We start from the raw sequence: 144,179 nt of genomic DNA, 5'->3' as shown, positions 1-144,179 counted from the left end.
GCGCAATTTATATGTGTGTATATTAATAAGTTTTGTTATGTCTTTTCTTAAATTTGTTTTTTATTTATTATTTATTTTATGTATATATGTTCTGCTTAATTCTATAGAAATCTCTTCCGGCAGATTATTTATAACAAGATATCTTGTCAAATTCAGTTCACAGGGGAATTTCGGAGCTAGCGGTTCAGTCATTGAAATATCTGTCACCAGTCATCAGTTTTCTCTTTTATACTTTAAAATAGAAGAAGCGCCGTGTGGTTCCCGGCACCAATAAAAAAAGGATAGGACCACTCCATCTCTTTCCCATGGATGTCGTAATAGACCATTGAAATAGGCTTATAAACTTAGGTATAATTCTTCTTTTGGGCGAACAACTGAACTTAAACTATCAGTCTTTTTAAGACTATTTAGGCCCAGCCTAACCCACAAGACCTGATTATATATATGTATGTATTCAAATCAGATATATAATACTAATTAAATATAATCAACTCCTACATCTTTGACCACACGTTAATAAAACATACTACAGTACATTGAACCTACGCCAAGGACGTCGAAAGTTTATTTTAAAACAGTTGTAGATAAACATATATTTTTCTATATATGTCTTCTTATCATACACATATACACTTATTAAACTTATCACGTCGGTACAGGGTAGACAGGGCATAATAGTCAATATATATTTGAAAGCTACATTTTGCTAAATGATTATTAATAGAATCGATTCTGAGATAATGTAAGGTCATACATACATACATATAGTTACATCTATATCCCTTGCGGGGTACAGAGCCAACAGTCTTAAAAGACTGATAGGCCATGTTCAGCTGTTTGGCTTGATGATAAAATTGAGATTCAGACAGTGAATAGGTTGTTGGCTCATCGCCTTAAAGAAGAATCGCAAGTTTATAAGCCTATCCTTACATACATATTATCACGTCTTTATCCCATACGAGGTAGATAGAGTTTACAGTTTCCCAAAGATTGAGTGACCACGTTCAGCTGTATGGCTTAATAATAATGGGGTTGAGATTCAAATCGCCGCCTCGCCTCGCCTCGATCGCCTAAAAGAAGAATCCCAAGTTTATAAGCCTATTCCTTAATCGCCCTTAACGAAATACTTGGGAAAGAGATAGAAGGTTCCTATTCTTATACAGCTCATCGCCTAAAAGACGAATCACAAATTTATTAGCTTATCCCTCAGCCGCCTTTTACAACATCCATTTTTTGTATTGGTGCCGGGAACCTCACGGCACCCTTAATTGACTTTTACATAAAAATCTGCGTGGAAATAAACTCATATATTTCTAATTCCTAGCCCAATGCTTGTAGGAAGTATCCTACAAAAATCAACCTTAGTCATTATTGACGATGTCTACGAGAAAGACATGAAATTGATCTTCACAAGTACAGGGAACCGCACGGTAGCTTATTCTGCCGAATCGTAAATAACTCGAACCCTCTTTTAAGATCAAGATAGGTATTTAAATGTCGTAAAATTTTTAATGGTTGCATTGTTTCATTTGATTACCGTTTCTTATACAGGATGTTGTTGAAACGTTAAAATACAAGTAATTTTATGGTTTTGTTTTTTTTATTGCTATGTTTGAAGGTGATAGGACAAGTTCATTGTCGCGCATGCGCTTTCAAAAGGTCATGCATGGTAAGGAACGAATTTATTGTTAGTTATTCAGATAATGATTATAAGGTACTAGTTTTTAACTGGGGCTACGCCAGCGCAATATTAACGCCACCTAAACACACGAATTTAGTGCCACGTACATACATTTGATCTCGTCTATATCCCTTGCGGGGCAGAAAGAGCCAAAAATTTTAAAAAGTCTAAAAGGCTCAGCTGTTTGGCTTAATATTAGAATTGAGATTCAAATAGTGACAGGTTACTAGCCCATAGCCTTCAAGAAGAAGCACAAGTATATAGACTAAATCAAAGGCCTATCTAGTAATAAGCTAGTTTTACTTAGTAGCCTCTTACGACATCCACGAGAAAGAGATGGAATGATTCAATTTTTTTTTACTATCGGTACCACACGGTCTATTAAAATTTATCACAATTTTTTTCGGTTTTTCATTACAAACTATAAATTTAATTTTCTTAAAACTCATAAAGAAATGTATACAAAATTGACGGCTACCTCGTGAAATATATTCAATCATACAATACATACTAATACATAAACAGGCCCTGGTTTTGCACGAGTAGCATTTAACATGAACCTTCCTCAAAAAACTCTCTTTACATCGTTTCAAACAGGAACAAAATCCGTCCACAAATTTCCGAGATTAACGCATACATATATGTACATACAGAGAAAATAGGGAAACATAAAAATATGAAGTAAAATAGCCACAAAAATTATAATAACGTCAAAAAAAATATTTTTTTTTTCTTTTCAACGCAAAATATACTTTCAAGTCTTGTTGAAATGTAAAACAAAATAATATTTAAACGCACCATTATTTATCCATCGGTATTCACGTTACCCCTTTTATTTCTCATAAAACTTAACCAAACATTGTAATTAATTTACTTAATAAACATTATAATGTACCATTGGAATTTCGTTTACATCTTGGCCCTAAACAGTTGTAGGAAAAACTTTTATTCGACTTAACTATTTAACATTCGATTATTAAATTTTTAAAATTATGATATAGCTATATTAATATGGGTATATTTGCTGTTAAAAAGATTGACAATTTATATGTCCACTGAAAACATAATGAGAAGTTGGTACGAGTAATTGGTTAAGAACTACAAATTGATTTTTTTTTTGTGAATAAGATATCAAAAGAAATTATTTGACTCATATTTATTATTTATATACTAGCTTTAGACGCCACCTAGTTTTTTAAAGCGACAAATTTAATGACACTTGCAACAGAATACAGGTTCTATTACGTTATGAACAAGGCCAGAAGGAATAAAAAATGGGACCGCTATAAATTCATTTAGTACGTATACAATACATACATACCATCATGTACATCACCGCCTGTTTCCCATTGGGGTAGGCAGTGTCCGCATTCGACGATTACGGGTACTCCTAACATTCCTCCTCTCTTTATGTTACTAATTGATTTAGTGGCATACAAAATAAATACAAATCGTATTACATGATGAAAAAGCATCAACAGTAAAGTTATCTTCAATTTGTGTTCGATTGAATAACTTGGTAATGTCAGTGAATTTTTATGAAATCTTATATTTTCAATATTTTTATCCATCTTTATTCTATTCTTTCTTCTTCATTCATCTAAATTCGGGCCAACATATGTGGGGCAAAACGTAAACGTAGCTCCACCGGAATTGAACCCGGATGCTATAAAACAGATGCAATGAAACTGCATTAAACGGGTTATATATTAGGTGAAATATTTTAATTACTTATTAAGCGGTTATTTGGAATTTAATGCTTTTTAATTGACTGACATTATAGTCTTAAAATAATTGGACTATATATATTTTTCCTTTAATTTAGAAAGGGTTACTTATGTTTCATAAATATACAAACAATTGCACAACTTTATTGAAATACACACATACAATATTTGAAAAGAAATATATATATATATATATAAAGATTTAAGCTTGACCGCCTTCTATGACTATAAAACGACGCTCCTTTACTCACAGACAAAATAACCTACAAATTTAAAAAAATAACTTCATATTTTTCCTCTCAAATGTGATTAAAAGCTGCCTCTGAAACCGGCGAAATCTTTCATAATCCCGCCAATATTTGAAAGGCTCGTTTTTAAAATGGCGGAGTACAAAAAAAAACTCTGTCGAAGCGTGCATAGTTGTCGTTGGAATGAGGAGAAAAAAAATGCCTGTACTGAGTATAATTGAAAATGTCTAAAATAGCGCGCAAGTACAGAATTTTTTACATTCAAACTTTCAGCTAACAATTTGCGATCTTGCACGTCAAAGGATTTGTTCAAGATGAGTTTTAATTTCAATAAGTTGATGGTAACATGATGATGTTATAAAGTTTCAAAGTTTAGTATGTTTATGGGCCGTGTGGTTCCCGTTTGCTTAGAATCCGACTAGTCCATCTCTTATAAAATAAAATATCGTTGAGTTAGTATCTATGTAGTAACACAAGTTTCGAACTTACTTCGAGTCTGACTCAATGTTTAATTCGTCCCGTATATATTTATTTATTATTAAACCAGGGTCAAAGCTAATAGCCAATATAGTATTATCCAGACTAGACTAATTTTAGCATGACCTGAACTCCCATAGGACTTGGTCCGCTTAATAAATTGCTGGAAGAGGTTATGTGGCGCGGGTTTAATGGGATAATATGAACATCGATTTGACCTAAAGCTTGAAATACTCGTATTAAGCGCGCGGTTTCACTCACATTTCAATGTGTTATTTTGACATACATACATATGGTCACGTCTATATCCCTTGCGGGGTAGACAGAGCCAACAGTCTTGAAAAGACTGAATGGCCACGTTCAGCTATTTGGCTTAATGATAGTATTGAGATTCTAATAGTGACAGGTTGCTAGCCCATCGCTTAAAAAATAATTCGAAGTTTGTAAGCCTATCCCTTAGTCGCCTTTTACGACATCCATGGGAAAGAGATGAAGTGGTCCTATTTTTTTTTGTATTGGTGCCGGGAACCACACGTGTTATTTTGAAATTGGAATTATTAGTCTTATTATTCTGATTGATATGATAATTATAAATGCTATAAAAGTAATGTTTGGGTGAACGGTCAGGTCAAGTCGAGTACCCTAAAGCGACGAGTTTACATCTAAATAATAATGAATGAAGAAGAAACAAAATATGAATGCAGTTATCGTGGTAAGTGTGGAAAGATGAAGTCGCTGTCTATCTATGAGAAATATGTGAATTTAGGTATTGTTTCCATTACATAAAGCTAAGAAAATATACAAGAAGAGTGAGTATACAAGAGGATGGAAAGGTAGGAGTGGGAAGGCCTAGACGAACGTACCTTTATCAAATTAAGGACCACCTGGTAAAATGTCAGGTCAAGAGCACCCGATGAGCTTGCATGAAGAGAGTTATGAATGTGGATGAAGCGAAATAATTATGCAGTGATCGTGGCAATTGGAAAGATGTAGTCTCTGCATGCCTCTGCGCTCTGGGGAAAAGGCCTGATTTTATGTATGTATTGTTCCCAAAGACAGATCGAAAAATAAATATGTAGATATAAAAAAAAAATACTGGAAAACGTAACTTGGTGAGAAGTTCAAGGAGTTTAACTTTGAAACGACTTTATTAAAATTCAGTCCGAGACTTGGTATTGAAGGCTCTATTTTAACAAAATTTTTATATTGGTGCCGGGAACCACACGGCACCATAAAAAAGAATAAGAACACTCCATCTCATTTCCCGTGGATGTCGTAAGAGGCGACTAAGGGATAGGCTTTTAAACTTGGGATTCTACTTTTAGGCGACAGGCTAGCTATCTGTAACTATTTGAATCTCAATTCTATCATTAAGCCAAACAGCTGAACGTGGCCTTTCAGTCTTTTTAAGACTGTCGGCTCTGTCTACCCCGCAAGGGTTAAAGATATGACTGTATGTATGTTTGTATGATCCCTGCTTACTTCTTTAGCTTCCTCAACATTCATTACTCTTCCTTCAATTTCATCTGTGTAGGGTAATTGTACTCTAAACTTGACCGTTCACAAGAACGTCCCCTATTTGATCAAGGTACGTTTGTCTAGGCCTTTCCCTTGTATCGTTCATAAATAAACAGTTTCAAAGTTTAAAAAAAAATATGAAACATGTATCGTATCGAATTCATTTAAATATTATGAGCTTCAACATCGAATTTGAGCAGGAGTCATAATTTAAGTCTGGCCTCAGTGGCATTCGGCGAAACAATAATAAAAATAATAAATCCCTTTCAAAGCCCGCTGACAGACGCGGAACTATTTGCAGACGATCCCGCGGTGACCATGGCTTGGAGGAAATCTTGGGATTTGAATACAAAATTTTGAAAATTTGTTTTGTCAATTCACAGATTAATTTTAATTTATTTCTTTTTCTTACTGGCTCAAGTCCCGGTTGCATCCTCACCACTCTGGATATGAGCCCGGGGTATGCCTTTGACCATGGATCCACACGCCATACCGCTCCAAAATTTATCTCTCCTCTTATGGGTCTCTCATTGAAATAAGTAGCACATGTGTACTAGAATTACTGTATTAAATGCTCCTGTATAAAATTTGTGTACATAAATAAATAAACAATAGATTCTGGGTTGTACACGAATCGACTCCAATCTGATCTCCCCAACCTTTGCAGGTAAACCTAAATCATATTGGATCCATGGTTACACCTCCAGTTGCCTGAATGTGCAGGTTTACTCACGATGTTATCTCCCACCGTGAGAGCATCAGTTAGCATTTCAAATAATGTACATTACTTTGAAAATAGTCAATGGTACCAGTGACTATTTTCAAAGGACATGGCTGAGGTGGGATTTGAACCTGTGCCTTTCTGCGCATCACGCATTAGAAATTAGAATTTGAATTTGGCCTATTAGTCTTGAAAGGCTAATAGGCCAAATTCTAATTTAATTCAAATTCTAATTTAACATTACTGACTCGACCACCTACGCTAATTTTTACTTATTTATATGCCTCCTTTTACCATATTTTTTTTATTGTTTAAAAATATTAAAAAAAAATCCTTAATAATACAAAATCATAGTCGCCCGATCGAAATCCCGTCACCGCCAGCGTCTCAGTGTGGATCCGAAAGAAAATGCGGGGAAATTTTGTTTTACATGTGAAAATGGAAAAATTTCTCCTTCCCACAAGACTAACTTGGCGTGAGGAACGTGGAAGAAACAATTGTACTGCTTGAGATGACAGCTCGCCGATCGGATGGCTGTGGTACTTTTTTTACGCGACCGTCCAGAAAATGGGGGGTTCATGTTTTCGTATCTGTAGTTAGAATCGGTGATCGAGTGTTTTAACATACATGCATACATATAATAACGTCTATATCCCTTGCGGGGTTGACAGAGCCAACAGTCTTCTAATGACTAATAGGTTATACGTTCAGCTGTTTGGCTTAATGATAGAATTGAGATTCAAATAGTGACAAGTTTCTAGCCCATCGCCTATAAAATGTATGTCGTAAAAGGCGACTAAGGAAAATGCTAATAAACTTGGGATTATTCTTGTAGCCGATAGGCTAACAACCTGTTACTGTTTGAATCTCAATTCCATCTTTTAGCCATACCTACAGCTGAACATGGCCTTTCAGTTTTGACTATTGGCTCTGTCTACGTCGCAATAAATACAGACGTGACAATATCTATACCGATTATAGTTAAAGTTCATGACCACAGTGGGATTTGTACCTGCGCTCAGGCTGTTTTCCAACGACTATTACCTACGTGGGAAAGGTAAAGGAAAGGGAAAGGTCGGAGTGGGAAGACCTAGATGAACGTATCTTGATCAAATTAAGGACGTCCTGGTAAAGGGTCAGGTCAAAAGTACCCGAAACCGCCGAGCTTGCATGAAGAGAGTTATGAATGTGGATGAAGCGAAGGAAATATGCAGAGATCGTGGCAAGTGGAAAGAGGTAGTCTCTGCCTACCACTCCGGGAAAGAGGCGTGATTTTATGTATGTATGTATGTATTACCTACGTTAAAATTGCCAGGTAAATATAGCAACACTAGAGGCCGCCCGCGACTTCGTCCGCATGGAAACCCTATCAATCCCGCGGGAACTCTGAGATAAAAAGTAGCCTATGTGTTATTCTGGGTCTTCAGCTACCTACATACCAAATTTCATGGTAATCGGTTCAGTAGTTTTTGCGTGAAAGAGTAACAAACATCCATACATCCATACAAACTTTCGCCTTTATAATAGTAGTAGGAAGTAGGATGTATGTATTACCTACGTAAAAATTGCCAGGTAAATATAGCAATATTGGTTCGAGATAAAGGCGTATCCACACGTCCCGTGGCCGCACGTCTGGGCTGACGTGTGAGATCGGCTTAACGCCGGCTGATTGTCTAAGCCGCTTTGAGGCCAGACGTTTAAGCTATGACATTCTTGGATTTAGACTTTTGATAATATTTCCACTATTAGATTATTGAGCTGACAATTTCTTTTTAATATAATATTTCTTGCCGTGCCTTGTGGTTCCCGGCACTAATAAAAAAAGAATAGGACCACTCCATCTCTTTCCTATGGATGTCGTAAAAGGCGACTAAGGGATGGGCTTATAAACTTGGGATTCTTTTAAAGGCGATGGGCTAGCAACCTGTCACTATTTGAATCTCAATTCTATCATCAACATACATATAATTACTTTTATATCACTTGCGGGGTAGACAGAGCCAATAGTCTTGAAAGTCTGAAAGCCAACGTTCAGCTGAATCGCTTAAATGTTTATTTATTTCCACGATTAACTTCTCGTCTATCAGCTCTCAGCTACCCCGTTCGGGATAAAGACGTGATAACTGAATCTACATTTTGCAAAATTACTTCAAATAAAGGTGCATTCACACGTCCTGTGGTCTGAGATCGGCTTAACGCCGTCTGATTGTCGACTTGTTGTCAAAGCCGCTTTGAGGCTAGACGTTTAAGCTATGACATTCTAAGATTTAGACTTTGCCAATATTTCCACTCTTTGATTCGAATGCTGATCTTAATAGTACATGTAATCACGTCTATATCCCTTGCGGGATAGACAGAGCTAACAGTCTCGAAAAGACCAATAAGCCACGTTTTACTGTTTTGCTAAATTTTAGAATTGGGATTCAAATAGTGACGGGTTGCTAGCCCATCGCTTAAAAGAGGAATCCCAAGTTTACGAGCCTATCCCTTAGCCGCCTTTTACGAAATCCATGGAAAAGTCATGGAATGATCCTATTCTTTTGCCGGGCACCGTACGGCACTCAAAAATTCTTTTTATTTAAAAATATTCCAGTTACGATCATTACAACTCCACTCAAAACTCGGATTTGAATATGGCAAAGAGCATCAGGTATTTTAACCTGGCGGTATGCTCTAAAAGGCTGAAGTAGGTAGCTCTCACCGGAATATTTTCCGGACGAATTTTTCGGTTCGAAACCGGTATTTAAGCCGGATAGCTTTGAACGTCTAGTGGGCGATATTAGAATGTGTGCGTTTAAAAGTTTAACGTTGGCTATCGGAATCTGCGGTTTTCTATTTGCTTTTAGGTTTAAAAGAATTTAGGATTTTTTTTTTGATAGGGTTATGTTGTTTTTTCAAGTTTTTGACTTTAATTCGACTTTAAATAGCCTATCGCTTCGTCGCCTTTTACGACATCCATGTGAAAGAGATAGAGTGGTCCCATCCTTTTTCTATTGGTGCCGGTAACCACACGGCACTAAACACTACTACACCACGTCAGATAAAAAAGTGCCGTGTGGTTCCCGGCACCAATACAAAAATAAAAGGAAAACTCTATCTCTTTCCCATGGATGTCATAACGCTATCGCTGAACGAGGCCGATCAGTCTTTTCAATACTGTTGGCTCTGTCTACCCCGCAAGGGATATAGACGTGACCATATGAACATATGTATGTAGATAAAAAAGCATGACAAGTTAAACTGTCTACAGATTTTCCAAGTGCCTTTTAGTCTTAAAGAAAATCCTATCTCTTGGAAGGCGAAATTGAACCGTTGTTTTCTGAATGTATTAGTGCATTTATTCGAGCCCTAGACGCCTGGGTTCGATCCTGCACGATAATATTTTAACTTTATCTTGGATACTGTAACGAGAATTCCTGCACACAGTGACATAGTGTAGGAAATGTTGGAGTTTGTCAGTGTTCCAACTTTGAACTTTGACGATTTATGCTAGTATTTTTTTTTATTATCTAATCTATACTAAAATTATAAAGCTGAAGAGTTTGTTTGTTTGTTTGTTTTAACGCGCTAATCTCAGGAACTACTGGTTCGAATTGAAAAATTCTTTTTGTGTTTAATAGACCATTTATCGAGGAAGGCTTTAGGCAATTTATCATCACGCTGCAACTATTAGAAGCGAAGAAATAATGGAACATGAGAAAAAATCGGTGAAAAGTTATTCTACCTTGAGGGCTGCAATGATGCCCAAAATAACTATTCCAAGCGGACGAAGTCGCGGGCACAACTAGTAATATATATGTATTTCTTAATAAATTTATGAATATATGTTAGCATAACTGTTTGAATCTCAATTCTATTATTAAACCAAACAGCTCAACGTTGCCTATCAATCTTTTCGTGACTGTTGGCTCTGTCTACCCCGCAAGGGATATAGACATATCAATATGTATGTATGTTACGTCTATATCCCTTGCGGGCGATATAGGCGTGATTATACGAATGCATGTGAGTTAGCATCTACATATAGAAGTATGAAGAAATAAAAAAACTGAAAACTCGTATAATATTTTATTCAGTCCACTGGTTGTCTGGCCGTATTTTCTCAGTCTGTGGCGCTACAGGAACGATGCAAAGCGACACCCGGCATGTTTATATCTAGGAGAAATGCACAAAAAGTGCGGCGTCCTCTTTAACATAATAATAGATTTGAACCGACGACAATTTATTTCTAACCAGCTCGCCTATAACTCATTGCGGAATTTTTGGTTTTCAAACAAATTGTTTTAGTTCTGCTACGATTGTGTTTTGGTCGCTGTGTTAAAGATGATATTGGTTTGATTTTGAGTTGAGAATAATACCTTTTTTTTTAAAAAACATCTGTACACAAAATTATATACAGGAGCATTTATTACAGTAATTCTAGTACAAAGGTGCTACTTATTTCAAAAGAAATCTCTTCCAGTTGACCTGTGAGAGGAAAGATGAATTTTGGAGCGGTATGGCGTGTGTATAAATAACGTTTAACATTTTAACTAAACATACATGCTAATACTTACATAATTAAACATGGAACAATTAAATAAATGACTATGTTGGTTTTTCTTTTTTTCTAAGTGGCCAGTTTCAGTCATGAATAGTTGGAACACGCAGTTTTATTATCGTTGAGGAAATTGTCGGGATATATATGTATATTACTAGCGGCCGCCCGCGACTTCGTCCGCATGGAAACCCTATCAATCCCGCGGGAACTCCGGGATAAAAAGCCTATATGTTATTCTGGGTCTTTAGCTACCTACATACCAAATTACCATCATCGTAATCGGTTCTGTAGTTTTTGCGTGAAAGTGTAACAAACATCTATACTGACATCCTGACATACTCACAAACTTTCGCATTTATAATATTAGTAGGAAGTAGAATTTACAGACATTTTATAATATATTTATATTTTATTTATAGACGAACGTACCTTGATCAAATCGGAGACATTCTAGCAAAAGGTCTGGTCAAGAGTACCCGAAACCGAGGAGCTTGCAGGAAATAGAGTTATGAATGTGGATGAAGTGAAAGAAGTACCTATGCAGTGATCGTGTCAAGGTGTTAGATGTATCAACTCTACCTACCCAGGGGGAAAAGGGCGTGGTTTTTTATACATGTATATATGTATCAAAAAGGCAGAAAATTGAATACCTACCGTACTTCAGTTCGCATATCATAAATTATTTATCGGTGTCACATGACCTCCACCAAACCCAAATTCCAGCCCTCAGAAGGGTACTCACTCAGGTATTTCTGAATATAAACGGCGAACAGTATGCACATACTATGTTTTATGTGCAAATAGACCGGGAGGCCATAGTATAAAAATAATTTTAAAAAATTTGTTTTCAATATTTAATCAATATTTATGTATATTTTAAATGTTTTTAATAAATTCGAAAATATTAGACCTGAAAAATGGAACAACATTCAGCTTTATCATGATTAATAATAGTTAGGATTCGGATTAGGACTGAGGGATAGTTTTATAAACTTGGGATTCTTTTTAAGGCGACGGGCTAGCAATCTGTCACTATTTGAATCTTGATTCTATCATCAAGTGTCTATCCTTTGCGGGGTAGACAGAGTCTTTAAAATACTGATAGGACTCGTACAGTTTGTCTTACTGATAGAATTGAGAATCAAAGAGTGACTGGTTTAACAACCAGTCACTTGGGATAATCCTCAGTCTGAATCCTCAGTCAGAATATAAGCATTACCTCAGTCGCCTTTTACGACATCCATGGCAAAGACATGGAGTGGTACTTTTTTAATTGGTGCCGGGCACCACACACCACTACTGAGTCACAACAAGTGACTTGCCGCTTTTTACTGAATTATCTATTTCCTTTATTCTTTGCCGGTTGACTGGAAGAAATCCCTTCATTGGATAAGTCCGCCATTGCAAGTGATTTGTTTCTTTTATAACTATGTACTTACTATTTTCTTGTTACTGTGTAAATTTCTATGCAATAAAGATATTACAAACAAACAAACAAACAAGTATAATTTAAATCGTTGCCAAATAAGTCATAAGCTCCCTGCCTATGTGGTTAACGTGTTTATGACTCCCCTTCGTTTCATATGGTACCATTAAAACGTTAAGTACAGTCGTACTCAGTTGGTATCAGACTTTTGTGTAGAATCATTATAATTATAAATTCAACCGTGCCGTGTGGTTACCGGCACCAATAGAAAAGAGAATAGGACCACTCCATCTCTTTCCCCGTCGATGTCGTAAAAGGCGACTAAGGGATAGTCTTATAAACTTGGCGTTCTTCTTTTCGGGCGACAGGCTAGCAACCTGTCACTATTTGAATCTCAATTCTATCAATAAGCCAAACAGCTAAACGTGGCCAATCAGTCTTTTCAAGACTGTTGGCTCTGTCTTCCCCGCAAGTATGTATGTATGTATCTACAAAGTCTGGATAACATCTTGTGGTATTTTTTATTTTGGTTATTAGAATACCTGATGTGTTATAAGAGAGGGCCTTTTCACGCGTACAAAGTCACGGGCATTAGGTAGTTTCAGCATGAACTTAGCATGAATATAATTATTTTGTGATAAGTTTGACAGCTGATAAATTTAACTCAGATATATTTAATCTTAACATATTTAAGAACACTGGCATGCAGCGGTCTCTTTGACGCAGCGACAGTGCGCTTGTCTGTGACACAATAAGTCTCAGGTTCGATTCCCGGCCAGGGCATGCTGAGGAACGAATATTTTCTGATCGTCCTGGGTCTTGGATGTTTAACTTTTTAAGTATTTAATATATAAAAAAAATAGTTTCGTTGAGTTGGTATCTCGTAAAACAAATTTCGAACTACGAGCCTTACTCGATCCGTGTAATTTGTTTATTTATTATAGGTTGTCAACCCATCATAGTAATATGAATCTCATTAAGTGATAACAGATAGCCGAGGGCATTGACCTGCTATCGGTACCTCAGTGTGACCGATATTGTATTGTTTTTGCTAATTCTATGTTTAAATTTCAGTGGCTTTTTTATTCGTTGGTTGGATGTTGGCCTTTCCGGATTATTGGCTCTGTCTACCCCGTAATATATAGACGTGACTATATGTGTGTATGTAGAAAATGAAAGTTGTTTTACTTTATTATTTTAATAAAAGTTGGGGGTGCCTAAGACTATTGGCCAAGGCTGTATAAACGCTTGAAGGTTAATTACAGACGGGTATAGGATGTTGACTCAGAAATAACAATAGGAAGTGTAACAGACAGACATACATACAGATTTATACCATTTCAGATCCGTATTCTTAAATGGAAATAACCTTTGATGTTGTGTTTTTCCTAAGCTTTTGCTTGGGGGCTTCGTTCCCGTGATAGAAGTAAATAAAAAAATAAGTAAGTTTTGACTCCTGAACAAAAAAAGAGGTCGTGAGTAACTACGTCTTCTTTTATGAATGTCTGTATTTTTGATTTTATTATAAAGAGTGTCGCTGGTTAAGTGGTTAAAGTACCTGTGTGGCTCTGTCTACCCTGCAAGGGATATATTCGGATTATCTACATATACTTGACATAATTAGTTCTACATTCATTCATATTTTTTAATGTAGACAATGTGCATTCGTCCACGATTTAGATTTAAGAGATCTATATTTGTAAATTGACGTCCGATGAAAATGCTGCAGTGTAGTTTGTTCCGCCGCTTCTTCTACACATGCGCTTTGGAAGCGGTAGTAGTTATAATTAGATTTAAGTTATGTGACGTCACTAAGTGATACCTTGTATCCAATTTTGAAAATAAATCTATTCTATACTATTTGTCTGCGACTCCGCCCGCGTGAAAATTATCTTACGTCCTTCTGCGTACTATATGTATTAAAATACATTAATATCGGCTTAATAGTTTTGACGTGAAACGTTAAAACAATGCCCGAAATACATATACTCGTATTTATCTACAATTTTTGGCAATTTCTGGTAAAATGTCACCTGTTTATTTGTTTGGTCCCAAATGTAAAGTTATTTTTGCGAAAAGGTCAACCTAATAGTTTAACATTACTATCTTCTCAGGCAGTTATAAAGGTCAGTTTTGTTATACTGAAATAGTCACATAGGTTATTACATACATACCTTTAAACACGTCTATATCCCTTGCGGGGTAGATAGAGCCAACAGTCTTGTAAAGACTGTAAGGCCTCATTTAGCTGTTCGGCTTGATGATAGAATTGATATTCAAATAGTGACAGGTTGCTAGCCCATCGCCTAAAAAAAGAATTACATGTTTATAAGCCTATATTTCAGTCGCCTTTTACGACATCCACGGGAACGAAGTGGAGTGTTCCTATCATTTTTATTGTTGGTGCCAGGAACCACACGGCACGTATGATGTAAGATACTTTATAAAATAATAAATACAAATAAAATGAACAATATCATATACCTTCGCACACTAAACCACAATCTTTATTTGTACCGAAAACACCAAAAAAAAAAACGTTCCGCAATTCGTGTAAAAAATGATATTACTCACAAATGCTGCCGAATAACATTTTCAAGTCGAAGGGAAAATTACAGATACATTTGACCCTCGCAAGTTACCCGGGCAACCCGAGGGATGACCGATCCTTCAGGACACACGGATGAATAAATAAGCGATGTCAATCAGCTGAACCTAAAGCTGATCTTCCATTGGTAAGTGTTAAGCTATGCTATGTAAGCTACGCTATGCGTTGTATAAAAATGGTGATTAATTTATAGGTTTACATAGCGTTATCTCTTCATGAGACGATTGTAATAATTATAAAATATGAAAATAGGAATTTTCTGTTATTAATCATGAAATACTCTATTTAAAAATAATTTCGATGCTAACACTTTTTGAGCGTGCAAATTAAATACCTCAATATCATTCTAATTTGCTTATCTTTCTTCTTTTTTGATCATTTTTGCTTTTAGATAGATAGATAGATAAAAACGTTTATTCAGTTGCTACACGCACAAAATACAGAGTTAAACACTTTTGTTCATCTTCAGGCTGCTTTACAGTCAGACCATATACTAACGCCAAGTTTTGTTCATCAAAAACTTGTATAGATAAGTATTTTAAGAAGCAAAGTCAGGGCATGATGAAGAAAAAACTTTCTCTGATTGGCCCGGGTCTTAGCTATTTATCTTAATAAGTATTTATTATAAATTATAGTATCGTTGAATTAGTATCTCGTAATACAAAGTCTCGAACCAATTTCAAAGCTGACTCAATCTGTGTAATTTGTAAAAAAAAAACAACAACAACAAAAAAAATATCTTGCAGCATTATTTCATCATTATATTTATTCACAGTTGTTATCCTGTTTAAGTTTATAGTATAGCAGCAAGAATCACTGGAGTGCCGCCTTAGCAAGGGTCGCTATAAGGAGCAAGGGTTCAGACACGTGGATCCATCAATATTAAGATAACCTGTTATGTTTAAAGGATTCCTAGGCACTTTCGAGAAAAACTTACTAGGGATCTATCAGTTTTAGATACTAAGTTATTCATGGATTGAATTATATTTTTTTTTTTCAGAATTCCTTCTTTTTTCAAAATGCATAAAGTTTGGATTTAGAAAGGCTTTGATGAGTTGATTATGTAATGGAAATCATTAACGCCAACTAAGTGTTGCTAGCTAAGCCTTTTGGCATTATAGGCACAATTATTAAGTGATGTGAAGTATCCCATAATAAAGAATATTTTTTTAATATAACTTTATATCTCAGCGCTCAGAATTCTTAGTTAGCGTCCAATTTCAGCTATCCCTATTGAACTCTAAATCAATTCTCTGAAATCTCTATATATTTCAAACAATTTGTGTGTTTTGGAAAGGATTTTATAGAACATATTAATTAAAGGAAAACATCCTTTAATTAATATGTTCTATAAAAACCTTTTTCAACAAAATTTTGTAGGACTGGCGCTTTTTCATCAGCACCACTAAAGAAACTTGCGCAATAATTTTTTAGGCAAACTACTACAATCAGTTCTTAAAATTAATAACAACGCCATCTATAGCACAGTTAGCGAGTTGCTTGTCACTAAAATCTTCAATTTAGTAGGTATCAATCATTCATCGTTTTACCAAAAGCTTCCTAATACCTTTCATTATTATCCGCTAAGGCTTACTGTTTCAAAAATATACAAACCTTAGTTCCAAACAGATTTGGCCGTAAGCAGTCCCTGGATTATAACAAGGCACCAAGGGACCATTTCGGATAAAAACTTATATTGGAGAAGATTTGTTTTGCATTTTTGTGCAGAAATAAACGTAATATTGTTTTCCGAATTACATACATACATACATAAAGGATAGTATGAGGAGAAAGGGAGTGACCAGTGAGATGGCAATTGACAGAAGTAATTGGAAAAAACTAACATACTGTGCCGACCCCACGTAGAAAGTGGGAAAAGGTAACGACGAAGAAGAAGATACATACATACATAAAATCACGCCTCTTTCCCGGAGGGGTGGGCAGAGACTACATCTTTCCACTTGCCACGATCTCTGCATACTTCCTTCGCTTCATCCACATTCATTCTCTCTTCATGCAAGCTCGGCGGTTTCGGGCACTTTTGACCTGCCGCGATTTCCGAGTTCATGTGAATTTATTTACATTCACAGATTTTTTACAGTGCCGTGTGGTTTCCGGCACCAATAAAGAAAAGAATAGGAACACTCCATCTCATTTCCCGTGGGTGTCGTAAGAGGCGATTTAGGGATAGGCTTTTAAATTTGGGATTCTTGTTTTAGGCGATGGGCTAGCAACCTGTCACTATTTGAATCTCAAGTCTATCATAAAGCCAAACAGTTGAACGTGGCATGTCAGTCTCTTCAGGACTGTTGGCTCTGTCTACCCCGCAAGGGATATAGACGTGACTATATGTATGTATGTATTATTTTTTTTACAAAACGCAATAATTTTACTTTAATGCATTATTAATATTTTACTTTGTCTCAGCCGAAACTAAATCTTCTATACTTGCCATGATCCCCGCATATCTATTCCTTTTGCATTATCCAAATTCATGAAATACTTTTTTTATAGTATACCTTCATATGTACTTATAGTCACATCTATGTTACTTGCGGGTTGACAGAGCCAGCAGTCTTCAAAAACTGAAAGGCCACGTTCAGCCGTTTGGCTTAATGATAGAATTGAGATTCAAATAGTGACTGGTCGCTAGCCTATCACCTAAACGAAGAATCCCAATTATATAAGTCTATCCCTTAGTCGCTTTTTACGACACCCATAGGAAAGACACGGAGTGGTCCTAAAACCACAGAAACCACAGAGCATTAAAATATATTTTTTTTTAAATATAAAAAAAAACCTTATCCAATTCCAGTTTTCAATATAAGAATGATTGCACACCAATTATTTAAATCCGTACACTTCCCAAGGGTATGGTCATAAACTCTAGAATGGCCGAAAGAAGAGCAAATGGGCCTTAATTAAAAAGGTTTCAGCGCTCGCTTGATTAACTCCACGCTTTCGGCTTGTGTCGTAAAAAGCGGAATGACGAACACACCTCTAGGGAATATTAGGGTGCTTTTACACTGTATTTCAATCTAATCGCGCCGTGTGGTTCCCGGCGCAAATACAAAAAAGAATAGGACCACTCCATCTCTTTCCCCGTGGATGTCGTAAAAGGCGACTGAGGGATAGGCTTATAAAATTGCGATCCTTTTTTTAGGCGATGGGCTAGCAACCTGTCACTATTTGGATCTCAATTCCATCATTAAGCCGAGCAGCTGAACGTGGCCATTCAGTCTTATCGGGACTATTGGCTCTGTTTACCCCGTAAGGGATATAGACATGACTATATGTATGTATGTAGGTATAATAATAATAATAACAATAATAACATTTATTTCTCACCATAATCCGATACAAATGTGACAATAGTCTTAAGAGCTAATACACACTGTAAGGACCATGGTGGGCTGGCACCTGAACTAAGAAAACCTGTGTCTCAGGTTACCAACCCTCCACCCCAATAATTGGTCTTTTAAGATTAGATTATAAGTGAACATTTAAAAATACAAAAGGTTTAGATAGGTAAATAAATCTATGGAATAGGGAAATTATTGGAAAGTTTGCACTAAGTATGAAATACATGTACGGATGGATGTAAAATTGCACCAAATCAGTAGGTCAGTTATTAAGTATGTAAGTGTGTGACTGTATTTTTCGCGTGTGGGTACGTTTATAACACGAACATGCGAGGGTCAGTGGGTAGAATTTTGCTGCACTTTTGCACTTTTTCCCCATGGATGACGCGACTAAGGGATAGGCTTATAAATTAGGGTTTCATCTTTTAGGCAATGGGCTAGCAACCTGTTAGGTACTATTCGATTCGCAATTCTATAATTAAGCCAAACAGCTGACCGTGGCCTCTCAGACTTTTCAAGACTGTTGGCTCTGTCTACCCCGCGAGAGATTTAGATGTGACTGTGTATGTATGTATGTATGTCGTCCACTAAATTTGAGCTATTTGGCTTAGGTAATTATAGAATTTAATGGACAAATTATAACCTAAATCTTTAAATTTTTTGTTTCTAATATTTTTTAAATTTTGTGAACAAATAGTTGATGATGTCAATAATATTCTCGTCAAGTTTTAGTTAAAAATGTGCACCCTCCTATAATATTACAAGCGGTGTCAAAACAATTTTACCATAGCTTTTTACGATCATTCTAAATGAAGAAGGAAGCTCGACACCCCAAGTACTCACCTTGAGCCCATCGAAAAATTACAACAAACGCATAGAGTTGACGTCAGACAATACCAGCTCCCGTAGCGTGGCACGTGACGCTGTTGTTATCACGCGAAAAACTATCACTGTCCCGTTTCACGTCAAAATAAAAAGCGAAACAGCGATAGTTTTTCGATAAAAACGGTGGCGCGCGTGCCATGATACGAGGCAGGTCAGAAGGAAAAATGCTCTAACGGCGAAGAAAAACATCGTGGTGAAACCTGCACATTCAGGCGACTAATTTTGTGACAATGATTCAATATGAGTTATGTTCCCCTGAAAAAGTTGTAGAGGGAGATGCTTCGTGTGAAAACCTGAATTATTGTCAAAGGAAGTTGTAGCCTTGGATCCTCTCCAGCGAGTTGAAGAAGTAATCAGAACTAACGCCAGTAGGAAGAAGTATAGAATTGACTGCATAATTATTCTAAACACTATCTTGTAGCTGAAAAACACTGCAAAATCTATAATTTTAGAAATAAATAAAATATAAATGAACTCTTTTTTATTTGTATTAACCAAATAAATTACTGAAACAATTTTTTTTGTAATTCTTGTTTTATAATTTCTCTAATGTTCCATATTTACAAATCATGTAAAAAATACGAAATAGTGCGTTGTTGCCCTGATTTTTTAAACACAATTTTCGTTTCTCTTGCCATCTCTAGTTCATATAACCTCAATGTTGGGGCTATATTTTTTTTCGTATCTACTTAAAATGAGGCTCCATGACAAAGTCGTAATTCGTGAAATTACGTAGACGAAATTGCGGCTTAAATTCGGTAAGTAAGTCATTTTTTAAATTAAACGCGTTATGTTTTATTACGCTAACTAGCTATTGCCCGAGGTTGAGTTTACACAATCGTATAAACAAAAGGACCAGTATCATTTATCTCAATAAATTTCTAGACAAAATTTTCAAAAAGGCTAAGAAAATTGAAGCTTGTATAGCTTGTGACATCATGCCGCTGCGGTCTCCCCTGCGCCCCTCTTCGCAGCCCTGGAGCCCTATAAAAGAGCATGCGCGAGCCCCAAGCCTTCCCGCAGGTACCGCAATGTACCAGGGCGCTTCACGCCGACACGAAAGGCCCTTAAGGCAAGGCTAGTCTAGATAGAACCCTTAAGGTTGAGCGTTGCATCCGCTCGCGAGTTTGCATTGCTCGCATTGCTCAAAGGCAAAGTCCAAGGCCGAGGTTCGTCCCACCTAGCGAGGGAGCCCCTTGCGCGCTTTTTTGGAGGAGCGTCAAGCCCTCGCCTAAAACTGTCCCGCTGTAATAGTTAATGCCCCTCAGGCAAACTATGTCCAAATAGTAAAAAAAAAAAACAACCCTTCGTCTTTGGACTACTGCAGCGCTCACCAAGTTGAGTAGCTCCTTATCCTCTGGCGGCCACTCGCTGGATCTCGTGTCTATAGCTTAACCCACACCCTCTTGAATATTGTTAAACCAGTCCGCTAATAAAGGTTGTAGTTATTCTATTGATCGTTAAATTATCTCTCATCTCTTACCTGCGACGTTTTACCTAAACAGTGGCGCCCAACGTGGGGCCGCTGTGATGTTTTACAATGACAAATCACAATCAAAAAAATAATTATCGAACTGTGCTCTCGACTTATAAACAAATACATAATTTTGCTATTTTTTTTAAATACGAAGTAATGATCACGCCTCTTTCCCGGGGAGGGGTAGACAGATATTAAATATTTCCTTTAAAATACTTTGCTTTATTCATATTCATCAATCTTTTCAAGCTCGTCTACATCTCTGATTTAAGGTTATACGCTTTCATCGTATCCATTTACACTTGTCTTACATATCTGCTTATAATTGCACTCTCTGATTTGCGAAGTGGGTTAAAGGCTCGCCACCCCGGTCGGGGTGCAGATAGTGAAGTCAATGCACTTCCTGTCCCAAAATCTATTTCACAAATGAATAAACAAAACACTACATAATAAGCAGTGTTCCTTTCAAGAAAATTGCTTCAAAAATTCATATACAGCGTGTTTTGTTTTTAGCTGTTGACATTATAAAAAATTCTCTATGTTTAACGTGTTAAAAAATGCTACTATCATGTTATATTATCTGGTCTGTTGGCTGTAATTTTGTACGCTTGTAAGAGTCTACGGTGGTAGGCTAGTAATTTGTATATTAATTTGTTCTAGGTACTAAAATGGATTGAACCTTAAATGTTGCCTAGGCTTAATAGCTATTAAGCACAAAAAGTTTCATCAAAAGCCGTCCAACATGACTCTAAGAGAATAGAAATATTTTTTATACCATTATGTTGTAATAGAAAAGAAATAATAAGAAAATTGTGTGAAAAATGCATTAAATAATTAAATACTACATTTTCAAAGAATTTGAATACAAATTAATTTGAATAAAAAAATAAATTTTTTTAGAACACCGTGTATAAACCTAAAGCGGGGGTCACATCGAACGTACGCAGCGATCGTAACGACACGCGCCATTGGGCACCAGACCTAAGTGAATGTGAGTGATTGTATCATACCCTTAAATTTTAAATTGTTTATACTTTATTTATTTTCGAGTCTCATACATATAACTGGTACACACTCTTTCTTCTAACCTACATACACTTGTATTACATCTTTATAAATTACGGGGTAGACAGATAAATAACATACATGCATATGGTCACGTCTATATCCCTTGCGGGGTAGACAGAGCCAACAGTCTTGAAAAGACTAAATGACCACGTTCAGCTATTTGGCTTAATGATAGAATTGAGATTCAAATAGTGACAGGTTGCTGGCCCATTGCCTTAAAAAAGAATCCCAAGTTTGTAAGCCTATCCCTTAGTCGCCTTTTACGACATCCATGGGAAAGAGATGGAGTGGTCCTATTCTGTTTTGGTATTGGTGTCGGGAACCACACGGCACACAGATATACACAATAAATAAGTCACAGTCACAGATGAATATGTCTCAAAAAACTCGATAAAAACACATCTCTAACTTGGTCAGAAATCAAATTGTTAATTCCCATTCCGACCAAAACATGACAAAGCCTTTACTTATATGTCGCGGAACAAGGAATCTCTAGTTTGTCCTTAAACTGTCAATATACACTTGGTATTGTGCTTAGAATTACTAATAGACATTTATTAAGTACCATATTTAGATTTAATTCATTCATATAATCACGTCTATATCCCTTGCGGAGTAGACAGAGCCAACAGTCTTGAAAAGACTAATAGGCCACGTTCAGCTGTTTGGCTTAATGATAGAATTGTGATTCAAATAGTGACAGCTTGTTAGCCTATCGAATAGAAGAATCCCGAGTTTATAAGCCTATTCCAAGTTTATCCCTCATTTGCCTTTTACGACATCCACAGGAACGAGATGGAGTGGTCCTATTTTTTTTTTTATTGGTGCCGGGAACCACACGGCGCGTTTACGTGGCACGACATTGTACGTGACACGTAAAATAATAGATTAAAGATTAGGTTTATTACATAACAGTTGATTTGATTGACCGCGCGCAAGGTTCGATTCCCGGTTCGCACCTTATGGGGTTTTTGAACTGCTCAGTTCACTGCATACAGGCTTCGCGGCAATGTTTGTGTTCGTGACATGAAAAATAAATAAAAAAATATATTGATGATGTTGTGCATTTGTTTTTACTACGTCCGATGAAAATGCTGCAGTGTAGTTTGTTCCGCCGCTTCTTCTACGCACGCGCTTTGGAAGCGGTAGTGGTTGTAATTAGATTTAACTGATGTGACGTCAATAAGTGATACCTTGTATCCAATTTAGAAAATATATCTTTTAAATTCTATTCTATTTTATACTTTATTAAAAAAAACATATACATATAGGGGGTTTCTTTTACATAACATACATACGAACGAAATTGGACTCGATTTTGGAGTCCACATTTTGATCTGTGTACACCGTAAAAGATGAAGACGTGTATATCAATGATAAATTGTCACATGGCTGAACATGGCGTTTCAGGCTTTTCAAGACTGTTGGCTCTGTCTTCCCCGCAAGGGATATAGACTATATACATATGTAAGTAAGTATGTTGTGAAATATTTAAGCCTTACGAAAGATTTTTGTTTATCAACGTACAAGGAAGAAGGTATAAACATGATACGGCAAGGTGACACGGCAGATAGCACCTAATACAATCGCAGTTCAACGACCCCTCTTATCAGTGTGACCTCTATCGCTGATATGATAACACTATATACGCGTGGTGGCCAACGTGAAAATAAATACATACATACATACATACATATGGTCACGTCTATATCCCTTGTGGGGTAGACAGAGCCAACAGTTTTGGAAAGACTGATCACGTTCAGCTATTTGGGTTAATGACAGAATTGAGATTCAAATGGTGACAGGTTGCTAGCCCATCGCCTAAAAAAACATTCCAAGTTTGTAAGCCTTTAGTCGCCTTTTACGACATCCATGGGAAAGAGATGGAGTGGTCCTATTCTTTTTTGTATTGGTGCCGGGAACCACACGGCACGTGGAAATAAATGGAGTCCAAATAACAGTATCATGTGGTTCCCTGCATTTAAGGATAGGATCACTCCATCTCTTTTCAATGGATGTAGTAAAAGACGACTAATATGAATTCATTTAAAGTAGAAGTACGCCGTGTGGTTCCCGGCACCAATAGAAAAAAGAATAAGACGACTCTCCACCTCTGTCCCATGAATGTCGTAATAGGCGACTAAGGGATAGGCTTATAAACTTGGGATTCTTCTTTTAGGCGATGCCCTAACAACCTGTCACTATTTGAATCTCAATTGTATCTTAAAGCCTAATAATAGCTGAATAAAGGGCACTTCTTTCAGAATTCCGCAATATTTACTGTGAAACCTAAATAATATAGGATTATAACAACAATTTTCTATCGAATCGGAAGATACAGTTGGCAAAAAGGTTTTTTTTACGACCAGGGGACATTTTGCGAAAGTGAGCTTCTGTTCTGCGCATGAGTCGATCCTGGCGAAATGTCAAATTAAATCTATAACCGACGATCTCGCATGTCAGATTGATAAAAGAAGTATGCAAGAATCGCAAGCAAAGATGGGATGGCAAGTAGAAAGATATAAAATCACACCTATTTCCCTAGATAATATATTATAGAGTGCCTTGTGGTACCCGGCACCAATACAAAAAAGAATAGGACCACACCATCTCTTTCCCATGGACGTCGTAAAAGGCGACTAAGGGATAGGCTTACAAACTTGGGGTTCTGTTTTAGGCGATGGGTTAGCAACCTGTCACTATTTGAATCTCAATTCCATCATGAAGCCAAATAGCTGAACGTGGCCATTCAGTCTTTTCAAGACTATGGCTCTGTTTACCCCGCAAGGGATATAGCCGTGACCATATGTATGTATGTATGCATTTCCCAGAGGGATAGGCAGAGACTTCATAAAAATAAATATGTCGTAGATGTGCGTGATATGTTTAGTTATGTTACGGCATTCGTAAAATGTCTAGGTCATCAAGGTTCTATGATGTCACATGTTTTTCATAGATATAATTAGGGTATAATGACCCGTCTAGTCTGCTCCAATGCCCTTCATAGCATAATCGATCAAATCTAGATAAAAGAGGTCATTGTCATGGCTAAAGTTCATTAAAATATTTTTTCATAGATAACATGCATACATGTTATCACGTGTATATCCCTCGCGGGGCAGACAGAGCCAACAGCCTTATATAAACTGATAGGCCACGTTCAGATGTTCGGCTTAATGATAGAATTAAGATCCAAATAGTGTCAGATAGCTAGCCCATCGCCTAAAAGAAGAATCTCAAGTTTATAAACCTATACCTTAGTCGCCTTTTGCGATATCCATGGGAATGAGACGGAGTGGTCCTATTCTATTTTGATATTAGTGCCGGGAACCACACGACTCTTAGTGGCGTGTAAAACTAACAGTTAAGGAGATTTAAGTAAAGATTTCTTAATTACAAAGTCAGTTTGAGTCATACAAGTGTTAAAATATTAATTTGTGCATCATATCTGTTGGTTATGACGTCATCGTTACTCCAGTGACCTCATTGGATAATGTACCCGTTCCTGGTGGTCAGGGGTCATGTATAACAAGATAAACATTAAGATAACAGACATGTGTTAATTGTGATTAATTAATAATTAATTCAAAAATACTATACATACATATAATCACGTCTATATCTCTTGCGGGGTAGACAGAGCTAACAGTCTTGAAAAAACTGAATGGCCACGTTCAGCTATTTGGCTTTATAGTAGAATTGAGATTCAAATAGTGACAGGTTGCTGGCCCAACGCCTAAAAATAAGAATCCCAAGTTTGTAAGCCTACCCCTTAGTCGCCTTTTACGACATCCATGGGAGAGTGATGGAGTAGTCCTATTCTTTTTTTCTATTTGGTGCCGGAAACCACACGGCACAAAAAAGATAAAAAAATACTAGAGAGTATTAAAGCCAATTTATAGCCAATTATAGCCAATGGAAGAGTGGTATTATGGCCAATTTTAAATTAGACTTTAGAAGGAAGAAGTGTTCTTAAGTACCCTTTTTCTGCGCGTGCGTCAAGCCAAAAGTCGTAGAGTTATGTGGGACTTGAACTCACACCCTGCGGCCTTTCTTGTTCCTCCTCGCTTTAAATAAATATATACGGGACAAATTACACAGATTGAGTTAGCCTCGAAGTAAGTGCGAGACTTGTGTTACGAGATACTAACTCAACGATACTATATTTTATAATAAATACTTCAATAGATAAACATCCAAGACCCAGGCCAATCAGAGGAAGTTCTTTTATCATCATGCCCTGGCCGGGATTCGAACCCGGGACCTCTGGTGGCACAGACAAGCGTAATACCGCTGCGCCACAGAGGCCGTCAATGTCAAATGACAATAGGAAGAACAGAAATGTAGGAAAAACCACGAGGGAAAGTTAGTATAATGATATAAAGGTGCCGTGTGGTTCCCGGCACCAATAAAAAAAAAGAATAGGACCACCCCATCTCGTTCCCATGGATGTCGTAAAAGGCGACTAAGGGATAGGCTTATAAACTTGGGATTCTTCTTTTAGGCGATGGGCTACCAACCTGTCACTATTTGTATCTGAAATTCTATCATAAAGCCAAACAGCTGAACGTGGCCTATCAGTCTTTTCAAGACTATTGGCTCTGTCTACCCCGTAAGGGATAAAGACGTGATCATATGTATGTATGTATGTATGTAATGATATAAAGAGGCACGTACAATCTACTGGACAACCTTGTGATAACACGATAAGAGTTCATTGCCTTCTTAGAAATCTAGAACAATATTTTCGATACATTATTTTTATGACTGCCTGAGTATATACATACATATAATCATACACATAAAAATAATTGAGATTAAAATTGTGACAGGTTGCTAGCCCATCGCCCAAAAGAAGAATTCCACGATTAGAAGCCTATCCCTTAGTCGCCTTTTACAACATCCCTGGGTAAGAGATGGAGTGGTCCTTTCCTTTTTTTCTAATGGTGCCTAGACCATTACGGCACCTAACTTATTTAATTTTACTTACGTTAGTATATATGTAGGTATATTTTTTCCAACGGTTTTCTAAATATAGGTACGCGTCACAGTGAACATTTTAAAAGTAATAGTTTTACATTTAGGTTGTGAGTTCCAAGCTCAAAAGTTATTTTTATTCAAGATATGATAATGCGGGCCTAAGGGTCCAAAGTTCAGTCTGTGAAAAAAAAAATCTAGCTCAATTAGTACACAAATATAAGAAGACTAAGCGTAAACGGTATAATAGAACCACTCTATATCTTTCCCATGGGTGTCGTAAAAGGCGACTAAGGGATGGGCTTATAAACTAAGAATTCCTCTTGTAGGCGATGGTCTAGCAACCTGTCACTATTTGAATCTCTATTCTATCATTAGGACATACTACTGAACATGGCCTTTCAGTGTTTTCAGGACTGTAAGCTCTGTCTACCTCGCAAGGTATATAGACGTGATTATATTTATGTATGTATTTAACTTTTTAATTATTCAAGCTAAATTTATCCGACCTGACTGATAAGAATTTTACGATTGAGAACATCAAAGACACGCCCGTCCGAATCGCCTTCTGACCAAAAGGTGCTCTTGACACCAGGGTGGTCAGAATAACTTGACCTTGCAACTCAATCGATAAGCAATCAGCTCGATTTGGTACGTGCGTGATATACAGACAGGCAAAGTCTACATTTTTTATGCGTAGATAATACTGTCATGCGCAAATCAAACGGCCGATATAAATAGTGTTAGTTCAATGACTTACAATAACTGTGTGAAGTAATGTACATATATGTATATAATATACATTCGATAACATTATACATATTAGAAAAAACTAAAGACTCGTTCAAAAATGTAGGCGAATACTAGTAGATCACTGCGGAACAATTATAAGTTGTCGATCCCAGCACATCGGCTGGCTAAGGTAGGGAAATCATTTCTGATTAATTGTATAAGATTTTATAACATTACCAAAAAGTGTTCTTGAAATGAATGATAGAAAATTCAAAAAGGACATTAAGTTTAACAAAAGTATATGGGTCAGGCCGCGAAAATTGTCAATTGTATCACAAAAGTAACACAAGACATTTTGAGTTACCATAACACAAATGTAACCCAAAAGCAACGAACATTTTGGGTAAAGTTCGTTTCAGATTGGTGACTAAAATAACCTTAACGAATATAAGTAACTGTAGTAAAAATGAAGTAGGTAATGAAAAAGTAAATAAATAAATATATACGCGACAAATTACACAGATTGAGTTAGCCTCGAAGTAAGTTCGAGACTTTTGTTACGAGATACTAACTCAACGATACTATATTTTATAATAAATACTTATATAGACAAATATCCAAGACCCAGGCCAATCAGAGAAAGTTCTTTTCTCATCATGCCCTGGCCGGGAATCGAACCCGGGACCTCCGGTGACACAGACAATCGCACTACCGCTGCGCCACAGAGGCCGTAAAAAGGGTTTGAATAAAAGACTTTTGTAATTTTACCAATATTTTTAATTTCAAAAATATTATGAACACAACTAACTTTCTGTTGTACTGCACATACCACTACTATTAGCAGGGAAAACTTGTAGAATCCCGATTATCCGAAATTCCGATTATCCGGACTCGCGTCACGGCTCCAGTACCGCGCTACTAGACATGTGGGGACAAGTTTAAACGCGCCTCCGAATGTTTACTCCCGCTCTCATCTCAAAGAAGAGACTGACACTGAGGGTGAATGTCAAGGAACATCTCACGCAGAAGCTTTTGAAGCTCTAGAAATAGCTTTTAAGTGGTTTGAAAGACAGGAGAAATCGGATTCCTTACAGCTGTTACAACAGAAGCGCATCAGGGATTATTTGGCTGCAATGAAAAGATGTGATTCATTACGACAAAGATCAATAACAAGTAATTTTCAACCAAAATTGTAAATAACATTAATACATATTACAATGTCATTCATTATATTTGAACCACATATAAAAACCCCGCGTATATTTGGTTCTTTTATATCACTTGTGTACCACAGACATTGACCAGTAAAATTAACTCATCGCGGTTTGTAAATTTGAGAATATTTTTTTTAAGTAAATAGAATACTTAGGTAAACATTTTTTTAGGGCTCTCAAATAACGCAATACCTACAACCAAAACAATGACTTATATTTTTTCTGTTTGCCTATTTATCTGGCTGGAAGAAGCACGACGGAGAGGAATCAAACATCAATAATTATTATTTCAACGGGAGATTGTAGGTAGCACCATTTAAACTAAACGACTTTCAATTCACAGAATGTGAATGCGGCTTTACAAATCTATTGTGTTACGCAACACGTAAATTTGTGTTACAATAACACAGAAGTAATACAAGCGTAACACATATGTCATACAAAAGCAACACAAGAGTAAAATATTTAAAATATGTTTTGGTTATAACTTGGTTATTTATTACAATTAGACGCTTATGAGCGATTCCACGCACACTTTAAAACACTTTGCATAGAAATTCGGTACAATAATAAACAAATCTCTGTTACTTACCTTCAAAATCACAATTTTAAATTTTTTATTCAATCGGAGCAAATTATGTAACGGACTTTCAAAATGCCTCCTGTGACAAAACAACATTGTCTGCCTTTTTTACATTTATATGTCGGTAACAGTGATGCCATATTAATACTTTGTTTTGCTATTTGGTAGTTTTAATCAAAACAATGGGTATAAATTCGTCACACAAAAAAAAATGTAACACAAAAGTAAAACGCTTTTTTTATTTTAAACTGTCGTCAAACAAGTTATATCTGGAATTTTTGCACTGGTATTACAGTAACAGTAGGGGCTATCATATTATTCTTCGATGGTAAACATATATTTAAGGTATACTTTACAATTTATGAATTATATCTTCATAATGGTAGTTCGACAAAAAGCGACCAAAAGTCACACAAAAAAATTGACAATTTCGGCGGCCTTACCCATATCGTATTAATTTGTAACACAAAACTGTGTGGATCAAGTTACTAATATAAAAAAAGAATAGGACCACTCCATCTCTGTACCATGGACGTCGTTAAAGGAGACTAAGTGATAAATAAATATATACGGGACAAATTACGCAGATCGAGTTAACCCCGAAGTAAGTTCAAGACTTGTGTTATAAGGTACTTACTCAACGATAAGTACTATATTTTATATTAAATACTTATTATAGATAAACATCACACACACCCAGGCCAATCAGAGTTCTTGTCTCATCATGCCCTGGTGTCACAGACAAGTGTTCTATCGGTGCGCCACAGAGCATTCTTTTTTAGGCGTAGGCTAGCAACCTATCACTATTTGAATCTCAATTCTGTCATGAAGCCGAATAGCTGAACGTGGCCATTCAGTCTTTTCAAGACCGTTAGCTCTGTCTACCCCGCAAGAGATATATACGTGACCATATGTATGTATGTATCTATCCATTCCAATCTCCAAGTAACAACGAAGGTTGCCGCTACAGATAATTTTCTTAAATTACAAATATTTAACCCTTCAATTCGTATCGTTTAAAATAATCACAGCAATGTGGGTCATTGTTGGTGCAATTATTGAAATTCATTGATTTGTGCACGATACACGGGAGGCCCTGATCTGCTTCTCATTATCATGTGCAAGGTTAATGGATTAGATGAGTTTGAAGTTGGGAACATATTTTGAAGATTATCGTATATACGATAGGTACATTATATTATTATTATTTTTATCATTTACTTTTCTCGGTTTTCTTTTTGAAAAAACAAAAATATTATTTTATTTTTTAACGGTTAAGGTACCTAGGTATTAGAGGAAAAAAAAAACGCGTGATGCAAATATTCAAATTTTACTCAGATGCGTTCTTGTAATTACTTAAAAATTCAAAATTCAAAAACTTTTATTCGTAACTAGTTGTGCCCACGACTTCGTCCGCGTGGAATGGTTATTTTGGGCATTATTGAAGCCGTCAAGGATGAATAATTTTCCCCGTTTTTTTCTCATTTTCCATTATTTCTTCGCTCCTAATAGTTGCAGCGTGATGTTATATAGCCTAAAGCCTTTCTCGATAAATGGTCTATTCAACACAAAAATAATTCTTCAATTCGACCCAGAAGTTCCTTAAACGCACGTTCAAACAAACAAACAAACTCTTCAGCTTTATAATATTAGTATAAATTATTCCCATAATTTCAACATCAACTTCAACATCACTTAATAATTGTCAAATCTTTTGGTTTCACAACATTGGTTGACGTCAAATTTATTACTTAAAACTGAGTTCACTGCCGCTGCCAAAGCGTCAGTGCAGAAGAAACGGTAACATACTGCACTGCAGCATTTTCTACAACAACGTCAACTTCACAACTATCCAAACTTAAATAGAAATGTGGACGAGAGAATGCATTGTTGTGATTAATTGACTTACATGAAATTAAAATTTTAATGCCGTGTGGTTCCCGGCACCTTAAAAGGCGACTAAGGGATAGGCTAATAAACTTAATAACTTAATTTTATAGACGCCTGGGCTTAATCGCATGTTATTGCTTATTATTTCTTCTATAATGTATAAGTCGTAAATATGTAGTTTTAATAAATTTATAATTATTAACGCATAGGTGGAGTCATCATTTAAAACAACTGTATTATTAATTTGTCGTCTAATGTTTGTCGTAAAAGGCGACTAAAGGATAGGCTTATACACTTTGGATTCTTCTTATAGGCGATGGACTAGCAACTTGTCACTATTTGAATCTCAATTCTATCATTAAGCCAAACAGCTGAACGTGGCCTATCAGTCTTTTTAAGACTGATTGCTCTATCTACCCTGCAAGGGATATAGACGTGATTATATGTAGGTATGTATGTATAAAATTGTAATATAAAAAAAAAATTTTGGCGTTTGGCATATTTAAATAGATTTATGTACAGAATGTGATTTATGAACTTTGAATTAGGTTCAAATCAAACTATAATTCTTTACGAGATTACTCTGCTAACGTTCTTTTTTTAGAAAATATTAAAACATTCTGACTCCACAGCATTTGTACCTTGTATTCAATAAACCACGCTGAATCATACTATGAGTATATAGATACTTCCTATATCATTTGTAATTTCATGGAGTAAATCTGGGTTAATAGATTATATGATTCATGGTCATACATCATCGTGGCATGCACGAATAGGTAATATGATCATTTGTTAATAATAAACTGCATTACTGGCCTATTGAAGAATCATTAACGCCTATATCTCTCACGTGTCTACCCCGCAAGGGATGTAGACGTGATTTTAAGAATGAATCTCTCTCGTCTTTGATTGGTCCAGGATCTTCATCACTAGTAATAAAAAAAATATATGTTAATGTATGTCTATTGTTAGTAGTTCTTTGTGATTGCTGGTACCAATACAAAAAATAAAAGGACCACTCCATCTCTTTCCCATGGAAGTCGTGAAAGGAGACTAAGGGATAGGCTTTAAAACTTGGTATTAGGGCTTTTAGGCGATGGGCTAGCAACCTCTCACTATTTGAATCTCAATTCCATCATAAAGCCATACAGCTGAACGTGGTCTTCAAGACTATTGGCTCTGTCTACCCTGCAAGGTTTGTAGACGAGATATTTTTATATTATATTTATGTTTAAGAAAGAGTTGAAGTGTTTTTACTCCATAAAAATATACAGATATTCCGCTATATAACATTTTTATGGATAGAGATACGTTTTACATTAATACCCTCTTTTGCGCAGTAATAAACACACGACAATTGTTATTGCCTTCTCAAAGGTAATTCTTTAGATTATCTAGCTAAATAATCCTATTATCATAAACATTAATCAATAGTAGTTAATTCCTATAAGTTCTTATACATAGAGTGTGCAATGTGCTAACATAATTCTTAAACAATATTTTTTTTTAGTTTGTAATTTAGGAATTTTACTTTATTTTAATTTAATAAGGTAGTTTTATTATAAGTATAAATTATAGTTTAGAAATTGTAATAATAATTTTTTTTTAATTTTTGTTAATAAAAAGTTTTTGGCACAAATATTATCTAATAATATTAAAAACATTTATAGCTTGTTTTATAGACGAGCGTTTTAATCGCGTGAGGCCCACCCGATAGATTAAAGAATCTAATATAATTGTAATATTCATTGTGCTTTCATGCCATGTCCAAGTCGATCTATTTGTTAAAAACGTAAAATATTTCTAATATTGGCATAATAATAACTTATGTAGTAACTTAAGACAGAAGGTCTTTTAAGTAGAGACTAAATAGATTAACCGACTTGGTATTACATGGATCTCACAACTTTTTACGGTAGAAAGATTGAGCTGCGAGACTTTGTTTTTTTTACAGGATGTTTTTGATGGCATTTTTATATATATGTATATGCGAACAGATTACACCTATTGAGTTAGCCCCGAAGTAAATTATATACAAGAGTTACGAGATACAAACTCAACGATACTATATTTTTTATTAAATACTAATCATCCAAATAAACATCCAAAACTCAGGCCAATCAGAGAAAGTTCCTTTCTCATCGTGAACCTGGGACCTCCGGTGTCACACACAAGCGTACTACCGCTGCGCCACAGAGGCCGTCACGATGTTAGTAGACGACTCACGCGTGTCAATGCGCACTCTCGATAAAAATAAAGAACACATCTCTATGCTTCTAACCCATTTGTTGATATAGCTATGCGTTCAAAGGTAATTATAGTGTTGCTTTATACAAAGTCAGTCAAGCATGTTGAGTAGATTGGGTTGGGTTAAATTCAGTCGATAGGCGGTACTTTGTTTAGGAACTAACAATTATTATTTTACATCCATGTAATCACGTCTATACCCTTGCGGGGTAGACAGAGCCAACAGTCTTGGAAAGACTGATGGGCCACGTTCAGCTATTTGGCTTTATGATAGAATTGAGATTCAAATAGTGACAGGTTGCTAGCCCGTCGCCTAAAAGAAGCATACCAAGTTTATAAACCTACGTCTTAGTAGCCTTTAACGACATCCATGGGAAAGAAATGGAGTGGTCTTATTCTTTTTTGTATTGGTGCCGGGAACCACACGGCTCCAATAAAAATATATAAGTCACGTTCAAACACGATCAATATCAATTATGAAATTGTTTCATCACGTAAACGTCTTATCTAAAGGCGGACATGACATTGCCAGGAAACAAGGTCAATGGCCGAAAGGACGCGAAAAGTGAAAACCACACGTCACTGATATAAATACATTTAAAAATAATATCTTGTTTACGTCTTTTCATAGATCTGTTAATGGGTTGAGAAAATGTTATGGATTTTTATTACCTACTAGCGACCCGCCCCGGCTTCGCACGGGTGCAAAATTATAAATGTTATTAGGTATACATAAAAACCTTCCTCTTGAATCACTCTACCTGTTACAAAAAACCGCATCAAATCCGTTGCGTAATTTTAAAGATTTAATTATACAGACAAACAGACTAAAATAGCGACTTTGATTTATACTATGTAGTGATGTTTTTCAGTAGATTCGAATGAGGAATTATTGTGTTATGTATTAAACGAATGAATTACATTTAGTGCTTAAGGCTTAGAATCTCTCTCTGTATATTTGTATCTGTATCAAGCAAAAACTATTAAACAACGTCTAACAAATTATACCTAATCTTAGTTACCATTCCATCGAGCAGATTCAGGTCAAACGCTTTTCAACTTTTAGTCAATTATTAGTCAATAGTCTTTTTCATGAACAAATTATTTTATTAAATACATAAATTAAATTTTAATTTATGTAATTGCTAGCAACCTGTCACAAGTTGAATCTCAATTCCATCGTTAAGCCAAATAGCTGAACGTGGCCATTCAGTGTTTTCAAGACTTTTGGCTCTGTCTACCCCGCAAGGGATATAGACGTGACCATATGTATGTATGTATAATTTTTAATATTGATAAACTTTATACGTTTTAATTATTTGATTTTAAATAATTAAATTCTACAAATTGATTATGAAACGTTGTCATGAGCAATTATCGGTTCCCAGAAGAGCGATACGAATTCATTATTTCGAAGAATTTGTACATTATTTGCACATTATTGCGGTTTTCAGGATTTACGCATTAAATTATAACAATATACATACAATCCATCCATAACTCATTTATCATACAATGGGAAATGTGTGTTTGTTAGTTATGCTTTAAAGTCAAAACTGCTACATCGAAAACTACTGCCGTGTGGTTCCTGGCATTTTAGAGTAGTACCACTACCATATCTTTTCATTGGATGTCGTAGAAGACGACTGAAAGTGGGTCGAACAGGCTAACAAACTATTTGAATCTCAATTCTAAAATTTAGCCATACAGCTGAACGTGGCTTTTCAGTCTTTTCAAGCTCTGGCTCTTCTGGCTCTGTCTACCCCGCAAGGGATATATAGACGTGACACTTCTTTCTGGCTTTAGTCCCGGTTGCATCCTCACCATTCTGATGAGGAGCTTAGGTTAAGCCCTTGACTCCGCTCCGCAACCTTGCAGGGAACCTAACCCGTCTCGGATCATTATACTTACACATTCAGTTACCTGAATGTGCAAGTTTCCTCACGATGTTATCCCTCGCTGTAAGAGCATCGGTTAGTTATACGTACGTAGCTAATGTACGTAACTTCGAAAATAGTCATTGGTACATGGCCGAGGTGGGATTTGAACCTGGGCCTTTATGCGCAATCGCAATTTAAACAGGCACCTTACCGATTCGACCACCGACGTACTTTTAGGAATATACATACATACATACATATGGTCACGTCTATATCCCTTGCGGGGTAGACAGAGCCAACAGGCTTGAAAAGACTGAATGGCCACGTTCAGCTATTTGGCTTTAAGATAGAATTGAGATGCAAATAGTGACAGGTTGCTCGCCCATCGTCTAAAAAAGAATCCCAAGTTTGTAAGCCTATCCCTTAGTCGCCTTTTACGACATCCGTGGGAAAGAGATGGAGTGGTCGTATTCTTTTTTGCATTGGTGCCGGGAACCACACGGTTTCAGGAATATAGATGTATGTATTTCAGTCAGTAAGGTGATTTCTAAAGGAATATTTTTTTTCTCTTGATAGTTCGTTGGTTAAACACTCCACTGCTATGCTTCGGGGCCCGGGGTCAGCTTCCCAACATTTCTCTCTAAATTTTGTACAAAAACAACACTGTAAGTAGGTAGGTACCTACAAACAAAACATACAAACATCGCTATATTCATATTTATCATGCCACTCATAATCTCTCACTCCAGACATGCTGACGCTCTGATAACGTTATCAAGTGATAGCGTATCAGCGCTTATCAAATGTTCCTTCACTTATTTGTGTAATTCGCTTTCTTTTTAGCCGACTTTCCAACGATATGTATGTTCACATATGAGTCTCAACATACATACATACATAAAATCACGCCTCTTTCCCGGAGGGGTAGGCAGAGGCACACTGGAGAGAGGTTTTTCTTTCCAGTGTGAGCCTCAATTACATGATTATTCCGAAATAAAAGTGGCCTTCAAATCTTGTTACGATTGGCTCTGTCTGTCCCGTAAGGTAGATATGATATTTATCCCTAACGGGGTAGACAGCTCTTATAGTTAAAGCTGAAAGGTTGGGTTGAGTATGGAATTTAGAATCAGTTGTATTTTCCAGATCGAATTTCACAATCGGCTCGGGCAGAGAAATAACAGGCGCAAATTATCACAATTTTTTTTCGCTACCGATGAGATATTTAGTTTTAGAAGTACCTAGTTTTTTTAGTTTGAGTTAACGTAATTTTAACTCAAAATGAAATGAAAATTAAGCTCAAAGATTCCGTTACATACATACAACCCAAGCTAATAAAAACGTAGTAAAAAGTACTCATTTGTGCATTATATAATACACTCAGCACGTCTATATTCCATACGGGCCGGACAGAGCTTATATAAAAATCGATGGCTACGTCAATTTAGAAGTTTGTCTTCTAAATGAGTAATTTAATACCCTAACGATCACACAACCAAAAGAAAAGTTATCAGTAACAACAAATTTATTCAAAATGGTACACCGGTTCAATTCCGAATGAATGTTAAGCAGTCCCAAATTAATTTGCTGGTCCATGTAGTCTGAATCATGAATAAACATAGGACGCTATGAATAGGCTGTTTTGTATAGATAACATTGGACAACCAAGTAAGGTTATAAACTTAAGATTCGTCTTTTAAGTGATGGGATAGCAAACTGTCACTATTTGAACCTCAATTCCATCGATAAGCGGAACGTGGCATTCAGTCTTCAGAGACTATAGCAGGCTCTGTCTGACCTGTAAGAGATAAAGATGTGTATACATACATATATAACACTAGTGACTGTGTACGGCTTTGCATGGGTGTAAATGATGCCAAATTATATTATACCAACTTTACATGGTATTAACTTAGGTAAGTACCATTTATTTGAAGGCGACTAAGGGATATGCTTTCAAACTTGAGATTCTCGGCCTCTGTGGCGGTAGTACGCTTGTCTGTGACGTCCCGGGTTCGAATCCCGGTCAGAGCACGATCAGAAAAGAATTTTTTCTGATTGGCCTGGGTCTTGGATGTAAATCTATATAAGTATTTATTATAGAATATAGTATCGTTGAGTTAGTATCTCGTAACACAAGTCTCGCACTTACTTCGAGGCTAAATCAATCTGTGTAATTTGTCCCGTATATATTTATTTATTCTTGTAGGCGATGAGCTAGCAACCTGTCACTATTTGAATCTCAATTCTATCATTAAGCCTAACAGCTGAACGTGGCCTATCAATATTTCAAGACTGCAGGCTCTGTCTTCCCCGCAAGTGATATGAACGATGACGTGACGTGATTATATGAATGATTGAATGAACTATTTATTATTTTAATAATTCAAATTGCATAATATTTGTTAGTACAATGACATCAGTGATACCTACTCGTTCTCTTGATTTAGTTATCAGAAAGAAATCGATAATATTTATTAAAAGATTCTCAGTATAGACTGATAATTTTGGTCTCGTTTTCGATTCAATAAATAATTTTTGTTTTGTTACCTCCTGCAATCTACTTGTTCTTCTGCACTGACGCTTTGGAAGCGGTACTAAACTCTGCTTTGTGTAATTTATTTGACGTCAACCAATGTTGTGAAACCAATAGATGTGACAATTGATATGTGCCGTATGGTTCCCGGCACCAATAGAAAAAAGAATAGGACTACTCCATCTATTTCCCATGGATGTCGTAAAAGGGGACTAAGGGATAGACTTTTAAACTTGGGATTCTCCTTTTAGCCGATGGGCTAGCAAACCTGTCACTTTATATGAATCTCAATTCTATCAGTAAGTCAAACAGCTGAACGTGGCCTATCAGTATTTTCTAGAATGTTGGTTCTGTCTACCCCGCAAGGGATATAGGTGTGATTATATGTATGTATGTATGTAGACTGTAAGCGATAAAACGCAATCAAATGTATGTATGTTTGTTGTATGTATTTATTTACACTGTAACTGTTTAGAGTGGGAAGACCTAGACAAACGTATCTTGATCAAATTAAGGACGTCCTGGTAAAGGGTCAGGTCAAAAGTACCCGAAACCGCCGAGCTTGCATGAAGAGAGTTATGAATGTGGATAAAGCGAAGGAAGTATGCAGAGATCGTGGCAAGTGGAAAGAGGTAGTCTCTGCCTACCCCTCCGGGAAAGAGGCGTGATTTTATGTATGTATGTAACTGTTTGTATGTCAATATGTGTGGTTCTTTTTTTTCATTTGAAAGCATCTTTTGTCGTCGCGACGTCATATCCCAGGACTGAAGATGTCATCACAGTGAGTAATGACCCGTCTAATTTCCACGGCATACGAAATTAAAGCTATAAATTTGAGAACCCTCTTATTTGTGTCCGTTGACGTTTTTTTACAGCTAATGATTTGTATAAATCATTCTAGGGTATAAAAAATTAAGATTAAATGTGACTTTTCAGCAATTTGGTGAATGAAATATTTTGGTGGAACTAGAGTATAAAATATATACCCACCCTATAAAGAAGTGAAATACCATAGAAATGCCGTGTGGTTCCCGGCACCAATAGAGAAAAGAATAGGACCACTCCATCTCTTTCTCATGGGTGTCGTAAAAGGCGATTAAGGAATAGGCTCTTATTCTTTTTAGCTGCTTATATTTCCTAAATCGACTTTTACAACATCCATGGTTAGATGGAAGTATATTATTTATTATGTTCTACTCTGCCAGAAAAAAAGATATATTGATGACTTTTCTATAAATTTTCATTTTGTCTCTAGCAGTGTGGTTCTCAGCACCAATACAAAAAGAATAGGACCACTCCATATTCTTTCCGTGGATGTCGTAAAAGGCGACTAAGGGATAGGCTCATAAAATTGCGATTAATTTTTAGGCGATGTTCTAGCAACCTGTCACTATTTGGATCTCAGTTCCATCATTAAGCCGAGCAGCTGAACGTGGCCTATCAGTCTTTTCAAGACTGTTGGCTCTGTGACTGAATGTAGAAATTTTCATTAGGGCAGGTAAATATTGCAATAAAAATCTGGTTATTTTTTTTAAAAACTGGATGATTTATTTTATCATAATAATAATATATATTCATTATCACTTAAACAAATTACCATACAAAATGTACATTGGTTTTTTTTTTTAATCTGAATTACTACAGTAATGTTATTTCTTAACATTCAAAGATACTACATAGGTACATTATATATACTAACTGCATAAGGTACCTTAATTTATACAACGTACGAGGGGAAAATTTCTGAGTTTGAACAGCGTTCTCGTCGAAACGAAAAGATTCTTAAACTATAATTGGACAAAATCTCTAAAAAATAATCCCCTATCAGGGTAACAATCTTTGATTTTAATAATCAAAATCAGAACATTATATACAATTTTAGAAACGATTGTTAAGATTATTATTTTTTTTTTTTTTTGGTAAGCCGAATTTGATATAAACTGCGTAGTTCTAATTAGAGATCCATCGGTAACGGTGTGTAAAACCCTCATAATTTATTTGGTATACATTGAACAAAAGAAAATTATAAAAAAATCAGGTCTCAATAATCCAAAGGCCGCTTTGAACTTTGAAATCAAACTTGGTATTTCTTCTGTAGATGACAAGGATAGCATAGACTATACTGCAACAACGGAAAGTTTCACAAGACTAGATTGGTTCACACACATTGTGGCATTACGTGAACATTTGTTCAACAAATTCATGAACACAGTTTGACAATTTGAATGAAAGATAAATCAGCATAAGTGTCTTTTGATACTAATATCATGACACTAATAAGTAATAATATCTACTAATAATATCATGACACTAATATCCGGTCGCTAGTTGTTCAAGTCAAGCTATTTAAAATTTAAAGATGCAAAAATTTTCTGAACTTTAACTGACTTATCTATTATCCAAAGTTTGTGGTCAAATTATTGCATGACATGTTTCAGCTGCACATATAGCCTTATGACGTATTATTAACAAGCTATTTACAAATTCCAATAGAAATAATAATGATAAGCAGGTATTGAATGAGAAATCAGTCCAATATTGGTGTTATCTTAATTCATGCTGTTACACAAAATATTTTGGCATGTATCATGAACTACATGACTTAAGCGCACAAAATGACGAAGTTTCACGATGCTACTTATCTTAATTACGCGATAAAATTTAATGGACCATTTTTTTCTCAAAAACTTTTGTTCCTAACACATTTGGTCAACGAATTATTTACAGCAAAAAAGTAACTTCATATTTTAAACATTAGAATAGCGGTGTACATTGATGATGATATTAAACAGATTAAAAGAGGTACTGCCAATACTCAAGAAGATTCAGTTCCTCTTTGATTCTGTAAACTGGTTGGAGAGGTGTAAACAGGATTTGCATATGTGTTATTCTATTTCTTGGATCAGTTTACAAAAAGCCAAAGACGTGGAACGTAATTTAATTTATTTCAAACTTATTTTTACATTTATCTGTTTCTTAAACATTAGCATTAACAACTATTTATTACTATCTTAGACTTGATTCAGATTGTGCGAAATTTTCGTTTTGTTTATATCATTAATTTACCATTTACATAATTATTGACACACTACGTCACGACGAATCGGATTATCATTACATATGCATCTACTATTCCATCTTCACATGCAGTTATATGATTTTATCATACTGTTAATTAACCGTGTATAGACACCAATTAGATACCAGTTAATATAATTTATAATATTATCGTGTGCCCTAATAAAGGAATAAGTTTCGTTGTGTCTGGAGGATAGATTGAAAAAATAAATGAATTACTAAGAAGACGCTTATCAATTAAATCAACAATAGCGATAGATACATATTATACACAGATTCTATAATATTATGAACTTTAAACAATATAACGAGAATATTTTCAACTTTTCAGTTCTGTGAATACATCACTAACATATTCAATTGAATCGCAATTTACATGTCTAATTTTACAAACGTATAACTTTTATAATACAATGTTTAATAATATTTGTAAATTTGTTGTTGCGTATATTGCGTTGTTTATATATTCTTTATTCAGATGAAAAGCAACTCCCAAGCATAGTTTTACGCGGCATCGATAGATTACAACAATATTATAATATATAAGTATATTATAAATAACCTACAACAACTAACTACGTCCTTTATGATATTTTTGAGACGCATAAATACCCTCTAATTTTTCTCACAGTGACGCTTTATTTTGACTTCATTTTAATATTAACAGTTAAATACTTATTTACACACCATAGACTTTAATACTATGGATTTACGAAAAGAATTTCCAAGGCTACAAAGGAAAGAAGCCTGTTTTTATGCAAAGGATCAGATAACTCTCAAAGGGCATTCAAGGAAGGCGAGTGTAACAACATTAATGGGACTTTTTACATCTAAATTTTAAATGAAAACATTTCAACCCTGATAATTCCAAATATTGAAGTATTAATAACAAGAAGCGCTAAATTACTCGTACAACATTATAAATTCGATGTTGCTTTTATAAATACTTCGGGGATTAATCTCCCCACTAATAAAAATTACATTGTAGCAACATTAACAAATTTCTAAAAATGTCCACCGCAAATACTTGAACAAAATATTTTCAATGTATCCTCTGCAAATTTTAAGAGCATTCAACTTGTTCCTTAGCACTATCTATTTTCCTTAATGCATATATAATTTATTAATTCTATATCTGGCTTATTGATGAGTATAATAACGGCAGAATCTATCAATTTTTATTAGTAGGGGGGATATTAAGTCTAATTTGAGCGTCGGTCACTATTCTGATATTGCTTTATATCGTTGAATCGAATATTTATATCACAAGTGTAAAATAACATCTTAGAAGAATGAACGCAAATAAAGGGAACAGAAGCTAAGAGATATATTCAAGTGACACGCGATACGTAGTTTTGTAAAACCATCGCCGTCTTTTACTGAAGCAAAAATGACTTTTTATTGTCAAAGTTCAAAAATGTGGATGGATATATTACATAGAAAGGTATACGACGACGTGTAATGAAATTGTTCGTTCCTCCTCGAAACTTGCGAAGAAGATGAAAGTAAAAAAAAATGCAATCTGGCGTCGAATGAATTCTTAAATGTACAATTTACATTGTAATGACAGCAACTAGTAATGACTACAGCTTAAAATATATTGAGCATCACTAAAATACATCATGAACAGTGGTTGTTTAGGCACAATTTTCTCCTTGTTATTATTATAATATATATATATAATATCGCTCTACTACACACGACACATTACTTATTAGTATGGTAAGTATAGAATAACATGTGTTTAATGCAATTTCATAGACACTTACTAATTAATACGTGAACTTTTTTACATATATATTTATAAGAATATAATATAAGTAAAGCATTTTTTCCCTTATGAATAGAGCACAACGGATCCCTTAATTTAAAATAGGGACACAGATTATCTACAAATATCGTTTTCACAATCTGAATTATTACATTAGAAGGTTTATTTTTTTATCTATCTTAAACATGACTGAGGCAATATTTGTGTAAACATTACCCCCTAATTAACTGACACAATTTTCAATGAATTGACAGATTTTAGCGAATTTCACAAATTGTTTTAGCTTGTGCGTTACTATGGAAAATACTTCCAGTACTTACATTAGCCTTCACTTTTGCAACACTACTAAATTTAACTTGTATAAAATGGGAGATCAGTGTTATTTAATAAAATGCGAAGATGAAATTTTTCACATTAACACAAAGTACAAAAATAGTATGTCTAAAATTCATATCAAGACCGTATTTTATCAGTTTAAAATTATAAAGAAACAGAAGCTAGCGCAGCTAAAACTAATCTACTTTTGCGTTATCAGTCTCTATAATCTTAAAATTTAGAAATTTGATAAAGTAAGTGAATAACAGAATCTGAAATAGCAATGAATTTGAGTGTAACCATAATGTGAGCCAATCAAATCCCACCGTCCCGCGGAACTACTTTCCCGTTATTGATATGTATCTTTCAGTACACCATTTGTATTGAAAATGTTAGCGTGAAGTTTGAAATAAAGATAAAGTTAAGTGTCCCTTCACATCGATCCTTACGTGCCATCGTAACTAAACAGTTATACATACCTTACCATCGAACAGAGAATACCTTACCTATACTAACGTACAATACAACGCGAAACACCGAATCTTCACAATGGACCCCTACCACGACACAAAAAATAATTTGGAAGCTGACAATGCCTCGCACACCAAAGAAGATAACGATACGCACGAGGACGTTAAAAATCGCAAAAGGGTTCGTGGTACGAGTCCGACAATCCAATCAAGACAATCTTCAAAAATACCGCACTCCGAAATTCTTCAAACGACATATCGATTAGCTTCAGACAATAAAATTAAATCGTCGTTCTATCAACTACATGTGCATCTCAAAGTATAAGTGGATTTACATACAGGAAATAGAACGCAAGACGTTACGACTAATAACCTAGTCTTATTTTTCTATTATTCCAATGGATACATTGCTCTAATAATGTTTGAGAAATAAATGTAAATGATGACTCTTAAAGTACAGTTAAAGAAGTAAACGAAATTTGACATAATAATTGCAAACTTACTATTAAACTAGAAGCCAAGTCGAGTAATGTACATGTAAGAGAATACGGACGCGACAACGCGGTGCGAGCGATGATGGCCGACGATGCACGGTTGTTCTGTGCTCAAAATTCCAAATTATCGACAAAATTCTTAACAGACTTTAAATACTTAAAGATCGAGCATAGATCAACAGTGACCGAGGCCCCAAACAAACCCGTGGCTTTCTAACCAGGCGACGGAGTGTAGACGGAGTTATTTACTGAGATGCGTCAGAGACGTGCCGTTTGGAAACCACCCCTTGTGTGAAACAGTTTCAAAACGAAAGCAATACAAAAAAGAACCAACTCACAGCCTATATTAACCCGATGCATTTCCGACGAGTATAATGACGTTGCGTCGACTATTGCAATGGAACATTCGATCAATTGGTAAATCAACACAACAGAAACATAAACGCGACCAACGTTAAGGTCGGTTGATATTAAAAAATAAAATTTTCGCCATCGATCCTTATTACATAACTTTGTACATTGAATCCAAAAATCGACACGTCATTTTGGATGTAGGCACTCTCTAGGCGGGGCGGCGAAACATCGCCGCGTCGTCGGCCTCCGTTCGGCGGCTCGATGGCCGACCGCATGAGATCAGTGAAATCGGCCGGCAGCGACCGTGGCGAGCCTCGCACCGCTCTAAGACTTGAGGAAAGTGTTGAACGCGTTTTCGTCCCACTCGCTGGAGACGCCGATATCGTTTAACATTTCAGAGACGTCCGGAGTGCAGGAGAACTCGAAGTGCGACCCTGATGATGATGACGCTGTTTCAAATGCGTCCGTCGTTAAAGCAAGTTCGAGATCAACTTCGCAGTCAGCGGGTAACGGGAGCAGATCCGTGATGCAGTACAGATCATTGAGGTCTGGACCTTGCATGTTCCGAGTGCCATCTTCGTAGATACACGCAGATTCAGGAGAGTCTGGTGAGCCAGCAGGGGATGCTGGAAGTGATTGAGGTAACGTGGTGTCCATAGGGACGCTGGGTACTGACGGGACGGTCTGTGATGTTCGCGATCGTCGTCTTGATATGCCTTTGTTATTGTTAGAGTCTGCTCGCTGTTTGCGCTTCTGCTTGTTGACGGCTCCGGAACGCTGGGCTGGTTTCGCTGCCTTCTTGCGAGGCCTGTATTTGTAATCAGGATATTCGCGCATATGAAGCTGCCTCAGCCTTTCCGCCTCATCTATAAAGGGCTGCCGCTCTTCATCATTCAAGGTCTTCCAAACGCGCCCAAGATTTTTGGAAATCTCAGCGTTGTGCATGTCTGGCGTCTGTTCGCATATTTTCCTGCGCTCAATCTGTGACCAGACCATGAACGCATTCATTGGCCTCTTTATGTGATTGGGGTTGTTCTTCTTTGTCTGTGAACAAAAGAAAATGTTTCATTAGATACAGAATTTGAGTTCTTGGCATGGGTTGGGCGTAAAAAATATCTCAGATGGAAAATCAGTGTTATCAGTTTAATTGTCGAGAGCGCAATTATTATTTCAGACATGTCCGATCGCCGTTGGCAAGAGCTGACTCTATTGAATTAGTATGCATGGCATTGCACCATTAAGTCTGCAGCCTTACTATAAATGATATTGTTATCATAGGAATTATTATTACTACAAACAAGTCGAATTATAATTATTCTAATAGATCCATAACGGAAAATTTTATACATAAATTGCGTGGGTTGATGTAATGCATTCAATATGATCACCATCATTTGGTTTGTGTTACACGTAACCCAATTTTAAATCTATTTCGACGTGATCGTTGCTATCAATAAAACATTCAAGTGGAGTGTTCTCCATGGTATATTAAACAGTTCCGCGTTGACTGACGATGTAGTTTCAACATTGACTAAAGAGGATGTTTAAGGACATGGGAAGTAATTATCGAAACGTGTAGGAAATAATCGTGAGGTCGTAGCGCATGTTTTTCCTTACGAAAGCCCCGAATTAGATAAGAGATTCTATATACGACGAAATGGAAAACATATTTCCGAGGTTTATCCGCGGGAAGTTTACGTGCCACTATCTTCCCAGCCGTTTCTCGGAGGATATAAAAACAACACCGCACGGTAAGAACATAAGCGAATATTCCCCTTTATTATTCAAATCTTACTTTTGCTAAACTTCAGCCGGGCGATCCCTCTGGAAGAGGGGAGGAAACCTCGCTGGATTTTATGTTTTTTGTTGAACTTATTTATATTCAGGACAAAAAAAGGGTTTGTCAGAAGGCGACTAAATCAAGTTCGGAGTCTCAAGGTGAACTGAATAGAGGTAGGCAGTTTTTTGCGGTGAAACGTATTCGGCTTACTAATATTAACGTTTTTTGTGCTGCCAATTTGTTTTGGACCACAATTTGGTGCAACGGCTGACTTGATTAATCACCTGTTCTTGGCAAGTTTTATCTGTGACTAATATTGATCGTTGCTAAGCGATCTTTTACGTTTTATATCCAAAGTCACCTTTGAGCTGACGCGTTGAAAACATTTTTTTCTTTTTATTTTCGTTGCAAATTTGATTCAATTTTGTTGATGACTCATTTCGATTGTAATATTATTTTCAATGCAATTGGCAGATATAATAAGCTGTACCTTATAAATATATATAAACAACATATAGAAACTACTACTGATAGAAATTTCTCTAGAAATAAGTTGTACCCTTGAACTTAATTTCTCTTTAGCTTAACTTCTATACTTATTTTTTTCCTTGACGTTATACATAAATATCTAAATAAAACAAATAAATAAAAAGAAAAAGATTCTTAAGATAAGGTTAATGTTCCAAAAATAACATTAAGAAGGCCCATTATAACAATTTTATTACCTAACAATAACTCATTTAGGTACTCGGAAATCAGCGGACAAACCTGTTTACTATTAGTTCATCAAAGGAAGTTATGATTAAACATCTTAAAAAAACCTTATCTGAATTCGGCCTTCCTATTGCAAATATGGCGGAATTTGTGACGTTTCTGACGCGGAAACATAGTTGGCCTTGTCAACATACACACAGACATACTTCATATGATACAGTAAGACATAGTATTTCTTCTTTTAACTAGTATAATCACGTCCCTACCCCTTACGGGCTAGACAACCGACAGTCTCAGTATTACACTATGATTTTTCCTTACTACCAGACCAGCTTGGACTAGATGAATGTGCTTCTATTACCTTAGTCGCCTTTTACGACATCCATGGGAAACAGGTGCAGTAATCATATTTTTAAATGCACATTCCCAAGAAACTCACACAATTTAAGTATAAGACTGAAAGACTACGTTCAGCTGTATGGCTTTATGATGGAATTGAGATTCAAATAGTGACAGGTTGCCAGCCCATCGCCTACAAGAGGAATCCCAAGTTTACAAATCTATCCCTTAGTTGCCTTTTACGATATCCATGTAAAAGATATGGAGTGGTTCTATTCTAAATTTAAATCTGTCAACCTTTCATTCAATACTTTCATTTCAAAATGGTGTTCACTTGATAACAATTATTTATATTTTGCGCGCATGCCGGCAGCGTTTCACAAGGGCAACAAGTTTTCTTTCATGTAATCGGACTTAATTTTATAGAGGCCTGTGCTTAATCGCATGTTATTGCTTATTATTTCTTCTATAATGTATAAAGTCGTAAATAGATATAATAACAATTACAGATATATGATTATTTTATTAATATTATCTAATTATAATAATTTAATTACATATACTTATATAGTTTTAATAAAAGTTATAACTATTAACGCATAGGTGGCATCATCATTTTAAAAAAACTATATTATTAATTTATCGTCTAATGTATGTTGTAACAGGCGACTAAGAGATCGCTTATACACTTCGGATTCTTCTTTTAGGCAATCTGCTGGCAACCTGTCACTATTTGAATCTCAATTCCACCATTAAGCCAAACAGCTGAACGTGGCCTTTCAGTATTTCGAATACTGTTGGCTCTGTCGACCCCGCAAGGGATATAGACGTGATTAAATGTTATGTTAAACATGATCGGCTATATGAAAGCAAACAACACGCCTACGAACTCACGATCCGATGACCAAATAAGCAGAATCACGCTTGACATATATTTACTACGATACAAGAATATCTAAAAATATATATATATATACGGAAACTATGTTTCCTTGTCGGTAGTTATGCGGATATTACCTATATCAAATTTAACAAGACAAAATACTGAACGGCCCATCAATTTATCGCAATAATTACTCGATTTCATGTGATCTTGAAAATCAAGGTTAACTTTTAGCAGATTTTTATGGTAATTCGTAAATTTATTGCAACGATAAAATATTTATGTGTTAATAAAAAAAAAAAAATAAAAAAAATAAGTAAGCCTTTGAGCTCATGTTGTAATTAACATGGTATCATTACATTTTATGTGTCAAAACGAAACTAGTTTATTAAAAAAAAAGAAACTTAAAAATGAACAATTTTTTTTACCGATTTCGTCGCAATTTTATAGAAGTGGGCTCTGAGTCTGTCCAATTCTGGGTTGGGTAAGTCAGGTTTTTATAAGAAGCAACTCCCGTCTGACCTCCGCAACTTCACAGGGGAACCTTACCTACATACATACATACATATGGTCACGTCTATATCCCTTGCGGGGTAGACAGAGCCAAAAGTCTTGAAAAGACTGAATGGCCACGTTCAGCTATTTGGCTTAACGATAGAATTGAGATTCAACTAGTGACAGGTTGCTAGCCCAACGCCTAAAAAAGAATCCCAAGTTTGTAAGCCTATCCCTTAGCCTTACTTAACTCGGAATAAGGTTCAATAATCAAGTCTGTTAGCTCTGTCTACCCCGCAAGTGATATAGACGTGATTATATGAATAAAGTACAATATTAACTGCAATTGACAAGTAAATAGATATATATGTAGGTATAATATTCTTTTTTAATGTGAAAGGCACAGATGTTTTCAATTCAATAAATACCTGTTATAGTTACAAGCGTGCTCTTTATGTAATTTTCTATAATTTATTCCTTTTGAATTAAATATTTCACTCTTCAATCGGTAATATCCACTTATCTTTTTTATTTTATATCGACTTCGTACAAAAAGGCTGTAAAAATTATTTGATACGATTTAGAAAAAAAAAAACTAAAAATATTTTGATTTTTATGCAACTTTCATACAGCTGAACGTGGCTTTTAAATCTTTTACAGACTGTTGGCTCTGTCTACCCCGTACGGGTTATATATAGGTTATAAATGTTATATTTTTTATATTTAAATAATATTATGTGAATAGAATATAAGAAAAAAATTCAGGATTTTTTGAATTTATCTGAGACAATTTACGTTTTCGGTGTCCGAAGTAAGGGTAAGAAAACCATGGATATGAAGCGAATAAAAGCAGACTATCATTGGGTCGGTTTTAGAGATGGGTAAATCGAATTTAAAGGTATCGATAAATAATTTATCTAAGAAAAGTGTGAATGCAAATTGAAAATTACAAATTGAAAATACAGTTAAAATCTAAAAGTATTTCTTCCGTTGAAATTAATAAAATATTGGTTTAAATATAGCACGGAACTTGAATTTTTGTTATGAGGACATTGTATGTATTTTTTTCAAATGAATAATTCATGTAATTGTGTCAAAATAAAAGTCTATTATTTGGAACATGCTACGTCTAATAAAGTCATTAAAACAAAAGTTTTTTCGTAAAAGTTACAAAAGTTTCAAAACTATGTTATCATATTGATTGAATAATTTATTGACGAAAATTGGATACATTTGGACTCAGGTAATTACCGATTCGACCACCGACGCTTTTATCGAGTATCGATAAAAAATTATCGACAGTAAGTGACATCACTAGGCCTCCTTACCGATGGTCACGATTTTGTACGGCACACACGACCTTTTCAAAGGTACCACTCTAACCCCTTTTCGCCATAATCGTCTATTCATATACGCACATGATCTGAATTTTAACTGACTGACTAACTAGGTACACGCACGTGTTAATATTTTCTATATATACTCGTAAATCGACGAGCTTGCGTGAAGAGAGTTATGAATGTGGATGAAGCGAAAGATGTATGCAGTGATCGTGGCAATTGGAGTTAAGTTAATTGGTCTCTGCCTACCCCTATGGGGAAAGAGTCGTGTTTTCTTTTAGGTGTGTATATATTGTTCTTGTAGTTCGAACTATATTTTTTTATGTATTTTATAAGGCAAGAAGAGACGCTATCCTTAATAACTTAAAATTATTCGTAATTGTTTTTAGTTAATAAAGAATTATAAAAATCTGTTCACCCATGTGAAAGGCACTTTTATTTCGTTGAGGGATTAGTCCTTTCTTAGAAAATCTTTACAAAAAACATTGAAACTCACTTAGCTAAGTATTTACTTAAAATCCTATCTTTAATCCGTTGAAAAAATAATTGACAGAGCAAACAGTTTTGAGAAGACTGTAAGGGTAAGTACAGACAGTTATATGACTCAATGATAGAAATGAGATTCAAATAGTGACAGGTTGCTAGCGTATCGCCTACAAAGAAAATCCCAAGTTTATTAGCTTTTCCCTTAGTCGCATTTTACGACAACCATGGGTAACAAAGATATCGAGTGGTCCTATTATAAAGTTTCAGGAATCACACGGCACAACTTAAGATTCAACTAAATAAATATAAATGTATAGATAGAGTTTAAAGCATAAAATGCCTAGCATGAGTATATTTTTGTCCAAATTCTAAGTTTTGCCTTTGAAACCACTGAGCGAAACATGTGTGCCAAGGTTTACAATTATATATGTAACATATTTGAACATTTATAATAAAGCAGTAAAAATATTTTGTCTGTAAATTTTGTATTTTTGACTGAAATGAATAGAGGGACACTTAAAATGAATCATAGAAAGCAAAAATTATATTTTTCGAATTTTTTGTCAGCCTGTCTGTCTGTATGTATGATCACGCTTATCTCCGAAAGTACTTTAAAAACGTGTTTTTTTAATAAAAGATTGATGTAAATAGTTAAAATATTTACAAATGTCAAAACAACTCGTACGAGTACTAACATATAACAATGATTAATTTACAATAATACTTAAAGCATCATCATAATTGTATATCATGACCTCAAAAATAATTTATTAACCCAAAGGTGCCAAAATATAAATCAAATAGTACTCAAATAATAATTGAGCCTTCCCAAATAAGGTTGGTACAATGCCGTGCTACATGGCAACACTCATGAAACGTTCGTATATGTATATAGCAACACCAAATTGGTTTTCAAATGTATTTACAATTGATTTTGTATGCATATGCTTGGTAATGTTACGTACTCAGTTGTAAGTTATATTAAATAATTTAATTGTTATAATTTAATGTTGTGTGTGTTCCCGGAACTTTACTCCATCTCTTTTCCACTGATGTCGTAAAAGTCGACTAACGGCTCGGCTATCGGCTTATAAACTTGGGATTCTTTTTTTAGGCGATGGGCTAGCAACCTGTCACTATTTGAATCTCAATTCTATCATTAAGCAAAACAGCTGAACGTAGTCTATCAGTCTTTTAATTTCTGTTGACTCTGTCTACCCCGCAAAGGATATAAATTTGAGGAAATTTGAGGATTCTTCTATGTCTACCCCGCAAAGGATATAAATTTGAGGAAATTTGAGGAAATTTGAGAATTCTTCTATTAGGGCAATGTGTACAAGTCAAGTGATTTGCCATATTTTTATTTCTTTTATAATACTCAATATTTAACTGAAACATAAATATTATGAATAAAACTAACAAAATCAAATCGTACAATATTAGAAATGCCTTCATCATAGATATAACAAAACTAAACACAAAAAAAAAATTGTAACAAAAAATTTGCAACAAACTAACGATGACCTTAAAACGTGATACACTAAATTGCACTAGAATTAGTCTTTTTTTGTCATTTTTTACAACACACATTGTTCACGGTAATGACGTTATGTGCAACATTTTTAGAATAAATATACCTATATACATACATACATAAAATCACGCCTCTTTCCCGGAGGGGTAGGCAGAGACATGGCAGAGACTACCTCTTTCCACTTGCCACGATCTTGCTTATTTATATACCTATATAAATATGTACCTATATAATACACACCTACTCTAGGTACAAGCTATTTCAACATTATATTTTTTATTATTATTAAAGAAACGCATAATTACTATTTCTAAAAATGCCAGAACAAAAAACAAGTTTTACAAAATTAATAATTTGCAAATCTGTACTAATATTATAAAGCTGAAGAGTTTGTTTGTTTGTTTGATTAAAAAGACCATTTATCTAGGAAAGCTTTAGGCTATATAACATCACGCTGCAACTATAAGGAGCAAAGAAATAATGGAAAATGTGAAAACGGAGAAAATTATACATCCTCATAATCCAATCATGCCCAAAATAATTATTCCACGCAGACGGAGTCGCGGGCACAGCTAGTGTACAATAAAAACCTAAGTAATACTTTTAAACCTTTTAAAATGCAAAGCACGTCTTAAAGGGCCAATGATACCTCCACAAACAGTTAAAACATTGACACAAGATGCATTGTTGCCATTTACACATAATAAATATTATTTATAATTTCTACTCAATTGTGTATTCCAAACACGTTCATGTTGATGAAAAATTACAATAAATCTTTTTTTATTTTGCGTGCAAAAAAAGTGCGCGTTATTATTGTAAATATAAACTTATTTATATATCGTAGAACTGCGGCTTAAAGTTTATGGCTCTGAAGTTTTAGGTAACCGAAATGGATTGTCTATGTTGCTAATACTTAATATCTAAATAGCAAAAAAAAATCAACAAAATCTGTCAAGTGGTCCGTAATATTAGTACGTACAAACAGACAGACTTTTTAATATCTTATATAAAAAATATACGTGATAAAATATTTTACTTTTGCTCAATCGGCTAACAATGTCTTTTTATAATTACATACATAAACTCACGCCACTTTCCCGGAGGGGTAGGCAGAGACTACATCTTTCCACTTGCCACGATCTCTGCATACTTCCTTCGCTTCATTCTCTAACATAATATCATAATTATAACTCTCTTCATGCAAGTTTTATCATACGCATGTATTTATGATATTGATGACAATAAAAATGTGTTAATAAGCTGCACAATCATCAAATAAACTTCCCAATAATCATCATTTGATCAATATTTGCCAACAAATACGTTTTTACCAAAGAGGGCCTTTTCACCTTCCACGGTTATAGTATTACATGTCAAACAAGCTGTTATTTGCGGACGAAAAAAACATAATTCGTCGGGTGATTATCTTACGGACGTGAGTTAAGTTGATAGTCAACAAAACAGAAACTGACTTATTATGTACTTGCATATAATCACGTCTTTACCCTTACGGGGTAGACGGAGCCAATAATCTCTGAAATTCCGGAAGGCGTCGTTCAGCTGTAAAGCTTAATGACGGAATTGAGATTCAAATAGTGACAGTTTGCTATAACATCGCCCAAAAAATAATCCCAAGTTTATTAGCCTTAGCCTTACCCTAAGTCGGTTGTTACGACATTCATGGGAAAGATATCGAGTGATCATATACTATAGTGTGTAGTGGAAACCACACTGTTAATATATATTATTTTTAGTAATTTCCGTGTTTATAACGAAACAGATTTATTGACTTGCTAACTCTACTACATATAACTGACCGGTCTCATTATAACTATCATAGTTATAAATGTTAATCTAACTATTAGGTGTTGCCCTGAAGCGATGGCTGACCTTAGCCATAAGCAAAGCGGGCTAAGGTTTAACCGCTAATAAAACGCTTGAAAATTTTAAAAAGGTAGTCTTGAAAATATTTGGAAGAACATTATGCCCACAACATTTGTTAACAATAATTAATAATATATATGTATGCTCTATTTTAAACAAAATTAACACATTAAAAATACATGTCACTTGTGTTTTCTTAACTATGAAATGAATAGTTCTCCGAAGGTTGTAATCAAATTTATAAGATTTCAATGCGTGAATTTGCAGTAATATTTTTACTAGTACATACAGCTTTTAATTGTAACTACGTTTTTCTAAGGGGCCTTGTCGATTTGTGTGCTGGTACAAGTTGCCTCCGGGCGCCATTTGTAATTTATGTGTCTTCTACCTCTATGATACGAAGTATCAATGTGTTTGGGCCACAAGCGATAGACTATTTCTATAAATACTAAGAAAAAAAAACAGGAAGCAATTCGTCCGAGTAAAATATCATTAACTTCAGTATCTCATATAACATAGGAGGTCTACAGATAATCTTAGAGCTTTGGTTTGAGAGATCAAAAAAATGAATCGTCTTTACATTAATTTATTGTCTCGAATTAATAAAAAAAAAACCGTGCCGTGTGGTTACCGGCATATTAGAATAAAACAACTCCATATCTTTCCCGATAGATCTCGGGAACACGAATTTTTTTACAAAATTGTGCATTTCTCAAAAACTTCTTAACCGATTTTGATGCCATACGTAATTAAATGTTCTATTTACTTAGTACATAATACATAAACAATAATATATATTACATATTCAAACACATATTTAAAATTTCATCAATAGCAAAACAACAGTTCAAAAGTTATCGCGTCACAAACATACATACATAATTACATTACAGCGTCTCTCATGCCTTGAGCCGTACCCGTTTCAAACTGGTACAATAATAGATTTTTAAACTTTTTCAATCGAGCCCTTTCGATCGCGCGTAACGTTTTGACAGCTTTATTATAGTGTTCATACATTATTGTTATTTAGTAAGGCTTGCGCAAGCGCAGCATAGTGTTCAAAAATACAATATCAGCACTCGGAGAGAATACAAATCATGTTACCGTTAGAGTTTTAGAAAAGAGCTCGTTAAAACGTAATCCCGGTTGCATTCTTAGGTCAAATATATTGTGTGTTTAGTTCTTACGGGGTAGACAGAGTTATTAGTTATAAGACTCACATGGGTAACCATGATAATCTGTATGGATAAGTGATGGATTTGAGATTCATATTAGGTCAGTATTATGTTAAAGATTTATAATGGAATCATGCAAAACTTGGGATATTGATAGGTTCCATCGCCTTAAAAAAACGAACAAATAAATATCGTACAAATAATCACCATGCACTCACAACATTCAGACATGACATTGAATTACGAAAGTAATCACTAGACAAACATTACTTTATGAAAATTAATAAAATACTAGTCAGTCTAGCATAGATTAAATAAATTGCCTGGCATTCAGGAAAAGTATTTTGACCTTGGGTTATGCCTTTCGAATCACATTATACCTGATGGTCAATGAACACATTGAAGTAAATTGTATCCATTTTATCCATACCAATCAATATTTGTAATACTAATGCGATAAATGATGTTCCGGCAGTGCCGTGTGGTTCCCTTTTCTATATACATGCAAATCTATTTAACATATGAAATTAAAATTTTCTTTTGAAAAATGCTACCATTCCATCAGTATTTTCTTAAGACGTTGTCACGTTCAACTGTCGTCAGTAAAACGACTTTACACCCGATTTTTTAACTTAACCATATCTCCTAACACTTCGTACATTATACGAAGTCTATCAGATAAGCCTGTTTCGATGCAAGTTGAAAATTGTGACCGCAATCCCTCACTATCGCAAGTTTCCCCACCGGCTAAGTGGTTAATGAGCGATAATTGCCGGGTTCGATTCCCGTTTCTAGGCTCGGTGCACTGTGATTATCGGAAACGTGACGTGGAAGTGAAACATAGTGCCCTTGGCACTTTCAAACAGATACGGGTCGTTACGAGTATATATGTATGTATATGTCATTTTGACATAAATCCACGTCACTCGGTAACTTATGTCTCGGAATAAATACATGAGCGTAGATTCAGACTACTTTTTAAAAGTAGATTTAGAAAAAAAACGTTTTTTTTTATACATATAATCATTTGCGGGGTAGACAGAGCCAACAAGACTGTTGGCTGCAAGTATAAGGAGCAAAGAAATAATGGAAAATGTGAAAAAAAGGGGAAAATTATTCATCTTTTAGGGCTGCAGTAATGCCCGAAATAACCTATGGAAGCAATAAGTGCTGGTGAATGTCACATTATTTGATGATCATTATCATCTTTATCTTAATAATTCTTTGACAGCTTCACGACTGCGCAGAAAACTGCGTGCGATGTAACACTTCAATTCCTATAGTTCTATTCAACATTCCTATAGTTCTATTCAACATTACTACAGTTTCAAGACTGTACTGTCTTTTAATTCCTATTTCTATGCGTCTATTGTATGCCGGGTCTATACATTAAGCATTCTATGTTAGCCTCAGACCGTAGCTGGAATATATAACGTACAGGAAATCACGAACCAGCCCCGTGTCCAATTTATCTTCGAATATCATAAATTTACTGTAATGATATTTTGCATCCGCAAAGTTTGTTTGTTTATTTATTGCCATTTTGTTGAGTCCGAACTGATTTTTCTTGCATGTTTCAATAACGTCTTTATCCTTTAAGGGGTAGACAGGGCCGCCAGTCGCAATTCAAAGGGTATGTAAAGAAAGTACTTTGTGAAAAGGCTTATTATTAGGACTGATGATTATCTGAATGATAAAAACATCTGGCCTGAGCTTGGCACAGGAACCTCAAAAAGAATTGTAGTTTCATTTGAACCTGAATCAAAATACAATACAAAGACTGACAGGCCAAGTTCAGCTATACGGCTTAATGATGGAATTGAGATATAAATTTTTCTATCATTGGTCATCTTGAAAATCTTGCATTAGTTCTGGTGAAAGGTCAGGTCAAGTTTAAGAGACGCCTGAACCGACGAACGGACCTAATCTATCTGCGATCATGGTTACACATCCAGTTGCCTGAATGTGCAGGTTTCCTTGCTACATTTCCCCGCACCATAAGAGCAATCGGTTGGTATTCTAACTAACGTAGGTATGCCAACTTTTTATGTTTCCCATAATTTCCACGGGGTCATATTTAGAATCATTATGGAAAAATAAAAAAGCTAAGCGAAATATATGTGCCGTGTGGCTCCCGGCACCAATACAAAAAAGAATATGAGCACTCCATCTCTTTCCCGTAAATGTCGTAAAAGGCGACTAAGGGATAGGCTAACTTGTAAATAAATAAACTAAATCTTGGGGTTCTTTTTTAGCCGATGGGCTAGCAACCTGTCACTATTTGAATCACAATTTATCATTAAGCCAAATAGCTGAACGTGGCCATTCAGACTTTTCAAGACTGTTGGCTCAGTACGCCCCGCAAGGGATATAGACGTGACCATATGTATATGTATGTATGAACGAAATATATGTAGCTTTACTATCTTATGATATTACGTGGCGACTCACGTATTTGTCATGTGAATGCGTGTTGACTACCAATTCTTATTTTTTATACCCAGCCTGTTATATGTAATGTTTATTCAATCTTGTTACCGGTGGCGCAGATATATCCTATTGTGATTTCTGCCGTGCGGTTACCGACACCAGTAGAGAAAAGAATAGTGCCACTCCATCTCTTTCACATGAGTGTCGTAAAATGCAACAGACTTATATACTTGGGATTCCTTTTTTAGGCGATGGGCTAGCAACCTGTCACGATTTGAATCTCAATTCTGTTATTAAGCCGACCAGCTGAACGTGACTTTTCACTCTTTCCAAGTCTGTTGGCTCTGTCTACCTCGCAAGGGACACAGCCCGTCAATTTATTTTAGGTCAGACAAGAGAAAATAGTAAAGAAGAAATGGATAAAATGGTGTAATATGGGCATAGAGCTGAACGTAAACTGCTACCTCTGTGTGCCCCGCATGGGATATAGACGTGTCTCTGTGTACGTATGTATGTTACCCTCAAAAACTTTACCATATTCATAAACTATACATTTACAATGGCGATTTCCACTCCCGAAACATTGAATATCGATATAAAAGCAACAATTCCATAAAGTAAATTTCTAAAGAAACACTCGGAAAGTTCTCGAAATGTCCATTTCCTCCGATTGCCGTGTATCCTGGACGAAATTCAATTTATCTGGAAAATCTGGACATTATATTGTATCTCTTTGAGTTTCACTTTACATTCTGTTGGTGGATTCTCTTTGGTGACTTGCATGTTTGTCCCTTTTTGCAGGTTTCAACTCAACAATCATGTTAATTCTAAATAAAACATAGGTATAATTATACATATTATTGTTTAATAATTTAAAAAGATCTTCTCTATATTATGGACTAAAATAATATTTTTTTTAATTTTGATAGGAAGGGTTCCCATCACGCAGGCAAAATTCATAATTTTTTCTTATATATTTATTTATTTTATGTACATACAAAAATACATATAAACACGTCTATATTCCTTGGAGCGTAGACAGTACCAACAGTCTTGTAAAGACTGAGAGATGGCTTTATGGCTTTATGATGGAATCCAGATTTCAAATAGTAACAGGATGCTAGCCCGTTGCCTACAAGAGAAAGTTTATAAGCCTCCCTCTTAGTCGCCTTTTACGTCATCCATGAGAAAGATACGTAGTGGATCTATTACAATGTACTGGAAACCACACGACAAACTTAGTACAAATTACTATCTTAAGTCTTTTGTAACTTAAGTTTTTTTAACTTTTGCAGTTGGGTCTATTCAATAGCAACAATGGGATAAAATTTATTCTGCATTATATGATATGACTGTCCCTGGTTTTATGGGTCTGATGCACTATCGTCTGAGCTCTTATCTACTTATAATATATATATATATATATGTAAATATTTACATGCACTATTTTATTATGCTCAGTTGTTTTGTCATGACCTGTTGTAGGTACCTTCTGGTATCTGGACTTTCATGGACATATGACAGAGGCCAGATAGCTTGATTAATGGGTGACTTATCAATAAAACAATACTTTGGCTTATTTATAAATGCTTAGTATATAAGTGAACGTTAGGTTTGGCAGAAGAATCATGAAAGCAGAATACCTTAAGGTAGTTTCCATCAAAATTAAAAAGCCTACTTCTCAAAAAAATTCAAAATTTTTATTCATTATTATAGGATATTATTATATCGCTTAATAATTGTCGTATGGTTTAACAACTTGGTTGACGTCAAATAAATTACTTAAAAACTAAGTTTACTGCCGCTTCCAAGGCGTCAGTGCAGAAGAAGCGGTAACAAACTTCTGTAAATATAGTTCTTTTTTTAATTCTACTAATTCATTTAAGTAAAAAAGTTATAACTGCAAGCTCTTTCTTTAACACACTTAATTATCATAAGCTAAAAATCGCTAAACGCTATCCAATATTAACAAATACAAATTCAACTTATTCATTACCACTGTAATGGCGAGATGCTCACAAATGAGCGCTTAAAACAGGAAAGAATCCGAATGATAATTAAGAGTCATGAATAAAAACAATAACCTCATTAATGCAAGTCAAGGAAAAGACAACGTAAAACAACGCCATAACACTTTAGCATCTAGAATCTAGAGAGTGCAAACAAACCGAAATGCGAATTCAGTTTAAATTATTCGCAGTAATAAATCCAAAGTTATGAATTTAAAGAACAAACAGTGCATTTGTTAGGGCGTCGTTCCAGTGCTGCGGATGGATGTGCTACGTTTTTATGAGATATATTAAGTTGCGTAAAGCGATGACGTATTCTATGTTTGAAAGCCTATTTTCTTATCAAAATAATTACTTTGATTTATGGTGTACAATGAGGTATAAAATAATTAACAAGTGGTATAAATATTTTTACGTATTTGGAAGAAGTGTATTTTATTTATTTCTTATCCGATTCGTAATACCAGTTCGCGGCCGCAGCTTCGCTCGCTTGTTTATGTAATGCCCAACTTTAATGGCAGAAAAACGTTTATAAACAATCGACAACTTTAAATGAGTCAGTTTCTCGACCGCCGACTAAACTTAAAAAATCCAAAGCGAACAAAACTATACGCTCAGTATATTTTTACACAGTGTACTACATACCTTAATGCAATTTGCAATATCATTACCACAGACACTCTCCCGTAAGATTAACGTCACTTGCAAACAAACATCTTTGCAGAAGCGTATTTTACTGAAACTTGTAGCATAATGAGACTTTTGTACCAGACATTTGTAAGGCAATGAAATAGTGGGTATTCTGTATACTAATTTTAATATTTTGTTTATCGTTAAGTATTTAATACATACATACATACATATGGTCACGTCTATATCCCTTGCGGGGTAGACAGAGCCAACAGTCTTGAAAAGACTGAATGGCCACGTTCAGCTCTTTGGCTTAATGATAGAATTGAGATTCAAATAGCAACCTGTGCTAGCCCATCGCCTAAAAAAAAATCCCAAGTTTGTAAGCCTATCTCTTAGTCGCCTTTTACGACATCCATGGGAAAGAGATGGAGTTAAGTATTTAAATTCTGTGTAAAATGTTTTAATCTCTAAAAAAAACAAATGCCAAGGCTTGTCTTCAGTTTCATGTTCAATATGTAAGAAAACGCCTTTAAGATAAATGTGACGATCAAAAGAATATGGTATAATAGTAAACTTCATTTTAAAATACACATCTTATTACAAGTTGTATTTTTCTTGTTTCTAACATAAAGTTATAAGTTCTCATTTCAAATTAATGAATGAACATCTCTCCCAATTATCATCAGGTTAACATGCGCATGCGCAACGACTATAACACGATTTCTGACCCCAAAATGGCCGAGTCAACTCGCCCTATGTGATCTACGACCAACCAACTTCCATTAAAAGAAAATATCGCGCTTGCAAACTTTGGTAGACTTCACCATTGGAGTTTTCACACACGTAATAAATGGGTTTATTATTGTAATGTAGGAATTGAGTTGAAATTTTCCAGTTCATAAAACAGTGATGTTCCCGAGTAAGGGATTCCTTGTGTTTAATACTTGAAAGTGATTACTGTACGAAAATATATATATTGAAATTTGTATACAGAATTCACATCAAGTAATTCAAAAAGAGAACTACAAAGATACAAATAGTCACGTCTAAATCCCCTGCGGGGTAGACAGAACCCAGGTGGCTCTTGAAAAAACTGTAAGGCCACGGTTAGCTGTATGTTTTTATTATGGAATTGAGATTCAAATAGTGACGGGTTGCTAGCCCATCGCTTACAAAAGGAATCTTATGTTTAAAAGTCATATCTATATACAAGTCGTTTTTTTCCGTTATCCACGGGAAATATATAGAGTGATTCAATTCTAAAGTGCCGGAAATCACACGGAAAAAAATTAAGAAAAGAAAATATATTCTATGCGCTAGCTACTTCTCTTCTATAGCAAATATCTCGTGCTCTCTCTCCTTGTAGAGAAATACTTGCCACCGTCTGAATTTCGATTCCATCATTAAGCGATCCAGCTACATGCTGTCTTAGAGTATTTTTGGAACCAGACTTTTCGAGAAGTCCTTTCTAAGAATCTTAAATATAACCTACATATCAATTTTCAAAGCTCTAAACCTAAGGTTAAGATTATGCGTTGATATTGCGGCTAGTTTCATCTTTTGGAAATGGAAAAATATTTTCTCAAATCGCTGTCTGTACCAGGGAAAGGTATTAAAACAGAATTGCCTGTGACTTGTGACTCGGTGATGTAATTAACCCTTTGGTATCCAACACAACACCGCAGAGGAGGATGAGTAGAGAGACAAAGCTTTTATAGACATATAGATTATAAAGGTAATTTTATAAAAAAATAATATCATTTATTAATGAAATTTAATTTAAGAATAATATTTTATTAGTACGTATTGAATTTTTGACATTATTACAATTTGATATCTTTTATACTTATTACATACGTACATACTATCACGCTTCTTTCTCATTAGGGTAGGCAGAGACTTTGAATTCCCACTTGCTACGATCCTTACAGACCTCTCCTCCTTCCTCCACGCAAATTACAAGCCTTATACAACTTACAAAGCACATATATTACTACATTTAATTCATTTTACTAGATAGTTTCTGCATGGCTTTTTAATAAACAATTCGGTCCTTGTATTTTGTTCTGGCTGGTAATATCTAATGACTTTTGACTGCAATCAAGAAGTGAGAAGTTGAAGTCCGTTTCTTCGTGACCCAGTTAACTGAGCCATTTTATCAGTATTTAGAATTTTCGTTGATATTCTCTATTTTTTCTTTCAATAAAGGCACATTTTTCATAGTGACTTATTAGTGAAAACTTTAGTTAGAACTATTGTTACTGCACAAACCTTAGTCTCTGTATTCAATCTACTCTGTAGCAATATCTCGTCTTAACGTCCATTTTGATTCGCAGTCATTGTTTTGATGATTTTCGTGAAAATTCGTTACGTTACAATGAATTTCGTTAATTAAAACTTCGCCACGTAACTTAAATTATAAATTTTCCGAATAAGGGTCGTGTTAATTACCTTAATTTCGTGTCAAATGTCAAGAATACTTTGAAATCCTGACGTGCTAAACGTGATATTGAGTTTGACTAAGTACATTAATTAAATATTTAGTATGCGCTTACATACGTACATATAATCACGTCTATATCCCCTGCGGGGTAGACTGAGCCAACAGTCTTGTAAGACTAAAAAGGCCAAGTTCAGCTAAAAGTTGGGTAATAATCACAGACATAAATGTGACTAGATCTCGCGTTTATTTATACGGGTAAGGGAACATACACTTATATTTAAGTAATAAAAAAATGTTTTAGTAATCAATTTTAATTTCAATTCTATCATTAAGCTGAACGTGGCCTATCAGACTTTTCGAGACTGTTAAATCAGTCTTCCCCGCTAGGGATATAGAAGTTATTATATGTGTCGAGAATGTTCAAACCGTTTATCAGTTGAAGTTTCAAATGTGTTTCGAATCACTATCAGAATAAATAATGCAATATGCTACAATAATGGAAATGAAGATGGTATAGATAAACAATTTTAACAATGTACTACTTACTTGGTAGTTCAGATGTTATCTTTCTTGTATCTTTTAGTTACGAAATCAACTTTTTAAGATGTTATTTTGCCTGGTATTCGGCGTTCGGCTCGGACGCTCCTGGGAGGGTCTATCGATCATTATGTCATCATTTTAGAATATATATATTTTTTTATACAACGCAACGTATTTTGACTCGAAATGCAAACGATTAAATTGTCACGGATGAAAACGTAAGTGGAATTTTTTTACTGCGCATCCTGCTTTAAAAATATTTAAATTCACCAAAAATTCTTGCATAATGAAGAACGGACGAAAATATTTTTCAAGTGTTTAAGTGTTAATGATAAAGATTTAATTTGGACGAGAACGATATTTCATACAATTAATTTCAAGAAGATTTAAATATGAAACTTAAATGAAAAAAAAAATATTTATTCAGTAAAGCTTACAGTTAATTCTGTTGCACTGGTTTTCATTTTAGGGTACATTAGTTCAGTAGATAACGTGTGATGAGGTAACAAACAAACAAATTTATTTTATTTTTATGTCTATAAGGACAGGACTTAGTGAAACACTGTACAATTGTAATATATTTTGAATAAATAGATTTGATTTTGATTTATAACTATGAATAATATTGCCGGATGTCGTAAAATGCGACTAAGGGATAGGCATGTAAACTTGGTATTCTTCTATAAGTCGATGGGCTAGCAACCTGTCATTATTTGGATCTCAATTCTAACGTTAAGCTAAACAGCTAAATGTTTCCTATCAGCCTTTCAAGACTGTTTGCTCTGTCTACCCTACAACGAATAAACGTAACTCATAAACAGTTAATTCTTTAAAGTTGGATTCGAACCCGGCTACCCTTTCAGACACCTCAATCAGCGTATTATTTTTCCATCTACACCAATACCTTTCGACAATGCGTTAATTACAGAGTCAAGGCTATTTAAAAGAACGATGAAGGAGGTGAAATAAAAAACGAAGGGACGATTAACATAACAGAACACGCTATGCAAAGATGAAATCTCTTAATAATTGGGTACACGGACTAACGTCGAATAAAGAAAAAAAAACAGGCAAGTTCGAGTTTTGTACGAGAAATGATGGACTCGTACGTGGAAATAACTTTCGAAATCAAATTTCGAAACTATTTTTGAAATAAGAGTTTTTTTTTTCGAAACTGAAGATAATATAAATCTTAATGGGCAAAAGTCTAAGGAACTGAAACACTCGGGTTTTAGAGATCTTTAAAGAAAAAAATCTCTATTTTTAAAGTAACTCTGCAACTGACAGTAGAAATATATAGAATGCGCGATTACCTTACATTACATACCCCTATATGTTGGCGTTACTAAAATGTTTTTTTTTTAATTACTGAATTTAGCAAAGCATTTAGATACTATTAAGATACATTTCAAAATCGGTGTCTTAATATATCGGTGTAATAATCTTTTCTAACAGTAGAAAACTGAGTATAACAGATAGACAAATTATATTATAGGGTTATATTATACATATAATATATATAACCCTTTAAAATATTATATAAGGGTTCCGATTCATTATAATTTAAGCCGCGGTACCCTAAAACCACACTAGGGTGATACAATCGAGGCATGCGAAAGAATATATTAGCACGTAGGCAATTTTAATTATGCAAAACTTTTTCACGTCAAGCCTTGAACTTATTTATGCGAGCACCTTAGCATGAATTAATATACGTTAATATTTAGTTAACGCACGATGCTATTAATTGCTGTTTCAATAAGTCAGTATCTTTTGACTTAAACAGATAGAAAAAAAATGGTAGAATTTTCGAAAACTATGTTTTCATTACATCACAAAAGCTGTTGTCAATTTTATGGTATCAGTACTACAACCACGTCAAATACAAGTACTTAATTCAAAACACTTACTTTCTAATGATAAAAGCCTTTCAAAGTTAAATCACTCAACGGTAAAGATCTTTATATTAAAATTTTAAATGTATGAAACTACTGCTAGCTTAAATACTAATGACTTTACCTGATCTCTCACAAACACAGCAATGTACGAGTAAAGCACACAAACTACCCACTAAAACTAAAATCTTGTCCAGTCTCAACTTAATACAGGCAATAGCAGCAAAGAGCAACTCAGGAGACATCTTAAGAAGTTATAATCATACTTAACTCAAGACTAATTCAACTCTTAATTAAGTTAAGTGTAACTTCCTGAAATGTCCCAATTTCAAACTGAGCTGACGGCCGAAGTTGTCGAGGCTTCAATGAAAATTTATTAGTCCTACAAACTATTTGTCAAAATTGTCCCAAGCGGGAAGTAGACCGTTGGAATTTCGGCAAATAATCGAGTTGTATAGCCAATTTGTTTAGACACCAGCAGTGTACTTGTGAGGCTTCTGAAATATGTGCGGGATTGCGCACGAATGTAACGGCTGTTCGCGTTTTATTATCCTTTATTAAATTCATAGCTGGATTATTAATTTTGACATACCAGCTGCATAACCAGTCGGCATATTTTGGTGCGTCCATTAAATTTTGTATATTTAATTACTCGCTGAATTTAAACGTTGAAAGTTCATTTACGGACGGTATCAATTTCGGCAATTATTCCTTTATTATTGAAAATCAATTTTGAAATGCATTTAGTTTTGATTTTATACTTAATCGATAAGTAGTCAGAGTAAATATTAGAACTAACTCGTTTCTTAACAACGATTCAAACGCTGCAGAACAAATTATTCCACAAACCGTCATTAATAAAACAGGTCTGTAACTAGTTAACTTCGTGCAAACAATTGGAACCGCAGTCGGACTGAAAATAAACAAGTTTGTGGAACTTGAAACAAATAACAAACGTCGAAATCCTTCTTCAATAGAGGCTGTACGCCTAGACATCTGTTGCCTTTTATTTTTCCAATAGGCGCCCCTTGGCAACTGCCCGAGTAGTCTCGCGGTTCGGCAGCAGACTTTAAAAACTAGACTTTGATACGTTTAATACAGTGTCTACCAACTCGCCTACGACTTAAATAATATCCGCAGAGAACTTGTTCTTCGCTTGTATTCTTCTTTTCCTTTTCAATACACTTTGCATGTCGGTTACGACCGCACAACTCTGTTTTAACAGTAAACCCGTTGGGACGTTCTCAAATAGAAGCTTATTGCTTCTTCGAATTGGTCTTTTAACGGCGACCCAAAAGGGAATAGTCTATTATTTAGTTGCGAAAAGAGTCTCGCGAAAATATTTGCTCTGAATTGTAATAAGCATAAACAGAAGTTTGGAAAGAGGTTCGCGATATTCAAAATAGGGGGAGGCTTAATGGTATTCATGAATGTTAAGCGGAGCGCTGTTGCAAACGTCTCTTATACTGTTAAGTTACAAAACAATGACACTAAGTTAAAGTCGAGATGTAATGCTCCGCTATCTTCACTTGATGGCGAACATAAACAACAGATACGGTTTATTGCCACACCGCTGGAAAGTCCAAAAGTTTTGCAAACTTTAATTAACGTTAGGGATTATTACGAAATATATCACCTTAAAAGTGGCGATACCATCTTAACTAGAGCTTGGATTCACTTAAATTTGGAACTAACGAGATTGCCTCTGGAGCTTATCGTTGCTGTACCGAACTGTCTAGAAGTTTTAACAAACAACTTAGTTTTAAAGAAACACAAACAAATTTACCCACTAACACGGAAGACGGGTGAAATCTAACAGATTAAAATGCAGAAATGGTGCCGTGTGGTTCCCGGCACCAATAAAAAAAAAAGAATAGGACCACTCCATCTCGGTCCCATGGATGTCGTAAAAGGCGACTAAGGGATAGGCTTATAAACTTGGGATTCTTCTTTTAGGCGATGGGCTAGCAACCCGTCACTATTTGAATCTCAATTCTATCATTAAGCCAAACAGCTGAAGGTGGCCTATCAGTATTTTCAAGACTGTTGGCTCTGTCTACCCCGTAACGGATAAAGACGTGATCATATGTACATATGTATGTATGAAAAAGCAGAAATATCAGTCGCAAAAAGGGAATAAGAGCATAATCGTGTAGCTTTGGCACGAAATAAAATGACATCCAATGCGCGACGGTAAGAGAATAAATTAAAAGTGAGGACTTGGTCCATTGTTGTTTTTTTTTTGCGTCCGACATTTTTTTTTTGTATTTCCTATAAAGAATGCTTAAGCATTTTTCGGAGGAGATAAAAATGTTTCACTGTGGAATAATAAAGTCTTGTTTTGTTTAAGAACTGCTCAGCGAAGAGTTAAGATCAGTTTTTTGGTGTCTCGATGTAAGAAATTTGTTTTTTGGTTGGCCGTTTAATTATGTATGTGGATTATACTTAATACCTAATTAAGACTTAAGATGAAACACCTTATTAAAAATATATATATTTTCTTAGAAAATTAGGTGAGGTGAAAAATAATCAAGTTATTTTAAACTTTGCCACACATCCATCTTACATTTTTAGTTTATTAAGAAAATATTAAGTTTATATACTTACTAGAGGCCGCCCGCGACTTCGTCCGCATGGAAACCCTATCAATCCCGCGGGAACTCTGGGATAAAAAGTAGCCTATATGTTATTCTGGGTCTTCAGCTACCTACATACCAAATTTCATGGTAATCGGTTCAGTAGTTTTTGCGTGAAAGAGTAACAAACATCCATACATCCATACAAACTTTCGCCTTTATAATAGTACTAGAGGCCGCCCGCGACTTCGTCCGCATGGAAACCCTATCAATCCCACGGGAACTCTGGGATAAAAAGTAGCCTATGTGTTATTCTGGGTCTTCAGCTACCTATATACCAAATTTCATGGTAATCGGTTCAGTAGTTTTTGCGTGAAAGAGTAACAAACATCCATACATCCATACAAACTTTCGCCTTTATAATAGTAGTAGGATAGTAGGATATATAGATTAATTTTCAAAATTGGATACAAGGTATGACTTATTGACGTCATGTAACTTAAAAATAATATAAAATCTCCGAGAGCAGTCCACAACAGTCTTAACTTACAGACGGAATTCATCAGCGGGAGCTTATTGAAAATAAAGTCACAACTACACGATTCTCTTTTGAATATACGGATACAATTTTCCATTTCGAAATCCCTTACTTGGCCCACTATAATTTAATATTACACGAACACTCGACTGTGTTGGCCCTCGAGTTCTCATCGCGCATAGAGTGCACATTGGGTTTGGTATTTGAGTGAAAACCTACAACGTATCCCTTGCGGGGTAGACAGAGCCAACAGTATTGAAAAGACTGATAGGCCACGTTCAGCTATTTGGCTTAATGATAGAATTGAGATTCATGGATGTCGTAAAAGGCGACTAAAGGATAGGATTATAAACTTGAGATTCTTGGTACAGATTGCCTTTTAGACAATAATCTCATCAGAACAAACACACTTTTGTTTATTCATAGTAATGGCTGCTTCAAACATCTTCATAAAGAAAACTGCGCATAGCGCACTCCTGTTGGGACAAAAGCCATTTCATACTACCTCTATGTACGGCTTTACTCGGGATCGGCGAGTGAATAATTTGACTATGGAGATTTCAGTACTGTACGCCATAGATTTACTACGAATTTGGTGTCTCGAGTTTGTGATTAGTTTTCGTATAACAAAATTGAATTGTCAAGTCACATTACCGGAACACTGTGTTTGTTATGTGACAGTAACTTCGTAACTTCAAATATGTTAGTTTAATTCGTATGCTAAATACGATTATATTGGTATTTGGGTATTGTTGAAGATATTTACAAGTGATTCGAGAAAATAATAGAATAGACTTAACAATTTGCTGAAATTTTCTATTGTTTTGTAATGTTAAAGTATATAAATAATCTGACTATTGTCTTCAGACAATTTCAGATAAATATTGTTTTTTTGTACTTTCAAAATGTCTTTTTGTTATTTTTTTTTAACTCTGATCATTTAAAAAACGTGAACAAATTAAGTACTTATTAGTTCAATTAGAGTTTAACCAAACAGTAAACCACTTTGGAATTTCCCTAAATTTATTAAACACACTAGGTACTATACACTTATACAACACATCACAATCACAATTAAATCCAATTTCCAAACTCGTGCATCCATTTGCAACTATGCGAATGATACATTACACTAATTTATTTCGTGAACCGTGAAACACTGGGCTTAAAATTAACGTCCCTGTCAGAATAAGCCATTATTCTTGCGGTAGACTTTAGATTGACTGTAGCCCTTTGGCAAACTGGCTTAGTAAGAAACGCTTATAACAATCGCATGTGCGCTGTAGTGAGAGAGAGAGATTATTGTGAGTCCACTAAATTAATTAATTTCTAGGGTCGTTTCTTTTCTAATTCCGCTGGTAAATTCTCGCTTGATGTTCTCCTGCACTCCTGAGTGATTTGCCTACAAAGTTGTATCTGCCTACTCCTATGGGGTACTTCTAAACAACGGGGATTTTCGAATACTTTGGAACAGAAGATTTATTTTTATATAGGTTGGGGATGACTTTAAGATATTCAAAATCGACGTAAAAAATGATATGCGAGCCAATGGACTGAAATCCGAGGACGCCGAAAACCGGACCAAGTGGAGAGAAAAGTCGGAAGGCGGACCCCGGGTCCCGAAACACTTCTGTGGAGGGTGCACCCGGGAACACGCAGAGATGAGAGAGATTCAATATATATATATATATCCGGCCAGAAATAAAGTAACGAATGAATGAATGAATTTACAAGCGGCTGTTCAGTGTTACTCCACTTTATAAATAGGGCTTGGTTTACAATTTCCTCCTCAATTACCCTAGCTCTATCAGCCTACTGTTGTACCACATTTACGAAATCACTACTTATTCGAATCATAGAAATTACTGCCAGATTAAACTGATTATAGTTTATCGTGTCTTATATTATAAGATATTATATATTATGTAACGCTGACTGTATTTGATTTATTTTTGCTTCCAATAACTATTTTTGTCTTTCATATTCTCGATAATATTATATCCATTCTTTTCCTTTACTTAATTTTATCTATAAACTTTACCTTTTATTATATTGACCTTACGCTCCTTATTCTGACTGAATTCGAATTACGCATAAATTCAACTTTTTTCTACTCTCAAAAACATATAATCACGTCTAATTCACATGCGGGAAACACAGGGCCAACAGTCTTGAAAAGTCGTTAAGCTGTTTGGCTTAATGATAGAATTGAGATTCAAATAATGCCAGGTTGCTAGCCCATCGCCTAAAAGAAGAACCCCAAGTTTATAAGCATATCCTTTAGTCATTTACGACATCCATGGGAACGACGTCGAGTGGTCCTACACTTTTTTTATTGGTGCCGGGAACCGCACGGCACAAAATTATAAACATTTGCAATACATATATTTTAATGTGATTATAACTGCACATTAACTGATAATTAGTTAGTAACATGACACTAGAATGGTAATGCCCTATAAAGTTATCAACAGCAGATACCGGGGTACAATTATATAGTGATACTAGCTGTGCCCGCGACTTCGCCCGCGTGGAATTGTTATTTTGTGCATCATTGACCCTCAAGGATGAATAATTTTCCCCGTTTTTTTTTTTTCACATTTTCCATTATTTCTTCGCTCCTTATTAGTTGTAATGTGATGTTATATAGCCTAAAGCCTTCTTCGATAAAAACTAGTAGTTCCTGAGATTAATGCGTTCAAACAAACACACAAACAAACTCTTCAGCTTTATAATATTAGTATAGATAACGCGAGTGAGTGAGTAACCAGTTATAATATTGAATATTCCAATAAATATAATTACAAATTGTTATTGTTTTGACTACGCACTTACGTTTATATTTTTTCTCTTATCTCGACTTTTATGTTTGTACGAGTAAAATTATACATTCAGCAGTATTGAATTTAATTGTAAAATTATAAAGAGAACGCTGATAGTCTGACTTATCCCAAATCGCTGTGTCTAGAAATTTTAAATTCGGCATGTAAAAAAAAATTGTGTTTAAAATAATTTATATTTTTTTTTTGGAATGTATGTATTTTTCAGTAAGTATGTGCACTTTATCGCACCACCAACTTAAAGTTTTTTTCTGTTTGGTCAGCTGGTTGACTTGTAGAGAATGCCAAACGGCATTTAGTCCGCCTTTTGTACATTTTTTTTTGGTGCAATAAAGTTTTAAATAAAAAAAAAAAAAAATAATTAGCTGAACGTGGCCATTCAGTCTTTTCAAGGCTGGCTCTGTCTACCCCGCAAGGGATATAGACGTGACCATATGTATGTATGTAAATAAATGAATCATATAATATAAAACCTGACCGAAACTGGTTTCTAGAAACCGTTTGATGCATTACAAGCGACAAACCTCGTTAAGTAATTACACGAATACGCAAAATTCTATTTTTATGCTACTGATGACTGTTCCGTTAGCTGTAAGAAGAACATTCACTATTTGCAACAATTTGCCTGTTCGAAAAGGCAGGTCATTCAACTGTCAGCCTTGCTGTTATCAAGGCAGACTTTAATCTTCTTGCTATTTATAGACGGGACTGTTAAGAATCGAATTCAGATTATCTATAATACACATGATTGTATGACAACGATATATGTTATATACTTAATTAAGTTATATATAAGTTGGACATCAAAAGATTTAAAGAGATTAAGGGTAAGACAAATAAATTTGGGATCCTTTATGTATGCGATGAACTTGAAACCTGTCACTATTTGAATCGCAATTCAATTATAAACCCATACAGATGAACGTGGCCTTTCAGTCTTTGCAAGACTGTTGGCTCTATCTATCCCGCGAGGGATATAGACGTGACTAAATAAATTTATGCATTTAAAAACATCGGAGAAACTCTGCAAATGTTTTTAAAAACCAAATACTTTCCATTGAAATGGCAGTACCCGCTTAATGTTAATTACATTTAAGTAAGAAATATTAAAAGAGATAGAACGCCATAAATTTTCAGACGTTGCAAGTGAAACTTTTACATTAGTCGGGAGTAAACGTAGAAATTTAATAAAGAGCACGCAAGTTGAAAACGCGTTATAGCATGAGACAGTCGTTCTACATCTTTTTAGAGTACCAACAGAGAAATGAAAAGGTCGGGTCGAGTCAAAAAGGCTTCCGTACCAATCACATAATGCGGCCTTTGAAATATTACAGCTTTTAAAAATGCGCCGCCGCATTCGCTCGTATTGTGTTTCGGGAGTAGGTAACATTTTTTGAAACTTTTCACGAGTTAAGTGAAAGAGTTCATTCGTTTAAAAACACTATGGATTTATATTTTGAACTGCTACACGTTTCGGTACAGGAATTTGAAAAAGTATTCATCCACAATGAATGAGTAAAGAAACAATATACAGAACTAGCGACTCGGTCCGATTGGAATAGTTATTTTGGGCATCATTCCTCAAGGGTGTATAATTTTCTCCGTTTTTTATTTACACATTTTCCATTATTTCTTCGCTCTTAATAATTGCAGCGTGATTTTATATAGCCTAAAGCCTTCCTCGATAAATGATTTATTCAGCACAAAATGAATTATTCGATTCGATCCAGTAGTTCCTGAGATTAACGCACTCAAACAAACAAACAAACTCCTCAGCTTTATAATATTAGTATAGATAAAAACATCAAAAACATAATCTAATTCGAATCAGAGAACATCAACACGTAATTCGTTAATAAAATTAAACGCGAACGAAATTAAATTTACCACAGCAGCGCCACGGTGTTAATAAATAAATAAAAATAAGTAAAAATACACACTGCGGGGTCCACGATTCGAATTGCAGTCATAACAGGGCAATAAAAACGAGTCGGCCCGCAACAGGGACCTGCACCAGATGTGCAGCATCCAATTTCAAAGGAATAATACAAACACACAAACATAAAAACTTCGCTCGCTGTTACGATACCTGAGGACGTAAATAGGGGTTTCGGAGATCGAGATTCGAACGCTTCGACGACGGAGTATATTGTGCGGCAGCCATTTTTGCGTCTACTACCAATATATGTGTCCTGAGCGAAACTGAATTTCGAACGTACTGACTTGATGTACGATGATATCCACATGGAAATGAAATAGCTAGTCAAAATGCTTCTCGATTTAAATTCTGTATCGTGTTTGCGAACGATGACACGTATGGAGACGATAATGATACATACATATAATCACGTCTATATCCCTTGCGGGGTAGACAGAGTTAACAGTCTTGAAAAGACTGATAGGCCACGTTCAGCTGTTTGGCTTAATGATAGAATTGAGATTTAGAATGATAGGTTGCTAGCCCATCGCTGAAAAGAAGAATCCCAAGTTTATAACCCTATCCCTTAGTCGCCTTTTACGACAACCATGAGAACGAGATAGAGTGGTCCTAGGTATTATTTTTTAATTGGTACCGGGAACCACACGCTACGATTACAATAACAACAATAATCTTAGAAATAAAGCGACAAAAAAAACTAATTCCAACCCACAATGTTTGTTTGAATGACACATGAATGCTAAAGTAATCAAAACACAAAAGTCATTACTGATTTCGTAATTTCATCACAGCGAGTATATCTGTCAATCTGACATAAAGATACAAAACGTTGTAACTGAATCCGTACCATCAATCAGCGATGGCCTTCTTGAAATCCAAGATTTGAACATCTAGATGTGATCGATTAATCTGAGTGGACGAAACCAAAATCTATATATACCTATGTATAATGAAACAGAAAATACATATATTTTGACTGTACATTTAGTATTTTTGACTGAAATGGATAGAGGGACACTTTGAATAATAGAAAGCAAAATTTTTACTTTTTTTTATTTTTTGTCTGTCTGTCTGTATGTATGATCACGCTTATCGCCGAAAGTACTGAACCGATTTGCTTAAAACTTTGGCTTTTTTTTAACCCAGAAAAACATTTAAAGTTTGTTTCATCAATACGGTTCACAAAAAAAACTTATCGTCATTTGAATGAACTCAAGGCGTGAGTTTGCCTGCAAATAAGTTTACGCGGCAAAATTCGAAATTTACGCGTACGAAGTCGCGTGCAACAGCTAGTAACAAATGAAATTTGTGTCTCACGTTCAGATTATAGCTGATTTAATGAGGTGCCCTGACGGTTGGCTTAAAGATGAATTATAATTTTGCCTCAACGGAGCTCTATCTCTCATTTCTCGCGTCTAATGTCAATAATGTTAAGTGCTCTTTTGAAATATTGCCAGACGAAGAATCACCCTGGAGATTTAGGTATGGCGCGAGTTAAATCGGTTGAGCTCTTGAAATTCCAAACATTAGTTGCCTCAACACTCCGTCTCGATTATTTACGCTTCATTAGCAATTGTTTTTTTTATTATTTCGCGAAAGAACTCTCCAAATGGATTGTCAGTTGGTGTCTTCCTTAAAACAATTTAGTGGAGCATTAATACCGAAGATTAATGTTTCTCTCTCGGCAAAGTTAAGTTGTAATAAATCTTTTAAGCGAAAATATCTATAACGTTGTAATACAGGTGAGTTGAGAGCTTTTATCGATTGTCGGAAATAAATTCTCGCTTCGTGATTGTGCCGGTCACGATTTTGAGACAAAAGTTGCTTTTAACATAAACATTTAGTGGACAGCGATGTTTCCAATGTTTACAATGTACATTAAAATCGGTTCCTTGGTTTATTATCAGTTGCGTAAATACTCTCTGTCAAGAAAGTATCGGGAATGGATTATTTATTTATGGTTCCAAATTCAAATTTTTGTTTTTTTTGTTGTTGTTAGATTGGCACAACTGTTTTCCATTTTGGCGCGGAGTTTGAGTTGCATCTGTTGTTTACATTAAATACAGTGCTATTTTTAGTTATATCATATCTAGTGTGTATTGCTAATTTCATAATGGATAAAAACATCGAACAAAGAGTTTGTCTTAAATTTTGCATTGCCAATGGAATATCGTGTTCGGAGTCACTGAAAATGTTACAGAAGGCTTACGGTGAATCGACTTTATCAAAAACTCGTGCTTATGAGTGGTACAAAGCGTTCAAAAGCGGTCGAGATATGATGGAAGATTTGCCTCGCTCTGGTAGGCCATCAACGTCTGCAACTGAAGTTAACATCGCAAAAGTGAAGGAAATAGTGACTGAAAATCCTCAAACTTTGAGAGAGATAGCTACCGAACTTTCTGTTTCTCACGAGTCGATCCGTACCATTTTAACTAATAATTTGGGTATGAAACATGTTGCCGCTCGGCTAGTCCCAAAAGACCTGAATTTTTTTCAAAAACTCAATCGCATGAGAGTCGCTGAGGACATGCTAGAACGAGTCAATTCCGACCCAACATTCATGAAACGCATTGTTACTGGTGACGAGACGTGGGTTTACGAGTTTGACATGCAAACTAGTCAACAAGCTTCGGAGTGGCGCCTTCCAACTGAACCGAAACCGAAAAAACCACGCCAAAGTCGTTCAAAAGTCAAAGTCATGTTGACTGTTTTCTTTGACTATCGCGGTGTTGTGCACTCGGAATTCTTGCCGGAAGGTCAAACGGTAAATAAGGAATATTATTTGAGTGTTATGCGGCGTTTAAGAGAGCAAATCCGACGAAAAAGGCCAGATTTGTGGAAAGAAAATTCTTGGATTTTGCACCATGATAATGCACCTTCGCACAAGGCCATCATTGTGAACGAATTTTTAACCAAACACTCAACAAATACCATCGAGCAACCACCATATTCACCAGATATGGCTCCAGCCGACTTTTTTCTTTTTCCTAAACTCAAATTACCACTTCGTGGCACCCGTTTTCAATCGGTAGAAGACATAAAAGAGAATTCGCGGCGAGAACTGACCTCAATTCCGGAAACAGCGTTTAAAAAATGTTTTGATGATTGGATTATTCGTTGGCGTAAGTGTATCGTTTCTAAAGGAGCATATTTTGAAGGTGATAAAATAAATTTGGATGAATAACAAACAGTTTGTGTATTATTGATCTTTTCCTGCTACTTTCTTGACAGAGTAGTATGAAGAAAAATACTCGGATATTTATATACATTTATCACGAAAACAAGGATCACAGCGTCAATTCAATTCGTCCCCAATAATAAGGGTCTTGCCATATTTTGCCGGCGAATTAGAGTATATTGAACTCTATTTTGTGTGTGGTAGGAAAATGACAGTTACCAGTATCAGCAAATATGTCTTTGGTAGTGTGTAGAACATTTATTGAGCGGGTGACTGCGACTAGCGATAACGCAGGATTAAACAGTGTGTATGTAATCTACAACAAAATTGGGGACTCTGCACTCCTCGTAATAGTTTTGATGATTATGGCGCCGTGTGGTTCCTGGCACCAATAGAAAAAAGAATAGGACCACTCCATCTCTCTCCCATGAATGTCGTAGAAGGCAACTAAGGGGTAGGCTTATAAACTTGGGGTTCTTCTTTTTAGCGATGGGCTAGCAACCTGCCACTATTTGAATCTCAACTCTATCTTAAAGCCAAATAGCTGAACGTGGCCTGTCAGTCCTTTCAAGATTGTTGGCTCTATCTACCCCGGAAGGGATATAGACGTGATTATATGTATGTATTATGTACCTATCTGATCTTGAAGTAGATTTTGCAGAGGTTAATGATGAAGAGGCCGGAATTGTTTAGCACGAAGGGGCCGGAGCGCTTCATCCACGTAGGTACCCAGTTCCCGAGACCAATATACATAATTTATCATCCACTAGAAAGTAAACATTGAGGTACCTACGTGAGAGGAAATCTCTCACGTTTTGGCATCAACGAGCGTTTTCGCAAACTCGACTACAACTCAGTCTTTTCAATTTAAGTAAACACGTGTGCTTCTTTTGTTATTAACAAATACTGTTGGTGATTGTTTTAGAAATACAATTGTAGTATCTGATAAAATGATCTTTACAATATATGTACTGTATGCCGTTAAATATTTTTGTACATGAGTTACATGACGTTTCACTTCAACATGATTTTAATTCAAAAAAGCCGTGTGGTTCCCGGCGCCAATAGAATAAAAGAATAGGACCACTCCATCTCGTTTCCCGTGGATGCCGTAAAAGTCGACTAAGGGATAGGCTTATAAACTTGGGATTCTTCTTTTAGGCGACAGGCAAGCAACCTGTCACTATTTGAATCTCAATTCTATCTTAAAGCCAAACAGCTGACCGTGGCCAATCAGTCTTTTAAGACTGATGGCTCCGTCTACCCTGCAAGGAATATATACGTGATTATATGTATGTACGTATATATCTTTTAAAATGAAAAAGATCACAATTCATAAAATGAATTGACAGTGCAACTGAATTCAGTGAGTTAAATCTCGTATGGGAACTTGGATTAAAATGTCCATCGCTATTCTGAATTCCGCACTATGATAAACGTAGATTAAGCACCGACCAACGTGACACTGATCCGACCCCGATCCGATGTTTTAATGCCGATTTCCGACTACAGATTTAGTTTGCATTCCAAATTTTTGATGACAGATGTCTAGGCGACATTTTTTTTATGAAATATCGCTTGAAAATATCATTTTACCGGCTAAATTTACAGTACTGAATTTGGAAATTTAACTAGCTTTTTATCCGACGAAAGAGATTTTCGCTTGCGAGAATTTTCCTTAAAGAAAATCACTTATGTTTAACTTCGGACAATTAATTATATACAAACAAAATTTGATTATTCCAAACTATATACAAGTAATCGTAATCGGTATTAAGCTGTGTAAGCTATTATAGTGCAATAGACTTTACATCTAATGTAATTTGGTAAAGAATTTATGATATTACTAGTAGACCTGCGACTTCACCCGCGTGAGTTATTTTGGCCATCATTGAAGGATGAATAATTTTCCTCGTTTTTTTTACACATTTTCCATTATTTCTTTTCTCTTTATAGTTGCAGCGTGAAGCGTTCCTCGATAAATGGTCTATTCAATGCAAAAATAATATTTCAATTCGAACCAGTATTTCCTGAGATTAGCGCGTTCAAACAAACAAACTCTTCATTAGTATAGATAGTATAGATTGACGTAGAATAAAAATAGCATTGTAATGAGTACAATAATATTTACTTGTAATAAATATTATTAATATATTTAGTTATTGTTACATACACAACAATAAGCTACTATATTAAAAAATGTTATCTACTGATTGTTATTTCTTTAACGGATAGCGAAGTTATTTATCTAATAAATGTACGAGTATTATTGACATTACGAAAATAGATATCAATTTCCCAAATAGGTTCACCAATTTTTATAATACTGTAGTTGGCTTTCAATTCTTCATGAAGATACATTAATTCATTATCTATGGCATGAATGGCTCATTTTTTTGTAGATATATAATAATGATAAGATGCTTACACATAGTTCAGTGTATAACAAATCCTTTCTAATAAATATAATACATACATATAACATACATACATATGGTCACGTCTATATCTTGTGGGGTAGACAGAGCCAACAGTCTTGAAATGACTGATCGGCCACGTTCAGCTGTTTGGTTTTATGATAGAATTGAGATACCTAGCCTATCGCCAAATAAAGAATTCCAAGTTTACAAACTTGGAATCCTATCCCATAGTCGCCTTTTACGACAACCATGGAAAAAGAGATGGAGTGGTCCTATTCTTTTCTGTACTGGTGCCGGGAACCACACGGCACATACATATAACCACGTCTTTATCCCTTACGGGGTAAACAGGGCCAACATAATGAAAATTAAACCTGATTGACTGACTGAACCGCTAAAAACGAAGCGGTGGCAGCTGCAGAAACATTTGCTATCCACAATGACATAGATTATCGGGTCAATGAACCCAACACGGTCGGCGCAATTGTTACTCATAATGAGTGAGTTAAATATTGAAAAGGCAGATTGTAGATTTTTACTTTAAAATCAAATATTGATATACATACATACATATACCTAATCACGTCTATATCTCCTGCGGGGTTGACAGAGCCATTCAAATAGTGACAGGTTGCTAGCCTATCGCCTAAAGGAAGAATACATGTTTTAAAGCCTATCCCTAAGTCGCCGTTTATGACATCCATAGGAAAGAGTGCGGGCTTATTCTTTTTCCTATTGGTGCCGGGAACCACATTTTGAAATACGAATGTTCGTGTTCTAAAATAATTGATGCAAAAGCATTAATTGTAATAAGAAGGCAGCCGGAACAATTTCATAAAAAGAAATAAATGAAATTAAAAAAAAAAACTTAAAATTAGTACCGTTTTAATAACAAGTCAATTTGAAAATAACATTACTTAGTGCCAAATAATAAAAATTTATTTCGATATATACCTATTGCGACTCAAAATAGTGTATCACCAAAAAATTCTAATTGCGGAAACTGGAAAAAATACAAAAAAAAAAAAACTAAAGTCATTGAACGTCTCCTAAGTTGAAATCCGAGGTTATTCACCTCTGACCTAACGTGATATCTCAACTTAATTAAGTTTATTCCATTCCTCTCGGTAAATCAACCAGAATCTCGGACGCGTTTCATACCCTCGTCCGAAATTTTAAACGTGATATGAAAAAAAAAAACCCGAATGTCACCGCACTGTGAGAGGTTATCTACCTTTTTAACCTTACGTTGTAAATCGTCTGTTCGATTTTTAAATACCTTTTTGATGTTGTTTTTTTTTTTATTTCTTTTTAATCCGATCTTTTTTTTTGTTTTTGGACAGTTAATAGTTTTAAATCAATTATACATTTTGATGAAGCTTGACAGTTGTGGAGAGACGGGATTTTGTAAATTTTTTTATCAATTGCAAATATTGGTTAATAAAGTCTTTTAAAAAGAATGCTCGTTAGTACATGATTATACTAAAAACAAAACTCCAGAATGCCAATAAATTAAAAAAAAACAAAGGAAATTTCGGTTAATCCTAAAGTCTAGTCTGTCGTCATTGCAAATGTTAACAGAAATGCGAAACTAATTTTCATAGAATTAATAAAATATAAGTCGCCGGACGCAACACAAGCGACTCACACAGTCACTCGTGAAATCGCACGCGAAAATTGTCCCATATATTATTCAAGAGAGGTCTATAATGAGGGCATTGAACCCAGTGTTTTGGGTACAATCGTATACGCTATCGTCGATATATTGACGCAACACGAACACGCTAAAAAGATTTTTGGAAGTAAAAAACATATTGGTTTATTCTGATACGCCGCTGGCAGAGAGTTCAATATTCTGTTGATTTTTGCTGAAGATGATTTCGATTTGGATAATATGAATGAAATTAATGATGTTATAGGCTGTAGAGGTGGCACATTTTGAATCTCCGATTCTTGTTTCATACTTACAAACAGAAATGTTTATCATGTGAAGTATAATTACCTGAAACAGAGAAATTTACACGGTTATTAACACTGAAAATGCAATAAAAATACGACTCCATATTACATTTTAAAAGTTGAACGGCCGGCCAAATTTTTAAATCACACCCAGATATCAAAAAGTTAAAAAAATGATAATCACATGTACCGCCATTGAATTATTCATAGTTTACCGTCCATACGTGTGGTGTATGTCTATTTTTCAAGTGAAGCTCATTCATGTATTCCAATATTTCCGATCTAGATATTTAAATTTCGTTTATAGCCTATCCTACTGCATAAAGAGCGGTTACATTAACTGGTTGACGTGTTGAGTGTGATATTTTTGGGTTGGCAACTGTACCTTTTGAGTCAGTTCAGGAAAAAGGTTGAATATAAATCGTATTAATTAACAATTGTAGAGTTGTCTTGAAGAACCATGTCGACTTATATCTCAATGCTTTCTAACGAATTTGTTGGAAATTTTAAATTATTAAATTAATTTTTAACACAACTCTAACCTTACTGATCTGCGTTATCAAACGGGATAGTTGTAAGACTATTTTTATTTATCGACACACGTTTACAATTATCGACATCTATTTTTTTCAGCTTGCCCAACCCTACGCCGTACAAGTGATGTGCGGGTACATTCATTCCATGGTTGGATGCGTCCCCCTCGCCACCCCCAGGATGTCCTGAGTTACTCCATGGCCACATCTCGTATCCCCTGTTACTCTAAATTACTACCATACCCGAAACAACACACGATGCTAATATAACGTTGTGCCACGCTCACCTCGCTTTTACGAGCGCAAATGTTTATTGGAAATTCTTTGAATATTACTTGCGTGTAGAATCAAAAAGAAACTTTGCTTGAGTGATTATTTATTCGGCCTAATTCATTCGAAGGAGTGGATTCTCAAACTTTTTGCCGAGTTTTGCTTTGATTTTGCTTGGGATATTTAAGTGATAATCTTATTGTTTGTCACAATAACGTTACTGTTTTTTTATTATGAATTAAGTACAAAAATGTGGAGGAATGTGGATTAAGCACATAATAGTAATGACAGTCCATCAGTAATATATGCAATAAAGCTTTTGAATTGAATTGAATTAAACAGTTTAAAATGTGTATAGAAATATTTTCTACTATAACAGAAGATTCTAACTACCTCCACGTGTTACATTTAAACAATAAACCAATAAAAATGAAACTAGAAAAAAGAACTATAAAAAAGCTTAAAGCTTTTCATGTTTTACGAAACTGAATCGAAGTTCTATAAAAACTGATCGTTCAAATGAAATCGGACGAGGTAAAAGCTAAAAATGTAATAGCCACTTTGAAATTACGAATAGTGTTTGTAGAAGCACATAAAATTAAATTTTAATATCTAGTTATAAAATCGTCCATCAATGTTACTACATAACTGCACTAGAAAACTATTTTAGTCAATTTTGTGTTGAATGTTGTAAAAAATATTTCAAAATCAAAAGATACACATTTAAGATAACACAAACATATCGATCTTTCAAATTGTACGTCTTCAAAGAAATCTTAACACCATCGTGACGATATAAATAATCATTACACCTAAAGCTGAATCTGAGCTAAAGGAAATGGAAAAAGATGAGGTATGAGTTTTACCAACCCTATCAACTTTCATAACTCATAAATTTCACTGTGTTATATTACCATTTTTTAGCCAATAAAATACACGGCAAACATCATTTTCAGCGTTGGCAACTTTGAATGTAATATCTCGAGATATATTCTTGTAAAGAACATTGAAGAAAGCAAAAGTTGAAGCTCAGAAAATGCCGCGCGTTCGCGTAAGGAAGCATTTAAGGAATTTACGACAATTCCCTTAAAATATACATATATAAAGAAATGGAAAAAACATTTTCAAGTTGCGAGTGAGGACGCCTCGGGACTGAAAGTGATAAAAGATCATAGCTTTGGAATATTTTCCGTGGAAAAGAACTTTTCTTTTTTGTTCAGTGATTTAAATAATATTTTTCGTATATGATATTACATCAAGCCAACGTCTATCGGCATCATTGAACAAATTATATGGAAATAGAATAGATTTATTTTCAAAATTGGAGACAAGGTATCACTTCTTGACTTCACATCATTTAAATCTAATTATAACTACTACCGCTTCCAAAGCGCACGTGTAGAAGACGCGGCGGAGCTAACTACACTGCAGCATTTTCATTGGATGTCAATTTACATAAATTAACGGAAATGAAACCAGTTATAAAATATATGAAACCGGTTAAACTGATTTCAGAATCTGATTTTGTGTGAAATTTAACTTCTTCCTGAATTTTTTACTCCCGGTTGCATCCTCACCGCTCTGAAGAGGAGCTCGGGGTATGCCTTTGACCATGGACCCTGGATTGGGTGAGTCATGTTTTTACACAAGCGACTCCCGTCTGACCTCCGCAACCTTTGCAGGTAAACCTGACCCGTACTGGATCGATCATGGTTACACATCCAGTTTCCTGACTGTGCAGGTTTCCTCACGATGTTTTCCCTTACCTTAAGAGCATCGGTTAGTATACAAACTAATGTACATAACTTTACCTAATGTTAGAAATATATGTAATGAATATTGTTAGTATTTACAATAAGGAAGTTGAGATCAAATAAAGGAATAATGATATTGACAAAGTGCTGAACAATTTGCTGATAAGCTGAATGGAAGCGTGACAAAATGATTTATTGTACATTCCAGATCTATTATTTATAAACATAAGAGATTTGCGACAGTGTGGTAAGTCCAAGTTATTGTTAATCTATGTCTATTTTATCCAATATATTACGGCCTCTGTGGCGCAGCGGTAGTGCGCTTGTCTGTGTCACCGGAGGTCCCGGGTTCGAATCCCGGCCAGGGCATGATGAGAAACGAACTTTCTCTGATTGGCCAGGGCCTTGGATGTTTATCTATATAAGTATTTATTATAAAATATAGTATCGTTGAGTTAGTATCTCGTAACACAAGTCTCGAACTTACTTCGAGGCTAACTCAATCTGTGTAATTTGTCCCGTATATATTTATTTAATTGAATTGAGAAGTAATAAGTGCCGTGTGGCTCCCGGCACCAATATAAAAAAGAACAGGACAACTCCATCTCATTCCCATTACGTAAAAGTCGACTAAGGGATAGGATTATTTTTTTAGTCACTATTTGAATCTCATTTCTATCACTATGCCTAACAGCTGAACGTGGCCTGTCACTCTTTCAAAACTGCTGAATGAAAAATTTATAAAATCGTCCGTTTAAAAATAGAGTTTGATAATAAAAGAAAATAGAGTTTAATATCGCAAAGAGACATCACAACTCTTATACCGCATAAAAAACTTTTTCAAACGAACAAAAAGTTAGATTCGTCGTTCGGAGCAAATTGACTTCGACATTATAAATTTATTGCTCGAGGGTAATATTTTACCTTACCATAACGCGTGATATTAATTTTTAGTTTTTTTTACAACCGTCATAAGTTTTACATACAAACATATAATCACGTATATATTATCCCTTGCGGTATAGACAGAGATAGTCTTGCAAAGACCGATAGGCTACGTCCAGCTGTTTGGTTTGATGATAGAATTGTTTTTTTTTATTAAACTTATCACTTTTAGACAGTCCAAACTTTATTTTTACACGAATTATAAACCCGCCATATTTCCAAATACTCGTCTTAAGATACCGTGCGTGATCGTGCCGTGTGGTTCCCGGCACCAATACAAAAAAGAATAGGACCACTCCATCTCTTTTCCGTGGATGTCGTAAAAGGCGATTAAGGGATAGGCTTACAAACTTGGGATTCTTTTATAGGCGATGGGTTAGCAACCTGTCACTATTTGAATCTCAATTCTATCATTAAGCCAAATAGCTGAACGTGGCCATTCAGTCTTTTCAAGATTGTTGGCTCTGTCTACCCCGAAAGGAATATAGACGTGACCACATGTATGTATGTATGTATGTCTTAAGATATAACAAAAATACAAAATTCAAATGTCAACGTCATTAGGAAACAAAACTGATTCCAGAAATGGTCAGTTATAATCGTTACCATGAAATTATCGTGTATTCGTTTCAAAATGGTCAATATAATTTTAATCCTGATTTGAACACAATATTATCTGTCAAAGATTTCTATATAAGGCTACTAGTTTCGGTGTGGGTGTTATATTAATCACGATCATTATTTTCTTCGTGCTTAAAACCAATGTCAGTATGTTAATGGGTGAGTCTATTGAAGTTGCCTGAAGAATTTTGAACTTTATAGTATGGTAATAAGATATTGAATAGTGAAACATATTTTTGAATGTGACGTTACAATATAATGCTTGGCCTTAAAAGGAAAATCATGATATTATCTTTAGGCGCATACGAAATTAATGGAAATATTTTTAACTAACTGTGCCCGCGACTTCGTCCGCGTAGAATAGTTATTTTGGGCATCATTGAAGCCCTCAAGTATGAATGATGATGAATTTTCCCCTTTTTGTTTTCACATATTCCATTATTTTTTTGCTCCTTATAGTGGCAGCGTGATGTTATATAGCCTAAAGCCTTCCTCGATAAATGGTCTATTCAACACAAAAATAAATTTTCAATTTGAACCAGTAGTTCCTGAGATTAGCGCGTTCAAACAAACAAGCGAACAAACTCTTCAGCTTTATAATAATAGTATAGATGCGTGATTTTATTAATAGTACATACATAAAATCACGTCTCTTTTCGGGTAGGCAGAACCTTAACTTGAGACAAGAGAGAGAGAGACAAACAGAACTTGACCACATTTAGTAACTCTCTTCATGCAAACTCGTCGGTATAAAGTACACTTGACTTGACCAGGTAAATTTATTACCAGTATATAAATAAATAACTTATATTGACTGTCCATCACAATGATATATTTCGGAAGCTGATGCTCAGAACTGGTTTGTCTAATGGGTCGATAGAACCGGTCTATTATTTAATAATGAGATTTTTATCTCAACAATGATTGTATCAATAGGTATTACATAATGCGTGAAAATATACTGACGTAAATGATACAATTTATGTATTTTTTTTTAATCCTGACATTACACAAAATAATATAGGGCTGTGGAATATTAGCTGGGTCTAGAGCTAACAGCGTCTAAAAGACTAAAAGGCCACGTTCAGCTGTATGGCTTAATGAAAGAATTAAGATCCAAATAGTGAAAGGTTGTTAACTTTCATATATAAAAGAAGAATATCAAGTTTATTAGCCTGTTCCCTATCTGAAAAATCCAAATTCTTGTAATACCCATTCTTTAGATTCATACATACATACAAACATATAGTCACGTCTATATCCCTTGCAAAGTAAACAGAGCCAACAGTCTCGAAAAGACTGATAGCGCCACGTTTAGCTTTTTGGCTTGATGATAGAATTCAAATAGTAACGTATTGCTAGCCCATCGCCTAAAATCCCAAGTTTAAAAACCGATCCCTTAGTCGCCTTTTACGACATCCATGGGAAATTATGTGTATCATAATAAATAAATAAATAAAAAAAATCTTATAAAAAAAAAAAAAAATTGAATGAGTGGTCCTATACCTTTTTTTATTGGTGCCGGGAACCACACGGCTTCGTTAGATTCGGAAGGTTAAAAAAAATCTGGGTCCAATACAGTCAGTCATGCGGTAACGAAGCGAGGTCTTCGAAATATGATCCCCCGCTCAGTAATCGCCTCTTCCACCCCACCGGCTTCATGTATCACTTAGCAACCGATAGATGCCTTGTAAGGTCTGTCTAAATCAAGCAATTTCAGCCTGTCTGTCTGTTTGGTACACTTTCACGGCAAAACAGGTAGATTTTTATTGAATTTTGTATGAAAATGGCTTGTTTTTTTTTTGTAAGGTCCGTTGAAATTTATTGTTCAAGAGAATTTATCTGTTTGTAACACTTTTACGGCAAAATCGCTGGGTCTAGATAAAATTTTTTACTTATGCGCGTTGAAGTACTGGTTCTCTTATTAAATCTTACCTCGACCAAGTACCAATAACTCTTTTATGAGTTATGTATATTAGTTTGAGTGCTAACCGATGCTCTTACGACGTATGAAAAGGTCATGAGGAAATGGGAAAGATATGGAGTGCCAAGAAACACGTGGGCGTGCCTATAAGAGTTGACTAAACATACTAAATATAAAAAAAATACGTACAAACACATACATACATGTTATCACGTCTGTATCCCTTGCGGGGTAGACAGAGCCCTCAGTCTTTTCAAGACGATACAACAATACAACTTTACAAGAAGATATATATATCGCAGTGAATTATCATATGACATAATATTGTATTGAATTCAACCGAACCTTTTATAGGGATTTTACATTTTAATATCGGATTCGCTTCTAATGAAGCACCTTTTCGTAACGTAAGTAATTCTTTTGTCGAGATTTATTCGGATCGGTTCCGCGGAGTGATTGGTTTTCAGTCTCTGAGGATTTCAGCATAAAAGGAATGTGATGTCGAAATGTAAAGAAATACATCTTTTTGATGGAATAATACAGTGGGTTACTCAAATTAGCTTTTCAAGTTCAGCATATAACGTAAGATATACCTAATCACGTCTATATTCCTTGCGGGGTAGACAGAGCCAACAGACATTAATAGACTGAAAGGCCACGTTCAGCTATTTGGCTTAATGATAGAATTGAAATTCAAATAGTGACAGGTTGCTAGCCCATCGCCTAACTAAAAGAAGAATCCCAAGTTTATTAGCCTATCCCTTAGTCGCCTTTCACGACATCCATGGGAAAGAGATGGAGCGGTCCTATTCTTTTTTGTATTGGTGCCGGGAACCACACGGCATTATAATAGACAGTTAGTTTTTGTCCATCTATGCAGCGGCTCCAAGGCCGGCTGGGTCGTGCACGCTCGGTTAAATGTGGACCGTTTCTTCCTTGTAACGTCACCTTGGTATCAAACTATCGTGTAAAATTAAATAGAGTATTTGAAATTTACCATTTGATTTAATAAAATAACCTATATAACTTTGTAGCTTTGTTTTATGTTATGACGGAGTTATATGTAAATGTAATCGCGTCTGTATCCCCTGCAATACAGATTATATATAATACTTTCGTGTAAAAGAAATTTCAAATAAGAATAGAAAAAAAACTGTTCTGAATTCAAATCGGTATCTTTTAAGTAGGAATGTTTCTAAATATAACTCCGATTCAAATTTGGAATTATTATAAAATTCAGTAGGTAATAACCAGAAAAAAAGTAACGGTTCTAAATTTAAATTGAATCTATTTATAATCTTTTGATTTGACTCCATTGATGATTGAATCTAAATAATTTCTGATGCACGAATGCGCAGTCCCATGACCGAAAAATCGGAATGAAAAACGGAACGTACGTGCGAAACGACGCAACAAAAAAGTATTGTCACACAAAATTTATGTCAGATTTTACTTTAAAATGCATAAAAAATTATTAATTTTTGACAACACACCTTGACATTATTGGATGCCCCTGAAAATATCCCTAAAATTGAGGTAAAATTTCAATTGACCAATTCTCGATTTCATTGTTGAGCTTTCATACATATATCCCTTGCGGGGTAGACAACGACAAGTAAAGCTACTTTTACGCTTTGCATTTACGATAGTAAAACTAAGCCAACCAAGCATTCACTACACTCCAACATCAAGTACATGAATATTTTTAATCACATTAAGTCAGCGTTAAACTGACTTACATATAACAATCACAGACCTTCAACAATTCGAATTTTAAAACACATTTCGTAACAAACCGTCCATTGAACAGATAAGATCTCCCAGGCTCGCGTGATGCCGCTACCATGTTCCAATTTTGGGCTTATTAACTGGCCGATTAGAATAGCTGGTAAAAATTAACGCGTTCTATAGGAACTAGGGGCTTTTTTAAATTCGTCACGGTTATTTCGGTTCCGTTGAGAAAAATTAAATAGTTTTTTTTTTAATTATTGTGAAATTTTTTAAAGACAGTAACAATTTTAAATCTAAAATTATTGTTTTCTAATTTAAAAAAAAATACTTTTATATATTTTTGTATCTAAATGAACGAAGGTATGGGTTAATCAATAAATTTTTAAAAATGGAATAACATCAACAAAAGCTATTTATTATTACATTATTTTTCTTTTGAAAACGATAACAAAACGAATTAATCAAATTCAGACTTTCACATTTTATATTATATAATAGTATCTATTTCTACAAATACTAACGCCGAAATACAATTAACATCTAAAAATTTCAAATAAAGAGTTTTTCCACAGCGCATCGGGAACCCTAACAAAATCAAGTTCAACACGTACTAACCGTTTTTATAATATTGTTATAGAACAATGAGCGCGTGAACAAATTATTACGTCGACTGTTAAAGTGAGATGTTGAAATTTTGTTGTGTGCCACTTCGAGCCCAAATATTTTGACCGAATAACAACACCAAATAAAGTTACATTTGGTAACTTTAAAAAATATTTTATTAAATAAAATTAAACTATCATTACCTACATTTTTTTGTTCGAACTTTAAAGAAACCCGTTAAAATTTTATTCTTAAATGTCGTGTGGTTTCCGGTACTTAAGAATAGGACCACGCCAACTCTAAACCATGGATGTCGAAAAAGGCGACTAAGGGCTAATAAATTTGAGATTCTTTTTGTAGGCTGGGCTGGATGGGCTGGCAATCCGTCTGGACAAGGAATGTGGATTTGAATATATGTATGTATGTAACAAAAGTGATCTAAAACTTATTACTTGCAATTTTTTTTAAAGAAACTTATTTTGGAGGAACAAATGAGTGAGTCCTACAGAGTATAAACCAAATGTTAAAATCCTGGTATATTTTGTTTAGCTGTCGACTACAGTATGTTATTATTTTCTAACATGGAATAGGCTGGCTTTCATGTGATTTCGGGGGCAATTTTGACATCTACATTTCTCTGATAAAATCGTTTGATTTGTAATTCAGCTAATTGTACATTATGTTTTCCTTTTTTTTTTTAAATAGTCATGACCATATTTAATACCAATTTTGACTCCGATCATGCAAAATGCTATTATATTTTAAGGTATAATTCTCTATTTATAAATAAATTGATAAAATACCCTATATTGCACATCAAATTTATCCTAAGCTTATTTTAAGGCAATGTACAAAAGGCGGCCTTTAGCATCATGCAATCTCATCCAGGTTGCCAGGAAGATAAAAAAAAAATAACCATAACATCACATCGTCTAAATACCTCAAAAATTCATATATAATCAAGCATTAGCCTCGTTTCGCAACTCGGTATCATTGGAATTACGTGATTATTCGTTCTAATCATTATCAAGGTTTGGCCGTGAGCGAGTAAAGGGAACTGCCAATTATAACGAACCTTCGTTTGAATCCAATTTTTTTTTTTTGGTGATTGTACGATAATGTTTACGTGCCAGTGTCCGTCTGACTGATATACGTATCTCAGTCCATAGGAGAAAAACGACTGTCGAAGAAAACTGATATAAGGAAAAACGAAGAAAAAAATCGAAGAAAACTGATAAAAATTGTACATGTGGCGTGTGCCGTGTGGTTCCCGGCATCAATAGAAAAAAGAATAGGATCACTCCACCTCTTTCTCATGGATGTCGTAAAAGGCGACTAAGGGATAGGCTTTTAAACTTGGGATTCTTCTTTTAGGCGACGGGCTTGCATTGGCTTTATATGAATCTCAATTCTATCAGTAAGCCAAACAGCTGATCCTGTGGCCTATCAGTATTTTCAGGACTGTCGGCTCTGTCTAGCCCGCAAGGGATATAGACATGATCATATTTATGTACATGTATGTTGGTGTGATTCTTTTCTGTTGTGGCCAGAAACCTCACGGAATAAAATCGATTAAAGTTCATATCGACATTTGCATGGAAACATTGGAAAGTGTGGTTAAAACGAAAAAAGTGTACAGGAATCGTAGCAAGCAGAAAGAAGTCTCTGTCTGCCCCTTCAAAGTGAAAAACTTGTCATTTGACAGTTACAAAACGTATTTAAAATGAGACTTATAAATGCAGAAGGGCGAACTATTGCAAATGAATAAGAATATATAAACCTTGGATAAACTGTGTTGTATAAAATCGCAATTAATATGACGATTAATGTCAAATACATGATAATCTAAATGAAGAACGAATAGCTATCGATAAAAGATCTTATAGCTGTTACAGTAGAGTTGACTTTTATTTAGCAGTAAGTCAAAGGGATTTCTTAATAGAAATCCTACACACGGGTGCTAAATGTATTCAGGTTTTGTGTTAACGGATAATTTATGATTGAATCGATAAAGATGGGATTTTAATTAAATCGTACGATTGCCTGTAATAAATGAGACTAATTTATCTCGTAAAAAATGCTAACTGACTGACTGACCGCTGATTTGACATACATACATATGGTCATGTCTACATCCCTTGCAGCGTAGACAGAACCAACAGTCCTGAAAAGACTGATAGGCCACGTTCAGCTATTTGGCTTAGTATATGATAGAATTGAGATTCAAATAGTGAAAGGTTGCTAGTCCATCGCCTGAAAAAGAATCCCAAGTTTGGAAGTCCTATACCTTAATCGCCTTTTACGGCATCCATGGGAAGGAGATGGAGTGGTCCTATTCTTTTTTTATTGGTGCCGGGAACCACACGGCACACTGATTTCACATTTGACATGTATTTTACTTGTAGGCAACCTTCTTTGTATACGCCATAGCAACGGTTGCCATGGTTTTGTTGGTTAGAAAAATGTCTGATATAATTTATATTGTCAAATATTTATATTTTATGACCAACAATATAGTAATTTTAAACTGATTATTTCTCTCCTCTTTTCTCCTTCTTTCTACTGTAAGAATAACTAACTTTGCAACTATACTTCCTACATACATATACATACATATATAGACCAGGAGAATCACTCATAAAGAATTACGTTAAATTATTGTTAGACAAGAAATTAACAGAAATTTTCGTTATATGCAAATAATAAATAAATAAAGGAACAAATTACACAAATTGAGTAAGCCTCGAAGTAAGTTCGAGACTTGTGTTACGAGAATCTCAATTCTATCGCAAAGCCAAATAGCTGAACGTGGCCTAGCCTATCAGTCTTTTCAAGACTCTTGGCCCTGTCTACCCTGCAAGGTATATAGACGTGATTATGTGAATGTATGTATGAAGAGACAATAAACAAATAAATAAACTTACTTTCGCATTTAAAATATTAGTTAGGATTTCGTAAGTCAACGAAAGCAAATTTTCAAATGATAATCATTCTATCAGATAAATATGTTGATTTAATTACGATGTTATCAAAAAAAAATTATGATACACTTTATCTTCGGTTAAATAATTTCGCGCGCTCTATTGAAATAATCAAACCTTATCAACGCAAGTTCAGTGTTTTCGGAGGTTATTGACACACTTTTTTTTAACAAGAATCGTCACTACTTAAGATCTTAAGAACAATGAACTTTGCAAGGTCAGAGTTAATCTTTTTTCCACTACTGCAAAAAAGTGATTTTTTACACACAAACATACATACAAACCTACAATTACATCTTCTTTCTTGGCGTACTTAGCAGAGACTACATCTTTCCAGGCAATGCTACACAAGCAACGTGTGCCTTGCGGGGTAGACAAAGTTAATAATAACAAGACTTTTGCCACATTAAGATATTGTGACGGGTTGTTAACTTATCACCTAAAAGACTAATATCATTTTTCTTATCACAAAACTTAATAATACTCTTTTCTTAAATAGGTAATTAAAATCAAATTACAATAATTATTGTCCCCTCAACATTTGCTTACAATAACCTTGGTAGGTGCGTGGGCGACGAGTTTACTATGGTATATAGCGTTTTGCAACTCTTGCGCAACACTTAGCTCAAATAATCTGCGTTACCCAAGAACAGCGGAGTTAGAGTAGGTCATATCCTGACAGAGTGTAGATTTGCTATTTAGGCGACCTCCATAGCTTAGATGTTAAGATTTGTCAGGATTTGGGTTTGATTCTTATTCAAAATATCAGTTAATAAACCAGACCTCTTTCATCTGTTTCAGAGATCCAGATGATGATAAGATAGAAAGTGATTTGGATAAAGTTTTAGACGTGAATTTCTGAATGTTTTCTTACATAATCTGATTTCATTTTGGATATAAAAAAAAGTCATCAAATTATAAAATCTTCGTAAAAAAAAAAGTTTTCATGATAAATCTGCACCAACTCATAAACAAGTTAAGACAAACATAAAATTCAAAATCGAATTACGCCAAACAAAAACAAGAGTTAATACCCAATCAATAGTCAATTTAATAAAAGATATAATCAACCCCCATAAACCTGAAAAGTTGAACGAAAAAGGCGCAATACGCGAAACTTCGGGTCTCGAAAGTTAATAAAAAATCGTTCCCGAATGTCTGTTGCGAACTTAAACGTAAACAAAACGATATTCCGATACCGAGTACCACCCTGTATAAACAAGAAAAAGTAATTTGTCAAGAAAATCTGAATGGGCCGCATTTAGGATGGAGACGTTTGGCAACGGGCATTTACTGTTAGCTTGAAACGATTTTCTTAAGTGACTGCGTTATTCATTAGTAGGTATTTTTAATCTTGTAAAAGTTAGTGCCGTGTGGTTCCCGGCATCAATACGAAATAGAAGAGGACTACTCCATCTCTCTCCCATGGATGTCGTAAAAGGAAGGGATATGCTTTTAAACTTGAGATTCTTCTAAGGCGATGGGCTAGCAACTTGTCACTATTTGAATCTCAATTCTACTATTCAGGCAAATAGCTGAACGTGGCCATTCAGTCTTTTCAAGACTGTTGGCTCTGTCTACCCCATAAGGAATACAGACACGACCATATGTACGTACCTATGTGTATGTAAAACTTAAAATTTTGGATTAAAATCTGCCAAAAAAGGATTTTTATTATATTAATATACTAATAACATATGCCTGGCTTCAGCTATCATTAGGGTATGTTTCTTTTTGGTTGCTAACGAATTATTTTAATGATTAAAAAAACTTTTAAGGGCTGTCAAATGTTAAGCAAAATCAAAATGGTGTTTTGGTATACAGTTTTGGCTCGCCTTGTCAATAATTAAGATTAATGACCGCGAAGTATATTGGAATATTCATTTGACCAAGCCAAAATATCATATTACTTGGCGAAGCGAAGTGTCGCAGCTTCGCGCTTCTGAGAACAAACTTTTAATAAAGTCTCGAAATTTCTCTTGTTTCAATTACACAGTGGATAGTCGTTTCAGTTTAATTTGGTTTATATCATCTTAAAAGGGGAATGTTAATGAAAATAGATGGAGTTATTTTATGTGAATTTCAAGAGAATTCTATTTTACCGGTTTTGATGTTTTCTTTTTTTCAAAAAGCTGTTGATTAAGAATTAAATTTGGCGATAAATAATGTTGAGAAAACGTATAATATCTTCAGTGTCACATCCATAAATACTATACGCGAAAACGTTCTTTTACCGATATCATATAACATCGCGCGCTGACAAAATTTCACGCACAGTGATAAATCAAAAAGACAAAAGCAGCTTTAAAAAAAATTGGTACAGAGTACAGACGCGTCCAAAACTGTTCGGCCGTACGATAAATTATTAAAACAAAAGACTGTCAAAGCATACACGACGTTATTTAGTGCAGTCGCGAACAAAAGTTCGTCAAACACAGCGACTGTAAACGGGCAGTCGAGTCGAAATTAAATATTTTCGGTGTATTCGAGTTTGCGTACCGTTTTGGTCCCGCTGGTGGGGTGAATAACGCAGTGAATAAACGAACTGGAGATACGACGTAATTTGATGCTACTAAAAATGCTTTGGTGTCATATTAACATTAGGTTAGTCGATTAATTTAAAAGAAAACTAAAAAAGCTATTACACCTGACAATGAAAGGCAAACAGAGGTGGATACTACAGTCGGAAGCTGATACGATGGTCGATCAGAAAAATGAATGAAGAACATCGGAGATTGTGATGAACACGGTGAAAAAAAAAATGACAGTGACTTTAAGACAAATTCAAGTAAATGATTTAATCAAATTCATTCCAGGAGATAAAACTAAATTAAATTACAAATTCAGAATTGATTAAGAGTCTCGCCGTATGATTTATTTCGTAACAAATTTAAATATGAACGAGAGCTCAATTTCGAATAAATAACAGTAAAGATAATAGTGCTAGTTGACCTCAATATAACTTAACTTCGAAAAGGTAAGAAGCCGATACAGTAGGCGCCATTCGATTTGAATTTCATTCGAAATATAATTTTGATATGAATAAAGTTATACAACTATTGGCCGTGAGCCGATTTAGAGTTTTAGACACAAGGATAGGGTTAATTTATATTGAAATTTTGGAATTAATTTTGATACAGCAATAATTTTGGTAAAGCAAATCTATATATTTCTAAAATCTGTATACAGTGCTCACATTTTCGTGAACAACAAAGAATTATGAAAAATACGCTTGCAAATAACACCAATGTGAATAAGCAAATAGTTGTACACATTTCCGACTACGCTTTATATGAAAAAGTTGGTAAGTTTGTAAAAGCGGGGAAGGAAACATCAATTCGAGACCACTTAAAGAGCTCCTAAAGGCAATTGTCTCATGATATCGGGTGGCTGCCAGGAAAAATAGTCACTTTAGAAAGGCAACTGTTTTTTCCTACTTGGCAACATCCAGACGTTTTATGGAGACACTTTACCGCAATCAAGCGCATCATTAGCTTGTAAAGGCCTGCCAAATATCTTTACTTCAACTGTTTTCTCACCCTTTTGCGTGAAAGACGCTGTAACACACCTTTTTTGGACGAATTCTCACTGTCCATTGCCAAGTTTCGCAGTTTTTGCCAACTCTACTCAGCCTCGAATTCTTTTGTTAGAATCACTAAAATCTCGCTCCCAGACGGGGAATTTGAGCCGCAATTTAGATCTTTTCAGTATTATTTTCGGACAAATGCTAAACTTCTTCTTTTTTTTTTCGAAAGAAAAACAACAAAACATCAATTTTAATGAGTCGAAAACCGAGAATTTTCTGTTCCATTTGGAGAGCAATATTTTTTCTACAACATTTAATCAGAGTAAGAAGTGAAATGGTAATTTGTATGGACCGCTCGATGTAAATTTTATGCAAGAATTCGCCCGTTGCTCCCACCCTAAAAGGGGAAGATTTTTGCAGCGGACAGAAAATTTTGCTTAGCCAAGTGAAATTGTAACTGCCCCGACAGAGACAGCGCTGGAAATGCGAATACTTAATGCTAACTTACTTCCGTCGGTTCATTATACTACATAATTTTTGAATGAAAAAATTGGAGATCCAAAGGGTTCGGATTTTTTATTTCTCAATCGAATATCATTAAATGATTCATAGGCTGTATCATGTTACGCTACGTTAATGTAATTTATTGTTATAGTAATAACCATTATACTTCCTTCATTTATTTCCGTAAACAATTTTAATGCTATTTCTACTCAAGTTTCTACTTTGAAAATCTATTTTAGACACATTAAATAGATAAACCCTCCGGCGCATTTTATTGATTCTCGAAATTTGCGATTTAATTAAAAACTTATAATTGAAGGTTATTGATAGAAGTACAAAATCGTTTCGCTTACCCTGTTTTGCTTCGTCAATAACAAATTCAAAGGTAAAGTTTAAATTAAACCTTTAAGTTGTCAAGTATAACTTTATATTGAAGCAAGTTACGAAGTTTATAAACTTATAAAACAATCCATTAAAACACAGCCAGGGAACGCTCAAAAATTTTCAACAAGGCAAAGGTCCAAGTGATTTAATTTATTTGAGTAAATTAATGGATCTTACCCCTATAGAGGCGGTTACTCGCAAACTCCAAACTTCAGTTGTTTCAATTTGTCAAGAACGATAGAAATTCAATGGGTATGACAAAAGCCTCTTATAATAAACAAAAGATGCTAGTCATTTCGTGAGTCTCTGTGTTGTTCGTACTTTAATTGTTATAAACAAGTTTGTTTTGTGAAGTTTTAGAATTGTTGCTGACAACTTCTTCGATTGGAACTCCACGACGATTGCCATGAATATTTTGTGTGGTGTTGGTGATCAAGCGCTCAATAATATTGTTATCTCTTCTCTAAATATTATCATTTTGAATGCTGTGAGTTTGATGTTAGATTACGAAATTTCTTATCAAAAATTTCAAATTTTTATTGTATTATTCTACTACACACACCAGCAATAGATTCAGTTGAAAAGACGAAATCAAAAACTATTTTGAGATCAGAAGATCAAACTCCAGCGAGTGACATTCAAATCAAAATTATGCGCTTGACACTTAATTGTACGGAGTTGTTAACGAACGGAACATTTATATAGACGAAGATAAAAATAGCACACCTAATAGAAGAGTCGACCTATTAAAGTCGAGGTGACTTGAACCGGAGCTAAGTGGACAGACTAGTATAAATAATAACAAAACATTTAATGAGGAAGTGACTACTTATGTTCGAATTAATATGTCACTTAAAAGAACCGGAAGCCATCTATGTTTTAACGCGAAACCTACATTAGAGCTTGTTAGATTTGATGTAATCTGAATTTAGAATTGGCTTGGTTATAATAGGAGTAATTGGTCGCAAAGGTGCTGCGTTACTGATGCTAGTTACCAAAGGTTGACTGGAAGAGATTGCATTAGCGATGCGATACGTCTACCTTTGTACCACCTCTATCTGTTTTGTGCTGTTTTGTACATATGTTTCACTCTTATGGTGCAATAAAGAGTTTTATCTATCTATCTAGTATACTTTTTATAGTACTAGTATACCAAAAATATAATAATATTGATACAGATATTCCTAGCCTAATTTTTTACTCTATTCATGTTGGTGTCAATTGCTACATAAAATGTTAGTACCTAGGTGACCGAGCAGTAATCGGTGGACGTCAGAAAACCATATAAAAAAATAGTAAAAACAAAAATTGATCACACATTTGGGAAAATTATAAGTTCTTTTTTCTTAATAAAACACTACGTAGTTTACTTTCTTTGAACTTTACAGCTCCCTGCTTCAGTTCCAAGGAAAATAATAAACTTTTTAATATCATTTAAGTATAATGGACAAGCAGACCGTAGTTACAAGCCTGACCGTGCGGCAAATAATTTTCTGACGAAGTTTTAAATTTTTATAATTTTATTTCGCGATGTTCAGACATTGAAGGAACAAAGCAATTAAAAACTTCTACTAGCAGAATATATCTAGGATCTAGAAAGATAGGTCGTGTAAATGGTATTTTTTTTTACACTTTTGCTCTGCAAAAAGTATATTTTGATTTGTACTTATTATAATTCTATGGACGGGACATAATAATATTAAGACGGGACATAATTATTCTAATTTGAAGAGAACAAGGAACTTAAACATTATGCCAAAATTTAACTGAAGTAAAATCTCTCTTAATCCGACAAACATGGCGGCATACTATTATTAAAGTTTAATTTGTAAGGATTTTAAAAAAAGATATTACTAGCTACACTGGTAATAAATCATCTTATAACATACATACATACATATATATATATATATACCTATATATATACCTAATCACGTCTATATCCCTTGCGGGGTAGACAGAGCCACGAGTCTTAAAAAGACTGAGAGCTCTCTGACCTAATGACAGGTTGCTAGCCTGTCGCGTAAAAAAATAATATCAAGTTTATAAGCCTATCTCTTAGTCGCCTTTTACTACATCCATGGGAAACAGATGGAGTGGTCTTATTCTTTTTTGTAATGGTTCCGGGAACCACACGGCACCATCTTATAAACCTGATAAAAATACTGAAATCAATTGTGACTTTCTTTTATTTTATTAACTGTGATCATATATTTGCCTTAAACATAGATCAAATTTCGCATTCTCATTGATTTCCTGAAGTTAGCTTTTTTGGTAATGTTCAAAATGTTTATTAAGAGTAACATCTGTTCGTCTTTAATTTGTACATCTCTAGTTTACGAAAGTTTTAACAGATACGATGTGTACTTAGCAAATTAATACGACTATCGCGTGTACGAGTTAATATTCCACTGTGTAGTATTTACGAAAGTATTATCTGAATAATTTCTATGCATGTGCCGTGTGGTTTACGGCACTTGAGGATAAAACCACTCCATTATATCCTATAGCGTCGTAAAAGGCGACTAAGGGACTTATTATAAACGTGGGATTCCTCTTGTAGGCGATGGGTTAGCAACCTGTCACTATTTCAACTTAACTCTATCATGAAGCCATACAGCTGAACGTGGCCTTTCAGTCTTTGCAAGACTGTTGGCTCTGTCTACCCCGCAAGGGACTCAGCCAGTCAATTTATTTTAGATCATACAAGAGAAAATAGTGAACGAGAAATGGAAAAAACGGTGTAATATATATAATTATATAGGGCATAGAAGGTATCGAATATAATAGAATAGATTTATTTTCAAAATTGGATACGTGGTATAACTTATTGACGTCAACATAACCTGAGTCTAATTTTATCACCTACCGCTTTCGAAGCGCACGTGTATAAGAAGCGGCGGAACAAACTACACTGCAGCATTTTCACCGGACGTGTATTAACAATTATGTAGCATGTAGAATATACTCAAATATATATATAACATTTTACAAGCCTTACCAAAATTACTAATAGTCTTAGTGTCGACATCTTACCTGTAAAATAAAAAAGATTACATTAATAAAGATACAAATATCAAACGTTAAATAAACATTATTTGGTTTAACCTTTTCGGGGTCGACAGAGAATTTATTTTTATTCATTAAATAAAATGTACAAGCAGATATACAAGGAGAGTGTGGAGGGAAAGGTCGGGGTGGGAAGACCTAGACGAACATATCTTGATCAAATTAAGGACGTCCTGGTGAAGGGTCAGGTCAAAAGTGCCCGAAACCGCCGAGCTTGCATGAAGAGAGTTATGAATGTGGATGAAGCAAAGGAAGTATGCAGGGATCGTGGCAAGTGGAAAGAGGTAGTCTCTGCCTACCCCTCCGGGAAAGAGGCGTGAGTTTATGTATGTATGTAAAATGTACAACGACAAGGTTCCTTGCATTATTCTAAATGATATACAAAGATTGCAAAGTATACAACAGTGTGCACATATTGATATAGATAAAAATAAAGTAGCACTTAAAAAACAAATGAAGCTGGGCTTAGCGATAGCAGAAGTTGATAAAATTGTAATTCCAAGCGATGTACATGATACGAGATTTAAACAGAAATTACCATTGAAAATATGGTTCATTTAGTTAGTATTTAGATCCACAAAATACTTTTTTGTTTGCCATACAAAATCAATTTTGACATACATATATATATATATATAAACATGCCTATTTCCCGGAGGGGTAGGCAGAGACTACATCTTTCCACTTGCATACTTCTTTCGCTTTGTTTTTGATATGAATATGGTCATATCAATTTTAAAGTGCGTCATTTTTTTGTCATTGCCTAGAATTTATAAGTTTGATAATTTTAAAGTCTAAAATTACAATTGTCTACTCTATTACTGCCAATCTGGCAATATTTCAAGATATTTTTCGATTTACAATACATTTTTGACATTAAAATTCGACCGTTATTTAAAAGTGAATAGTATTTTTCGTAATTTGTATCAGACATAACAAATTATTTAACAATATCGCAATAAAATTCATCAAATAAAGCGAACACACTTGTTTCCAGTCATTCTAAAGCAACGTTCAACATAAACAAGGTCCTGCGAGTTTTAATTGTATCCTCTGTAACAAAACAACCACTTAACGTAGATTTAAATAAATTTTCGGCTCTATTTATCAGGCTTAATGTACTCTCCGCCGTTGAGTGTACAAGTGCACATTTACACGAGGCAAATAACGCAGTAGATTTAACCATCCGCCTTAAGTTATGCACCATCACGTAGAACGACCAAGAGAAGAAACGAACTAAATAAAGGGACACAATTTCGCTTTGAACGCCAACTGAATGAACCTGGTAATCCTCTTATAATCTATTGAGATAGTAAGGTCTGTGTTTTGAAATACATTTTTTTGTCAGAACGTTTTTTTACAAACTTTTTTTTGCGTTGAACAGTTCTTAAATTTAGTCGTTTTTGTGTAATGGTCGACACTGAGGAAGGGATCTTTGTTAAATGCAATTTTTGGTATTTACTCTTTTTAAGATACCATTTAAATTGTTAATTACTACATATTGTTCACTTCTTAGTCAGCCGAACGCACTGAAATTCATTTGATCAATCAAAATTAAAATAAACTAGAAATGACATACATACAATGCAAAGCGTCGTTAATAAAAGATTGGTAAAAGAGAAAAAAATGTAAGAGATCTAACGATTCAACGCACAAAAATCAATAACGAGCCATTACGTCAGATACAAAAGTTTGTACTGGATTTCAAATAGTCACGGTTTATTAAATGACTCGAGTATTTACAAACACATCCATCAAAGACACATATGTAGTAGAACTTAGACTGACACAAAAAATGTAATTGATGAAGACAGGTAGTGGAAAACATCTGATACATACGCTAGTTATGATGTATTGTTCTATTAGATACGTATCTAATATGCGTCTGTCAAAGGGACAGATATGCAATAGTGTGTTACTAAAGAAAATGCCCCTTTTAAGGGACTGTCAGAAAACATCTGATTGTGAGTACGTTTGTGACTATTTTCTTATCAAGTATGATTTATAGTTCACGTGATTTATTTTCGGTAACATTTTTTTCATTATTCGTTGTCTTGCCGTCGTATTCATGATAAATGTCCTCGCGAACAAGTCGTCATAGAGTTTTTCACTTTCAACATCATTTACCGTCTCCATAAATTGTGTTTCTAATATACAAAAAAAAAACATATCTTTCACTTAGAAATAAGATATACTTAAATTTATTATCAGTAAAGTCATGCCAAATGACTAATTTGACAACTTACTATGATTAAGCTACAAGTTATTCTCCAAAATACTATTTGCTATACAACAGATTATTTGCTATTGTCTCAAGTTAGACTAGCATTGTATGTAATATCTGTCGTTAGTGTTATCATGAGTATTGATATCATTTGAGGAATACGATACAGAATATCGTTCCTCTATCAGATTTTTCGCTTGTCAATCGCCATCATGTCAGGCCACAATAAAATCTCTTCTCATCGGCCGTTCTATATTTTTAAAATAAAAACCTTTTTGATCTTTCATTTTTAACGCAGCCCCTACAACAAACTCTTTACATTTCTGTACCTTATTGCAAAACAATAAATGTACCTCACATTGTCTATTTAAATGACTGTCCTTCGGTGCTCTTTTGTGTTAATATTTTTTTTTTAGTTCTTTTCTTGTCCTTTATAATACTTTGTAAACTTCTTTCTTTTATAATACTTGCCATTATTATAAAGGCTTGGGTATCTTTAAGGGAAGTTAGTTTAAAAAAAAAGGTTGCCTATACGCCTTTTTGCAAACCTAGTCGATTAATACTTCGAGCAACACAAAATTTCGAAGCAAATATTTCTAATGTAAATATACCTACGATTCAGACAGTCTTTAATTCAATAGCAAGTGTACTGAGCTTGCCCTAACTTAGAAGTTTAACAATATGCCAATTCCAATGACGTCATACCAGGAAATGACGAATTAAAACGTAATCTAGAACTGTCGTTTCTGGTAAATAAATTTGTTCAAGTGTACAAAATTCTCGCGACCAAATACCTGGGAACAGATGGTTGGCAAAAAAAAATATGGCGTTAAAACGTCAGGTGGTTTTGCAACCAGCAATTTGATGCGTCTTTTCATGACTAATTCTTATTGAATTTGGGACTTTTTTTTAAATGTAATTAAGGAGCCATACCTACATACAAGGAAAAGTAGTTTAAATAATTATAAGATAATTTTTAAAATACTTTCAAAACATTTATTTTAAGGTCATAAATTAATTTTTCAAAGAATAAATGTTGGGTTATCTATTCTTATACCTAATGTTACAAATATCAGATTATATTTTGATACGTTTATTTAACAGTAAGTGAAAGCTAATTCAGCATCGTTCTTATGAGCCTTAGGAACATCCGTAATAGCAAAGCGAAGGCATTACTTAATTTTATCAAAGTTACAGCCTATCCTGGCATTTTTATTACGAGGACCATAAACCTTATCTGGATTATACTGAAAGCGGTTTCTTACTTGTTTAATTTGATGTCGACACTGACTGGGGGCTAGCAAGAAAATATTGTTTGAACCAACATTTGCGTTAAGAGTTACCTCGAGGTATTATCTATGTGCAAATAATGCTTTGTACTTACAGCTTCGGTGTATATCATAAGCGTGTGATATATCTATTTACATTACCTTTTCAATATCATATTTATCTTCAACTTGAAATGATTTTCAAGACAATAGTGATTCGGCATTCAGCTAAATAAAGCTTAGGTGTAAGATCTCATTTTGCTTAGCATCAGCGAATTTTACTAGCGCATTAAAATTTCCAATAGATTTTGTTTTCAATTTTCCTAAGTCTTTGTGAGAGTAGTCGAGGCAAGTTTTTGAAGATCTCTAAGAATTTCCTTTTGTTTTTAATCGTTTACATCTAAAAACGTACAAATCAGTTAAATTATTTTAAGGAATTTCGCGAACCCAAACATCTAAGTGTAATAATTTTTATCAAATTTCAGATAAAGAATTCAGAAGTTTCCATACCAAACAGCTAATTCGATTAATTTTGTTCTAAAAAACTTTAAATTTCGTATAAAGAACAGCTAGAAAATTTGCGACATTCACATTACATTACCGCTACCCTCCTGTACCTTGTAGCATTCATGCTTTGTTAACCCTCGATCGATATCGGAGCACTTGATTTAATCTGCTCAAAGCTAATGCCGAGATGGCTGTAGTCTGTAGTCAATATCTTCAAGGATAAGCCCTTCTAACAATATTCTATTTGTTCTCGTGTGAACGCTAAATAATGTTTTGACTAGGCCATGGTTATCACGGCGTTTGGAAATGATCGCATTAATATTAATGATCACTTGAGTTGCTTATCTATGCTGTGTTTTACTTCAAAACGATTTTTAGCATCATACTCCTTCCTATTCTTGATGTAAGTCCTCTGGGTAGGTGCCCAAAGTCCTTTTAATATTACTATCCCGGAGAGGATATTATTATGCCACTTCCCTGGAGGATGGGTAAGAAGAAAATTCATTTGCACATGCCACGTTGTCTGATTTTCTATTAGCTTCATTCTAATTCATCAATCTTTTCCAGCAACATCATCAGTTTGGGTACTCTTGACAAGAGCTTATACAAGAACGTCCTCTTTTTAACAATACTTGTTATAAAATATGAATACTATATACTAAAAAACTTAGGATTCTTCTCTTAGGCGATGGGCTAGTAACCTATCACTATTTGAATCCTAAAGCTGGACGTGGTCTAGACTTTTACTGGTTTTTTCAACCCCCTGATATACTTATTTATATATATCAAAAGTGAACTCTATTAAAACTATAGTATTTACTCAGATGACATCATTACTTTAACACCCATGGACCTCAACGATAAATATATCACTTTCTATGCAAAACATCGAGCCGTATACTATCTTATCGCAATTCCACAAAGTAACCCGACCTATGTGAACTGTAATTTGTTTTAATTGGCCCGCCATATGTTGGAATAGTAGAAAGTATTATGACTCAGCCACGTTTCTACTTGGGAGGGTAATAATTTGTTATTAAACTGCGCGTGCTATGCTGGCTGGCATAGACTACTGTTTTTATTGCTCACTCCTTATCCTACTTTGTAAGTGGGGTCGCTATAGTTACATACATAAATGAATTCACGCCTCTTTCTGGGAAGGGGTGTGCAGAGACTACATCTTTCCAAATGCCAAGATGCCTCATAGACAGAATAATAAAAGAAAAGATAACGTTAACATAAATAAAAAGACACCCAAATACCAATTACTATTTTCGAAGTTATGTAGGTACTAATGTACATTAGTTTGAATACCAACCGATGCTCTTACAGTAAGGAAAAACATCGTGGGGATACCTGCACATTCAGGCAACTGGATGTGTAACCATGATCGAGCCAATACGGGTTAGATTCCCCTGCAAAGGTCGCGGAGGTCAGACGGGAGTCGCTTCATGTAAAAACCTGACTCGCCCAATCCAGAATCCACGGTCAAAGGCATAGACCCTAGACTCAAGAGAGGATGCAACCGGGACAAAAGCCAGGAGGTAGAAGAAATACTATTCAAGTGATTAAACTGGTAATGATCCGGTTTTGAAAATCGCCGATAACACATCTCGTTAATTTAGCAAATGGTAACATTAACCATCGCCAAAGGCCAACTAGAAAATACACGTCCTGTAGAAAGCTGTGGAGCTTTCGAGAAACTTAACATTTCCAATGTCTGTATTAGATCTGTATGAATGTATTCCCGGCACCAATAAAAAGTGCCGTGTGGTTCCCGGCACCTATAAAAACAAAAGAATAGGACCACTCCATCTCTTTCCCATGGATGTCGTAAAAAGCGATTAAGGGATAAGCTTATAAACTCGGGATTCGCGATCGGCAAGCAACCTCGGGAACCACACGGCAATCGACAAATGCAGATGAAGAGAAAAGAGTTGGAGGCAAAGTTTTTAGTTTGAAGAATTTGGATCACGCAAAATATCAAGGGTTCGTGGTATTCGCAAAAGATAGAATCTCTACCTGAATGAAAGAATAAATCTTTATTGCACACAAAAAAAAAGGAACAATTGTGTGGATTAAGCAAATACCTAGATAAAGTACAATGGGTGGTCAACGCTTATAGTCATTTATTCCAGCCGATCAGTGAATGGAGAAAAAAATAAACAACATAAAGACAAGAGTGAAAGAAACAATATTTATTTTATCTATTTATTAAAACTTTACACACATACATACATATAATCACGTCTATATCCCTTGCGGGGTAGACAGAGCCAACAGTCTTGTAAAGACTGATAGGCCACGTTCAGCTATCTGGCTTTAAGATAGAATTGAGATTCAAATAGTGACAGGTTGCTAGCCCATCGCCTAAAAAAGAATCTCAAGTATGTAAGCCTATCCCTCAGTCGCCTTTTACGACAGCCTTTTTTTAGTGCCGTGTGGTTCCCGTTCTCCATCTCTTTCCCATGGATTAAAACTTTATGCACGCAAAATGTACAAAATCACGTCTCCTATCTCGGGTCTGCTGGAAGAGATTCCTTTTAAATTAAGCAGAACCTACTTGATTCCATTTCTATCATCAAACAGCTGAACGTGGCCTATCAGTCTTTTCCAGACTGTTGGCTCTGTCTACCCCGCAAGGGATATAGACGTGATTATATGTATGTATGTAATTTTGTTTTTTTGTGTTCATCATTCTCGATGTTTTCTGTGTACATAAATTAGTAAATAAACAGTTGGACTTAATGCTAAAAATAATATGCGATTGTTCGCAATAAATTAAGAATACTGTATTTTATGTACATACTATCTTCGTCCGCGTGGAATCAATCCCGTGGGAACTCCGGGATAATAAGTAGCCTATATGTTATTCTGGGTCTTCAGCTACCTACATACCAAACTTCATCGTAATCGGTTCAGTAGTTTTTGTGTGAAACAGTAACAAACATCCATACTGACATCCTAACATACTCACAAACTTTCGCATTTATAATATTAGTAGGATATTGGTACCTGCTCTTACAGTAAAGAAGATTACATAATTTTATGTACAATATTAGTTTCGCATTTATAGTATTAGTAGGATATTGGTACCTGCTCTTACAGAAAAGAAGATTACATATTTTTATGTACAACTAGAGGCTGCCCGCGACTTCGTCCGCATGGAAACCCTATCAATCCCGCGGGAACTCTGGGATAAAAAGTAGCTTATGTGTTATTCTGGGTCTTCAGCTACCTACATACCAAATTTCATGGTAATCGGTTCAGTAGATTTTGCGTGAAAGAGTAACAAACATCCATACATCCATACAAACTTTCGCCTTTATAATAGTAGTAGGATTAGTTTCGCATTTATAGTATTAGTAGGATATTGATACCTGCTCTTACAAAGAAGATTACATATTTTTATGTACAATATTAGTAAAATGCAACCACACGACCCAGCCATGCATACAATAAACATTTTTAATTTATTCTTTTTTAATTTATACGCGGCGAACACGATACTTTTATTGAGGTGACATATGACATAATGCCGTGCGGTGTGGTGTGGTGCATTTGCTTAATAAGCTGTGGTAATTTGTTGAAAAAATACAGTTTCGTGTGAAATTCAAATTGTTTTGTTGATAGGGGCAAATCTACACTTATATTTTAGTAGTAGGTAATATAGTAGTAGCTAATATTGTTTCTTTGTTTTTTTTTTTGTAGGTACCTACAACTGACATTCGAGGGAGCTTTACCTGAGAAACCAGGGACGGAAGAAGAAGAAATTCCTTTGTTTCTCAACAAATTTTGATGATATTCGGAACAAAGATATAGAAAAAATCGTAAAAGGCTACGTTTTAAAAAATCGCAAAGGATCAAAGCAAAGCGAAGACACTAGTTTATTGATAAAATAAAAGCAAACGATTCAGTCAATTGTTTGACTAGCCGTTGAATAAATAAAGCTTATTTTGAACAGAAATTTTTGTTTTTTTTTTCAGTAAATAAAATAATTCAGGTTACACCCAAAAAGTTTAAGATAAAATCGGTTTATTTCTAACTTAGATTTTTTTCGTGGCAAGTGGAAAGAGATCTCTGCCTACCCCTCCGAGAAAGAGGCGTGATTTTATGTATGTATGTATGTATATAGATTTTCCGATTTATAATTCGTAATCTTCTTTTGGATAAAGACAAAATGTTAATACCAATCTTGTAGTGACAAAAAGTAACATAAAATCATAATATTACTTCTTTTGCGGTTGAGTAATAATGTAAACAAATATAGCAAACACTCGTTCCTATTGATAACAGTGATAATAAAAAAAATTGCCACGTGCACGAGATTAACAACGTTCTGTTGTAATTTAACCGTTTTTGGACCAAATTAAACGTCGCAAATTTCGGGAAAAGCTAAGAATATTTAATTTTTATCTATACTTATATTATAAAGCTGAAGAGTTTATTTGTTTGAACGCGCTAATCTCAGTAACTACTGGTTCGAATTGAAAAATTATTTTTGTGTTGAATAGACCATTTATCGAAGAAGGCTTAAGCTATGTAAAATCACGCTGCAACTATTTAAAACGAAGAAATAATGGAAAATGAGAAAAAAACACGGAGAAAATTATTCACCCATGGAATGATTCCCAAAATAACTATTCCACGCGGACGGAGTCGCTAACACAGCTAGTAGTGTAAATAAATATTATTCAAATTTACATGTCCCTTCATAATTTTGTGATTGAAATGAAGTAATCTAGTTTATAAGTCTATATCTTAGTCGCCTTTTACGACATCCATGGGCAAGGATGGAGTAATCCGATCCTTTTTTCTATTGGTGCCGGGGACCACACAGCACTGGATGAACACTTTTATGACCTGACCGACGGAAAGGCAGAACTTTTGTGACTCAGAACCAAGTTTACTGCGTCACACAGGCATTTTGTTAAATACAATACTATTTTATCTACTTCCTATCCTTTAGACTAAATATATTTATACCTGCACAAAATATAAAATAAAATAATTATAATGAACATACATAAAAACTACAATAAATAAACAATATAGATAAATAAATAGGAATTTAGGTAGAGGAATTTTTCCTCTTAAGAACGATACCGGCTGTAGTCAGCCGTGGTCTATTCAGACGATGATCACATTAAAATTAAAAAAAAATTAGTAAATACCAACTATTTAATACAAACCTAAAAGAAAAATTAACAAAATGTTTCCTATTTGTTTATTAAACACACAGTTCACGTTTAGATGATAATTTTATCTAGACTTAGAATAATATTGTTTAGAAAATAATACCAGGAACCAAGCCAAACAGTTGCTTATTTGAAATGCACTATATTATGTTACAGTAAGTCCATATCTACATATGCGGACGAGATATGGCTAGTCCATTATTGGGTGAGTATATGTTATATGAGCGGAAGCGAGAACGGGAGCGGGTTGTAAAAATTTCTATCCATATGTATAATAGCGTCTTTCCTCATGAGGTAGGCAGAGTCTGGTAATGGTACTAAAAATAGTCACAAAAAGTTTTAATTTGACTTCAACCTTATTTTGGGCAACAAGGGATATCATATCGTATGGATATGTTCGGAATACATTCATACATACAGTCACGTCTATATCCCTTGCGGGGTAGACTGAGACAACAGTCTAGAAAAGACTGATAGGCTACGTTCAGCTGTTTCACTGTGAGAGTGGTTAAGAAATGGGATTTTATGAGTGCATAAAAAAGGATCGACATTCCGTTTTTGTATTATTACATTTCATTTGAAAAAAATATAAGATCCGCCCGTGATCATAATCTAAAAATAAGATAGTCAGGTAAGTTTAAATTACGGGTAATTCAAGGACTGCCTGTTACTACGCCCGAAGATTTCTATTGCAGGACAGAGATGCAATGCTGCCGACTTTCTGGGCACCCTTGCCTTGCGGCTAGGCGTTGGAATCTCTATTTTATTTGTAAACATAAAGTTTATTTATTATTCGTTTAGTTCTAGCAAAGGTTAGGTCAAAAGTACCCGAAACCGACGAGCTTGCATGAAGAGAGTTATGAATGTGGATGAAGCGAAATAAGTATAGCTTGCTCCGGTAAAGAGGCGTGATTTATGTATGTATGTATGTTGAACTTGTTAGGTTTATATATGTAAAGTGTTTGGTATAATACTCGATTCTAGTTTTTTGATAAATTATATGAAATAAATTGTATTTATCTATATCGCTTCCGCTTATCACCATGGGTATAACGTACACATGCGCGGGCGCAAGTACTTCACACACGTGGTTGTTTATTAATATACTGCGCGCGTGTATGATGAAACTGCGTTGCGATAGGATCGTTCTATGTACTTGGCATCACGTCTACTGTTAACGGGATGAACAGAGTTCCTCGCTGTTAGTAAGATTAGTTGATAATGAAATATTTTTCAAGTTTTGATAGTTAAAATACAAAAGTAGGTCAAGGTTTACAATTTGAAAGAACATTTGAATGCCAGTTTGTTTTAATAAGTTTATTATTTGTGGTCAGAATACCTTTATTACTCTTTAGTCGGCATTTACGAAAAACAGCAAAGAAAAAGGTAGGCAAAGTAAAAATTACATGCCCAAGAGCAAAACACCGTTACACCCTGTATAAACACAATAACTCAAAAAAGACGAGTAAGGGAAATGAAAATCACTGCAATATATACTATATCACTGAATTCGGAATCGAACCCGAATTATACAGATCCGATATGCTGAATCACTACTGAATTCACACTATCCTATAAATCGGCCCATCTCCACGGTACATTCAAAAACATTTACATATTCTATTTGGACCTTATATCGTTGTATTAGAAATCATATTGCAATGAACTCGGCTCGGTCTATCAATTGTCGCCTATACAATAGTAGTTTGTATAGGTCTATAAGCCTTACTTATTCAGCGTTTTGACCCTTACCTAGAAACTTATTAACTTCAATTTCGCAAGAAAGGGATGATGGAAGGTTTTTAAGGAACCCTTGGGCTTGCAGATTTTGTTACGTTCTACATGCATACATATAACCACGTCTATATCCCTTACGGTGTAGGCATAGCCCAGAGTCTTGAAAATACTGATAGGCCACGTTCAGCTGTTTGGCTTAATCATAGAATTGAGATTCAAATAGTGACAGGTTGCTAGCCCATCGCCTAAAAGAAGAATCCCAAGTTTATAAGCATATCCCTTAGTCGTCTTTACGACATTCATATTAGTATTTGTTGTTATTTTTTGTAAGTTTATTTATTTATTTATCTACATAAACAGGTAAAATGTACAACAGTCGCACATGAAGCGGTGAAATAATAAATTAGTTTTACATAAAACCAACGCAGTCCATCAATCCTTTTGATCAATCGTAAACATCAATCGGCAAATCCCTTACACTCTATTTACGTCCACTATTTTTACTAGAGACATTGTGTGTGGGAATTCCGTACGGTTTTGGCAAGCGCTCCTGTTTTTATTGTGTATGTTTGTTTAACCCGAATTACGCACAAACTTCTTAGTAATTAACATTTTTTAGTTATCCAATTGCGTAGATGAGCTTTTGTTTATTAACATACATACATATGATCACGTCTATATTCCTTGCGGGGTAGACAGAGCCAACAGTCTTGAAGACTGAAAGGCCACGTTCAATTGTGTGGCTTTATAATGGAATTTAGATTTAAAATAGTGACAGGTTGTTAGCCCATCACCTAAATGAAGAATTCCAAGTTTGTAAGCCTTTTTAAAATTATTATTCAATTGTAAATTATAAATTTATGTTTATCTTTAATCGACTTTTTTTTTATTTAATAATATATAGACTAGATTAATAGACTTTTAATTTAAATATTTGCACTTTATATGTATATATATGGGAATGAGACGGAGTGGTCCGATTTTTTCTTTTTTTTTATTGGTGCCGGGAACCACACGGCTTTACAAGACTGTTGGCTCTCCCCCGCAAGGGCTATAGACCTAATTATATGTATGTAGGTATGTGTATGTTATATATACCTTATAGTTCTCATAGATAAACATAATGATAACACACATCTTATCACAAACATTAGTCTGCGTGCTCCTTTGACCGGCATTACAACGATCTAGTCCACAGATAAACTATTCATAGCTGTTCTCTTTATATTCAACGTTCGTAGAGATGGCCAACGATGTTTTTAATGTAGAAGATGCGTTACATGCTTATTTTGGTTGAATGGTAACTTAGAGGGGGATTTTTTTTATTTTTTATATAAATGCAAATGCCGTGTGGTTCCCGTCACCAAAAGAAAAAAGAATAGGACCACTCCATCTCTTTCTTTAAAAGACTAGTAAGGGACTGGCTAATAAACTTGGGATTTTTCTTTTAGGCGATGGGCTAGCAATCTGTCACTATTTGAATCACAATTCTATCATCAATTTTTTTATTTAGGCCCATTAGTCTTTTCAATGCTGTTGACTCGGTCTACCCCGCAAGGTATATAGACGTGACGTATGTATGCAAATGTTTTTAATAATTTAAAAAGAATTTATATAATATTGTTTTTTTTTTACTAAGAAACTAAATTTTTATTGAGGTATAAAATGAACATATTAAAATAAGAAAAATAATTATTATAAAAACGCATTACACTGCGATAATACATTTAAATATGTTTTTGAAATAACTGCTTATCCGAACTAAAACGTTCAACAATCAACTAACGCGTTCAACCACACACGACGACGTATCTATCAATGTAACATCTATGACAATAAAACGCACGTACGAATACAATAAATCTGAAGGAGATCCACAAAAATAGTGCGTTCTTTTGGAATTGGAGTCGTGATGTCAATAATAATTAAACCAATTGAAGTTGTACCAATTGATTCTCAAGGATCAATAGATATCTTCGAGATTAATGAATGATCCACATATATTGCTACAAAACACGAAACGTTCAAATTGTTAGGATTTTTTATGGATTTAACTCTCATTTGATGTCATGTCACTATCTTAATCTTAACTCCGTTATTGTACATATGTATGTATAGAGTACCCGAAATCGCCGAGCTTGCATGAAGAGAGTTATGAATATGGATGAAGCGAAGGAAGTATGCAGAGATCGTGGCAACTGGAAAGATGTAGTCTCAGCCTACCCCTCCGGGAAAGAGGCGTGATTTTATGTATGTATGTATGTTATATAATCATACAAACCATTCATTTATATATTTATATTTATTGATTAATCTCATCTAATCATTAAGCCAAACAGCTGAACGTGGCCTATCAGTCTTTTCGGGACTGTTGGCTCTGTCTACCGCGCAAGGAATATAGACGTCAATATATGAAGTTACGTATACTATACAACTAAAATCATTAATGTTTCATAGCAGCATATACATAAATTCTCAAAATTACCAGGTATTATTTCAATACCGAATAAATTCTACTTAACTCAAGGTACCTAGTAGAAACATTGGTTCTAAATTCGCCATTCTATCTTTATGGTTTCAGTGGTATGTCTCAATAAATTTCACTTTTGGCACGGCAAGCCTTCGGTATCGATGTACGATCGCGTTTCTTCGGGCAAGCATCGGCCAATACTTTACCAAGATAACTAGAAATTGGAAAGAAGAAAAATGGTTGGATGTGCGGATTCGCTGCAACCCGAAGCGGCTTAAGACTGGATTCTATAACCTAGAAATATTGGACGGAGTAATAAAGTAAATCTGTTTTCGATTCGATTCTGCTTTAAGCTCCAAGGTGAGTTAGTCGTGAGTTAGTCGCGATTGGTGAGCTAATCGTTTGAGAGTTTAATAACTTTTGCTATCTATATTATGAGACTATTATAAATTTTTTCAATGAACGTGAAAATTTCATCTTATTTTTATGTGTATGTAATGTATTTTCTAAAATTTATATCTAAAATTAATAGTTGATACCTTAGCATCTAGTAAATTCTTAATTAATGGTAATAGTTCTAAAATTCAAACTTATATAAGTCTGTTTTTATCAATATTTCATGACGATAAATGTGATAATCAAATGATTTAGGATTCGTTGCAAAATAGCACGTAGTAGATAAGGAAAGATCATTTGAATATAACTTATAAATATAAAATTGCAATTTGTTCCTAAATATTTACAATTTAAGCTTCGATGACTTAAATATTGAATATTAAGGTATGTAACTAGGTTATTTAGGTGCGAAAGAAGACTATTCGTTTGTAGTATGAGTCACATACATATAGTCACTTCGTCCTTACGGGGTAGACAGAGCCAACAGTCTTGAAAAGACCGAAAGGCCACGTTCAGCTGTATGGCTTCACGGTGGAATTGAGATACAAATATTGACAGGTTGCTGACCCTTCGTCTAAAAGAGGAATCCCTAGTATTTAAGCCTATCCCTTAGTCGCCTTTACGACATGTATGGGACGCCGTAAAAGGAGAACAGTGCTGGTAACCACACGATATTAGTCACTTCTTGATATATCCTCATTTCTTGGCATATGCATTGAATGCAAATTTAATACCAACAAGTTTAAAGGCTATTTGGTCACTGTCATCACAGTTCGCTCGGTCACTAGTACCTATTTATTATCATTAATAGCCGTAAAAAAGGTAAAAGTAGTCCTATTCTTTTTTCTATTGTTGCCGTGTGGTTCCCGGCACTAATAGAAAAAAGAATATCTCCATCTCTTCCCCACGGATGTCGTAAAAGGCGACTAAGGAATAGGTTTATAAACTTGGAAATCTTCTATTAGGCGATGGGCTAGCTACCTGTCACTATTTGAATGTCAATTCTATCAAAAAGCTAAACAGCTGAACGTGGCATTTTAGTCTTTTCAAGTCTGTTTGCTCTGTCTACCCCGTAAGGGATATAGACGTGATGATATATATGTAATTAACAATCGTACGCTCCATTACTCATATGTTATTTTATTAATCATCTTAGTGTAAAAAAATACGAAGAAAATTTTCACAGAAACATGAACAGAAATTAATAGCAATGATATAATCTAGATGTAAATTTTGTAAATGTGATGAATTGTATACTCGTATTAGTAATTCCGTACTGTCCAGTCCGCGTAGTTGGTATTTATGCACTAGGTACATACACGTGGCTGCTTTCATAGCTAGTTCTATTTCGGAGCAAATAACATGCATAGAGCGAGATAAAAGATCCGATCTCTCCTTTCGCCACTCCTTCAAGACATTAGGCTAAATAAGTAATTTTTGAAGCAACCATTGCGGTGAGCGATAAGAAGTTTCTGCTGATGACTTGTTAGAAAGGTAAATTTGTACGACTACAGAAAATTTATTTTGATAGAAAAATGTCAGAGTTCATGACATTCGTGGTTGAGATGTTATGATGATTTTGTTAGCTAAGTGATTTTATGACTTGGATGATTATTCTTATTATAAGAGAGAGATAAATTATTACATTAATTATTAATATAAAAAAGAATATGATCACTACATCTCTTTCCAACGGATGTCATAAAATGCGACTAAGGGATAGGCTCATAATTAAAAATCAATTATGAACTCAGTGGACTCCCAAGTTTTGAAGCTTTCATCCTATATAAATAAAAAAAAATAACGAGCGGAATCAATTATCTAAATACAAAATTGACAAAATCGGACAATTCGCAACGGGATTTTAGATCCGCATCATGATATATTAGCCTCCAATGACATCATTCAACAACACGTAATTTAAGTTAACAACTTTGCGCATGGGAATAAAAAAGACGATACAGAAAACAGTAATTTTCTCAGTATCACGGCTAATTCCAGAGCTACGCACTATATTTGTCCTAACGGGGCTAAATGGGGAGTTGCATTGAGCATCTCCCATGTGTATGAGAACGCGGTAACAAGCATGCTAGAAGGTTTATTACTACATGCCCTGGCTGCGGATAGCCGTTAAACACTCGCAGGGGATTTAATTACTAAGATAATGGTCTGACATAATACGGAATAGCGGGGTTTCATTACGCCCCGGCCACAACGAAGAACGTCATTCGATTCTCGTTTGAGCCGTTCACGGTTAGGCATACCATTATTGTAATCACGTCAAATGTATATACATGGAACTCTCAAACAAGAGACTAGTTGTCACGACCGAAACCTACATAGGAACGTAATTATAAAAACATTAAGGTAAGTGCTTTACTGTACGCGAGAGAATCGGTACACAATGCTTTCCGTACGGACTTAATGGGGCTCATGTCTCGAATGCGTTTACCGGAGATTCCCCAAGAGCGCACCTTTTAATCTTTAAAGAATTCCGCGTGCGAATTTCGAAACGTAATAATGCCAACATCAATTTGTGTAATAGGCCACTCTTGTAAATCATTTTGTATTTACACAGACTCCTCCTATAAATGTAGGTACAGAAATCCCGGGAACGGATAAAAAAGGGAATCCTTGTGTTTCAAAATTCAATATCGTCTTATCTCGCGAGATACTGGGGGCAACAAAGGAAATTTTCTAAAAGGGAAGCTGGCTGAGAAAAGGGTAAGGGGCGGTAATAAAGAAATCATAGGCGCCTTGTAAGTAAATTGTTTGATATGCTGACTGGACGAATGCGCCGAGGCGGCGATGGGGAGCCGAATCGATTCTGCGCAAAGAAATTGTTGCCATCAGTGGAGTGGAGCGCGCTAGTGCAAGCAATTACGCTTAATGACAGTATTAAAGAAAAGGGCATAGGATAGCATTATTGCTGATGATTCGTCATTTCGACCGAATGTGTTGTGATAACCTCTAACACGTCGGAGTACCTGTTTCTATCTGCCGCGGACAACAAAAGGAATTTAATTTGGTTCGACATCAAAATGGCAAGGGCTGCAAACGCCCAAATTAACGGAATGTTGTATTCACAATCGAATTATTTCTCTTAGGAGAGTTTCTCATTAAACTTGAAATTAGTTACTTGATTCTTGGGGGCCTCCAAACAGATGGCCATGACTGTCTTTGTATTCGAGTTAATTCCAACTTTTGGATGTTAAGATCAAAGGTATTAAGTTTAGTGCGCTCGACTCGAAGGGCCTCTTTCTTTCATTTCCTCAGGACGCCAGAACTTTTCTTATTCGAGGAGCTGGTTCGGGAAATGAGAGACATTACAGAGTCAATAGACTCCGGCATAAACCGAACGGAACAGTCAATAAGACCTCGCTTTTGAGCTTTCCCGTATAAGCTAACTTGAGGGTTACGGCCCGACGGCAATTCGGAGGCGCACATTTTACGAACTATTTGCAGCGGCGAAGTCAGCGTGATCGATGCGTATCCCTGATCCGTCATCTTTTGTGGGACGTGTTGAATTCAGATAAACTAATATGGCAAAACAGTCTGCAAATATTCAAAGTGATTCTATCAAAACTTCTCCGGAACGAGTTGGACGAGTCTGAAGTTGAGTCCCGCGGGGTGCCACCGGTCTTGTTCTAAAATTTCCACTTGAAACGTTTTGAAATGCATTGCTAGCGACATGTGCCGGTGAACCGATGCGGCCAGATGCTACCAATCAATAAGTCCATCCAAAACGGACGCAGATGCGAATCGCGACATAAACCCACTACCAATACTTTGTCCAAATTGAACTTTTTATTTTCACCCGCCAAAGTGGTCGTGTTTTCAAAGCAGTAAATGTAAAATTTATCGCTGGCATGCGTTTAAAACTACGTACGTGCGGTAATAATGCTCGCTTTCAAAGTACTATGAATCCCATGTGCGTTTTTAGTTCATTTACTATTAATAGTGGATCTTTTATGGCGATCGGAGCAGCTGATAAAGAATTAATTCCAACCGGTTAGAGTTAGTTTCTCTTAAAGTTTAATGACACTGTTGTATCTCAATTACTTAATTATAAATAAATAGATAAATTGTTTGTGAGATTTAAACAGCTCTTTAATCTAGAACAGCACTAACGCTCACTCACACATCAAGCAATAACGAGTATAAGATAAATTGTAAAATGAATTACCATGAATAAGATTTTTAAAAATCTACCATTGAAAGTGCTTAAACAAACAATGAAAACTTTGGCATTAAAATTGAATTAGCTCAAAGACCCAAAGGCATTGTAAGTACGTACACCAGCTAATTTCACATGCAATGCACAAACATAATCCTCTTACATCAGTGGTATCCCTTTAGAATATTCTGCACGTAGGTGTACTGCATCCAAAGACTGGACGGTAATATTTGTACGGGGAACGTCCCGACCAATCCCCAGGGAGTCGGTAACGGCAAATATTGGCACTGTATTAGGGAGTAACGAGTCACTTTTGAACCGGCACCGAGACTTTCGTTTACCTACATTTTATCTCTCTTTTTTACAACCTAACGTATTCCTGACTTATACACCTACGTTCTAATTGTTGACTTGACTGTTACTCCCGTATTACATACATATTATCACGTCTATATCCCTTGCGGGGTAGACAGAGCCAACAGTCTTGAAAAGACTGATAGGCCACGTTCAGCTGTTTGGCTTTATGATGGAATTGTGATTCAAATAGTGACAGGTTGCTAGCCCATCGCCTAAAAGAAGAATCCCAAGTTTATAAGCCTATCCCTTAGTCGCCTTTTACGACATCCATGGCAACGAGATGGAGTGGTCCTATTATTTTTTTTTATTGGTGCCGGGAACCACACGGCACTCCCGTAGTGTGTCTGGAAAAACAACTTTACGACACTATATTTACATTTGAATAACGTGTATAAATTCACGAAGCCGGGTGGTCTATTTGCAAATTTATCTTTCATCTAAAAGGGAGGCACTAAAAAAAGTTTCAATGAACGCTCGTCGGGGCAATATTTCGCTCGACTTTCTTTATAAATCGCCAGCGTCTCATCTACATATCTTGGGATTTACAGAATTATTGCCTTCAACTGTAGATGTGTTAATGCCAATGACTGTTAAACAATTAAGTATACTTAATGACAATATTCGAAATAAATATTTAATTGGAATTCTCGTTATTGGTATCATAAAATTCAAGTCTCAGATGTCAATTAGAGCGAAAATTTGAAGTTCTCTGCTCAAAGTGTGTAATTAAGCCAGTAGACGTTACGTACAATATTATTAAAGAGACATTCAAATTGAAATTGAATCTGGATTTCTTAAAAATCGGGTCTTGGGGTAAACATACCATGATACGGAAGGTTGCTTTGAATTTAAATTGATTTAAATCTCGTTCATGTTCAAAATTTATCACACACATTAAAAAAATAATAATCGGTTCAGTAGTTTTTGCGTGAAAGAGTAACAAACATCCATACTGACTTCCTGACATACTCACAAACTTTCGCATTTATAATATTGGTAGGATTTATTGATTGAAGATGTTTTTTTTTAGAAATTATTAATATTTAAAGCTGAAAAAAATCATGATCAAACATAATTTCTTAAAAAAAAAAACTTGTTATTCTTTTTTGTTATATAATAAAATTTCACACGTGACCGGTTATACTTGTGTATTTGAGAATTATCAAAGTCATTAGTTCAACAGTTTCAATTATCAATAACGTAATTAGGACTAGTCGTTTAATAATCATTATTCAAATCTCATTTTAATGGTGTTTGTATTTGTGAGACAAATTATAACCCCGTTTTTTAGCAAAAAATATTACCTAGAGTAGGTACATAAAATTATATTTACTATCATTTCTTATTTTTAAATGTTTTAGATGTTAACCCCTTAGTCGCCTTTTACGACATCCATGGTAAAGAGATGGAGTCGTCCTATTCTTTTATCTATTGGTGCAGTGCTAGGCTAGGTTATATACTTGGGATTCTTTTAGGCGACGGACTTGCCTGTTACTTTATAGAAGTCTCTATTCTATCAGTAAGCCAAACAGCTGAACGTGGTCTATCAGTATTTTCAAGACTGTTGGCTCTATCTACCCCGCAAGGGATAAAGACGTGATAATATGTATGAATGTAAGATATTCATAAAAATAAATATTGCGCAATACTTAGTTCATTTATTTTTTTCAGATATCTGTACTGATAAATTTTCAAAACCTAATGACGGACGATCTAAATATATTTCACGTTAGTTAAACTACTCAATGGTTAAATTTTAACTGAACTTGATCTAAGTCGCCCCTCACCTTCCCATTCTATGATTGTATTCTGATTGTAAGTAGGTACTTATATCTGTTGCCCAACTACACTATGAACCTTGGCATTTCTCATTTAACAATAGTCTACTCTTTATAAATACAAAATGGCGTCTTCGTATTGCATCAAATTTAACTGTTACATATATATTGTACGATAAGATTATATCTTCATATATTCTGGAAGAAACTGTATTGATTAATGGCATTGATTGTGTTTGAGATTAAATTTTATTATGAAAATTCTAATTTAAAGTCCTAAAATTTACTGTTAATTACTTAATAATCTTTAAGTGATATTAATGATAATTAAGTAATTAAAAGTAAATTTTAACTTTTATAGCAATAGCTTGTTTTGTTTGCAATTGTATGAGTTGAATTATTACAAAGCAAATGATCCATGTAAAACTCATTATGTCCAGTTATGAAAATATGTTGGGTTAACCTATTAAATAATTCAATAGGGGATTATTAAGCTTACTATTAGATAAATAGAGATCAAATTCAAAATTGTTCTTATTGTTCGGATCACAATGGCCGGAAATAGCATTCCTTCCTTTTGAGTATTTTGTTGCCATCTTATAATTACCACTTTGTTCTTTTTCCATGACCAGAAAATTATAGAAATTTAATTTAACGATAATTTATTCCAAATTCGATAGCTCGCTTTAGTGATTCGATATCATTTATAGTTGATATTACACGGAACTATACTGAACAGGTTTCTAAATTACCGTATATTAACTTGTAGAATATGGACTGCGAGTATTATATTTTCATCTACAGCGTCGATAATCTAGTCTAGAACTGTATCATCTAGATCAAAATTAACTTGTCGAAGCATATCAGTTTTTGCTGATACATTCATTACTATTGAAGTGTGTATAATGTGAAGTTAATCAACGGGTATTAAATAAACATTAAAGGCACTTATTTCGATCTTGGGTTGGTTGGTAAAAGTGTATGTATGTTTGTTGATTCGTAACGTCTTATTATCGACTCATTGGAGCCTGCATCTAAGCTTTAAAAGACACGATCAAGCCTCTTTTCCAGAGGTGTAAGCAGAGACTACACCTTTCTACTTGCAATGATTTCATTATAATTCATTTGGGTCAACTAAATTCTATTTACACTCTAAATAATGCCACAAACACACCAACTTATCAAATTTTATCCCTTGGCGTCTTAATCGCTTTGCTGGGAAAAGATTACGTATTAATATCATAAGCTGTATTTTATATAGTTTATTAAAAACATCTTATAGCAAACTTAAGTCTTGATCAATTCGTAGACTAGCAAAAGGTCTGGTCAAGAGTACTCGAAAGAAGTATGCAGGGATCGTGGCAAGTGGAATGATGTCTACCCCTCCGGGAAAGAGGCGTGATTTATGTATGTATGTATAGTAATCTTTTCTCTTAAATTAATTTTCAAGTACTACCAGCAATGATGATATCATTCGAGCTGGATTTCGAATTTCTTCTACCGTGGCCTTTTCTGTTTTATTTTACATGTTTCCGTTTCCGTGTGAACTCAGGCTAATTTGTTCTTTTTTTTTAATTACCTATTAGATCATAATTAACCAAATCAAAAATAAATACATGCAAAACTGTATGAAAGAATTTCTCTTTAAAACACGTAACAAAATACTTATTATTCTCCAATTTATATAAATTCATTTCAAAACAAGAAAGAAGCTAGTAAAGAAATATAAACAGAACGTTTTGAATCTTAAACGAAGTGTGTTAAGAATGATACTAGCAAAGTGGAAACGAGTATATATCAGGAAGCTGTACTTAAATATAAATACAATTGTGTGACCTTGAACTTACAGTACATTGAGTGGATTGCCTCGGAGACGGGTGTTTTTGCCTCGAGGCAGCTCAAATAAGGCATGGGACTACTTTTTTTGATAACTCGTTTCAGATTACTTTCAAAAGTTGTTGGATCTGCTTGAGTTACTATTGAATAATGACCGTGACTTTCAAATAAAGTTGTTAAACTATTGTAAAGTGAATACATATAGTCACGTCTATATCCCTTGCGGGGTAGACAGAGCCAATAGTCTTAAAAAGACTAATAGGCCACGTTCAGCTGTTTGGCTTAATGATAGAATTGAGATTCAAATAGTGACTGGTTGCTAGCCCGTAGCCGAAAAGAATCTCAAATTCATAAATCTATTCCTTGGTCGCCTTTTACGACATCTCGGCGACTAAGGGATAGATTTGTAATTAGGAATTCCTCTTGTAAGCGATGGGCTTGCAACCTGTCACTATTTAAATCTCAATTCCATCATGAAGCCGTACAACTGAACGTGGCCTTTCAGTCTTCTCGTGACTATTGGTTCTGTTTACCCCACAAGGGATATAGACGTGACTATATGTATGTATGTTGAATCATTTAAAAGATTGTATTCAATATGTTCTACCATGAATTCTTAAAGGTTTGAAGCGTTCACCTGTTGTAACTTTGAAGCTACGCAAAGTTTAACTTATAAATAATGTTTGGATTTACAGAGGTATAAACATCATTTATTATTTACTCGTTCTGTGAAACTTTTTATAAACAACTAGATTGCTTTTCCTTAGTGTCTGTCATTTTAACGACTTCACGATTTTCATTTTCAGTTCAAATTTCTGTGAAAAACAGAAATGTGATATCATTTACAACTTTTATTCAGTTAAGAAAATACGCATTGGCCTTTCGTTTCTTTTCAAAACTGTTAGCTCTGTCTAGCCCGCAAGGGATATAGACGTGCATGTAGAAAAGGATTAACACAATGGAAAGATAAGAAGATATATAAATATCTTTTTAATAACAACTAGAAACACAAGGAAGTAAAGAACTTAATTTCAAGAACTCAGAAGCTCATATTATGCCAACTTTAAGTCTGATGTTAAGAGTGAGTGAACTACAATACGGCAAGCTTCATTTTCGAAGGGAAACTTTTGTAAAGTTGGCCTTTTGAGAGCCTTTCATGCCAGCGGTTGATTCCGGTGGAGTTGTCCAATTGATTCCTTTGCAGATTTCAAATATATCAAAAATGTCACAGGCATAATACGAAAATGAAATTGCTGTGTAATATTTCGTACTTTTTGTATTGAGTTGTCCAAAAAATGCAATGTTTTTCAAACCTAACCGCAGTCTTTTCAAGACTGATGGCTCTATCTACCCCGCAGGGGATATTAACGAGATTTTATAAATGTATGTATATAAAATGAATATCCCATGATATTTCGAAAGACAATTTGAAAAATTAATGTAAATAAAGATGTTAGTACGTTTTTATAACTGGTCGAAAAAAGAAAAGAAAAAAAAATACAAACTGAAATAAAATTGATGAATGTCTAAAAGATGAAAATCACAAGTCATGTTACCGAGCTTTCACTTGATAACTTTGACAGCATCACTTGACTTAAATGCAAAGCTTTTAAGAAAATGAATTAAGATTTATAATCTGGAATCCTGAATAGAATGCCAGAATGCCATAGAGAGATTTTAACTTCTATTATTTCTTCGATATTATTTTCATTTCTTTTATGTCGTCTTTTAATTACATTTTTGGTTTTGATTATAATTTGACCTTATTTTATAAGAAAATTTATGACAAGTGATTTGTTTCTCTTATAACTATGTATTTACTATTTTCTTGTTACTGTGTAATTTACTATTCAATAAAGATATTACAAACAAACAAAATAAAAGTGTGTGATGCGTCTTAATCTTTCTTAAATATTAGAATGATCATTGGAGTACTTATACTGATACAAATGAGGGTGTGCAGAAATTCTTCTCATTATTTTCGGCACAGCATTGCCGCCCCCAATCTATTTTCGTAGAAGTCTATGTAGAAGGGGAAAATCGGGGCGGGTGATTAATTTTGCTGGCATTTAAAGGATTTACGTTCGTTCCTAAACTCACGCTAGTGGCATTGTAAATCATCCAAATACCTCAGTGGTTCCATTTCACCTTCTTTCCCGCATGTAAATTCAGAATGGCGGCACGCGAGATCGCGAACAATTTTATTACAAATACAATTAACTCTGTGACGGTGAAGGCAACTTAATTACGGCTAGAGGTCCAACGGAATTCACAAAAACTATTAGTTGGAAGAAAGGATTTTTTCCAAGCCAATAAGTGACTAATTGTATAAAAGAAACCTGTCCACAAGTTAATCGAATAACACGATTACCGGAGTCGCAAGTGAATATCGAGCGAGGAACTTCCTGGAGCAAGAAAAGTTAAAAGGCAAAGTGGTTTTGGTGTCACGACACGACCACTACACGACACGACTCGCGGACGTGACGTCGTAAATGCTCATCCAATTATAGACGTTGAAGTCAAGCAAATTAAAATTAGATGTCTCGTTCTCTTGGTATCGTGCTTTATTATTATAGGAAACGTTAACTGCTTTACTTGATCGATGTTTGTCAGGAAAATTTGTGTTTTGATAACACAATTTTAGAATTTCAGTACAGGAACTCACGAATGGATTATTTTTTATTGGACTTGTTTTATTTTACATGTGTAAGTAAAAATTTTAAAATACTTATTTAATTAACAGATTTTCCTTTCGTATTGCCAAAATAAGCATTAAGCCGTGGTAAATTTATATCGTTTTACAGCCATGTTGAATAGTCAGTTACCTTATTTGGAACCTTGTCGTTACATTATTTGGAATATTAAAATTACTCATTTGGAATATCAAACGATTCGGTTCCGTGAGAGAATACACTAACAATTTTACCATCTGAATTAACAGTTTAAATATTATTATTGATTTATAATAAAGTTTCATTTGAAATCATTCAAAATTTCAACGAATATCATCTATCACAAATCCTTTATTCAAAGTCGTAGTTTTATTTGAACTCAGGTACCGAGAGATCTAATGAAAGCGTACCACATGAACTCTTTGTCAAGAACCGGTTGGATTGAACGATATAAAAGCAAGCTTAAAGGTCATTGTCGATAATGCACGCTTGCGCACGAAACGAACTTATCGTTTAGAATGTAAAACTGAAATACGAGTTGAAAATTTAAAATGATATGGCATTAGTGATATTGGCCCCATAGAGAGTGGTTGCCAAGCAAACATTGCTTTTGATGTCATAACCGTTATTGCTAAACCGTTCCTGTCTCACTCGGACAGTCGTAATTTAAAATGATTGTTTATATCTTTATCAATTACACTATAATCGTTTTATTTCATTTCGTCAAATTCAGAAAATAAAAGCGATTAAATAATTATTGTAAATTCAGATTGTTCATCATAAAGATTATTTATTTCGTATGAATGTTCCGTCACAGTTAACAGACTTTTCGAATCTGCAAATATTGGACATGCAGCTAACACTGATGCTATAAAATCGGGGCTTTGGCTTCGAGATGAAAAAGCTGAAGCGAGGCGACAGCTCGAACAAAAGAGAAATTTATTTTTCGAAAGCTACCAGGATCGAATGTCGTCCTTTTTAAAAGCCAGTCGTAAATTTTATCGTTTTTAGTGTTCTGCACAGAAACGAGAAAATGAAATGATGCAATACAGGCTACCGTAAACTCCTAACGCAGTAAACTGTCGGCGTTTGAATGAAATACCTAATGAACTGTTAAACTACTCATTCACTTGAGTGCTGTTTTCAATCTTACTCCTTTTGAGAGTGTAATTCTAAATAATATGTTTAGTATGTTACAATCACAGCAACAAAAGATGTAAAAGAAGAATATATTTTCTTCCCGCAACTTAACCAACAAAAGTATTGTTAGGAATGACCCGGCAGTGATAATGTTGCTTTTGGGCTTCCATTACATTCCAATCAAAGTTGTACAATAAAGTTGCCACGACTAAAAACACCTAATCAAGCCTGCTGAGTCTAAGGGGTGGAACTTGGTAAACTTTCCTGAGATCCAATCAGCATACACAAATCGCTAAGTGGAAGACAGGGGAGAAATGAGATTATTTAAGATACATGAGCAAACATCAGTAGGACTTCGAGATTGTTCGTGTGTTAAATGGATTCTTACTTTATTATGTTTTTCGAGATACTAACGAACTAATAATGCCATGATAGAAGATCAGCAGTAATTTATCATGGATTTTGTTAGGTCGCCCCATTGATTGATGTGATGTTGGGAAGTCACTAATATAAATACTTATACCTAATCATGACATTGTACAACATACATTTAAATAAGGATCAATTAATGTAACTATAAGTCTGAATTTGCAAAAGAGATGTTTTAATAACATTAAAACTGCAGCTGTTGTTTGCAACATTCATCTAAAATCAGAGAACAAACAAAACCTTATGCGGAAAATTCAAGTGAAAGATATATGGTTTATTTTTGTTGTTCTGCGATGGAAGTTGGTCGTTGCGATTTTCGTACTGCGTCAACGTGGCTTGGCCAAATTTATTGCTATTTGCAGTTCGGACTTTCTGTTTTCACATGTCACGGTTTACGTTTCGCAAGTTTTCAACTGCGTGAAGCCCTGCACTAATAATGCGGCTCATGAGATTCATAAACAATATTTACCAAGGAATTATCGTCGCTTTGATACACGAAAACATAATTAGGAGAGTCAAACGCTCCGCAAACATCACAGTTTTTTAACAAACATTTCTCGAAATTCTCACCCGAAACTCGGACATGTTGAATTACTTCATAACCGAGAGTCCACTAATTTTTATCGTAAATACGCTTTTGGTGTGCTGTCTATACACAGAGGTAATTTTCTTGAGCAACTCACCGGTGTAGTATAATGGTGCCATTAAAACGCCACCCACAAGTGTGGAGCAAATTGCATTTACCGACATAGGTTCGTATTTTACAATCAAATGTTGATTTGCGTTGAGCTGCCAACACTGCATTAGGGTACATAAATTTGCTTACCTAAACGATAAACTTACGCGAGGAAAGCCTCGAAATTGTTTTTGAAAGGTAACCAGCAGCATTAAATGTTAATTTATCACCACAAACATAGAAATGTTTGTTATTTTAGGACCGGGATTAAAAGTTTTATCGTATCAACTTAAACTTATAATCTAGACAGGACTCAATCAAAAGTCCAAGTGGGAATGTAATGAGAATTCTCGAAATTACAAAACAAAGCCTTTCGTGTGTAAAAGTTGTAAGAAAATCAACATTATAGTAGACAAACACGAAGGAAAAGTTAACGGTGGCTCGTTGCAAAGAACCTTTTCTTTCTAGGAAGTGCTTAAACTAAATTAAAAGCAAGCCAAGCGAGTTTTTCAGTTACAAAAGTGTAATCTGACAATTGGTTTGGAGAATGGACAATTATTTTGTTTAATAAAGGCATACGGAGGCGTTGTGAGACCTTGGACGAAAAGAACAGTTGGCATACTCGGCCAACAACAGCACAATATACACGTTAAGCAAAAAATCTAACAAAAAGTCAGGCAAACTCCGGCCGTTCAGATTATAATGATCCGAAACTACGCCCTGTGTTAAGTTTTTTTTTTTCTACACCCATTCCTTTATGAGTTTCTGCTATTACCTCTTGCATTGGAAATATTGATTTCTCAATCGTAATCACTAATGATAATAATGAAACCGATTAAGTTTTTTCGCACATCATTGTCATGAGGCTTGATTGAAATAGTGATAATAGCATCTATTGTGATACAAATCAAGTGTAACTGATGATAGAAATAATTATTTCCTTATATTGCTACGTTTATGATGTTGTATCACGAATTTGGTCGGTAATTTCCGTGGAAAGATAGAAACTCACGATACTGATTAACTTTAATTCAGTCTCGTTTATGTCGACGACATTTTGATTGTAACAAATATGGCCCAGATCCGATCTCTAAGTTTTTGTGTTATTCAATGGTGGATTAATTAAATGTCCATTAAATAGTTTCCAGTTATTAATGCGTTCATAATAAACTATTAAGGCATCATATACTTATGGCATTAATTATAAAGATTTTTAAAATAACCTACTTAATATGAATGGCATCAGAAGATTTTCCGTGAGGATAAATTTTAGTCATCAAAACGACGCGAATGACCTAAGATTATCTGTTCCTAGTAGTGAGAGCGTGTCAGTACGTTGTTCGAGTGTTCACATATGAGAAAGGCCACTCACACACGCGAGACGACTAAAAATATTACGGTTGACATTGAAATGTTAATGCACTCTGCCGTCGCATTTTACGGATATTGGCTTTAAGGGGATTGTTGTAGTGGATATGATTTGCTACAAAAGTAAAGATGAAATTAAAGGGAACATAGATAATATTTGACTTTTTAAAACTATTAAAAATATCCAATAGATGAATTATCATGAGAAAATTCTATGAAAAATTATATGCACAAAATAGTGAAGATGGCAAGACGGCTAATAATATTTATTATTTTCTTAAGCGATTGTTTTCGTAAGGTTTCATTTGACGTTATCGTATGTTTATGATCTAATACGTAAAGGCATAGCTCGTGTGTTTTGCACGTTCTACGTATGCGTCACTACCACGCAGTCTGTGTTGTATAGATTATGTATTTTCTACTCGTGTTCATCATTATTTAGTTGGTAAATAATTTCTAGATCTATAAACTTCTTGTCACATTTTTCCATTAGAGCATTGCTTACTTTTAAAAAAAATAAAATGTGCTATCGATGTCACATTGATGTGATGTGATTTTAAAATTATTTTTATAAATGTAAATGTCACTGGCATCTTGGACTTTGAAGGGCAGAGAAACTCCATTACATTACAAATTCAATCATTTCGAAAAATATTCCATTTATAATTGTATTTCCTGATTTCAGATAAAGATAATATTTTCTGTAGTATTTGTTTAGATTTATGATTTCTATGATTTATTGGTCATATTTTTTTAACAAATATTTTGTGTGTATACGACGACGTAGGTATTTTTTATTTAATTTTTTTTATTTATTTTAGTAACTATCTCTATATCGACTTATTTTTGAAGTAGATTCATAAGAATTATACGTTTTAATTTTTATTTAAACCATTATTTACAATTGAATATTATAATTATGCGTAGTAATACGTCTACACGCGTTTCTACGTTTCGGAGAATTTTTTTTGTAAACTCATAAATAAACTTTTAAATTACGCACTTTCATTGATAAAATATTGAAAACATGTTTACAAAATATCATTGAATCTTCCGTTCTTGGATTGATAAAACGATAAATTGTTGTTTTTATGTATCTATTTACTTATTTATTTATATGTATCATTAGCACGCAGTATTTTTATTTACCTTAAGTGTCTATCGTAAATATTTATTTTTTTAAATGTTATAATTAAATTTACATTTTATTTTTTATATTATCTTTGACATTACAAAAAAACAATTATTTTTAAGATTTTTTTTATATTAATTCCACAACATTTTGGAAAACATATTTTTCTTTTAATTTCCATATTATTTTACTCAGTTTTATTTAGGAACTTCATATTATTTTTAAATTGATTTTAATTTTTTTTTAACGTATTTTAAGCACTTCAATATATATACCTATATTTTTTTATTCACATCCTAAATTCGACTTACCTGAGTGGCATCCGTGTACGGGGTAGACGAGTTTTTGTCCACAAGCTGGGAACCGAACACCGGCACTCCGCTCGACGTCGGCGTCAGTGATCTAACATCCGTCACTTGTTGGGGCACCATTTTCGTTTATCCAAATAAAAAGAAAAAAAAATACCCCAAGAAAACTTAAACACAAAATAAACACAGTTCACCTATAATTACACTTATCCAACACTAAAATTAATAATTTGTTCCGAGTTCAAAAAAAAGGGTTCTCTCAATTTATAACAGTCCGAACGGTTCGAGGTGCCTGTACCGGAGCCTCTCGGCGGACGGTGCACCGAAGACCTCCCAGTATCTGGACACTATCCTCAGGGTTTCCTCTTCTAGAACGAGATATCTGCTGCTATCTTCTTCGCGCACGTTCGGTCCAAAAGTCATAATTTTAACGGGTCCCAACCGCAGCTCAGTTAGTACTGCGGAGCGATCGTGGCATATTAATCGTGAGATCGCGCGTTTGTTTCTGCGGCTACGTCCGAACTCCGCGGTGACAGAAAACCTACTGACTGAGCGGCAATGTGCAAAGCACTGTCAATATACCGCTCAGCTGTTCGCTCCTGCCCCGTTCCCCGCGCCGCGCAGGCGCTCACACCCCCCCTCGCCTCATACGCGCTCAAGCGCTCGCCCCGAATGCACGTCGCCTTTATGACGGTCACGACTAGAACCGGTCTGACTGCTCCACTCGCTACTGGCCGTGGTAACCTAGTCGTCCCAACGGTGGCGATTTTAAAATGCAAATTTCACAAACGTGTCATTTGCTTACGTTTTTTTTTTTTTACTTAGAAACCATGCAAAGCACTTAACCACAACACAACACGGAAATGTGTTTATCGATACACAACGCTTTATACATACAAATGTGGCTCTAATACGCCAGTACATACATACATATGGTCACGTCTATATCCCTTGCGGGGTAGACAGAGCCAACAGTCTTTAAAAGACTGAATGTCCACGTTCAGCTATTTGGCTTAATGATAGAATTGAAATTCAAATTGTGACAGGTTGCTAGCCCGTCGCCCAAAAAAGAATCCCAAATTTGTAAGTCTATCCCTTAGTCGCCTTTTACGACATCCATGGGAAAGAGATGGAGTGGTTCTATTTATTTCTGTATTGGTGCCGGGAACCACACGGCACTATACATACAAACGTGGCTCTAATACGCCAGGTAACATTGTAAAAACTGATAAAGAGGAGTTCTAGTAAAGATGGTCGTTACCTGCGTCCGTTTTAGATTTATCTCGTCTCGTAGGTACATAACTAATTTAGAAAGCAATTATTTTTACAACCATTTCCGGTCCTTTCTTGTTACCGGTTACATTATAATACTATAGGTTTAAAATTTTGGGATGTACACAAAAATGTTTTATCACTTTTCCGAACAGATAAAAATATAATAAACCTTTAAAAATTATTCTTTTAAATAGAATGAGAACCTCATTTGGCAAGTAGGTAAAGAGTTATGAAGAAACCTAAATTTTATTTAATGTACATACATACCATGTAATATAGACGAACGTATCTTGATCAAATTAAGGACGTCCTGGTAAAGGGTCAGGTCAAAAGTACCCGAAACCGCCGAGCTTGTATGAAGAGAGTTATGAATGTGGACGAAGCGAAAGAAGTATGCAGAGATCGTGGCAAGTGGAAAGAGGTAGTCTCTGCCTACCCCTCCGGGAAAGAGGCGTGATTTTATGTATGTATGTATGTATGTATGTACATACATACATATAATAACGTCTATATCTCTTGCGGGGTAGACAGAGCCAACAGTCTTGAAAAGACTGATAGGCCACTTTAAGTGTTTGGCTTAATGATAGAATTGAGATTCAAATAGTGATAGGTTGCTAGCCCATCGCCTAAAAGTCGAATCCCAAGTTTATAAGCCTGTCCCTTAGTCGCCTTTAACGGAATCCGTGGAAACGAGATGGAGCGGCCCTATTCTTTTTTTTTACTGATGCCGGGAACCACACGGCACCAATATCTTCTTAGTCTGATTTATTCTAGAAAGGTAGTATATTAAAGTCTATGGTTAATAATGTCCTAGTGTTTATGCATTTCGTAATTTCTCATTCCAAGCGTTTATCATTGATCTGTTGAATAAATATTACCATGAATACGTGTATTTGCATAATTACAGAAGTGACAAGTGTAATCTACATTTTTTTTAAGCTATGTTAGTTGCTGGGTTGGTTTTTGTTTGTTGCTAGGTTTAGTTTTATTTTTTATAATATATAAGCACGTCTGTACTGTACAGAGTAGACAGAGCCAAGTTCTAGACTTAGACAGACTGTGAGGGCACGTTTAGCTATATTGCTTAAGGGAATTAAGAATTAAATTAGTCCTATGTTTTTGTTAAATTGTTAAGTTACGCTCTTCGTTCAGACATGCTGTGAATTGGTTCTTCTTGCGACAGATCAATAATGGGTGTATACCTTATTTGAAATTTGATGTATGTATTTTATGTATTGAAATTCAAATTTTTTATTAATTATTATATGATACTGTCATATCGCTTAATAATTGTCACATCTTTTGGTTTCACAACATTGGTTGACGTCAAATAAATTACTTAAAACTAAGTTTACTGCCGCTTCCAAGGCGTCAGTGCAGAAGAAACTGTAACATAGTGCACTGCAACATTTTCTTTTATGTATTAATGTATTTTGTTTGTAATGTATGTATTTTGCAGTACGCATGTGCACTTTATCGCACCACCAACTCAAAGTTTTTCTGTTCGGTCAGCTGGTAGATTGGTAGAGAATGCCAAAAAGCATTAAGTCCGCCCTTTGTAAATTTTTTTTGCAATAAAGTTTTAAATAAATATAAATATATATATCTAAAATGGCGCCCTAGTTTCAAACAATAGAAAAACACACGTATCAATATTAATAAAGAAAAAATGTCGCTAAAAGGATCAACCTAATGACCTGAATTTCAATTTATTTTTTCTTTCTTCATCGACAGTTGAAATAATTTTTTACAAAAGGTGCTTGCTATCTTATCTAGTACCTACATATTTGCGTATTGGACTTTCTTAAACAAAGTATTTAACAAAGATGAGCGATGATGTCACCTTTTTAAAGATTACTTTATTGACCCACTTTTATTTTTACTTTTGTGCCGTGTGGTTCCCGGCACCTATAAGAAAAAGAATAGGACCACACCATCTCTATCTCGTTGCCATGGATGTCGTAAAAGGCGATTAAGGTATATGCTTATAAACTTGCATTCTACTTTTAGGCGATGGGCTAGCAACCTGTCACTGTTTGAATCTCAATTCTATCATTAAGCCAAACAGCTTGCCCTATCAGTTCTTCTCAAGACTGTTGGCCCCGCAAGGGATATAGACGTGATTTTTTGATAAGCAAGTGGAACGTGTATTCTGTTTTTAGATCTGTCCCTCTCTTCGCACGGCGCACCTTTGTCTATGAATAAAATAAAAAGTTATAATACTTTTTGAATTGAGATTCAAATAGTGCCAGGTCGCTAGCCCATCGCCTAAAAGAGAATCCCAAGTTTGTAAGCCTATCCCTTAGTCGCCTTTTACGACATCCATGGGAAAGAGATGGAGTGGCCCTATACTTTTTTGTATTGGTGCCGGGAACCACACGGCACGTATATACGGAAATAAACGATGTTTTCGTTTTACTCGTGCAAAGCTACCGGCGCACCTTTGTCTATGAATAAAATAAAAAGTTATAATACTTTTTGAACTGAGATTCAAATAGTGCCAGGTCGCTAGCCCATCGCCTAAAAGAGAATCCCAAGTTTGTAAGCCTATCCCTTAGTCGCTTTTTACGACATCCGTGTTTCATCATCACAACAAGCGATGTTTTCGTTTTACGCGTATAAAGCTACCGGCGCACCTTAGTCTATGAATAAATAATAAGTTATAATACTTTTTGAATTGAGATTCAAATAGTGACAGGTTGCTAGCACATCGCCTAAACAAGAATCCCAAGTTTGTAAGCCTATCCCTTAGTCGCCTTTTACGACATCCATGGGGAAGAGATGGAGTGGCCCTATACTTTTTTGTATTGGTGCCGGGAACCACACGGCACGTATGTATGTACGCGTGCAAAGCCACCGGCGCACCTTTGTCTATGAATAAATAATAAGTTATAATACTTTTTCCATGCGCTCAAACTTTGAACGTTACTACCCTGTGCGAGGTGCGTGCGGTTTTGTTCCCGCACGTATAATTATATATTTATAACCGGAGAATGAGGGTGTGAAACGTGTGTATCCGTCTATCACTTTCGTTCTCATCAAGTCTTAACTCAATCGATGTTGCAATGCAATATTTTCATAATGTCAAGATTGACGTTTGTGGAGTGATGTAGGTACAGTGGGCTACAGAGAAAAGAGAACGGTATGTCTACAACATTCATAAGGGATAGGCTTATAAACTTGGGATTCTTCTTTTAGGCGATGGGATAACAACCTGTCACTATTTGAATCTCAATTCCGTCATGAACGTGATTAAACACGGCCAATCAGTATTTTCAATACTGTTGGCTCTGTCTACCCCGCAAGGGATATAGACCTGACTACATGTTTGTATTAGCTCATGATGAATTTTCGAGAAACTGATAAAAAAATAACGTACACCCAAATCTCAACACGACGTTTTAGGATGTCCGATCCTTACGCCTTTGTCCGGGGTAGACAGATCCTCAACAGATACATGCAGCTGGACTGGATGGCTTAGTGTTAGAATTGAGATTAAGATAGTCATATAGTTTACTAGCCTATCATCATATTTTCGTTTGTGGAAACTTATCAAAGCGAAGTTTAATTAGTAATTACAGAACTTATAGACATTAATTCACTTACTGCGTTTTTAAGTATTCTTTTCTTAGTCTATAAAAATTGTTTACAAAAATAATATTCGCTTACTTATCTACTGATAACAATTTAATAATATTGTGTTATCAATACATCCGCATCCGTAGATATAATCACAAGTGGAAGTTCTTAGAACTACCGCGAGATGACGTCCTGCAACGTTTTACGATAAGACATGATAAGGTATTACAAAACAAAAGCCTGTTTAGTAAGCGACCCAAAATGGAGGTGAGATTAATTAGATTGTGCCGTATGGTTCCCGGCACCAAATAGAAAAAAGAATAGGACCACTCCATCACTCTCCCATGGATGTCGTAAAAGGCGACTAAGGGGTAGGCTTATAAACTTGAAATTCTTCGTTTAAGCGATGGGCTAGCAACCCGTCACTATTAGAATCTCAATTCTATCTTAAAGCCAAATGGCTGACGTGGATTGTCAGTCTTAACAAGACTGTTAGCTCTGTCTACCCCGCAAGGGATATAGACGTGATTATATGTATGTATGTATTAATAAGATTATTTTTACGAGCTTGCATGAAGGGAGTTATGAATGTGGATGAAGCGAAAGAAGTATGCAGGGATCGTGGCAAGCAGGAAGATGCAGCCTCTGCCTATCGTCCAAGGGAAATATATGTACAAAATGATTTTTAAATATCTTTTCCAAAAGGTATATTTTTGAAAGATGACAAAATGGGTAAAATAAAAAGGGACATATAGGCACGGTTATATCCCTTGCGGGGCAGACAGAGCCGACAGTCTCGAAAAGACAGAAATGCCACGTTGAGCTTGAATCTCAATTCCGTCATACAGCTGAACGTGGTCGTTTAGTCTTTTTAACACTGTTGGCTCTGTCTACCACGCGAGGAATATAGACGTTACTATGTGTATATATGTAATAGTTCTGTATTAGATGTGTAGTTGAGTATTCGATTGAAAAAAAAAAAAACTTTTAGGCCGTAAAATAAATTCAAGTCTTAGCAATAATGAATATGTTGAATAGTTTCACTCAAATTACAATAAATGGTAACTGACCTGCTGATGACTCATACGAAAACACGATACAAACATACCTACAGTGTCATTGGACAGCTGACATGAAGTGAACTTGATCCGACACGTTTAGACCTGAACTTTTTTTAACTTTATTAAAAGGCAAGATAACTAAGGCAAAATAATAACCATAGACATTGATAGTTTTAACACCTCTCCAGCAAGGGCTAAGCATTTATTGTATGAAAATTTCTTTTGAATGAAAACAGGTTGACTAAGCAGATATACAAGGAGAGTGTGGAGGGAAAGGTCGGGGTGGGAAGACCTAGACGAACATATCTTGATCAAATTAAGAACGTCCTGGTGAAGGGTCAGGTCAAAAGTGCCCGAAACCGCCGAGCTTGCATGAAGAGAGTTATGAATGTGGATGAAGCAAAGGAAGTATGCAGGGATCGTGGCAAGTGGAAAGAGGTAGTCTCTGCCTACCCCTCCGGGAAAGAGGCGTGAGTTTATGTATGTTATGTATGTATGTAAATTTCTTTTGTGACTAAGTAGGTATTTACATTTATCTTCTTTAAGTCTAATTATTCACAGTATGTATGCACTTAAGCATTTGCTTCAATGTTATAATAAACTAGTGTGTGTTTAATTGGCGTTCTCGAAAATCTTATTTTTTAAACTGTTTTTATTAGTGAAGACCTGTAATTGGCTCTTAAATGTATAATTGAAAATCTAATGATTGTAAAACTTGCTGTTGGTCATCCAAATATATAAAATAAAATAAAATAAAATAACTGACACTAAGTAATATTAGAACAAGGTTTCATTATAATAATAAATATATACGGGACAAATTACACAGATTGAGTTAGCCTCGAAGTAAGTTCGAGACTTGTGTTAACGAGATACTAACTCAACGATGCTATATTTTACAATAAATACTTATATAGATAAACATACAAGACCCAGGCCAATCAGAAAAAGTTATTCCCTCATCATGCCCTGACCTGGATTCGAACCCGGGACCTCCGGTGTCACAGACAAGCGTACTACCGCTGCGCCACAGAGGCCGTCAAATTATTGACTAATAGTATTCTAACTTAGCATATTAAGGGTGTATGCACAATTGTTTTAGCTGAGTATGTGAAACAGAAAATACATAAAGGAAAATTTTAGTGTTAACAATAATCTTCTGCCTCCTGGCTTTAGTCCCGGTTGCATCCTCACCACTCTGGAGAGGAGCCCGGGGTGTGCCTTTGACTATGGATCCTGGATTGGGTGAGTAGGTTTTTACACGAAGCGACTCCCATCTGACCTCCGTTTACCTTTACGGGTAAACCTAACACGTATTGACTCCATAGTTACACATCCAGTTGCCTGAATGTGCAGGTTTCCCCACGATGTTTTCCCTCACCGTAAGAGCATCGGTTAGTTTTCAAACTTATGTACATAACTTTGGACTAGGGGACTAAGAGATATGCTTATAAACTTTGGATTCTTCTTTTAACCGATGGGCTAGCACCATGTCACTATTTGTCATCTCAATTCTATCATAAAGCCAAAAAGCTGAACGTGGCCTATCAGTCTTATCAAGACTGTTGCCTCAGTCTACCCCGCAAGGGATATAGACGTGATTATATGTGTATATGTTCGTGTTAATTCAAACAGCTGATTTCGCAAAAACAAATCAGATTACCCACAGTCCATAGGCCGTTATAATCGGACACTATAGGAAGTTGATTCACTGGTTATGCACAGACGTATGTCTACTACAACATTTCTGCTTAGTTAGCTCCGGTGACAACCTTGACCTGGTCATGACACATTGTGAGTCACGATGAAAGCGATATCAATAATGGGGATGATGTCACAGGCTTTGAAATGTTACGTTTATGTAGTGCATACTGATATATTATGTGTGAAAGTGTATTTGTTTGTACGTTCATAACGTCAGAACCACTGAACTGATTTATTAAATTTTAAATAGGTAAAGTATGAACTTTGTACGTAGGCGAAAGTTAGTCATAAAATACATGATAAATAGCTTAATTTTTGGGAATAAGAACGAAACCAATAGAAAAAAAGAATAGGACCACTATCTCTCTCCCATGGATATCGTAAAAGGCGACTAAGGCGTAGGTAAACTATGGGCTATGATGGGCTAGCAACCTGTCACTATTTGAATCTCAATTCTATCTTGAAACCAAATAGCTGAACGTGGCCTATCAGTCTTTTCAAGACTGTTGGCTCTGTCTACCCCGCAAGGGATATAGACGTGATTATGTGTATGTATGTATGTATGTACTATTAATAGAATTATGAATGTGGATGAAACGAAAGAAGTAGGTATGCTGGGATCGTGGTAAGCGGAAAGATGTGGTCTCTGCCTATCTCTCCCGGAAAGGGGCGTGATTTATGTATGTTTCCACATACTACATAATGTGCTCCAGTGAAAATTTCGAGGTCTTTAAGTTATACATATCTATACACCTCGAAATTTTCTCTATAGTCTCCCATTGGGGTAGGCAGAGACTATGGATTTCCACTTACAACGATCCTCACAGACCTCTCCCGCTTCCTCTGCACTCCTTACTCTTTTCACACATACTCGAGAATCACGGGCACTCCCAACATCTCGCTTTTTTAAAGACATTCGAAAATTGGCCCTTGAAAGTAGAATTTTAATTATGGATCTCATTATTCTTCCAGACTTTAGTCCTGGTGACATCCTCACCTCGGGGGAGTTACCCAGGATACGCTTTAAACTTAATCCTGGATTTGGTAACTCAGTTTTTTTTAGACAATGTGCATTCGTCCACGATTTAGATTTAAGAGATTTGTAAATTGACGTCCGATGAAAATGCTGCAGTGTAGTTTGTTCCGCCGCTTCTCCTACACACATGCGCTTTGGAAGCGGTAGAAGTTATTATAAGATTTAAGTGATGTGACGTTAATAAGTGGTACTTTGTATCCAATTTTGGAAATAAATCTATTCTATTCTATTCTACATGACGCGGCTCCCTTCCGTACTTAACAGTCTTTTTACAGGGTAATGTGACCCATATTGGATACGAGTTTTTTAATTGGAGCCGTGTGGTTCCCGGCACCAATAAAAAAAAAGGAATAGGAGCACTCCTTCACTTTCCCATGGATGGCGTACAAGGCGACTAAGGGACAGGCTTATAAAGTTGGGATTCTTCTTTTAGGCGATGGGCTAGCATCCTGACATTATTTGAATCTCAATTCTATCATCAAGCCCAAAAGCTGAACGTGGCCGATCAGTCTTTTCAAGACCGTTGGCTCTTTCTACCCCGCAAGGGATATAGACGTGACTATATGTATGGATACGAGTTTTTTTTCTATTTTTTCAATGAATTTGATAGCTTCATAGTAATCATTCGAAACGTGCTTTTATGTCATAACACACGTACAAACATACAACAATAATGTATTATAATCGTAAGGAGGTTATCACTTGTACTTGTGCCAAGAACGTGTCTGGGCCTTATTCAGATTATTTTCGTTTCAAAGAGTCAAATTTATAATTCTACTCATAATGACTCTGTGGTAGTAAAGATGTAAATTATCTATACATACATATAATAAAACAGTAAAAATATTTTGTCTGTACATTTAGTATTTTTGACTGAAATGGATAGAGGGACACTTAGAATGAATAATAGAAAGGAATTTTTTTTTTTACATTTTGTCTGTCTTTCTGTATGTATGCACGTTTATCTCCGAAAGTATTGAACCAATCGCTTTGTTTTAACTCAGAAAAACATATAAAGTTTGTTTCATCAAAATCGGTTCACTAAAAAAAAGTTATCGTCCTTTGAATCAACTCAGGCATGAGTTTGCCTGCAAATAAGTTTACGAAATTTAAAATTCAAAGCAATTTATCATTGTTCGACAGCAAATCATATTGTTTAAGTAAATCGGTTCAGTTCTATCGGAGATAAGCGTAATTTTATGTATGTATATAAAGCTAAGCTTGAAATCTTTACGAAGATTAATAACTTTTCATTTACAATAATAAAAGAAACATCGCAATTACTTTAAAGTCAAGGTTTATAAGATGAGAGAGAGACCTTGGACAAAAGTGATGTTCTTCTAAATTCATTAAGATACCAAGGTCGACGATTCAAGCTTCTGTCTGGGATATACGCTCAAGGATAGCATCCGTTCTTTAATGAGATAGCTTTGATTACTTATACAGTTGCGGGGTAGACAGAGCCAACAGTCTCAAGATTAAAAAGCCGCGTTCAACTAAATACTGATTAAAGTGAGATATTAATAGGATAGTAGTCCATCGTGACGTGATATAAATATCGTAAAAGGCGACTAAGGGAAAGCCTTAAAAACTTGACTCTTTATATAGGATATGGGCATGCAACATTTCACTATTTGAATCTCAAATTTATCAATTTTCATACAGCGAAACGTGGCCTTTCAGTCTTTTCAAATCTGTTGTTTCTGTCTACCCCGCATGGGATATAGACGTTATAATGTGTATATATGTATCAACATCTATGGTAAACATATGAAATGTAATTAAACACACAGCACAGATATATTCAAGAGACTCTTTTAGGTTTGAAAAACTAAGATAATTACACAATCATTAAGATATCTTAATTTTATATATTTGCGCCGTGTGGTTCCCGGAACCAATAGAAAAAAAAATAGGACAATAGAGAGTTACGAATGTGAATGAAGCGAAGGAAATATGCAGAGATCGTGGCAAGTGGAAAGATGTAGTCTCTGCCTACCCCTCGCGTGATTTTATGTATGTATAGGACCACTCCATCTCTTTCCCATGGATGTCGTAATAGGCGACTAAGGGGTATAGGCGATGGGCTAGCAACCTGTCCCTATTTGAATCCCAATTCTATCTTAAAGCCAATTAGCTGAACGTGGCCTATCAGTGTTTTCAAGACTGTTGGCTCTGTCTACCCCGCAAGGGATATAACCATATGTATGTATGTATGTTCTACTTAAAGCCAAATAGCTGAACATGGCCTATCAGTGTTTTCAAGACTGTTGACTCTGTCTACCCCGCAAGGGATATAGACGTGATTATATGTATGTATGTAATTTTAATTTTAAACTTAAGCCGCCGTTAATTGTCATTGTTTCGCCATCACGCGTTCCTTATCATATCACTACGTGGTAATCCAGACTCTTGGATTATGATTCAGTCAACATCCGGTCTCGGTGATTTATATTTTAATATACATACATACAAGCCGTGTGGTTCCCGGCACCAATACAAAAAAGAATAGGACCACTCCATCCCTTTCCCATGGATGTCGTAAAAGCCGACTAAGGGTTAGGCTTATAAACCTGGGATTCATCTTTTAGGCGATGGGCTAGCAACCTGTCACTATTTGAATCTCAATCCAAATCTTAAAGCCAAACAGCTGAGCGTGGCCTACGTCTATATCCCTTGCGGGGTAGACAGAGCCTACAGGCTTGTAAAGACTGATAGGCCACGCTCAGCTGTTTGGCTTAGTGATAGAATTGAGATTCAAATAGTGACTTATAAGCCTATCCCTTAGTCGCCTTTTACGACATCCGTGGGAAAGAGACGGAGTGGTCCTATTCTTTTTTGTAATGGTGCCGGGAACCACACGGCATATTTTAATATATTGTAACTAATGGCTAGGCTTATACATACATAAAATCACGCCTCTATCCCGGAGGGGTAGGCAGAGACTACCTCTTTCCACTTGCCACGATCTCTGCATACTTCCTTCGTTTCATCCACATTCATAATTCTCTTCATGCAAGCTCGGCGGTTTCGGGTACTCTTGACCTGACCCTTTACCAGGACGTCTTTATTTTGATTAAGATACGTTCGCCTAGGCCTAATCATATTATACTTGCGGGGCAAACAGAGTCAACAGTCTCGAAAAACCCAATAGGCCATGTTCAGCTGTAAGGATTATTGATAGAATGATTCGAAATGTCCGAGATAAAAAAAAGGTATTTACCTATTGACTATTTATTTATATATTTATGTGCATCAAAAAAATTCGAATAAAACTTAAACTAAAGAGAAATTCAGTACAAGGGCACCACTTACTTCTAGAGAAATTTCTTTCAGTAGGTATTTATATAGTAAGCTATCCAATCTATACTAATATTATAAAGCTGAAGAGTTTGTTTGTTTATTTGTTTGAACGCGCTAATCTCAGGAACTACTGGTTCGAATTAAAAAAATATTTTTGTGTAAAATAGACCATTTATCGAGGAAGGCTTTAGGCTATATAACATCACGCTGCAACTAATAAAGAAGAGCGAAGAAATAATGGAGAATGTGAAAAAACGGGGTAAATTATTCATCTTTGAGGGCTTCAATGATGCCCAAAATAACTATTCCACGCGGACGGAGTCGCGGGCACAGCTAGTCTTATATAAAAATCATTCACTAACTAACGTGTCTTACCTCCAGCACTACAGTTCCCATAATCTGCATAAAGCAACAATTTTCATCATCACATTATGCCAACACCTATCTTCTCCATCAACAACAAAATCATCAATACTCGTCACAAACTCAATGTAAATACAGCGGCGGTTGCTCGTAACGAAATCATTAACATTTTAAGATTTGCCGATCAATGAAACTGATAAGTGAGAGCGATCATTGGGACAGTGGTTGTCAAAGTTCATGATAATAATAAATTGTATGATACCCTAAAGAAATTTCTGTATCTGAACACACAAATCTATACTAATACTATAAAGCTGAAGTTTTTTGTTTGTTTGTTTGTTTGAACGAGCTAATCTCAGGAACTACTGGTTCGAATTTAAAAATTTTGTGTTGAATAGACCATTTATCGAGGAAGGCTTTAGGCTATATAAAAATACGCTGCAACTATTTAAAACGAAGAAATTATGCATAATGTAAAAAACGGGTATAAAATAGTTATGATAGGGCAGTCCCGGCTAAATGTAAGGTTAAGAGTTCTGAAACCGACAAGCTGGCATGAAGAGAGTTATAAATGTGGATGAAACGAAAGAAGTATGCAGGATCGGGGCAAGTGGGAAGATGTAGTTTTTGCCTACCACTTCAGGGATATATGTGCAACATGTTTAAATTGCTTTCCACAAACTTTGAAAAGGTTTTGAATACTGATAAAAGTCTTTTCAATTTTCAATGACTATATAAACAGTTTGTTAACTTTGAGAAGCACTGACCAAGTGATACTTAATTTTGGAGCGTCACGACGTGATCAGTAGATAGTGTTCAAATTATGAAGAATTACCTTAAGAAATCATTTACCGCTACTGTTACTTATTATCACGTCCTTATCATTGACTGTGCAGACAGGGCAAATTATTTTAACGTTGAAATTGTACATGGAGCTTTTTTACAACGACCATGATTTAAGTTGCTTTTTAAGTCCACTGAGATCAGAGGAGAGTAACTTACATACACAAAATCAGGCCTCTTTCCCAGAGGGGTAGGCAGAGACTACATTTTTAACAAACTACATATTTCTTATATGTGGAGAGGATGAATGAAAGCAGGTTGACTAAGCAGATATACAAGGAGAGTGTGGAGGGAAAGGTCGGAGTGGGAAGACCTAGACGAACCTATCTTGATCAAATTAAGGACGTCCTGGTAAAGGGCCAGGTCAAAAGTACCCGAAACCGCCGAGCTTGCATGAAGAAAGTAATGAATGTGGATGAAGCGAAGGAAGTATGCAGAGATCGTGGCAAGTGGAAAGAGGTAGTCTCTCCCCCCGGGAAAGAGGCGTGATTATATGTATGTATGTATGTATGTATGTATGTACATATTTCATATCGAGCGGTTCCATATCCTGTCACCATACATATAATTTTAAGAATTGAATACCTCCCTTCACTTGCTCAGATCAGATTTCTTGGTCAGAGATTGCTTGGTCAGATCCTGAGGCGAATCCTTATGACTTTAGTGACTGAAAGACAACGCCTAGGCGAACAAAGCATAAGGAAGGAAATCGCGAAATTCTCGCGACAACGGGAAATTACCTTTGTATTTCTATGTAATAAGAAATATTTTGGTCTAACAAAGAAACTTGAATATAAAAAAAATATATATTTAAATAACAAACGTGACTATGATACGGAAACCTTCGTTCACGAGTCCAACTCACACTTGGCCGGTTTTTTATTTCATATCTTACCCACTTATCCATTAAAAACTCACAAGAGACACTCACAAATTAAGTAAAGACATTTAAATTACAGCTATTAAAGCAGTTTATCGGCTAACTTTTGACCCATTTTTACTAAAGGCAAATTAATTAACACCGACCCATATTTAATGTTATCAGCAAGCATTGTCAATAAAACCTATTTGGGTATCTACAGCAAATAGTATGTCTCTGGGAATGGGAGCATATACTCTAGTCGTGTGGCGTGAGGTAAGAACATTTTATGAGGTACGTCTTCATAGTGCCGTGTGGTACCCGGCACCAATACAAAAAAGAATTGGATCACTCCATCTCTTTCCCATGGATGTCGTAAAAGGCGATTGAGGAATAGGTTTGCGAGCTTGGGAATCTTTATCTGGGCGATGAGTTGGCAACCTCTCACTATTTGAATCTCAATTCTATCATTAACTCAAATAGCTGAACGTGGCCATTCAATCTTTTTCAGACTGTATTATACATATAATATATATATATGATAATACATACATACGTACATACATATGGTCACGTCTATATCCCTTGTGGGCTAGACAGAGCCAACAGTCTTCATATAAGTATGATAATTATGTCTAGAATTCTAATTTAATAATTAAACAACACACTGTGTATATGTAAAAATAAATATGGGTTAAATATCATGTCCAAAAAATAAATTTTTACTAGAGACAAACCCAGAAAAAAAACTTATCATTTGTAAATTTTCAAATATCGAACTCATACAAACTTATATAGAGCTGTCAAAAATCCGCTTATCATTCTACACTCTGCCTGTATACTCACTCCATAAATGGTACATACACATTATCATCAGTTGTCGAATGCCATACTTAGTGTTCTGATAACTGTTATAATTATAACTCAGTAACATCTTTTAGTATATCACATTCATAGTTTCAATGAATTTTCAACTTTATTTCTTTGCGTTTAAGTTATTATTTGGATTATAATTTTGGTACAAGTCAAACGTGCGAAGGCCCGTTTGTTGGTTTTATTGATTAAAGATTTATTAGTAATTATTAGTAACAGTTTAACAACGTTTTGTTACGTTTGCTCTTTATGAAGGGTTACCATGATTTTTTTTCCTATTCAAATTCAACTCCAAAATTTTTATTCATTATTGTAGGACACTTCATATCGCTTAATAATTGTCAAAACTTTTGGTTTCACAACATTGGTTGACGTCAAATAAATTACTTAAAACTAAGTTTACTGCCGCTTCCAAGGCTACAGTGCAGAAGAAGCGGTATCAAACTGCACTGC

General features: G+C 35.1%; 1 protein-coding gene across 1 annotated transcript; it reads right to left on the bottom strand.

Annotated features, from left to right (window-relative positions):
* Window positions 1-39,631: 39,631 nt before the first annotated feature.
* Window positions 39,632-129,385, bottom strand: LOC106139826 (putative transcription factor SOX-14). Its single transcript, XM_060949807.1, has 2 exons — window positions 128,834-129,385; window positions 39,632-45,323 (listed from the first exon to the last, which is right to left on the bottom strand). The coding sequence occupies exons 1-2, from the start codon at window positions 128,951-128,953 to the stop codon at window positions 44,604-44,606; spliced, it is 840 nt and encodes a 279-aa protein (XP_060805790.1). The 5' UTR covers window positions 128,954-129,385; the 3' UTR covers window positions 39,632-44,603.
* Window positions 129,386-144,179: the final 14,794 nt, after the last annotated feature.

Source organism: Amyelois transitella, chromosome 19, assembly GCF_032362555.1.
Source record: "Amyelois transitella isolate CPQ chromosome 19, ilAmyTran1.1, whole genome shotgun sequence".
Classification (NCBI taxonomy): Eukaryota; Metazoa; Arthropoda; class Insecta; order Lepidoptera; family Pyralidae; genus Amyelois; species Amyelois transitella.
Note: the sequence above shows the minus strand (reverse complement) of the source record. Positions and strands in the feature narration are given on the sequence as shown.

Excerpts from the sequence above, each read along its gene's own strand:
- LOC106139826 (XM_060949807.1), bottom strand. The coding sequence starts at position 128,953 with ATGGTGCCCCAACAAGTGACGGATGTTAGATCACTGACGCCGACGTCG. Across the intron at positions 45,324-128,833 it reads CGTACACGGATGCCACTCAG|ACAAAGAAGAACAACCCCAA; the intron begins GTAAGTCGAATT and ends TTTTGTTCACAG.